We start from the raw sequence: 144,179 nt of genomic DNA, 5'->3' as shown, positions 1-144,179 counted from the left end.
GTCACTAAGATCCTGCGCCCGATATCCTGCATGTGTCACTTCCCTGCTCAGGTCCGACAGAGTTCACCTTCATCTACCTGGTGCATGTAAGTGCATTGTCTGTGTATAAAGCGCTGTGTGGGGAGTCACTAAGATCGTGCGTCCGATATTCTGCATGTGTCACTTCCCCGCTCAGGTCCCTGGAGTTCACCTTCTTCTTCCTGGTGCATGTAAGTGCATTGTCCATGTATAATGCGCTGCGCGGGGAGTCACTAAGATTGTGCGCCCCCGATATCCTGCATGTGTCGCTTCCCCGCTCAGGTCCACCGGAGTTCACCTTTTTTTTCCCAGGGCATCTAAGTGCATTGTCCGTGTATAATGCACTGTGGGGGGGGGGACTAAGATCATGCGCCCGATATCCTGCATGTGTCGCTTCCCCACTCAGGTCCCCGGAGTTCACCTTCTTCTTCCCGGTGGGTGTAAGTGCTTGGCAAATATATATATATATATACACTCACCGGCCACTTTATTAGGTACACCAGTCCAACTGCTCGTTAACACTTGATTTCTAATCAACCAATCACATGGCGGCAACTCAGTGCATTTAGGCATGTAGACATGGTCAAGACAATCTCCTGCAGTTCTCCCGAGCATCAGTATGGGGAAGAAAGGTGATTTGAGGCCTTTGAACGTGGCATGGTTGTTGGTGCCAGAATGGCTGGTCTGAGTATTTCAGAAACTGATGATCTAATGGGATTTTCATGCACAACCATCTCTAGGGTTTACAGAGAATGGTCCGAAAAAGAAAAAACATCCAGTGAGCGGCAGTTCTGTGGACAGAAATGCCTTGTTGATGCCAGAGGTCAGAGGAGAATGGGCAAACTGGTTCGAGCTGATAGAAAGGCAACAGTGACTCAAATCGCCACCCGTTACAACCAAGGTAGGCAGAAGAGCATCTCTGAATGCACAGTACGTCGAACTTTGAGGCAGATGGGCTACAGCAGCAGAAGACCACACCGGGTGCCACTCTTTTCAGCTAAGAACAGGAAACTGAGGCTACAATTTGCACAAGCTCATCGAAATTGGACAGTAGAAGATTGGAAAAACGTTGCCTGGTCTGATGAGTCTCGATTTCTGCTGCGACATTCGGATGGTAGGGTCAAAATTTGGCGTCAACTAGATGAAAGCATGGATCCATCCTGCCTTGTATCAACGGTTCAGGCTGGTGGTGGTGGTGTCATGGTGTGGGGAATATTTTCTTGGCACTCTTTAGGCCCCTTGGTACCAATTGAGCATCGTTGCAACGCCACAGTCTACCTGAGTATTGTTGCTGACCATGTCCATCCCTTTATGACCACAATGTACCCAACATCTGATGGCTACTTTCAGCAGGATAATGCGCCATGTCATAAAGCTGGAATCATCTCAGACTGGTTTCTTGAACATGACAATGAGGTCACTGTACTCAAATGGCCTCCACAGTCACCAGATCTCAATCCAATAGAGCATCTTTGGGATGTGGTGGAACGGGAGATTCGCATCATGAATGTGCAGCCGACAAATCTGCGGCAACTATGTGATGCCATCATGTCAATATGGACCAAAATCTCTGAGGAATGCTTCCAGCACCTTGTTGAATCTATGCCACGAAGAATTGAGGCAGTTCTGAAGGCAAAAGGGGGTCCAACCCGTTACTAGCATGGTGTACCTAATAAAGTGGCCGGTGAGTGTATATATGGATTTGTAGATTTCTGGCACCAAATTGAATCCACTACACAGACAAAACAGAGCTGTCTACTTACTGTTGCCCTGTAAGTGCATTGGCCGCTAATATTCTAATTAGAGATGAGCGAGCACTAAAATGCTCGGGTACTCGTTATTCGAGACGAACTTTTCCCGATGCTCGAGTGCTCGTTTCGAGTAACGAGCCCCATTGAAGTCAATGGGAGACTCGAGCATTTTTCAAGGGGACCAAGGCTCTGCACAGGGAAGCTTGGCCAAACACCTGGGAACCTCAGAAAAGGATGGAAACACCACGGAAATGGACAGGAAACAGCAGGGGCAGCATGCATGGATGCCTCTGAGGCTGCTTAATCGCACCATTATGCCAAAATTATGGGCAACAGCATGGCCATGACAGAGTGACCGAATGAGGCTAGATAGCATCTAAAACATGCAATAATTGACCCTGACACTATAGGGGACGGCATGCAGAGGCAGCGGCAGCAGTGGCAGGCTAGAGAGTGTCATGGCAACATACCCTAAATGGACTCAGGCTTCAAACCAATGGGTGGCAGAGAGGAACCAAAGGAGGTGAGCAAGAAGCGCTCAAATAATATCGGTACATGATAAAAGTTTGCCAGTATATTTTATGGATTACACAGCAGGGTGGCGACAAAGTTAACATGGAAGCCATGAAAACAATCCAAAATTCTGCCTGACACAGCTCGTTTGATAAGGGGACCATGTATGGAGGCAGTGAACTAGTAGTAGATTAAAGGTGCTGCAGTTAAAACTATGTTAGTTGGATCTTGGCATGGAGCTGGCGCTCCGCTGCCAGACGAGCTTTCGCCAATCCAAGCCCCTGTCTCTAGGCTACTCCCCAAACAGCACTTCTAAGAACCTTTTGTATAAGATCAAGTGTAGTAGCGTTCTTATAAGTTTGGGATATGGCGGGTGAGGGGAATGTAAACATCTGCGCAAGAAGCGCTGAAATAATATCCGTAAATGAAAAAAGTTTTTCAGTATATTTTGAGGCTTACACAGCACGGTGGCGACAAAGTTAACAAGTTTGATGTGGAATGCCCTGTAATAGCTCTTGGGCGGTGTGCCTTTTATCACCTAGGCTCAGCAGTTTGAGCACCGCCTGCTGTCGCTTAGCGACGGCACTGCTGCTGTGCCTAGAGCTACCGACTGATGGCGCCATGCCCACGGATGGTAATTCGGAGGAGGAGGAGGTGGAGGAGGGGTGGGAGGAGGAGAAGGCATAGTAGGCCTGAAACACCTGGACCGAGGTAGGCCCCGCAATCCTCTGCGTCGGCAGTATATGACCAGCCCCAGGGTCAGACTCGGTCCCAGCCTGCACCAAGTTAAGTGTAGTAGTGTTCTTATAAGTTTGGAATATGGCGGGTGAGGGGAATGTAAACAGATGCGCAAGAAGCGCTGAAATAATATCCGTAAATGGTAAAAGTTTGCCAGTATATTTTGAGGATTACACAGCAGGGTGGCGACAAAGTTAACAAGTTTGTTGTGGAAGCCATGAAAACAACCCAAAATTCTGCCTGACACAGCTCGTTTGATAAGGGGACCATGTATGGAGGCAGGGAACTAGTAGTAGATTAAAGGTGCTGCAGTTAAAATTATGTTAGTTGGTTCTTGGCATGGAGCTGGCGCTCCGCTGCCAGGCTAGCTTTCGCCAATCCAAGCCCCTGTCTCTAGGCTACTCCCCAAACAGCACTTCTAAGAACCTTTTGTATAAGATCAAGTGTAGTAGCGTTCTTATAAGTTTAGGATATGGCGGGTGAGGGGAATGTAAACAGATGCGCAAGAAGCACTGAAATAATATCCGTAAATGGTAAAAGTTTGCCAGTGTATTTTGTGGATAACACAGCAGGGTGGCGACAAAGTTAACAACTTTGATGTGGAATCCATGAAAACAACCCAAATTTCGGCCTGACACACCTCGTTTGATAAAGGGACGATGTATGGAGGCAGCTATATGGACGACTTTTGGAGGTAGCAATGGAGACAACGTGTGGAGGCTGCTATGGAGACAATTCAATTTGGATAGTGCCTGTATGTGGCAGTCCAAAAAAGTTTTCAAACCAGAGGAGCAGGTAGGTGGCCCTCCAGAAAAATGGAATAGATTGAGTGCCTGTATGTGGCAGTCCAAAAAAGTTTTCAAACCAGAGGAGCAGGTAGGTGGCCCTCCAGAAAAATGGAATAGATTGAGTGCCTGTATGTGGCAGTCCAAAAAAGTTTTCAAACCAGAGGAGCAGGTAGGTGGCCCTCCAGAAAAATTGAATAGATTGAGTGCCTGTATGTGGCAGTCCAAAAAAGTTTTCAAACCAGAGGAGCAGGTAGGTGGCCCTCCAGAAAAATGGAATAGATTGAGTGCCTGTATGTGGCAGTCCAAAAAAGTTTTCAAACCAGAGGAGCAGGTAGGTGGCCCTCCAGAAAAATTGAATAGATTGAGTGCCTGTATGTGGCAGTCCAAAAAAGTTTTCAAACCAGAGGAGCAGGTAGGTGGCCCTCCAGAAAAATTGAATAGATTGAGTGCCTGTATGTGGCAGTCCAAAAAAGTTTTCAAACCAGAGGAGCAGGTAGGTGGCCCTCCAGAAAAATTGAATAGATTGAGTGCCTGTATGTGGCAGTCCAAAAAAGTTTTCAAACCAGAGGAGCAGGTAGGTGGCCCTCCAGAAAAATTGAATAGATTGAGTGCCTGTATGTGGCACTCCCAAAAATTGTTTAAAACAGAGGACCGGGTCGGTGGCCCTCCATAAAAATTAAATGCATAAAGTACTATAGCTAGAGCCAGTGGGCCCTGTCAAAACATAGCCAGTTTCATCTGCTTTACTGTACAAAGAGGAGGAGAAGGAGGAAAATGAGGAGGAGGAGGAGTGGATAAATTATTCAGGTTGAGCTTCCTTCACCTGGTGGAGATTGGAAATTAGGAGAAATCCAGGCTTTATTCATCTTGATAAGCGTCAGCCTGTCAGCGCTGTCAGTCGACAGGTGTGTACGCTTATCGGTGATGATGCCACCAGCTGCACTGAAAACCCGCTCGGACAAGACGCTAGCGGCAGGGCAGGCAAGAACCTCCAAGGCGTACAGCGCCAGTTCGTGCCACATGTCCAGCTTTGAAACCCAGTAGTTGTAGGGAGCTGTGTGATCATTTAGGACGATGGTATGGTCAGCTACGTACTCCCTCACCATCTTTCTGTAAAGATCAGCCCTACTCTGCCGAGACTGGGGACAGGTGACAGTGTCTTGCTGGGGTGACATAAAGCTGGCAAAAGCCTTGTAAAGCGTACCCTTGCCAGTGCTGGACAAGCTGCCTGCTCGCCTACTCTCCCTCGCTACTTGTCCCGCAGAACTACGCACTCTGCCGCTAGCGCTGTCAGAAGGGAAATACTGTTTCAGCTTGTGCACCAGGGCCTGCTGGTATTCATGCATTCTCACACTCCTTTCCTCTCCAGGGATGAGAGTGGAAAGATTTTGCTTGTACCGTGGGTCCAGGAGAGTGAACACCCAGTAATCGGTGCTGGAATAAATTCTTTGAACGCGAGGGTCACGGGATAGGCAGCCTAGCATGAAATCTGCCATATGCGCCAGAGTACCAACGCGTAAGAATTCACTCCCCTCACTGGCCTGACTGTCCATTTCCTCCTCCTCCAACTCCTCCAACTCCTCTTCTTCTGCCCATACACGCTGAACAGTGGAGGACTCAACAATGGTCCCCTCTTGTGTCTCGCCAACATTCTCCTCCTCTTCCTCCTCATCCTCCTGCACCTCCACCTCCTCCGATATGCGCTGAGAAACAGACCTAAGGGTGCTTTGGCTATCAACAAGGGAATCTTCTTCCCCCGTCTCTTGTGAGGAGCGCAAAGCTTCCGACTTCATGCTGACCAGAGAGTTTTTCAACAGGCCAAGCAGCGGGATGGTGAGGCTGATGATGGCGGCATCGCCACTGACCATCTGTGTTGACTCCTCAAAGTTACTCAGCACCTGACAGATATCAGACATCCACGTCCACTCCTCATTGTAGACTTGAGGAAGCTGACTGACCTGACTACCAGTTCTGGTGGAAGTTGACATCTGGCAGTCTACAATCGCTCGGCGCTGCTGGTAAACTCTGGATAACATGGTCAGTGTTGAATTCCACCTCGTGGGCACGTCGCACAACAGTCGGTGAGCGGGCAGTTGGAAGCGGCGCTGCGCTGCCCTGAGAGTGGCAGCATCTGTGCTGGACTTCCTGAAATGCGCACAGATGCGGCACTCCTTCGTGAGCAAATCAGACAGATTGGGGTATGTCTTGAGGAAACGCTGAACTATCAGATTTAACACATGGGCCAGGCATGGCACATGTGTCAGTCTGCCGAGTTGCAGAGCCGCCACCAGTTTACGGCCGTTGTCACACACAACCATGCCTGGCTTCAGGTTCAGCCACAGATCAGTCTGCGCCGTGATGCCCTGTAATAGTTCTTGGGCGGTGTGCCTTTTATCGCCTAGGCTCAGCAGTTTGAGCACCGCCTGCTGTCGCTTAGCGACGGCACTGCTGCTGTGCCTAGAGCTACCGACTGATGGCGCCATGCCCACGGATGGTCGTTCGGAGGAGGAGGTGGAGGAGGGGTGGGAGGAGGAGGAGGCATAGTAGGCCTGAAACACCTGGACCGAGGTAGGCCCCGCAATCCTCGGCGTCGGCAGTATATGACCAGCCGCAGGGTCAGACTCGGTCCCAGCCTCCACCAAGTTAACCCAATGTGCCGTCAGCGATATATAGTGGCCCTGCCCGGCAGCACTCGTCCACGTGTCCGTGGTCAGGTGGACCTTGTCAGAAACGGCGTTGGTCAGGGCACGGATTATGTTGTCTGACACGTGCTGGTGCAGGGCTGGGACGGCACATCGGGAAAAGTAGTGGCGGCTGGGGACCAAATACCGAGGGGCGGCTGCCGCCATGAGTCTGCGAAAGGCCTCGGTCTCTACTAGCCTATAGGGCAGCATCTCCAGGCTTAGCAATCTGGAGATGTGCACATTAAGGGCTTGGGCGTGTGGGTGGGTTGCACTATATTTGCGTTTCCGCTCCAGCGTCTGGGGTATGGAGAGCTGAATGCTGGTGGATGCTGTGGAGGATTGTGGAGGCGACGATGGGGTTTTTGTGGCAGGGTCCTGGGCAGGGGGCTGACTATCAGCTGACACAGGGGAAGGAGCAGTGGTGTGCACGGCCGGAGGTGAACGCGCTTGTTGCCACTGAGTGGGGTGTTTAGCATTCATATGCCTGCGCATACTGGTGGTAGTTAAGCTATTAGTGGTGGAACCCCTGCTGATCCTGGTTTGGCAAATGTGGCACACCACAGTCCGTCGGTCATCCGGTGTTTCCTTAAAGAACCTCCAGACTTCTGAAAATCTAGCCCTCGCCGCAGGAGCCCTCGCCACGGGAGCTTCACTAGTTGACACATTTGGCGCTGATGCACCAGCTCTGGCCCTGCCTCTCCGTCTGGCCCCACCACTGCCTCTTCCAACCTGTTCTGGTCGAGGACTCTCCTCCGTCTCAGAAGCACTGTGTTCACCCGGCCTCTCAACCCAGCTTGGGTCTGTCACCTCATCATCCTCCGATCCCTCAGTCTGCTCCCCCCTCGGACTTCCTGCCCTGACAACAACTTCCCCACTGTCTGACAACCGTGTCTCCTCATCGTCGGACACCTCTTTACACACTTCTTCCAGTACGTCAACAAGGTCATCATCACCCACAGACTGCGACTGGTGGAAAACCTGGGCATCGGAAAATTGCTCATCAGCAACCGGACAAGTGGTTTGTGACTGTGGGAAGGGTCCAGAAAACAGTTCCTCAGAGTATGCCGGTTCAAATGGCAAATTTTGCTGGGAGGGGGCAGACTGGGGGGGAGGAGGCTGAGGTGCAGGAGCTGGAGGAGTGCCGATTTCGGTGACATGGGTGGACTGCGTGGAAGACTGACTGGTGGACAAATTGCTCGAAGCATTGTCGGCAATCCACGACATCACCTGTTCGCACTGTTCTGGCCTCAACAGTGCTCTACCACGAGTCCCAGTAACTTCAGACATGAACCTAGGGAGTGTAGCTCTGCGGCGTTCCCCTGCTCCCTCATAAGCAGGTGGTGTCTCACCCCGCCCAGGACCACGGCCTCTGACCCCTGCAGTAGTTGGACGCCCACGTCCCCGCCCTCGTCCTCTACCCCTAGCCCTCGGGTTAAACATTTTGAAAATGAGAGTTATAACTTTAATTTTTTTTTTTACTTTTTTTTGTGTTTTTTTTTTTTTTGTGTGTTTTTTAGTTTTTAAAACCAAACAATGCTATCCTATTGCTATGGCTATTTTCTAGCCAAGTATGAAAGCACACTGCTATGCCAGATGAGATGACACTGAGTTATTAAAAAAATAAACGTAAAATAAAAAAGGAAATGGCAGACTGTGCCTAATTGAAATCCAACCCCGGGCCCTAATAAATTTTCCCACTTCGGTCTTTGTGATGGATATGTGCGTCACTAAGCGCAAAACACAGTGGTCGCAAGTCTCACTCCAAATTGCTCACAATTTGCTAGTAGATGCACTGCAGCAACTACAGCCACCAGCAGATCAACCAGAAATCAAATATATATAACGCTACTGTAGGCGTAAGTAAGCCGTTTGGATTCTCCAATGGCTATTTTCTAGCCAAGTATTAAAGCACACTGCTATGCCAGATGAGATGACACTGAGTTATGAAAAAAATAAACGTAAAATAAAAAGAAACTGGCAGACTGTGCCTAATTGAAATCAAACCCCTAATAAATTTTCCCACTTTGGTGTTTGAGGTGGATATGTGTGTCACTAAGAGCTAAACACAACGGTAGCAAGTCCCCCTGCAAATTCCTCACAATATGGTACTAGCTGCACTACTAGTGCCAGCAAGCCCAGCCACAAGCAAATAAAAAAAAAAAGTATAACGTTATTGTAGCCCTAAGAAGGGCTGTTGGGTTGTTGTAGAATCACTCCTGCCTAACAGTAAGCTAATAGAACACCCTAACACTTTCCCTGACCAGCAGCAGCTCTCTCCCTAGCGGCATCCAGACAGAGAATGATCCGAGCAGCGCGGGCAGCGGCTAATCTATCCCAGGGTCACCTGATCTGGCCAGCCAACCACTGCTATCTACGTGTAAGGGTACCACGTCATGCTGGGTGGAGTGCAGAGTCTCCTGGCTTGTGATTGGCTCTGTTTCTGGCCGCCAAAAAGCAAAACGGCGGGAGCTGCCATTTTCTCGAGCGGGCGAAATACTCGTCCGAGCAACAAGCAGTTACGAGTACGCTAATGCTCGATCGAGCATCAAGCTCGGACGAGTATGTTCGCTCATCTCTAATTCTAATATCTTAATTCTTAGGGTAAGTCATCAATATTTGTAGCCTAGAAAACCCTGAATTTAATCAGATAGGATGTTGGCAATAGAATTGCTGTATCTGCACTTTGGAGCTTTGGAGTTTGGATTTACATGTGAACATAGTAAATTGAGATAACTCATTCAAATGCCTGAAAGTTTATTGATAAACACAAAATGTGGTTGAAACCTTTAAGGGAAGATACAATTAAATGGGATAGATGCACCCTCTGTGTGACAATGGTGGTTTGATGTCATTGCACCTTTTGTATCCTGAGTCCAGACAGAAAAGTCCAGGAGAAGAGCCAGACCCAGGATTTCTTGTAGGTAAGTAACTTTTACTATTTTATTTTGATGACTAAACCAGTCAGTTGGTGGGGGCTGCGTGCATTACTTTTTTCTGCCCAGTTCCATTAGAGGTTGTTGGTCTTTATAGTCTTTTTGCTTCGCGTTTATCTAGGGCTATTGCTTTGCCTGCTATTCTGTGTGTCCAACCTCAGTTACGTTTAGTCAACCATTCTCTTCCTATATTATTCTGAACCTCATAGACATCTTGGATTTGACCCGGTTCTGTCTGACTTTACTTGTATGTCTATCATCTGTCTATCTTCCTTGTCTCTCCCTGCTACTACTAGTAGTGTCCCTTGTCGTGTAGCTCTCTGTGTGACCTTGCTTTCTCTGTGTCAGTCTTGTGTTTTTTTAGACTTATCACTCTTCTCTGTTCTAGTGTGAATACTGGTCTTTCTCTTATTTCTTGTTACCTGTCTGTTCCTCCAGAAGATGTATGTCTTCCTGTCACCTTGCATGGTCACTCAAATTCCTTTGGCTAGGTTCCTGAGTGCAGTTTTATCTTCTGTGGGCCATAGCTCGCAAGGACTTTGTAGGGTTAGCTTGCCACTGCTTACCCTTTCTGACAGCTGGCGCCAAGTCTGCTTGTGGTTGTGCTGTTGTTGGACAGGTTGATTGCAAGACATATTTCTGTGCCCTTGTTTGAATATTGCTCTCTGACTTCTTATTATGTGTCCACTGCACCATCCAGCAGCTGCTAGACAAAGTAAATTCCGACTTTCACCTTGCAAGGTCTCTCCAGGTGTGTTATCAGGTTCCTGATAGCGGTTTCATTCTTGCCAGAGCGGTTTATCTGCTGAAGGCAGGGCCATCGCCTGGAGAGATGTCTCGGTTAGTTTGCCACCACTTACCCAGTCTGACTGCTCAGCTCAGGTTGGGATGCCCTGTTGGCAGTACAGGTAAATGACAGATGTTTTTTTATTTGGTGGAAGGAGTAGACATTGGGGCTTATTTACCAAGGGTCCCTCGGCCGTTTTTTTATCCGGTTTCCCAGCTTTACGGGGATTGTGCCAGCAATTAGGTTGCACACGATCGGATTGTGTCGCAATCGAGCCGGTTTTCACGCAACACAAATCGGGGGGGGGGGCGTCGGACCAACCGGCGGATTTGGACTAAGCGAGGGATTTAACATTTAAATTTTTGTCGCAAGCCATGCACCGGGGAGAAGAAGGTGAACTCCGGCGGACCTGATCGTGAAAGCGACACATGCAGGAAATTGGGCGCACAATTTTCTTGAATCGTGGCAGTTGTGCATTCCGGCGGACATTCCTGATGGGGGATTGCGCAGGACCGGGTAAGTAAATGTGCCCCATTATACATAAATCGGGGACACGATCGGGGAATGTAATCAGACCTATAGATATTATACACTTTTCTTTCTCCGGTGACTGCCAAAGTCTGTGATAGGTCACAATGATCCCACCTGTTTAGCTGAAACCATAAATATATCAATGAAACTATTAGGATGCTTGGTTGGAGCTGAGAACATTCCTACTCTGGCCTGGAGTTTCCCTTTCCTAAAGGTTTCTTTTACATTTCCGGAACCTGTTCACTCCAGTTGGGTGTTAAGGACACTGCAGAACTGTGGATACATTATTTAAAGTTCTATATCCAACGTATGATCTATTTTAAAGGAGATCTCACTGAAAGATTTGGTCAGAATGGAAGGTGTCCTATATTTAGAAAGGCCAACTAATCTACTTTCCATGGAGAACAACGGAGGAAAACTTTGAAGGCTCGGTCTAGAAAGAAGGGAAGACCCACCAAAGTGCCGATCTTCTAAAGATAGTTTACTTATCAGCAAACCAGATATTTTTAGACTTCATTTACAGTATATCTACAGTATATAGTAATTTCTCAAAGAAGGTATAAAACATCCAAAACTTACATCACATCCATTCTACAGCAAAATGTCTCATGCAATTTTGTGAAATATCTTCATTACATTCTGCCCAGACATGATTCTATTGCACCACTTCCAGCACTAATACAGCTGTAGTATAAAATGTTATTTGTTGTATTTATGCAAATGTCTTTCCGTGACATCAATATATGTGTACCAGGCCAGTGATCTATGTGTCTATGTAGATGTATAGGATGGAGGTTCTTCTTTACTGGTTGTTTACCAAACAATTTAATATGCATCGTGCACCATAAGGACGGAGGATCTACAAGGGGTGAGCTCGTGTTTCAGCCTTGTGGCTTTGCAATCTATCTCTGGTGGTCTCTTACGAGGTGGGGGTCACCATCTGGTGTTGGCAATAAAGGTTCATTTAATTTACATGTGAGGTCTTGTGACAAGTAGAGGCCCAACGTCTCTCCAATGTTGGGTTCTTAGTAGCTGTGAACTTTCTAAAGAATGAGGAAGCTTATACGCTTCTGGTCAATAAGGCGCAGCAGGGGTCATGGTGAACAATTGTAGTAGAAGTGGCAAATGAAGACGTAGTAGCAGTTGTAGTGTTTACTTGTCCTCTGAGGCATTTGTCTGGTCAGCAGGTGTTTTCTATCTTCCACCACTTGATATCCAATGAAACTGTCCCCTGATCACTTTACCGATAGTCTAGTCACTAACAAAATAACGCAGAACAGTGGGATTCACTTTAACAAGTCCTTGATCAAGATTTCAGATAAATAGATATTTATTCTGTCAGGACAGATAAATATGAAGACAAATAAGTATCAGGGAACAGGCATGAGATCGGGGTTAAAGCTCAGGAACAGGGTTCACAGTACAGGTTTGGGATTTAGAGTTCCGGATCAAGCAAGATACAAGGTACAGGTTCAGCAGGTCCCAGGATTTCAGATACTTCCAGGTTCCAGATTCAGGATGCAGGATAAAGGTTTTGGATCAGGTAGGTAAACAGGATACAGAGTTGTGGATCAGGTCAGGATGCAGGATCAGGGCTCTGGATCAGGTCAGTATACAGAATTATAAAAAGGAAACAGGATTCCACATCAGGCAGGATACTGGATTCCAGGTCCGGACAGGGTTAGATGCAAGTTAAAGTTCACACTGGGGTTCAGGGTACCGGCTCAGACTGGATACAGGCCCAGATACAGGTTATAGTCCTGCTGGCAGGATAGAGATGTTCAGAGTCGCTGGCAGAATACAAGGTTCCAGAGCCGTTGGAAGGATACAGGGTTCCAGAGCCACTGGCAGGATACAAGGTTCCAGAGCCATTGGAAGGAAACAGGGTTCCAGAGCCGCTGGCAGGATACAGTGTTCCGCAACTACTGGAAGGATACAGGGTTCTAGAGTCACTGGCAGGATAGAGGTTTCCAGAAAAATGGAAACAGACAGTAGGACTACATGTTATAGGAGAAAGTATAGCCAGCATTGAGTGAACTGGAGATTAGCTCTTTATCCAGGTCTTGGGTGCCGCCCACACAGCTGACTGGCTAGCCCCTGCATTACATAACCCATAACTGAGACCAGCATTAGACTGCAGAATGAACCACTCAACTTTCCAGGGATCTGATACTGGCAGCCCCAGATGTGGCTCACAAGCTTTGAGGTCAGCAAATTGCACTTTCAGCAATTGTGGACTGAATGCCGATTCATCGAACAGGGATCTGTAAGATAAGGTTTTCCCCATCCCTGACCTGGACCTTTTTTGGGATTTCTAGATAAGTAGTTTTAAGTCCCAGCTATGGAGTGTAGGAAACTTGGTAAAGATACCTACATTGGGATTGAGTCCCTTCAGGTTGAAACTTGTTGAAGAACAAGTGAAATATGCAAATACACAGTAAAAAAAACAGTGAGGCTCAAGACTAGATGATTCACTGAGGCTTATGGGGAAGCAATTTCCTATATCAAGAAGTTCCTACTACTATGTGCGTGCGGGTAACAGTGACATTTGGTCAAAAAATATTGTAAAACGACTCATGCAATTTTGGTGAAATATCTCTATCACATGATGTCACTTTCATGCCCCAACTCAACCCAAAATTTCATGCAATCTTTATACAGCTATACTCAAATTCTTCTGGCTCATGTCATGGACTAAGAAGAGCCCAGATCAACTCTACGCCAGGCTATAGGTGAAATGCCAGAAATTGTTACTTTTTCATGACTTGTATGTTAGAAAAAAGACGTACAAGCCATAAAAAATCACCACCATATGTTGTTGCCCATTGAAGTGGGCAAGTTAAATTTTTCCCTTGGCATGGGATGCACCTTGCTCAACCGGACTTCCTGTGGCAATGGAATATGTAATTTGCTTTTGTTGTGGCTTGAAAATGGAAAGCTTCATGTATGTCTTCAGGATGTACATAACCTTAAACTAATCTCAGAAGTAGGCATCATGAATATGAGATAAGGCAATAAAATGTATCATATGTAAGATAGTTGGGGGCTTAGTCCAGACATCGAATCAGGACCTGCAGCTTCAATTCTACCTTTGACCGGAATCTGATGGCCTTAATGTATTAGTATATCCTAGTGATACCATCAATACTTATCATTCACCTAAAGCATCATGAAGAAATTTTCCAACAAATTTACAAACAAAATATTTATTAAGTCTAAGGATCATGAGTAAAACGTATTATTAACCCTTACACCAGACTGAATAGGTGCAATTGATCCCTCCACACTCTACCTGATCCCAAATGCCTGGAGCCTTTAATATATATTTGATTCTGCTTTACCCTTAAGCCTTACATCCAGGCTCTTACTACAACCTGCCACGTTGAGATATGCATTTTTGATACTCATGAAATATCCAGAAATTAAAGGTAACAATTTCGATGATTTTTTTTAATAAAACGCTTGAATATCATAAAAAACAAGATAATCCCCATGTATTTGTAAATATCCTTATTATATATTCTTCCGTTTATTGGAAATCTCCCTCATCTCCACAACTGATCCTGTAGCTGCTCTGACAAAGTCCATGGCAGTGATAGTCATGAAACTGAAAACAATCATAAGGTCCTGTTAGGTAGATCATGTGTAGATTGGTCAAGGACATTAGGGATGACAAGACTCTCTATCGGTGACCATTTTATGAACAAGAATGGCCTATACCCTGGGTTTCCAGGGATGGTAACTGTTCACCTTAAGAAGCTTTTTGATCTGGAGAAGACTGAATTCTACTTACCACATTGCTCCTGTGCGACCTTGGCTTTGACCCCGGCTGTCAGGACTTGAACCAGCGGACTCCGCTGTCCCAGGCTGCAGCTCTACCAACTGAGCTATGCAACTCTCTGAAGAGCTCCAGTGCTTATCCTTGGCCTAGTTTTTCCAGTTCCTAGTTCCTGTTTCCCTGGTCTTACTCCACCCCTTTCTAGATTGGACTTCCTACTTAAACCCAACCTTGCCTATACATCCTTCCAGCCTGTAGTCTAGCTTGTCTCCTTCTCTCCTGCGATTGACTCCTATATTGTGCAATGACCACCGGCTTCCTCCTGACTGTGATACCTGCCTGCTCCCTCAATACTGACGCTGATCTTCTGTGCTACGACCTCCGTCTTCCTCCTGACTATGATACTTGCCTGCTCCTCTGTACTGCTAAGCCTCTCCTGTGTTCCGACCCCTGGCTTTACTGACTACGATTCCTGCCTGCAATAACTCAAGTAAGTTACAACACTTAGACTCCAAAACCAGACCCAGATCGTTACACCGGCTCTTCTTCTAACGGAAATTGCGGCGTACAGCTGCACCCTGGAGACAACCTGCAATTATTGGGTTCTTGTTGATAGAGAGACTCGGAGAGCCCCCTGTGACTGTCTAGTGCTCTCCGTTCTCTCACTTTAAGAAGAAGGCTCAATACTTATTCTGGGATGCCATAAGCATTCTATTTTTGGAGACTCTTACCACAGAAAGGACTACCTACCTGTTTCTTTCAAAGACTCCTACTTGAACTAGTAAGCACTTCAACACTCTCCATAACATAATAAATAAATAAAAGTTGAGTAATAAATGTACCTGTCCTGTAGGGTCAGTCAAGCTACTCAAGACTTGTATATGCAGTTCACTATTAACTCCACCCCACCTGACTTTTCATCATTGTTTGGCTTTATCTAATGGAGTTTTGAAAAAACAAAATATATATTTTGCACAGTCGCTCTCTGTGACTCAGGGAACTTCATAGACTCGGCTTGGAGCCTAAATATTCACTCCGCGCTTTCCACAATTCACTTATTAACCACCGTATACAAAAGCCATTGTCTGTTGCTGTGGCAGTTGGAAGCTGAGATGTGATTGGTTGCTATTCTGCCACAGGTCATTAATATGAGCTCTGAGCTGTGATTGGTTACTATAGGCAATGAGTAGAAGACGCTTATGTGTGAGGAAATATGGATACAGACAGAGAGACAGAAAGGCTGGGACAGGGACCGTGGAGTATATCCTTTTAATTTATACTTTAATTTATACTTATTGGAAGAGCCTAGAGGAAACTGAAGAATGTGGGGATGGGTAATTTAAAGGCACTATTTAGGCACAGGACAACTGACTAAAAGTGCAACCATATACATCCCTAATGCAACCAAAGTGTTAAATACCCTATGTTATGAATACATCCATGTGTCATCGCACTGTGGATATTTTTGGACTATGATTCCAGACTGTCCTGTGTTCTATTTTTGTGAATTTCAGAGAAAATCCACAAGGAAATTGAAAATGTGATTGGGAAAGATCGTTGTCCATCGATAGAAGACAAGAGTAAAATGCCCTATACAGACGCCGTGATCCACGAGATCCAGAGATTTGCAGATATTGCCCCCATGGGGTTGCCCCATGCTGTTTGCAAGGACACAACCTTCCGAGGATATCAAATTCCTAAGGTGCAGTATATTGGTCTTGTCAACCTCTCCTGCTTGTTCCTCATTAGTTTAGTTTATTTAAGACTGTACATTATAAAACGAAGTCTACCTTATTCTACCTCGTGTATGTCAAAGAGCAGTCTGTAAGGTGAACGCAAAAGTAGTGCCATGTGATGAGGAGCATTACACTTTGGACATTTGTATATTTTCTCTATGTGGACCCAGCACTTCTTATTTTTATATCAAGGGTTAACTTGCATTAATTTATAGTGTTTTGTTATCAGTGTCGGACTGGGTTTCCTTTGGTCCACCAGAGAAAATCTGGGGGCCCACTCTTCATTATCCCCCAGGAAATATACTCTAGCAGCCTTCAAATTGTTTTGTTTTCTGATGGACCTCTGGGATCAATTTTGATTTGAGCCAGGGCCCACCGGAGGATCCTCTGGTACTTTGGAGGGCCAGTCCAACACTGTTTGTTATATACATTCTGTGTATTACCGTATAGACTATTAGGAAGGGTTAATAACAATTGAAAGACATTTCTGACTGTGTATCTCTCAAAGAAAGCAGTCGTTTTCCACAGATTGTTTTGCAGAAGAAAACATTAAAGAACTTGTTTAGCAGACAAGCAGACACACGGACCTTTAGAATGACAGGTGCTGTCTGGAAAGTTGTTTACACTTTAGAATCTTACTGCCATAAAATATTATGGGGACTCAATGTAAGTCTACACGGAAACACTTTATCGTTGTTTTCTTGCCAAAATCTAACCACTCCTCCCCTGGTGGAAGGTATATAAAGAGAACAATCCCAGCCCTTAGTGTTTTGCAGTTAAGGGACAGAGCTTGGTGGAGAAGACGGCCAGTCTACTGCGCAACCAGAAGAGAAGCTAAGGCTCTACCATAGACTCTGGGATCCTACCCTGTGACCAGGGTACCAGCCTTCTGAGAAAGAGAGGGACATCTTGCTCAGGCCTTTCCTCAGTATTAACGCTTCTTCTGCAAGGAAGGAGATTGGAGAAGTCAGCCCTATGCTTTGCTTGTCTTGCTTTGCACTAGAATTTATTCAGTCAAGAGTCAAGGTGGTGACACATCAATGGTGCCTGGTAGACCAATAATAACTTTTGGGCCACTCCTAAACCAGGCACTGCACAGTCACTTCATGGGACATCTCATGGCAATTAAGGCATGGTGGTCTTCTCAACGTCGTCATACTTTCAAACAACTACCATCGAGGCCTAACACTTTTCTAGAACTTCAAATCTTATACTTTCATTTTCAGGGCACCATGGTGTTTCCACTATTGACCTCTGTCCTTAAAGATCCTAAATATTTCAAGAACCCAAATGAATTTGACCCGGGACACTTTCTAAATGAAAAAGGTTTCTTCAAGAAATGTGATGCATTTCTGGCATTCTCCGCAGGTAAGACATCAGAACAATTTCAAGGAAGGTCAGAAATCCACTTATTTATTAGATCCTGATGGTAGATTCCCTAAATGTATCTAATCCCCAAGCACCTTTATTAGTTTTAAACCTAACCTCTGAGTTTATATACTTTATTATATTTTTATGGGTTATGGAGTAGCCTCTGGTAACTTTGTGATTAGTCCAACTCTCTCAGCAACACGCATTGATCTGAAGAAGGAGATGGTGCGTCTCTGAAACGCGTCATCAATAAAGCAATATTTAAACCAATACTTATGAAGTGTGGACACCTCTCCTGAACGATTACCATCCAGCTAGTGCCATTCCAGTCACCCCTCCGTGGTCTCCCCAAGTACTAACCACCGAGTGCAGTCTACACACAGTATCTGACTTTTGGGCAGCTCCTCCTGGATATTTAATGAAAGGCTTAAACCAAGCCTTTAATAAGGGAAACCCTCACCCTAATAGGGGTAAATAGGGGTCTCCACTATTTGATTGTGAATTATCTACCTTAGAGGAGTGCAATCTCGCTTTTATATCTCCTAATACTAGATAACTTAACTTAAAGGGGTATTCTCATCTTGGCATTCTCATTCAGTTTCATTACTCTGCCATACATAAACATTTCTTCAATTGGATGTTATTAAAAAAAATGCTCCTGTGTGAAGATAATTTCTCATAAATGTAGTCATGTTTTCCATTAGAAACGAGATAGCTTCCTCGGTTACGACCACGTTACACTCTGGCAGCAGTGGCCAGACTTGTGCTATAGGGTCCTGCCGGGCCACCAGGATTCAGCGATCATTACCACAGGGTGGATGTGCGACATTTAGTTACTCCAGGACATTTTATATACAATAACCTTTTGTTTATTTGTGCAATCACTCCAGCAGAGGTGGCCGTATCCGAGGAAGCCATCTTGTTTCTAAGGGACAAAATGACTACATTTATAAGAAATTATCTTCACCTAGGAACATATTTTTTAATAACATCTAATTGAAGAAATGTTTATATATGGCAGATTAATCAAACTGAATGTTAATGCCCAGACGAGAATACCCCTTTAAGGCTTCTCCACGGCCCTAGTAGTCCCTGTAGAGCTCCCTAATCCTCACCCCCCCCCCCTGACATGGCCAACATGTGACCAGCAAGGGAAGCGGAACTACTTCAAGGTATCCCTTCCAGCTGGTAATGTGCACATACTGCATTGATGTGCACGGAGCGGCAAAATTACCATAAGAATAAAGTATTAAAACTCAGGGATTAGGTTTTAGAAAATAATAAAAAGTAATTAATAGAGATGAGCGAGCACTAAAATGCTCCGGTACTCGTTATTCGAGACAAACTTTTCCCGATGCTCGAGTGCTCATCTCGAATAACGAACCCCATTGAAGTCAATGGGAGACTCGAGCATTTTTCAAGGGGACCAAGGGTCTGCACAGGGAAGCTTGGCCAAACACCTGGGAACCTCAGAAAAGGATGGAAACACCACGGAAATGGACAGGAAACAGCAGGGGCAGCATGCATGGATGCCTCTGAGGCTGCTTAATCGCACCATTATGCCAAAATTATGGGCAACAGCATGGCCATGACAGAGTGACCGAATGAGGCTAGATAGCATCTAAAACATCCAATAATTGACCCTGACACTATAGGGGACGGCATGCAGAGGCAGCGGCAGCAGGCTAGAGAGTGTCATGGCGACATACCCTAAATGGACTCAGGTTTCACCAAAGGAGGTGAAATGATTTCCTATGTGAACAAAAGGTTGACGGTATATTTAGTCGATAACACAGCATGGTGGCGACATAGTGACCAAGTTCCATAACGTATCTGGTGAAACACCCGAAAAATGAGCCTGACACAGCTCTTTTGATAAGGGGACGACATGTGGAGGCAGCCATGGAGACGACTTCCATGATTAAGAGCGACAGTATGGGGCATTCATATTGCGCTGCTATGATTGCAACTTCAGGTCTCCAGCATGGCGGCGACAGATGGGCCGAGTTCCACTATGTATCTGGTGAAACACCTGAAAATTCTGCCTGACACAGCTCGTTTGATAAGGGGATGATGTGCTGCATATCCTCTCGTGCTCCAGCGACTGGGGTATAGAGAGTTGAAATGAGACATTGGTGGACGCTGTGGAGGCAAAATGGACATGAAACAGCAGGGGCAGCATGCATGGATGCCTCTGAGGCTGCCTAATCTTGGGATGGAGCTGGCGGTCCGCTGCCCGGCGAGCTTTTGCCTGTCCAAGCCCCTGTCTCTCGGCTCCTCCCCACCCAAAACGGGCCTGGGGGCCAGAAGCGTTTACTTTGAAAAAATTATAATTTTCAAAGCAGGCCGGGTCGTTTGAATATTTCACCTAGGAATAATGGAATAGCATAGTGGTTCTATTTTTTTATCGTTTGATAAGGGGAACATGTATGGAGGCAGTGAACTAGTAGTAGATTAAAGGTGCTGCAGTTAAAACTATGTTAGTTGGATCTTGGGATGGAGCTGGCGCTCTGCTGCCAGGCGAGCTTTCGCCAATCCAAGCCCCTGTCTCTAGGCTACTCCCCAAACAGCACTTCTAAGAACCTTTTGTATAAGATCAAGTGTAGTAGCGTTCTTATAAGTTTGGGATATGGCTTGAGGAAACGCTGAACTATGAGATTTAACACATGGGCCAGGCATGGCACATGTGTCAGTCTGCCGAGTTGCAGAGCCGCCACCAGGTTACGGCCGTTGTCACACACAACCATGCCTGGCTTCAGGTTCAGCGGTGCCAGCCACAGATCGGTCTGCGCCGTGATGCCCTGTAATAGCTCTTGGGCGGTGTGCCTTTTATCGCCTAGGCTCAGCAGTTTGAGCACCGCCTGCTGTCGCTTAGCGACAGCACTGCTGCTGTGCCTAGAGCTACCGACTGATGGCGCCATGCCCACGGATGGTAATTCGGAGGATCTTGGGATGGAGCTGGCGCTCCGCTGCCAGGCGAGCTTTCGCCAATCCAAGCCCCTGTCTCTAGGCTACATCCCAAACAGCACTTCTAAGAACCTTTTGTATAAGATCAAGTGTAGTAGCGTTCTTATAAGTTTGGGATATGGCGGGTGAGGGGAATGTAAACAGATGCGCAAGAAGCGCTGAAATAATATCGGTAAATGATAAAAGTTTGCCAGTATATTTTGTGGATTACACAGCAGGGTGGCGACAAAGTTAACAAGTTTGATGTGGAATCCATGAAAACAACCCAAAATTCTGCCTGACACAGCTCGTTTGGTAAGGGAACCATGTATGGATGCAGCTATATGGCCGACTTTTGGAGGCAGCTATGGCGATGACGTGGGGAGGTAGCAATGGAGACAACGTGTGGAGCCAGCTAAAAAGACGACATGTGGAGGCTGCTATGGAGACAATTTAATTTGGATAGTGCCTGTATGTGGCAGTCCAAAAAAGTTTTCAAACCAGAGGAGCAGGTAGGTGGTCCTCCAGAAAAATTAAATAAATTGAGTTCCTGTATGTGGCAGTACAAAAAAGTTTTTAAACCAGAGGAGCAGGTAGGTGGTCCTCCAGAAAAATTAAATAGATTGAGTGCCTGTATGTGGCACTCCCAAAAATTGCTTAAAACAGAGGACCGGGTAGGTGGCCCTCCAGAAAAATTAAATACATAGAGTACTATAGCTAGAGCCAGTTGGCCCTGGCAAAAAATAGCCAGTTTCCTATGCTTTAGTGTACAAAGAGGAGGAGAAGGAGGACAATGAGGAGGAGGAGTGCATACATTATTCAGGTTGAGCTTCTTTCACCTGGTGGAGAATGAAAATGCGGAGAAATCCAGGCTTTATTCATCTTGATAAGCGTCAGCCTGTCAGCGCTGTCAGTCGACAGGCGTGTACGCTAATCGGTGATGATGCCACCAGCTGCACTGAAAACCCGCTCGGACAACACGCTAGCGGCAGGGCAGGCAAGAACCTCCAAGGCGTACAGCGCCAGTTCGTGCCACATGTCCAGCTTTGAAACCCAGCAGTTGTAGGGAGCTGTGTGATCATTCAGGACGATGGTATGGTCAGCTACGTACTCCCTCACCATCTTTCTGTAAAGATCAGCCCTACTCTGCCGAGACTGGGGACAGGTGACAGTGTCTTGCTGGGGTGACATAAAACTGGCAAAGGCCTTGTAAAGCGTACCCCTGCCAGTGCTGGACAAGCTGCCTGCTCGCCTACTCTCCCTCGCTACTTGTCCCGCAGAAGTACGCCCTCTGCCGCTAGCACTGTCAGAAGGGAAATACTGTTTCAGCTTGTGCACCAGGGCCTGCTGGTATTCATGCATTCTCACACTCCTTTCCTCTCCAGGGATGAGAGTGGAAAGATTTTGCTTGTACCGTGGGTCCAGGAGAGTGAATACCCAGTAATTGGTGCTGGAATAAATTCTTTGAACGCGAGGGTCACGGGATAGGCAGCTTAGCATGAAATCTGCCATATGCGCCAGAGTCCCAACGCGCAAGAATTCACTCCCCTCACTGGCCTGACTGTCCATTTCCTCCTCCTCCAACTCCTCCAACTCCTCTTCTTCTGCCCATACACGCTGAACAGTGAAGGACTGAACAATGGTCCCCTCTTCTGTCTCGCCAACATTCTCCTCCTCTTCCTCCTCATCCTCCTCCACCTCCTCCGATTTGCGCTGAGAAACAGACCTAAGGGTGCTTTGGCTATCAACAAGGGAATCTTCTTCCCCCGTCTCTTGTGACGAGCGCAAAGCTTCCGACTTCATGCTGACCAGAGAGTTTTTCAACAGGCCAAGCAGCGGGATGGTGAGGCTGATGATGGCGGCATCACCACTGACCATCTGTGTTGACTCCTCAAAGTTACTCAGCACCTGACAGATATCAGACATCCACGTCCACTCCTCATTGTAGACTTGAGGAAGCTGACTGACCTGACTACCAGTTCTGGTGGAAGTTGACATCTGGCAGTCTACAATTGCTCTGCGCTGCTGGTAAACTCTGGATAACATGGTTAGTGTTGAATTCCACCTCGTGGGCACGTCGCACAACAGTCGGTGAGCGGGCAGTTGGAGGCGGCGCTGTGCTGCCCTGAGAGTGGCAGCATCTGTGCTGGACTTCCTGAAATGCGCACAGATACGCCGCACCTTCGTGAGCAAATCAGACAGATTGGGGTATGTCTTGAGGAAACGCTGAACTATGAGATTTAACACATGGGCCAGGCATGGCACATGTGTCAGTCTGCCGAGTTGCAGAGCTGCCACCAGGTTACGGCCGTTGTCACACACAACCATGCCTGGCTTCAGGTTCAGCGGTGCCAGCCACAGATCAGTCTGCGCCGTGATGCCCTGTAATAACTCTTGGGCGGTGTGCCTTTTATCGCCTAGGCTCAGCAGTTTGAGCACCGCCTACTGTCGCTTAGCGATGGCACTGCTGCTGTGCCTAGAGCTACCGACTGATGGCGCCATGCCCACGGATGGTAATTCAGAGGAGGAAGTGGAGGAGGGGTGGGAGGAGGCATAGTAGGCCTTTGAGACCTGGACCGAGGTAGGCCCCGCAATCCTCGACGTCGGCAGTATATGACCAGCCCCAGGGTCAGACTCGGTCCCAGCCTCCACCAAGTTAACCCAACGTGCCGTCAGCGATATATAGTGGCCCTGCCCGGCAGCACTCGTCCACGTGTCCGTGGTCAGGTGGACCTTGTCAGAAACGCCGTTGGTCAGGGCACGGAGGATGTTCTCTGACACGTGCTGGTGCAGGGCTGGGACGGCACATCGGGAAAAGTAGTGGCGGCTGGGGACCGAATACCGAGGGGCGGCCGCCGCCATGAGGTTTCAAAAGGCCTCAGTCTCTACCAGCCTATAGGGCAGCATCTCCTGGCTAAGCAACTTGGAGATGTGGACGTTGAGGGCTTGGGCGTGTGGGTGGGTTGCGCTATACCTCCTTTTGCGCTCCAGCGTCTGGGGTATGGAGAGCTGAATGCTGGTGGATGCTATGGAGGATCGTGGAGGCGAAGATGGGGTTTTCGCACGGGAGGTGTTTGGGCCGGGGTCCTGGGCAGGGGGCTGACTAGCAGATGACACAGGGGAAGGAGCAGTGGTGTGCCCGGCCGGAGGTGAACGGGCTTGGTGCCATTGAGAGGGGTGTTTAGCATTCAGATGCCTGCGCATACTGGTGGTAGTTAAGTTAGTAGTGGTGGAACCCCTGCTGATCCTGGTTTGGCAAAGGTTGCACACCACAGTCCGTCGGTCATCCGGTGTTTCTTTAAAGAACCTCCAGACTTCTGAAAATCTAGCCCTCGCCACGGGAGCTTGACTACGGGCAACATTTGGCGCTGATGCACCAGCTCTGGCCCTGCCTCTCCGTCTGGCCCCACCACTGCCTCTTCCAACCTGTTCTGCTATAGGACTCGCCTCCGTCTCAGAAGCACTGTGTTCACCCGGCCTATCAACCCAGCTTGGGTCTGTCACGTCATCATCCTCCGATCCCTCAGTCTGCTCCCCCCTCGGACTTCCTGCCCTGACAACAACTTCACCACTGTCTGACAACCGTGTCTCCTCATCGTCCGACACCTCTTTACACACTTCTTTCACTACGTGAATAATGTCATCATCACCCACAGACTGCGACTGGTGGAAAACCTGGGCATCGGAAAATAGCTCAGCAGCAGCAGGACAAGTGGTTTGTGGGAAGGGTCCAGAAAACAGTTCCTCAGAGTATGCCGGTTCAAATGCCAAATTTTGGTGGGAGGGGGCAGACTGGGGGGAAGGAGGCTGAGGTGGAGGAGCTGGAGGAGTGCCGATTTCGGTGACATGGGTGGACTGCGTGGAAGACTGACTGGTGGACAAATGGCTAGAAGCATTGTCCGCAATCCACGACATCACCTCTTCGCACTGTTCTGGCCTCAACAGTGCTCTACCACGAGTCCCAGTAACTTGAGACATGATGAACCTAGGGAGTGTACCTCTGCGGCGTTCCCCTGCTCCCCCATCAGCAGGTGGTGTCTCACCCCGCCCAGGACCACGGCCACTGACCCCTGCAGTAGTTGGACGCCCACGTCCACGCCCTTGTCCTCTACCCCTATCCCTCGGGTTAAACATTTTCCAAATTAAAGTGTAAACTTGGCTAGTTTCTAACCTACACTGACAGCACACAACTGGATTTTGTGTTCTCCTATGGCTATTTTGTAGCCTACAATGAGAGCACACTGCTTTGCAAGATGAGTTTGAGCTATAAAATGAAATACAGCTAAAAAAAAAAAAATCAGCAGACTCTGCCTAATTCTACTCAAACCCCTAATAAATTGTCCCACTTCGGTGTTTGAGGTGGATATGTGTGTCACTAAGAGCTAAACACAACGGTAGCAAGTCCCCCTGCAAATTCCTCACAATATGGTACTAGCTGCACTACTAGTGCCAGCAAGCCCAGCCACAAGCAAACAAAAAAAAAAGGAAAATATAACGCTATTGTAGGCCTAAGTAAGCCGTTGGGGTTCTCCTATGGCTATTTTGTAGCCTACAATGAGAGCACACTGCTTTGCAAGATGAGTTTGAGCTATAAAATGAAATACAGCTAAAAAAAAAAAAAAATCAGCAGACTCTGCCTAATTCTAATCAAACCCCTAATAAATTGTCCCACTTCTGTGTTTGAGGTGGATATGTGTGTCACTAAGAGCTAAACTCAATGGTCGCAGGTCTCCCAGCAAATTCCTCACAATATGGTACTAGCTGCACTACTAGTGCCAGCAAGCCCAGCCACAAGCAAATAAAAAAAAAAAAGTATAACGTTATTGTAGCCCTAAGAAGGGCTGTTGGGTTCTTGTAGAATCACTCCTGCCTAACAGTAAGCTAATAGAACAGCCTAACGCTTTCCCTGACCAGCAGCAGCTCTCTCCCTAGCGGCATCCAGACACAGAATGATCCGAGCAGCGCGGGCAGCGGCTAGTCTATTCCAGGGTCACCTGATCTGGCCAGCCAACCACTGCTATCGAAGTGTAAGGGTACCATGTCATGCTGGGTGGAGTGCAGAGTCTCCTGGCTTGTGATTGGCTCTGTTTCTGGCCGCCAAAAAGCAAAACGGCGGGAGCTGCCATTTTCTCGAGCGGGCGAAGTATTCGTCCGAGCAACGAGCAGTTTTGAGTACGCTAATGCTCGAACGAGCATCAAGCTCGGACGAGTATGTTCGCTCATCTCTAGTAATTAAGTTTTAATTACATTCAAAGGATCTTCTATCAGCATCTACTAAATAAGTAGATTCCTGACAGTAGATTTCCTTTAAAAATAAGGTTCAATATTTTTAAATTTAATAAGGATTTTGAGATTTGTATGTATGTCCGGTTGGTCCAAATGTTGTTGGATTTATGTGATTGTTCCATTGGTTTATTATTCATTAATATATGAGACCGACCTGACAAATTAAACTATATTTGACTTTTATGTCATTTGTAGGAAATCTGTCTATAACAGTATCTGTGTTGGAACAGGCAGAAAGTAATTACACAACAGCGCTCCCTTAGCAAAAATAAAGCATTACATCATGATTATGACATAAACACATCAACAATGACAAGTTTTTTTTAGGATTACTTAACTGGGGAACCTCTTGCACAATTATCTTGAAATTGTCAAATAGGAAAATTGAACAAGATGATTTCTAAAACTCTATTTTTTATGTCAGGTAAACGTGTATGTCTAGGGGAAGGCCTGGCCCTCATGGAGCTCTTCCTCTTCATAACCACCATACTGCAGAAGTTCACCTTGGAGCCCACCGTAGACAGAAAAATTCTGAATATAACACCAGAGCCCAACACCAATGCATCAAGACCTTGTACATACCAGATGAAAGTTCTCCCTCGTCTCTGATGGCATAAACTATTGCATTAAAGTACCGTGTATACTTATACACGAGTCAATAAAAAAAAATAAACTTACATGCTCACCTTCCGGCATCCCCAATGCATGGCACGGCTCCCCAATGTTGACGCGGCTCCTCTTCAGTCTGAGGTAACAGCCAGCGACGCGGCCATGCACACAATATGGCGTCTCTGCTGGCTTTTACAGCAGACTGAAGACAGAAGAGGAGCCGCGTCGAGCATCGTGGAGCCGTGCTGAACATCGGGACCACCCAAAGGTGAGTATGTAAATTTATTTTAAGTGCTTGGCAAACTGGGGGCTGGCTGTATATTAACGGGGGGCTGGCTGGCTACTAAAGGGGGCTAGCTGGCTGTATACTACAGGGGGATGGCTTTATACTAAAGGGGGCTGCTGGCTATATACTAAAGGGGTCTGGCTGTATACTAATGGGGGCTGGCTGTATACTACTGGGGCTGGCTGGTTGTATACTACTGGGGGGTGGCTGTATACTACTGGGGACTGGCTGGCTATATATTAAAGAGGGATGGCTGGCTATATATTAAAGGGGGCTGGCTGGCTGTATGCTACAGGGGGCTGGCTGTATACTACTGGGGGCTGGCTGGCTATATACTGGGAGGCTGTGACCAAGGCATTTCCCACCCTTGGCTTATACTCAAATCAATAGGTCTTCCCGGTTTTTGGAGGTAAAATTAGATGCCTCAGCTTATACTCAAGTATATATGGTAATTGAAGATCAAAAGGCTGATTCTGTTTTTTAATTGAAATTAAAAAATGGTTTTCAAAACAGTTTTTTTGTCAATATTGGCCATGGAAATATCAATATATGTGAACATCTTTAATTACTGTAGTTTTTACAAATAAAAACATTGGAAAATATTATGTTTTATGGGCTGTATAGAATATTAGACATAAATATAAGATTTTTTTTGTTTTTGAAGTTTGTTGGGTGCATGCCTAATTATATATAAAGTGGTTTAGTTAAAGGACATCTACCACCGGGATAAAGGATTGTAAACCCAGCACACTGACATACTGGTGTGCACCCTCTCTGGCAGGACTTCTCTTCCTTTAGCTTCTTATGCCCTCGTTTTTACAAAAAAAGGCTTTTAGAATTATGCAAATAAGTCTGCGGGGCTCCACTCTTTATAAGCATTAAGACATCATATAAACCTGGAGCCCATGAGGCTAATTTTGCATACATTTTAAAGCCCTTTTTTCTTAAAAACAAGGACATAAGAAGCTAAAAGAAGAGCGGTTCCTACCAGAGGGGTGCACACCAGTATGTCAGTGTGCTGGGATTACAATCCTTCATCCTGGTGGTAGATATCCTGTAGACTTATCTCTGGCAGAAAGAAGTGGAATTAGGCACTATCTCTATACCCAGACACACTCTGGTGGCTTTGTGGAACTAAAAGAAGAAGTTCTGCAGCAGGAACTTTGGCATGAGGGGTTCTCTAGGTAATAAGAAAGTTCTCACTCATCTATAAGACCCGATGCTATTTCTTGTTTCCTTGTTTTATTCATGCATGAGGTTCATAGTTATGGGACGCCGCACACCGCAGCCCTAGCATGTTCCCCTAAGGCTAAATTCACACTGCCGTGAGCCCGCCACACCGTAGTACGGCGGGCACACAGCAGCGCGGGGAGAGGAGGAGGAGGGGAGCGCAGCTCACCCCCGCCCCTCTCCATAGAAAGTAATGGCGCACGGCGCCGTAATACGGGGAAAGATAGGACATGTCCTATCTTTCCCCGGGCTACGGAGCGGTACGGTGCCGCACGTGTGCGGCACCGTACCGCTCCCGTACAGGGCCGTGAGCTCATAGAAGTGTATGGGGGACGTATATCGGCCGCATATACGTCGGCCATATATACGTCCCCCATACTGTAGTGTGAATGTAGCCTAACATGACACCTTAGTTCCTGACTATGGCTCCACCTTATCGTCCAGGTTGTTGCATCCCTCCTGCAACTCACTGAACATATTAAGGGGATTTGTTTCATTGGACTCTACATCCGCATCAAGCTGCCTAGAGGATACGATCTATGTTGTTTACCTTTACAGTATATGAATTACACATTTTGAAAGCTTCTACAGCCCTTCTGATCAAATTGATAAGTGAATCCATTGGGAATATACTGGAAAGGCTCTGCCCTGAGCACCACCCACAATGATACTAAGAACCGCTTCACTCTGTCACCTGGAACCACTTGGTAATCGCACACGGTTATTCCACTGCTTCCTATCCAACAAAGCCATAATATTACCGACACAGACTCCTCTGAAACAATCTTTTAAAATCATCAACTCTTTATTAGAGATGAGCGAGCACTAAAATGCTCGGGTGCTCGTTATTCGAGACAAACTTTTCCTGATGCTCGAGTGCTAGTCTCGAATAACGAGCCCCATTGAAGTCAATGGGAGACTCGAGCATTTTTCAAAGGGACCATGGTTCGGGAATAAAATGTGTTATTTAATTGAAAAAGAATGTCTTCTGATAAGTTATCAGATGTATGCAAACATCTGCAATCTATTCTTCACTGTTCTGCGCGTATATTATCTCCCGACAAGTTAGCAGATGTGAAGAACAGCGAAGAATAGAATAAAAACCGTGAACACAGTGACCACAGGATCATTTAAGTGAAAAACGCTGTGAAAAACACAGTGAAGAATAGATTGCAGATGTTCGGCACATCTGCTTACTTGTCGGGATCCGTGCTGCAGCTCCCCGGTGTCTCCATGCTGCCCCTCCCCGAGTGTCTCCGTGCTGCCCCGATGTCTCCGCGCTGCCCCAGCCCCGATGTCTCCGCGCTGCCCCAGCCCCGATGTCTCCGCGCTGCCCGTTCCCCCGATGTCTCCGTGCTGCCCGTTCCCCCGATGTCTCCATGCTGCTGCCAGTTCCCCCGATGTCTCCATGCTGCTGCCTGTTCCCCCGATGTCTCCATGCTGCTGCCCGTTCCCCCGATGTCTCCATGCTGCTGCCCGTTCCCCCGATGTCTCCATGCTGCTGCCCGTTCCCCCGATGTCTCCATGCTGCTGCCCGTTCCCCCGATGTCTCCATGCTGCTGCCCGTTCCCCCGATGTCTCCATGCTGCTGCCCGTTCCCCCGATGTCTCCATGCTGCTGCCCGTTCCCCCGATGTCTCCATGCTGCTGCCCGTTCCCCCGATGTCTCCATGCTGCTGCTCCCCGTGTTCTTCAATGTGTTCTTCACACATATATATTGTTCTTCACATACTATTTTGTTCCGCGCGTATCTTCCGACAAGTAAGCAGATGTGCCGAACATCTGTAATCTATTCTTCACTGTGTTTTTCACTGCGTTTTTCACTTAAATGATCCTGTGTTCACTGTTTTTATTCTATTCCTCACTGTTCTTCACTGTGTATTTTTAATTAAATGCTCGATCTCGAGCAGGGAAAATACTCGTCCGAGCAACGAGCCGTTTCGAGTACCTTAATACTCGAACGAGCATCAAGCTCGGACGAGTATACTCGCTCATCTCTACTCTTTATACAATAGTGAAGATAAAATAGAATTACAGTTCTGTAGACAATACATATATTGTAGTGTAGAAGGTTCCAAGCGAAGCAGAAATGCAGCCATTCACTGAGGCAACCACATACTCAGCAAAGTTTTGGCGGCTCCATTCAGGCCCGAAGAAGGAAGTATGGGAGTAGCGAAAAGTTGTTAAAAACCAAGGGAAGGGGTTAGTGATAGAAACTGAGATGCAGATATAGAGATAAGGGTGTCAGTAGGAATGTCAAGGTCACCCATGATGAGTGTTGGGTTGGACAGTTACACCTGAGTGAAGTTGCCCCCCCACCCCCCACCTTGTTCAAATCTAACAAAATTGGTGTCAAAGGTTTGTGCTATGCTTTAATGGGGAGTGTACCTAAAGCGGAAGCACCAAAAAAAGTTTTTAAAAAAGTGGGGGAGGTAGATGGAGACACTGAGTCGACCGAGTAATGTGCTTTTGAAGTTGGGAGGGAGTCTTAGTTACCTAATGTCTGCCCTGGGTCAATAATTATTGATTATTCTATATTATGATGGGGTTTTGCTGCTCCATCTATGTACTTTTCTATAGGGATTTCCTTACCCTTGGAATCATGTATGAACTTACAGACATCTTCTGTTTCCTATCATTTCTGTATGCCTAAAAAGTTGGGGGGAGGAAAGGGAAGTTATGTATATTTTATGTACTGCAGATAATGGGGCAGATTTACTTACCCGGTCCATTCGCGATCCAGCGGCAGGTTCTCTGTGATGGATTCGGGTCCAGCCGGGATTCACTAAGGTAGTTCCTCCGACGTCCACCAGGTGGCGCTGCTGCGCTGAAGTCCGCTGAAATGCACTCAAGTACACCGGCCTATTCCTGGTGAAGGTAAGTGCCAGCTCCGCAACACTTTTTGTTTTTTAAATGCGGCGGTTTTTCCGAATCCGTCGGATTTTCGTTCGGCCACACCCCCCGATTTCCGCCGCCAAAATCCCGGGGCAATAGAGGGAAAATCGGCACAAATCAGAAATATTCGGGAAACACATCGGGAAAACGCGAATCGGGCCCTTAGTAAATGACCCCCATTGTTTTTTCCTTTACTGTCTCTGTTTGACTGTGTATGAAAACTGGAAAAACTGGGGGAAAAAAAGGCTATATGTTCTTATTTCTTTAGTTTAGTGCATCTCACTTGTTCAATCATAATCTTCTGAACTTTTTTCGCTACTTTTTTCCACCTCGTCTTTTGAATACCCTCTATTAACTACTCTTCATCCGTGCTACATATACTTCAAGCTCTGATGAATTGACCTCATATTTCAGCATGTTGTTACAATTTGACGGCTTAGAATATAACATGGTCAAGAAGTTACTCCTCTTTATATCCCTTCTGACTTTAACATCCAAATAATGTCTGACACTACGACCTTTCTCCAATGAAAATGAAAAGTGGGTGACAGTAATTCAAATACAAGAGAAACTGTTCAAGAGACTCCTCAGCCTTTCCAGAAGAGACACACGTCATCCACATCTAGTGAACAATACAATTTTAGTGTTTGCTACACTCTAATTTTCAAAGTAAGACATGTAGATATTGGTGGAGCCACAGAAGCCCCCATGAAGGACCCCTGCACCGGCAAGAAATACTCTTCACCAAACCTAAAATAATTCCTGGTAAGAATTAGATTTAAAAGCGTCCAAAATAGTATCAATGGCATAAATTTCAAAAAATGTATCACCATATTCAGATGCTCATAACTTTTTATACTTTGTATATGGAGCTTTGCCTTTTTACGGGAGGAGGCGTCTGTTTCTTTACAATGGCTTTGGTGGTAGAGGGTGAAGCTCTGTATCTATTTTATATGGACAACTTCAAGTGATTTTATCATTAATAGGTTCAAACGTTTTGTATGTTCTGTTTTTACCATATTACAAATGTAACTTTCTTATGCTAACATTTGTGCATCAAGTCATTGTCAAAGAACAAGGAGACAATAAGCTTCGGGTTATACAGACGTCAGTCAGGTGCTCCAACGGCAGCCAAAAACAAGACTAACTAAACATTTGTATCTACTAACAAAGAAATCGTCCCGCAAGAAGATATGTGCATTTCCATAACACTGTGAGCCGGGACCATCACATCTACATCTCATGGTCAAATATAGACAGGTCAGCAATATCAGAGACACTAAAAGGAATATTGCCTCATCACAGAGCGTTTGTCTAATTATGTACATCCTGGACAGATATTATAAAGTATGAAGAGCACAACATAAACTAACACTAGGTAAGTATATCACACAGGACTGTTAGAGATCTTCATCAGCCGTTTACGAGGTTGTCCAGTGATAGCAAGTTAGGCCCTATCCACAGCTGATTGGTGGGGTTCCTCCCCTATTGCACCCAAGACAACCAATACAGTGAGTTACCCTTGTGTCCATTGCTCCCAGTGCTCCTCAGCCATCACCACTCCATTGGAAGCTGTGCCGCCAGGCTGTAATTACGGCGAAACATAGAGCATGTGTGTGCTCACCGTACCGTGCCATGCACAATGCACTCCCGTGGCCATGGCTCCGGGCCCTGGATCCCCACCAGAATTGTACCACAGAAGCAGCAGATGCCATGAAATATCGCACCATGTGAACAGAGGTGAACAATGCTCACCATGTGTGAACAGGTCTTGAATACTCACTTTTCTATGGCCCCGGTCAGCAGGCGTCACTGAACAGAGGGCGGAAGCGTGGTGCCGGTTGGAGGGCAGGTGGGAGTACGGTGCTGGCCGGAAGGCGGGCGGGAAGATGATGCCAATCAGTGGGTGGACAGGAGCATGGTGTTTGTAGTGCCCACCCTGGTGCCCCGGGGCAGTCACACAGCTTGCCAGTTGTTGGCACAGCCTCGCTCCGTACAGACAGAGGGCACAGGATGGCTCTGAGCATTGCAGCGACGCTTCTCCTGACCACTGGGGTCACCCTGCTAATCTATCTTATAAAGTGGTGGCATGGGGTCAAACAGAAGAACCTACCTCCAGGACCTACCCCTCTACCCATTTTGGGGAACATCTTTCAGCTAGATGCCTCTGAATTACCTCAGTCTTTAGTGAAGGTAAGTACACGTCATGAGGTCTGTATAAGCTATGGCTAAAAACCACCAAAACTGCAATCTGAACTCTGTTGACAATTTCATAGTAAGAGAATGTGAGGATTTCCTATAATTGACTAAGAAAATTACCTATTTTAACCCCGTCCTGCTGTTGCATTTTTAGTTTTTGTCCATTTTCCAATTGCTACTTGAAAAATTAGAAAATTTTGCATTATTATTGTATTTTCTGTGGGTCCAAAAGGTACATCATAGTGACCATTAAATATGAAATGTACTGAAAACCTGTAAAGATGCCGGAGAAAAAAAATGATTCCCATAATGTGAAAAACACATCAGATTTACACTACAGCATCATCACATCAATACCAGTTTTATGTAAATTTTCATTTTTTTTTTATTGTTTTTCTGAAAGTATAAAAAGAAGTATAAAAGTAAAACAAAAAAAAATCCCTTGTTTTTAACATTTAAGTGTAGATATTATAGCTGTGTAAGGGAAAGGGAGGGGAAGTACTAAGGGAAGTAGAGGGGGAGACGATGTAACATCCTGTGAAGCTAAAGCACGGGGAAACCCTGGTAATTCTCCCCAAAGCGGTTGAGTCTATATTCATTAGCATAATTTCAAAAATTGCTTTTAATTTTATATATGTTACTACATTTTTTATGCTAACACCACTATCTATAAAAATATAAATACATTTTGATGCAAATTGGCATTCGATTTTTATTTACTGCTACACTGTTAATCCTATGGGATAAAAAAGTTTTCTATTTTATTAGATCAGGTAGATCAGACATATTCAAATTAGAGGATACTTGAAGGGAACCAGCCATTTTCACAAATACAGCTAGTGACAGGTTCCCATAGAGCCCTATTAACAACCGTTTTTTGTAGCTAAAAATAGTTTTTCCAACATCCCCATAAAATCAACTTTATTTTATCCTACCTGGCATTAGAGGGGGCATGCCCTACTCAACTTGCCCCTCCCATCTTTTCTTCCCCATGCCTCATGCCTCCTCACTTTTCAGCAGAGCATTTCTACCTCATGTATGTATCTAATTACATGAAATCACAGTAGCCTCCATGGACTTCTACTCCTCCCCATCCTCCATGGAAGAATGCTGTGATCTCTGTAGTTAATTATTGGTAGACAGTCCCTAAGTTCCATACAGCAGTATGTCCCAGCAGTGACACCTGTCAATCAGGAACAAGGAGGGTGGGCAATGCCCAAGATTTGAAGAGATACTGAGCTGTCAGTCAAAATAAGGGGGCGTGATTCATTGACAACCAGAGAGAAAACAAGAGTCATATCCAGGATAAAAGAGTCAAGTAACCTAATTTACATATCAGAAAAACTGCTGTAATTAAGGTAGAATGCCTCACTGGCAGTTAATTGTAGATGATATGGGGAGTACTTGTAAAATAAAGCCTAGTGGTTTGGCTGGAATCATATGCAATTGGATTGAAAACTGGCTGAAGGATTGTATCCAGAGAGTTGTGGTCAATGATTCCTACTTGGAATGGTCACCAGTTATAAGTTGGCAAACTTGACAAATGAGGTTTAATGTGGATAAATGTAAGGTTATGCACCTGGGGGCTAATAATCCAAAGGCAAAATATGTCCTTGGGGGAGTAAATCTGGGAGAGTCCCTTGTTGAGAAGGACCTGGGTGACTAGTAGATCATAAATTATATAACAGCACAATGTCAATCAGCTGCCTCTAAAGCTAGCAGGATCTTGTCATGTATCAGCAGTGCTCTGGACTGTAATATTACCACTGTACAAGGCATTGGTCCGGCCTCACCTGGAATATGCCGTCCAGCTCTGGGCACCGGTCCATTAAAGGAGGCCCTGGAGCTGGAGAGGGGACAACGAAGAGCCAAAAAAAGGTTAAGGGGTATGGAGGGTCTCAGTTATAAGGAAAGATTAAAACAACTAGATTTATTTAGTCTGGAAAAGAAGGTTTAATCACCAGAGGTGACAGGGCTTTTTTTACTGTGAGAGCTGTGAATCTGTGGAATAGCCTGCCTCAGGCGCTGGTCAAAGCAGGGACAGCAGAGAGCTTCAAGGGTCTAGATGCCTTTGTACACCTAAATAACATTGATGGTTCTGTTATATAGAATTGTTTCCCATAAATCCCTTCATCATCCAACCCCTTCCCTTCCTTGGTTGAACTTGATGGACAAGTGTCTTTTTTCAACCGTATAAACTATGATACTATGAAGGAGGATGTATAAAGTCATTGGATCAATGTAAAACATGGAATAGCTGAGTTCTCCAGAAACAAGTCCTTAAATTATTTTAACTTTACTAGCAAATTAAGGAGAGTCCTAGAAAAGTCCAAATTTTCCCTATGATAATTCAGAAATCCATTATAGAGTAATACTATTTTTTAATATTTTTAAATATTTCCATAGTTGAGCAAGAAGTATGGACCTGTCTACACCATTTACATAGGAAACCTTCGGGCGATAGTTCTGGTTGGGTATGATGTGGTGAAGGAAGCCTTGGTGGACCACAGTGATGCTTTTAGCAGTAGGGGGGACACAGGAGCCGGCAAATTTTTTCAGAAGGATTTTGGTAAGTTGATAAAATTATTACTGGTGTTTCTCATTGTAACTGGTGATGATTTTATTGTAAATGCCTCCATAATCTTATAACCAGACATTTCTACCGTACAATATTTGACAATATGGAGTATTGCAAACCCTTGAAATTGGTTTCTGCTTGATATTAACAGGGGTCATTGCCAGCAACGGAGAAAGATGGAAAATACTTCGCCGATTTTCAATGACAATTTTAAGAAATTTTGGAATGGGAAAGAGGAGCATTGAAGAAAGAATCCAAGAAGAAGCTCGTTTTGTTAATGAGAAATTTCTGGAAGATAAAGGTGGGTGGAAAAACCAAACCCAATTTGGCAGATTTACTAAGAGCAGTGTGGTGTGTAATATGTGCATTTACCTGTGTAGTCTGCAGGGGGCGCCAGATTCAGGATTTCTGGCGCACGTTCTTCATAAATCTGTAGCCCCCTGCACTGCCCTGACAGAGTGCACCCCTTGTTTTTGGTGCACCTTTAACATGGGGCACGCAACACAATTCTGTCAGACTTTGCATGTTAAATCTGGCGCTTGGTCCGACTGAGCACCGGAGCGTCCCCTTCAGTGCAGAAATTTGTGTTGCATGATGCCTAGTGCAGCCGTGACACAAAAGGGCAGTGTACGACACAAATGTGGTGCGGAAATTTCTTGTGTTCCCCAGTGTTTATCCATGCACAACAAGTCTTTGAACTGTAATCATCATCCATGGGCTGTGCATGGTCGTGTGCATGGTCGTGTGCATGGTCCGGTGCATGGTCGTGTGCATGGCCGTGTGCATGGTCCGGTGCATGGTCGTGTGCATGGTCGGGTGCATGTTCGTGTGCATAGTCCTGCGCAGGTAGTTTTCCTTAGTAACATTCTTACTCACTTTGTACAAACTCTATGATGGGGGGGAATGTATCAAGTCTTGTTCTGGTGTACAAGCTTTAATATACTCACAGTTTGTGGTGCACTTCTAGGAACTGTGACTATATGCCCCCATACACCAGTTGTAATGTTGTAAAATTATTACAATGCAGGAAATTTATCAAATCCACATTTTCCATGCACCAAATTTAAGACAAGTAGAGATGATCAGGTTGGGTTCAGCCATGGCTATGATTGGCCAGGAGCAAGTTGCTAGAAGCTTTAATTTGTCGAAAATTGGCTGTTCCTCCACCAATCTGGTAAGGGTCAGGTGGAAGTACCCAAACCCAGCCTTCAGCTCTGCTCGTCTCTAATGACAAGACATCCACCTCCTGCCACAAAAATTTAATCTGATGATAAATCTGGTGAAGTCCTGTGGTCATCCATGCCACCTTTTTAAATAAAAGGGCTTAGAGGGGTTAAAATACTCCAGGTGCATGAATAAATGCAACGTACAAATGTAATTTAAAAAGCCACAAACCTTGAATGTATATAAGACCATAATAAATCTGTCCCAATGATTATCTATTGATTTATCTTCAGATACACCATTTGACCCAAGAGATATATTACGACTCGCTGCTTTTAATGTCATCTGCTCCGTTGTGTTTGGTAAAAGATTTGATTATAAGGACCAAACATATTTGACTCTCCTGAAAAATCTTCAGGAACTATTCCGACTAATGACCAAACGTCCTGGACAGGTAAATGTAGCAAAATAGTGATTATAACATAACTCTCTACGTGTACATACCGTATATATTCGAGTATTAGCCGACCCGAGTATAAGCCGTGGCTCCTAATTTTAACACAAAAAACTGGAAAAACCTATTGACTCGGATATAAGCCAAGGGTGGGAAATGCATTGGTCACAGTTCCCCCAGTATATAGCCAGCCTCTGTAGTATATAGCCTGCCAGCCCTCTGTAGTACATAGCCAGCTAGCCCCCTGTAGTATATAGCCTGGCAGCCGCCTGTAGTATATAGCCTGCCAGCCCCTGTAGTATATAGCCTGCCAGCCCCTTCTAGTATATAGCCTGCCCACCCCCTGTAGTATATGCCCTGCCAGCCCCCTCTAGTATACAGCCTGCCAGCCCCCCCTAGTATATAGACTGCCAGCCCCTTTAGCGTATAGACTGCCAGCCGCTGTAGTATATAGCCTGCCAGTCCCTGCCCCCAATATAATGCCTGTAGGAAAAAAACAAAAAAATGTACTCACCTTCCGACGCCCCCCTGTCAGGTCCTCTTCTATCCATCGCAGTTCTTGCATCAGCTCCGTGTTCCGGTCCGTCGCAGGCACCATGACGTCAGCTGTACACTTTTTGTTTATTTTCTTGACTCGAATATAAAAACTTTTCTTATACTCGAGTATATACGTTAATCATCATGTATATCCAAAAATGTCTTTACTGTCTTTACCACAAACAAACCTGGTGTAGTCTGATTCTACAGCCACACTGGATATTTTTTATTAGGCCTATTTTGCGAATTCTACATGTAACAGCACTATAATATCTTTGAAAATTGTTGAAAAGTTTTTACAGTATGAAGTTAACTGAATTAATTTATATTTTTCAACTAATGCAATATTATCAATGTTTTCTATTTCTTTTACATTGTTTTTTTAATTAGCTTTTCAACATATTCCCATCCTTAATGCGGCACCTGCCCGGTCCTCACCAGAAGATCTTCAAACTTCTAGCCAAGACAAAAGAATTTACTAAGGAGATGGTGGACACCCACAGAGCCACCTTGGATGAGCACTGCCCTCGTGACTTCATAGATTGCTTCCTCATCAAGATGAATGAGGTGAATTTATGTACAATATTTTTTTTTTTAAATCCATAAACTGTTAGAAGTAGCCACTTATTTTATTTTGTTTTACTTTTATTTTCTTTTTATCGTATATACTCGAGTATAACCCGAACCGAGTATAAGCCTAATTTTTCCACCAAAAAACTGGGAAAACCTATTGACTCGAGTATAAGCCGAGGGTGGGAAATGCATTGGTCACAGCATCCCCAGTATATTGCTTGCCAGCCCCCTGCAGTATATAGCCTTGCAACCCACTGTAGTGTATAGCCTGCCAGGCCCCTGTAGTATATAACTTGCCAGCCCCCTGTAGTATATAGCCTGCCAGCCCCTGTAGTATATAGCCTGCCAGCCCCTGTAGTATATAGCCTGCCAGCCCCCTGTAGTATATAGCCTGCTAGCCCCTGTAGTATATAGCCTGCCAGCCCCTGTAGTATATAGCCTGCCAGCCCCCTGTAGTATATAGCCTGCCAGCCTCCTGTAGTATATAGCCTGCTAGCCCCTGTAGTATATAGCTTGCCAGCCCCTTGTAGTATATAGCCTTCCAGCCCCTGTAGTATATAGCTTGCCAGCCCCTTGTAGTATATAGCCAGACCCCCCCTTTAGTATATAGCCTAACAACCCATTGAAGTATATAGCAAGCCTATAGCGTATAGCTTGCCCGTAAAAAAAAAAAAATCTGAGTACTCAGCATTCCAGCGGCCTGGGCAGCTCTTCTATCTTCATGTGCACTGCTGACATCACAGAGTGCACCGTCTAGGCCGTGCGCACGGAGCTGTCCCAGAAGATAGAAGAGGAGCTGCCCAGGCTGTCGGAATGGTGAGTAGTCAGTTTATTTTTTTATATACCCGAGTATAAGCCAAGTGGGGAATTTTCAGCACAAAAATTGTGCTGAAAAACTCGGCTTATACTTTTGTTACTTCAACATCATCTATATGGACTTTCAAATGGTTTTACTATTAAATAACAAGCCATTTAATATTTCTTAGGAAAAAATGAACCGAGACACAGAATTTCACGAGGAAAACCTTGAGGCGACAATATTAGATTTATTCTTTGCTGGAACAGAATCCACAGGTTTAACGCTGAGATATGGGTTTTTATTACTCATGAAATATCCAGAAATTCAAGGTAACAATTTAATTTTTTTTTTTTTTAATAAAACATTAACACTACAAGTAGGGCTGTAGCTACACCCAGCAGCAGCCTGTTACTTTGTATCAGGACCCAAATATTAGATACGGCACATACCAAATGGGTAACGCTGGAATTTTCATTATTTCTGTCTCCTTCGTATCTGTCAAGTCCATGACATAGTAAGAGCAGAAGAAGTCTCCTGCTGCACCAGACTTATCACTGTGTCTGATTCTGGATGATTAAAGGGGTTTTCCCGTCTGAGCATTTACATATAATTTAATTTATTTTCCATATGTAAACATTTCTTCAATTGGATGTTATTAAAAAAATGTTCCTGTGTGAATGTAATTTCTCATAAATTTCGCCATGTTGTCCCTTAGAAATGAGAGAGCTTCCTCGGATACGACCACCTCACATTTTGGCAGCAGTGACCAGACATGCGCTGTTGAGCCCTGCCTGACCATCTGGGTTCAGCATTCATTACCACAGGACAGCTGTAGGACCTGCAGTAACTACCAGACATTTCATATGCAAACAACCGTTGTGTCTTTGTGCAATCCCTTCAGCAGAGGTGGTCGTATCCAAGGACACAGTCTTGTTTCTAAGGGACCATATGACTATGTTTTTTTTTAATAACATCTAATTGAAGAAATGTTTACATATGGGAGATTAATGAAACTGAATGGGAATACCAGAGACGAGAAAACCTTTTTTACCTCATGTTTTTTTGTAATGTGTGTGTAAGTGTGTATGGCATATCAAGTAATTTTCCAATATCCATCTAGTACTAGTTCTGTTCTGCTTTCCTGAAATATAAAGTGAAGTCTCCTGTCATTTACCTCATCAGCCATAAATTCCTGTCCATAAAATGGTGGCAGATGGAGGGTCATGTGATCTTTTATGTCCATGAACCATCGCCAGTTAGAGATCACATGACCCTCCATCGGCCGCCATTTTATGGTCAGGAATGTCTGGCTGATGAGGGACTGCCAGTGCCCGGGGCTGCGCGATCTCCTTCCTGTAGCCGGGTCCGTGCCTTCTGACAGGACCCGGCTGTAACACACTGAGCATGCGCAGCATACATCTGTATCACACTGTGTAATGTGAAGAATAGCTTGAACAAGCGATCCGTGGATCGCTTCTTCAAGCTAACCTGTAAAAGTAAATTTAAAAAGTTAAAAACATTAAATTAAAACATTTTTGAATAAAAATAATTAATTAAATAAAGTTAAAGTCCCCTAAACACAAATATTCCCTATACACATGCAATAAAGGGAGAAAAACACAAAATCGCCAAAAAACCCCACATATTTGGTATCGCCGCGTCCATAACAATCTGTACAATAACTCAGAAACATTATTGGACCTGCTTGGTGAACGCTGTAAAAACAAAACCCGAAAAACACGCCAAAAATGTACATTTTTCATAAAATCTCTGCACAAAAATGTTCTAAAAAGTGATCAAAAAAAGTTATGTGCACCAAAATGGTACCACTGAAAATAACAACTCAACACGTAAAAAATAAGCCCTAAACTAGCTCTGTCAACCAAAAACTATTAAAGTTACGTCTCCGAAAAGATGGCGTTGCAAAAACAAATGAGATTTCCTCTATATTAGTTTTTATCCAGTAAAATTGTAAAAGTAAATAAAAAACTATATAAATGAGGTATCACCGTAATTGTAGTGATCTGTAGAATAAAGATAATATAGTATTTTTAGTGTACGGTGTACGACCCCCAAAATATACAAAAAGAAAGGAAACCAAAATTGACAATTTTCTTTTCACCCATACATTCAAGAGTTAATAAAACCTCATCAATAAGCTAATGACCCACGAAAATGAAGTATTTGTAAAGTGCATCTCATGTCGCAAAAAATAAGCCCTTATATGTTCAAATTGCCCAAAAAATAAAGATTGTATAGCCAATAAAAAGTGACAATGCATAATCTGCTTCTCTTTGATGCCCTGGCGTGTGCCCATACAGCAGGTTACCACCACATATGGGGGATTGTTATACGCGGGAGGGGTAGGGTATCAAATTTTGTGGAGTATTTTGGTATTGTATCCACTAAAAATTTGTACATTTTTTGAAAAACACATTAATTTAGCCAACAAAAATTTCCCTTTCAAAATTGCATCCAATTTTGTTTTAACCCCTGTAAGGGTTAACAAACTTCATAAAAGTTGTTTTACGTACGTTGAGGGGTGTAGTTTCTATATTGGGGTAATTTATGGGGTTTTACTTTTATTTAGGCCTCTCAAAGTGATTTGAAACCAGAGCAGGTCCCTGAATAGCAGATTTTATGAAAATGTGAAAAATCACACCTAACGTTCAAAGCCCCATAACATCCTACAAAAATAAAGTACATTTCTCTTCTTCTTAAATTACAATGTCTGACACCCTCTGGGCTCAATGAAAGTTTGGAGAACGTTTTTTAAACACTTAAAACAAGATTTTATTTTACCCCTAAGTTTCTCCTGCTGCTCTTTCCTGTTTTACTCTATTTTTATTATGTACACTTGTATTTTGGCAATAATAACAAACAATTAATGCACTAATCTATCCCATGTGTACATCATAATCATGTTAATTGGTTTAGAAATATATATATTTTATATATATTTTTTATCTAAGTTCATACACTAAATTCTGTTATATTATAAAACTATGCCGGTTTCTCCGGCATCAGTTGCGGGACTGCGCATGCGCTACCCGCCAAAGTCGGATAGCGCGCCAATTTCCCTTTTGGCGCCATTCCTACTCTTCACCACAAGCCTGCAATTGTAAGTAAAGGTCTCATACTCAACTATAAATATCTCTGTATCTCTTTGTACTTATGCATTGATTTATTTATTCATGTCCTGAATTTGATAAAGGGTCTGCGACCCGAAACGCGTTGTTTGGACTTGTAATTGGTATAATTCTTTTTTTATATACTTTTTAAGTTCTAATAAATTAGCTATATGATTGAATCAATTGGCATTGATATTGGTATATTTTCATAATATTGGGCAAAATACTACTATTAGCGCTCCACTCTGTCTCACTTTTGCAAACAAATTTTTTGTTGCCTTTCTACCCCCGGACCCCATTGGGGACCCCGGTGCTTCTGAGCTGTGTGAGCTGCATATATAGTGTATTAGCCCTAGAAGTATACCTTACTCTTAAACCCTGACGCAATCGAAGATTTGGATATCCTAACTGCTAAATCCACAGCTTGGAACTTGGGATCTCATCAAACTATATATGCATATGATTAAAGAATCCACCAGAATCCAAACATTATCACCCGAGGCGCCGCCCTTTGTGTTTTCCCGTTTTTTTGTACCTTGGCCTACCCCTAGTATATACAGCCAACCCAGCCTGCCCCCTTAAGTATACAGCCAGCCCAGCCTGCCCCCTTAAGTAAACAGCCAGCCCAGCCTGCCCCCTTAAGTATACAGCCAGCGCAGCCTGCCCCCTTATGTATACAGCCAGCCCAGCCTGCCCCCTTAAGTATACAGCCAGCCCAGCCTGCCCCCTTAAGTATACAGCCAGCGCAGCCTGCCCCCTTATGTATACAGCCAGCCCAGCCTGCCCCCTTATGTATACAGCCAGCCCAGCCTGCCCCCTTATGTATACAGCCAGTCCAGCAGTAAAAAAACTTATATACTCACCCTCCAGTGGCCCCGATATCCGCACTGCTCCCCCGATGCCCGTGCTGCTCCCCCGATGTCCACGCGGGTCCTCTTCTGTCTTCTATCTTCTATCTCCTTCTGTCTTCTTTCTTCCGCAGGGCGCCACCGTGTCCTTCTCCCGGTCGTCGCATAGTATGACGTCAGCAGCAGCCGCGTCGTACTATGCGCCTGCCGGCCGGGAAGGTCGTGACGGCACCCTGCAGAAGACAGAAGAAGACAGAAGACAGAAGAGGACCCGAGCGGTCATGGGGGGAGCAGCGCGGACATCGGGGCCACCGGAGGGTGAGTATAAAAGTTTTTTTTTTTTAAAGTGCTGGGCTCGCTATTGACTCGTGTATAAGCTGAGTTGAGGATTTTCAGCACATTTTTTGTTATACACGGCTTATACACGAGTATATACGGTGCTATATGGTCGCATAGATTTCTGAGTGTCGAATGATTGTATCTTATTTCATGTGGTTTATTTATGTAACTTATCTTCTTAGCATCTTCACTCATACATTTATCTGTAAAAGTTCCCTAGATACAAAGATGAGGGAATAATATAATTTTAAGTTTTGTAAACTTCAGAGAAGCTCCACAAAGAGATTGACCAAGTGATCGGCAGAGATCGCTGTCCATCAATAGACGACAGGAGTAAGATGCCCTATACTGACGCCGTGATCCACGAGATCCAGAGATTTGCAGATATTGCCCCGTCAGGATCTTTACACGCTGTGAGCAAAGACACAACCTTCCGGGGATATCACATCCCTAAGGTGCAGTATAATGGTCTCCTAAAAATTTTTAGTTTTAAGCTTTTTGGTGGTGGCTGTAATGTAAAACATTTTTTTTTTTGTATTGTTACTACTCTTACTTATAACCAGTCTTTATGCTTCAAAAGTAGATTTGGTACCATCAGGTCTGAAGATGATGGCCTGCTTTAAAAATCTTGGGTTACTTCTTCTATGGTTTCTCTTCTTCTCTTATCTTCTGGATTTGACTTTTCGTGATATTTTATACTTGTATTCTCAGGGAACCTTGGTGTTTCCAGTCCTGACCTCTGTACTCAAAGACCCCAAAAAGTTCAAGAACCCAAAAGAGTTTGATCCTGGACACTTTCTGCATGACAAAGGTGGCTTCAAGAAAAATGATGCCTTCATGCCCTTCTCTGCAGGTAAGAGATTGTTATATGATTATCATGAAGTTCATTCAAAAATATTTTAATCATATTGTATTAGTTACAAAAAGTTTGAAATTTCTTTTGTATATTATTGTATGTGATTACTATATGTGGATTTTTTTTATTGTATATATATATGAGCTTCTTTGCATATGCAGGGGCTTATTTACTAAGGGTCAGCACAAGCACTTTTGTCGGATTTTGAAAATTTTCGGGGTTTGGGCAGCTAGAAGGGAATATTGACGCCCGTGATTGGATTTTGACGCAATCACACCGGCTTTCAACCGGGTGTGGGGGGAGGGGGGGTTGGAGCGGGTCATGAGACGATCAGAGAGATTCGGACTGAGCGTGGGATTTAACTTTAAAATTGTGTCGCAAAACGTGTACATGCACCAGGAAGAAGAAGGTGAACTCCGGGGACAGAAGATGAAGACTGGTTAAGGAGTGAAAAATTAGTTAAAGGGTTTTCTTCATTTTCAATTGTTATGCCCTATCGATAGGATAGAACCACTGGGATCTCCACCGATCAACTGATGAAGCAGCAGGACCAGCATTCATCCTGCCTATCTATTATGTATCTTTGAGAGTTCCGGGAATGAGCTGTGTTTGGCCTTGTTTTGGTAGCTCCATAGACCCCTTCGGGCATCTGTGCGATCCGTCGGTCAGCGGCAGGTCCGTGCGATGTCACAGGCACTGACATCATCCGCCGGCGCTGCAATAGAATTGTGTGTGCCGGCAGTGGCTGCGGCTTACGTCAGCGCTGTGCGTGGCATGGACCTGCCGCTGACCGACAGACAGCAAAGAAGACCCGAGGGGGCCGCCGGAAAGGTGAGGGGCTGGCAGGCTATTGACTGGGGCACGGGCTGGAAGGCCATATAACGGGGCACAGGGGCTGGCAGGCTGTATACCAGGGCAAAGGGGCTGGCAGGCTATATACCAGGGCAAAGGGGCTGGCAGGCTATTAACCAGGGCAAAGGGGCTGGAAGGCTATATACCGGGGCACAGGGGCTGGCAGGCTGTATACCGGGGCACAGGGGCTGGCAGGCTGTATACTGGGGCACAGGGGCTGGCAGGCTATATACCGGGGCACAGGGGATGGCAGGCTATATACCGGGGCACAGGGGCTGGAAGGCTGTATACTAGGGCAAAGGGGCTGGCAGGCTATATACCAGGGCAAAAATGCTGGCAGGCTATTAACCAGGGCAAAAGGGGCTGGCAGGCTATATACCGGGGCACAGGGGCTGGCAGGCTGTATACCGGGGCACAGGGGCTGGCAGGCTATATACTGGGGCACAGGGGCTGGCAGGCTATATACTGGGGCACAGGGGCTGGCAGGCTATGTACTGGGGCAGGGGCTGACAGGGTATATACTGGGGGGCAGGGGCTGGCTCGCTGGCTATGTACTGGGGGGCTTCTGGCTATATACTACTGGGAGCTGGCTGGCTATATACTACTGGGGGGCTGCTGCGGCTATATACTACTGGGGGCTTGCTGGCTATATACTTGGGGGGGTGGCTCTGACCAATGCATTTCCCACCCTCGGCTTATACTTGAGTCAATAGGTTTTACCAGGTTTTTGCTGTAAAATTAGGAGTCTCGGCTTATACTCGGGTCGCCTTATACTCGGGTATATATGGTAATCTGATTGTCTTCTTAGGCAATCCATACTGGATCTGGGGGATGCTGTGGATGTTGTATACAGTGCCAGATGAAAAGTTGGTACATAAAATGAGTCCACTGGGACTAGGTGAAAATCTGTGTATTTGAGAAGTAATTAGCTTAGTGATAGAAAACAGAGGGTCATTAATGACACATTCTCAGATTGGGATGACATTACCAGTGGAGTGCAACAGGGGTCAGTAATGGGGCCACTTCTTTTTTATACTTTTATTAATGACCTTGTAGTAGGTTTACAAAATCAAGTTTCAATATTTGCAGATGATACTAAGATTTGTAAAGTATGAGGTTGATAGTTTAGCATTAGAGAGGGATTTGTGGAAGCTAAAGTAGTAGGCAGAGAAAAGGAGGATGAGGTTTAATGTAGATAAATGTTATGCCCTTGGGCCATGGAAACCAAAAGTATAATTATGTTCTAAACAGTCAATTACTTGGTAAAACTGGAGCAGAAAAGGACCTGGGGGTATTGCTAGATGGTAAACTTAACTTAAGTGACCAGAGCCAGGCGGCTGCTGCAAAAGAAAAAAAAAAAATATGGGATGTTTAAAGAGATTCTCGTGATATAGACATAGTTTTACCCTTATACAAATCACTGGTCAGATCACTCATGGAATATTGTGTACAGTTTTGGGCACCAGTGTATAAAAAGGATATAGTAGAACTGGACCGGGTGCAGAGGAGATCAACCAAGATTATTTGGGGAATGGGGGGATTAGAATACAAGGACAGATTACAAAACTTGGGGTTTATTCAGTTTAGAAAAAAGATGACTGGGGGGGGGGGCCTCATTACATTGTACAAATACCTGAACAGGCAGTACAATGATCTTTCCAAAGATCTTTTTATACCTAGGCCTGTAACCAGGAGGAGAGGATGTTCTACCATCACCATAGACAGGGGGCATCCTCTACACCTGGAGGAGAGGTGGTTCTACCATCACCATAGACCAGGAGCATCCTCTACACCTAGAGGAGAGGAGGTTCTACCATCACCATAGACCAGGAGCATCCTCTACACCTAGAGGAGAGGAGGTTCTACCATCACTATAGACAGGGGGCATCCTCTACACCTAGAGGAGAGGAGGTCCTACCATCACCATAGACAGGGGGCATCCTCTACACCTAGAGGAGAGGAGGTTCTACCATCACCATAGACAGAGGACATCCTCTACACCTAGAGGAGAAGCAGTTCTACCATCACCATAGACAGGGGACATCTTCTACACCTAGAGGAGAGGATGTACTACCATCACCATAGACAGGGGGCATCCTCTACACCTGGAGGAGAGGTGGCTCTACCATCACCATAGACAGGGGGCATCCTCTACACCTAGAGGAGAGGAGGTTCTACCATCACCATAGACAGGGGACATTCTTTACACCTAAAGGAGAGAAGGTTCTACCATCACCATAGACAGGGGGCATCCTCTACACCTAGAGGAGAGGAGGTTCTACCATCACCATAGACAGGAGGTATCCTCTACACCTAGAGGAGAGGAGGTACTACCATCACCATAGACAGGAGGTATCCTCTACACCTAGAGGAGAGGGGGTTCAACCATCACCATAGACAGGGGGCATCCTCTACACCTAGAGGAGAGGAGGTTCTACCATCACCATAGACAGGGGGCATCCTCTACACCTGGAGGAGAGGAGGTTCTACCATTACCATAGACAGGGGGCATCCTCTACACCTAGAGGAGAGGAGGTTCTACCATTACCATATACAGGGGCATCTTCTACACCTAGAGGAGAGGAGGTTCTACCAACACCATATACATGTACGTGTTTAAGATAGGCCTGGATGCCTTCTGGAGAGCAAAAATATTAATGAATATGGGGAAAAAACATTTGTTTAATTCTTAAAGGTTGGACTTGATGGACTTGCATATTTTTTCAGCTTTATATATTATGTTACGATGATAATAGTAACGATTAATCATTATAGATTCTAGCTCAACTATGTGGCTATCATAAAACGTTTTATGAAAAATGCTAAAAGGTACAATTAAAATTAGTTTTTCAAGCATGTTAACTCCTTTAAGGTTGCATTTGTTTTTATTCTATATGCTTTTTGTCTTCTCAGGCAAACGGATGTGTATGGGAGAAAACCTTGCCCGTATGGAGCTCTTCCTCTTCCTCACCTCCATACTGCAGAAGTTTTCCCTGGAGCCGACCTTAAGCAGACAGGATCTGAACATAAGGCCAGCGCCCAACACCAATGCAGCAATACCCCATATATACCTGATGAAAGTCGTCCCTCGTCTCTGAGGAAAACTTCTTGCATAAAATAAGTGTATAAGTTGTAGATTTGAGCAGAGAAAACTTAAAAAATTTCCAAGAATATGAATTGTAGATTAAAAATACAAAGAATTACATCCTGTATCAATATAAAAATATAGAAGAATTATCAAAATCTGTAACTATTTAATGTTTAATTCAATATGCTGTGTTAATGTGTTTGTATCCCTTTCTCCTGTCAGATTCCTATCAGGGCTGTCTTTAGAGATGAGCGAGCACTAAAATGCTCGAGTGCTCGTCTCGAATAACGAACCCCATTGAAGTCAATGGGAGACTCGAGCATTTTTCAAGGGGACCAAGGCTCTGCACAGGGAAGCTTGGCCAAGCACCTGGGAACCTCAGAAAAGGATGGAAACACCACGGAAATGGACAGGAAACAGCAGGGGCAGCATGCATGGATGCCTCTGAGGCTGCTTAATCGCACCATTATGCCAAAATTATGGGCAACAGCATGGCCATGACAGAGTGACCGAATGAGGCTAGATAGCATCTAAAACATCCAATAATTGACCCTGACACTATAGGAGACTGCATGCAGAGGCAGTGGCAGGCTAGAGAGTGGCAAGGCGACATACCCTAAATGGACTCAGGCTTCAAACCAATGGGTGGCAAAGAGGAACCAAAGGAGGTGAGCAAGAAGCGCTGAAATAATTTCCTCTGTGAACAAAAGGTTGACGGTATATTTAGTCGATAACACAGCATGGTGGCAACATAGTGACCAAGTTCCATAACGTATCTGGTGAAACACCCGAAAAATGAGCCTGACACAGCTCGTTTGATAAGGGGACGACATGAGGAGGCAGCCACAGAGACGATTTCCATGATTAAGAGTGACAGTATGGGGCATTCATATTGCGCTGCTATGATTGCAACTACGGGTCTCCAGCATGGCGGCGACAGATGGGCCGAGTTCCACTATGTATCCGGTAAAACACCTGAAAATTATGCCTGACACAGCTCGTTTGATAAGGGGATGATGTGCTGCATATCCTCTCGTGCTCCAGCGTCTGGGGTATAGAGAGTTGAAAATTGCGCATGGAGACATTGGTGGACACTGTGGAGGATCGTGGAGGCAAAATGGACAGGAAACAGCAGGGGCAATATGCATGGATGCCTCTGAGGCTGCCTAATCTTGGGATGGAGCTGGCGGTCCGCTGCCAGGCGAGCTTTCGCCTGTCCAAGCCCCTGTTTCTCGGCTCCTTCCCAACCAAAATGGGCCTGGGGGCCAGAAGCGTTTACTTTGAAAAAATTATCATTTTCAAAGCAGGCGGGGTCGTTTGAATATTTCATCTAGGAATAATGGAATAGCATAGTGGTTCTATTTTTAATTGTTTTTTCAAAAATGGTTCCATGATTAAGAGCGACAGTATGGGGCATCCATATTGCGCTGCTATGATTGCAACTTCGGGTCTCCAGCATGGCAGCGACAGATGGGCCGAGTTCCACTATGTATCTGGTGAAACACCTGAAAATTCTGCCTGACACAGCTCGTTTGATAAGGGGACGATGTATGGGGGCAGTAAAGTAGTAGTAGATTAAAGGTGCTGCAGTTAAAACTATGTTAGTTGGATCTTTCGATGGAGCTGGCGGTCCACTGCCAGGCGAGCTTTCGCCTATCCAAGCCCCTGTCTCTCGGCTACTCCCCAAACAGCACTTCTAAGAACCTTTTGTATAAGATCAAGTGTAGTAGTGTTCTTATAAGTTTGGGTTATGGCGGGTGAGGGGAATGTAAACAGATGCGCAACAAGCACTGAAATAATATCGGTAAATGATAAAAGTTTGCCAGTATATTTTGTGGATAACACAGCAGGGTGGCAACAAAGTTAACTACCGTATTTTCCGGACTATAAGGCGCACTTAAATGCCTTGGATTTGCGTGGAAATCCACAGTGCGCCTTATAGTCCGGTGCGCCCTATGTATGGCGGTGGGCAGCGGACCATACTTACATAGGTCCCCGCTACCGGAGACCGGAGACAGCAGATCTCCAGCGGGAACTGCAGACCACGCGGCACAAACAACTTCTGCCGCGTGGTCTGCAGTTCCCGCTGGAGATCTGCTGTCTCCGGTAGCGGGGACCTATGTAAGTATGGTCCGCTGCCCTCCTCCACCTCCCCATCACCTTCCCCGCGTTCCCCGTCGCGTCTAGGCGTCGCGACTCGGCGTCGTGTCCCGTCGCGTCCCGTCGGGTCTCCGCTCCGCCCCCGGACCTCCGCCACGCCCCCGGACCCCGCGCCTTATAGTCCGATGCGCCTTATATATGGAATTATTACATATATAAGGCGCATCGGACTAATGCGCCTTATGGTCCGGTGCGCCTTATAGGACGAAAAATACGGTAGTTTGATGTGGAAGCCATGAAAACAACCCAAAATTCTGCCTGACACAGCTTGTTTGCTAAGGGGACTATGTATGGAGGCAGCTATATGGACAATGTGTGGAGGCAGCTAAAAAGACGACGTGTGGAGGCTGCTATGGAGACAATTTAATTTGGATAGTGCCTGTATGTGGCAGTCCAAAAAAGTTTTCAAACTAGAGGAGCAGGTAGGTGGTCCTCCAGAAAAATTAAATAGATTGAGTGCCTGTATGTGGCAGTCCAAAAAGGTTTTCAAACCAGAGGAGCAGGTAGGTGGTCCTCCAGAAAAATTAAATAGATTGAGTGCCTGTATGTGGCAGTCCAAAAAAGTTTTCAAAACAAGGGGAGCAGGTAGGTGGTCCTCCAGAAAAATTAAATAGATTGAGTGCCTGTATGTGGCAGTCCAAAAAGGTTTTCAAACCAGAGGAGCAGGTAGGTGGTCCTCCAGAAAAATTAAATAGATTGAGTGCCTGTATGTGGCAGTCCAAAAAAGTTTTCAAAACAAGGGGAGCAGGTAGGTGGTCCTCCAGAAAAATTAAATAGATTGAGTGCCTGTATGTGGCAGTCCAAAAAAGTTTTCAAACCAGAGGAGCAGGTTGGTGGCCCTCCAGAAAAATTAAATAGATTGAGTGCCTGTATGTGGCAGTCCAAAAAAGTTTTCAAACCAAAGGAGCAGGTAGGTGGTCCTCCAGAAAAAATAAATAGATTGAGTGCCTGTATGTGGCAGTCCAAAAAAGTTTTCAAACCAGAGGAGCAGGTAGGTGGTCCTCCCGAAAAATTAAATAGATTGAGTGCCTGTATGTGGCACTCCCAAAAATTGTTTAAAACAGAGGACCGGGTAGGTGGCCCTCCAGAAAAATTAAATACATAGAGTACTATTGCTAGAGCCAGTTGGCCCCGGCATAAAATAGCCAGTTTCCTCTGCTTTAGTGTACAAAGAGGAGGAGAAGGAGGACAATGAGGAGGAGGAGTGCATACATTATTCAAGTTGAGCTTCTTTCACCTGGTGGAGAATGGAAATCCTGAGAAATCCAGGCTTTATTCATCTTGATAAGCAGTTGCAGAGAAGAAGGTGCGGCACTCTCCAGTGTGGTACATCAATGCTTTCTTTATTCAGTGCAGGTGCAGGTACAGGACGCCGACATGCGGCAAGGCAACGGGCCTTTTCGCGCTACAAAGCGCTTTCTCAAGCCTAGCACCGAATAAAAAAAGCATTGATGTACCACACTGGAGAGTGCCGCACCTTCTTCTCTGCAACTGCTTATATAGTGACCCGGATCTACGCTCGCGCTGAGCACCCCAGAGGTACCAATACACATTACTGATGCCCCTTGCATATACCATCCTAATGGTTTGATACAAGAGGGGGTAGTGCCGGTCTTTATTTCTATTTTATAGTTTATTCATCTTGATAAGCGTCAGGCTGTCAGTCGACAGGCGTGTACGCTTATCGGTGATGATGCCACCAGCTGCACTGAAAACCCACTCAGACAACACGCTAGCGGCAGGGCAGGCAAGAACCTCTAAGGTGTACAGCGCCAGTTCGTGCCCCATGTCCAGCTTTGAAACCCAGTAGCTGTAGGGAGCTGTGTGATCATTTAGGACGATGGTATGGTCAGCTACGTACTCCCTCACCATCTTTCTGTAAAGATCAGCCCTACTCTGCCAAGACTGGGGACAGGTGACAGTGTCTTGCTGGGGTGACATAAAGCTGGCAAAAGCCTTGTAAAGCGTACCCTTGCCAGTGCTGGACAAGCTGCCTGCTCACCTACTCTCCCACACTACTTGTCCCGCAGAAGTACACCCTCTGCCGCTAGCGCTGTCAGAAGGTAAAATCCTGTTTCAGCTTGTGCACCAGGGCCTGCTGGTATTCATGCATTCTCACACTGCTTTCCTCTCCAGGGATGAGAGTGGAAAGATTTTGCTTGTACCTTGGGTCCAGGAGAGTGAATATCCAGTAATCGGTGCTGGAATAAATTCTTTGAACGCGAGGGTCACGGGATAGGCAGCCTAGCATGAAATCTGCCATATGCGCCAGAGTCCCAACGCGCAAGAATTCACTCCCCTCACTGGCCTGACTCTCCATTTCCTCCTCCTCCAACTCCTCTTCTTCTGCCCATACACGCTAAACACTGAAGGACTGAACAATGGTCCCCTCTTCTGTCTCGCCAACATTCTCCTCCTCTTCCTCCTCCACCTCCTCCGATATGCGCTGAGAAACAGACCTGAGGGTGCTTTGGCTATCAACAAGGGAATCTTCTTCCCCCATCTCTAGTGACGAGCGCAAAGCTTCCGACTTCATGCTGACCAGAGAGTTTTTCAACAGGCCAAGCAGCGGGATGGTGAGGCTGATGATGGCGGCATCGCCACTGACCATCTGTGTTGACTCCTCAAAGTTACTCAGCACCTGACAGATATCAGACATCCACGTCCACTCCTCATTGTAGACTTGAGGAAGCTGACTGACCTGACTACCAGTTCTGGTGGAAGTTGACATCTGGCAGTCTACAATCGCTCTGCGCTGCTGGTAAACCTTGGATAACATGGTTAATGTTGAATTCCACCTCATGGGCACGTCGCACAACAGTCGGTGAGCGGGCAGTTGGAGGCGGCGCTGCGCTGCCCTGAGAGTAGCAGCATCTGTGCTGGACTTCCTGAAATGCACACAGATGCGGCGCACCTTCGTGAGCAAATCAGACAGATTGGGGGGTATCTCTTGAGGAACCGCTGAACTATGAGATTTAACACAAGGGCCAGGTATGGCACATGTGTCAGTCTGCCGAGTTGCAGAGCCGCCACCAGCTTACGGCCGTTGTCACACACAACCATGCCTGGCTTCAGGTTCAGCGGTGCCAGCCACAGATCAGTCTGCGCCGTGATGCCCTGTAAAAGCTCTTGGGCGGTGTGCCTTTTATCGCCTAGGCTCAGCAGTTTGAGTACTGCTGCTGTGCCTAGAGCTACCGACTGATGGCGCCATGCCCAGGGATGGTAATTCGGAGGAGGAGGTGGAGGAGGGTTGGGAGGAGGAGGAGGCATAGTATCCCTGGGAGACCTGGACTGAGGTAGCCCCCGCAATCCTCGGCGTCGGCAGTATATGACCAGCCCCAGGGTCAGACTCGGTCGCAGCCTCCACCAAGTTAAACCAATGTGCTGTCAGCGATATATAGTGGCCCTGCCCGGCAGCACTCATCCACGTGTCCGTGGTCAAGTGGACCTTGTCAGAAACGCCGTTGGTCAGGGCATGGATTATGTTGTCTGACACGTGCTTGTGCAGGGCTGGGAAGGCACATCGGCAAAAGTAGTGGCGGCTGGGGACCGAATACCGAGGGGCGGCCGCCGCCATGAGGTTTCGAAAGGTCTCGGTCTCTACCAGCCTATAGGGCAGCATCTCCAGGCTAAGCAGTTTGGAGATGTGGACGTTGAGGGCTTGGGCGTGTGGGTGGGTTGCACTATACTTCCTTTAGCGCTCCAGCATCTGGGGTATGAAGAGCTGAACGCTGGTGGATGCTGTGGAGGAGCGTGGAGGCGAAGATGGGGTTTTCGCACGGGAGATGTTTGGGCCGGGGTCCTGGGTAGGGGGCTGACTAGCAGATGACACAGGGGAAGGAGCAGTGGTGTGCCCGGCCGGAGGTGAACGGACTTGGTGCCATTGAGTGGGGTGTTTAGCATTCATATGCCTGCGCATATTGGTGGTGGTTAAGCTAGTAGTGGTGGATCCCCTGCTGATCCTGGTGTGGCAAAGGTTGCACACCACAGTCCGTCGGTCATCCGGTGTTTCTTTAAAGAACCTCCAGACTTCTGAAAATCTAGCCCTCGCCATGGGAGCTTGACTACGTGAAACATTTGGCGCTGATGCACCAGCTCTGGCCCTGCATCTTCGTCTGGCCCCACCACTGCCTCTTCCACCCTATTCTGCTTTAGGACTCGCCTCAGAAGCACTGTGTTTACCCGGCCTATCAACCCAGCTTTGGTCTGTCACCTCATCATCCTCCGATCCCTCAATCTGCTCCCCCCTCGGACTTTCTGCCCTGACAATAACTTCACAACTGTCTGACAACCATGTCTCCTCATCGTCCGACACCTCTTTACACACTTCTTCCACTACGTCAATAATGTCATCATCACCCACAGACTGCGACTGGTGGAAAACCTGGGCATCGGAAAATAGCTCAGCAGCAACCGGACAAGTGGTTTGTGACTGTGGGAAGGGTCCAGAAAACAGTTCCTCAGAGTATGCCGGTTCAAATGCCAAATTTTGCTGGAAGGGGGCAGACTGGGGGGAAGGAGGCTGAGGTGGAGGAGCTGGAGGAGTGCTGATTTCGGTGACATGAGTGGACTGCGTGAAAGACTGACTGGTGGACAAATGGCTAGAAGCATTGTCCACAATCCACGACATCACCTGTTTGCACTGTTCTGGCCTCAACAGTGCTCTACCACGGGTCCCAGTAACTTGAGACATGAACCTAGGGAGTGTAGCTCTGCGGCGTTCCCCTGCTCCCTCATCAGTAGGTGGTGTCTAACCCCGCCCAGGACCACGGCCTCTAAACCCTGCAGTAGTTGGTCGCCCACGCCCTCGTCCTCTACCCCTAGCCCTCGGGTTAAATATTTTCAAAATGAAAGTGTAAACTGTAAGTGTGTTTTTTTTTTTTTTTTCAAAACAAAACAACGCTATCCTATTGCTATGGCTAGTTTCTAACCTACACTGACAGCACACAACTGGATTTTGTGCTGTGCCTGATGACTTTGAGTTATAAAAAAAAATAAACGTAAAAAAATAAAAAATCAGCAGACTGTGCCTAATTCAAATCAAACCCTTAATAAATTATCCCACTTCGGTGTTTGAGGTGGAAATGGGTGTCACTAAGAGCTAAACACAACGGTCGCAAGTCTCCCTGCAAATTCCTCACAATATGGTACTAGCTGCACAAGCAAACAAAAAAAAAATAAAATATAACGCTATTGTAGCCCTAACAAGGGCTGTTGGGTTCTTGTAGAATCACTCCTGCCTAACAGTAAGCTGATATAACACCCTAACGCTTTCCCTGACGCTCTCCCTAGCGGCATCCAGACAGAGAATGATGCGAGCAGCGCGGGCAGGGGCTAGTCTATTCCAGGGTCACCTGATCAGGCCAGCCAACCACTGCTATCGACGTGTAAGGGTACCACGTCATGCTGGGTGGAGTGCAGAGTCTCCTGGCTTGTGATTGGCTCTGTTTCTGGCCGCCAAAAATCAAAACGGCGGGAGATGCAATTTTCTCGAGCGGGCGAAATACTCGTCCGAGCATCGAGCAGTTTCGAGTACGCTAATGCTTGGACGAACATCAAGCTCGGACGATTGTGTTTGCTCATCTCTATTTATTATATTTTATGGGGTATGGAGTAGGCTCTGTTAACTTTCTGATTAGTCCAACTCTCTCAGCAACTCTTGCTACACGCAATGATCTGAAGAAGGAGATGGTGCATCTCCGAAACGCATCTTCAATAAAGCAAAATTTAAACCAATACTTATTAAATGTGGACACCTTTCCTGAATGGTTACCATCCAGCTAGTGTCGTTCCAGTCACCCCTCCTTGGTCTCCCCAAGTACTGACCATCGAGTGCAGTCTAGACACGGTATCTGACTGTTGGGCAGCTCCTCCTGGATATTTAATGAAAGGCTTAAACCAAGCCTTTTATAAGACTCTCCACTATTTGATTGTGTTTTATCTACCTTACAGTACATGCACACACATGTATGGGGGACGTATATACGGCTGACGTATATACGGCTCACATACGTCCCCCATATATCGCTATGGGCTTACGGTCCTGTACGGGAGCTGTGTGGTGCAGCACACGTGCCGCACCGTACCACTCCGTAGCCCGGGAAAAGATAGGACATGTCCTATCTTTTCCAGTGTTACGGCGCCATGCGCCATATGTTCCTATGGAGAGGGTCGGGGTGAGCAGCGCTCACCTCCTACTCCTCTCCACGCGCGCTGCCATGTTCCCGATGTGCTACGGTATGGCGGGCAACGGCAGTGTGCGTATAGCCTTGGAGGAGTGCAATCTCGCTTTTATATTTCCTAATACTAGATAACGATTAAGGCTTCTCCACGTCCCAAGTAGTCCCTGCAGAGTCGCGTACTCCTCACCCCCCCCCCACCCACCCACATGGCGCAATGGTTCCCGAAGTGTTGCAGGCTCAGTGTAGCCAGCAAGGGACCTGGAACTTGTGCAAGGGATGCCCTCCGGCTGGTAATGTGCACATACTGCATTGATGTGCACAGAGCAGCAAAATTACCATAAAGAATCTTCTATCAGGATCTACTAAATATATAGATTCCGGACAGGAATTTGAGATTTGTATGTATGTCCGGTTGGTCCAAATGTTGTTGGATTTATGTGATTGTTCTACTGGTTTATTATTCATTAAAATATGAGACCGACCTGACAAATTAAACTATATTTGACTTCTATGTAATTTGTAGGAAATCTGTATATGACACTATCGGTGTTGGAATAGGCAGAAAGTAATTACACCACAGTGCCCCCTTAGCAAAAATAAAGCATTACATTGTTACTATAACATAAACACATCAATAATGACAAGGTTTTTTTTTAGGATTACTTAACTGGGGAACCTCTTGCACAATTATCTTAAAATTGTTAAATAGGAAAATCGAGCAAGATGTTTTCTAACTCTATTTTTTATGTCAGGAAAACGTGTATGTCTAGGGGAAGGCCTGGCCCGCATGGAGCTCTTCCTCTTCATAACCACCATACTGCAGAAGTTCACCTTGGAGCCCACCGTAGACAGAAAAATTCTGAATATAACACCAGAGCCTAACACCAATGCATCAAGACCTTGTACATACCAAATGAAAGTTCTCCCTCGTCTCTGATGGCATAAACTATTGCATTAATGTACAAAAAATGTGCTAAAAAACCTCACCTCGACTTATACACGAGTCAATAAAAAAATAAACTTACATGCTCACCTTCCGGCATCCCCAATGCACGGCACGGCTCCCCAATGTTGATGCGGCTCTGCCGGCCGGCGCATACTATGACATCATTAGTGGCCGCATCATATTGTGCGCCTGCCGGCAGAGTGCATGGCCGCGTCTCTGCTGGCTGTTACAGCAGACTGAAGACAGAAAAGGAGCTGCGTCGAGCATCGTGGAGCCATGCTGAACATCGGGACCACCCAAAGGTGAGTATGTAAATTTATTTTAAGTGCTTGGCAAACTGGAGGCTGGCTGTATATTAACGGGGGGCTGGCTGGCTACTAAAGGTAGCTAGCTGGCTGTATACTAAAGAGGGATGGCTGTATACTACTGGGGGCTGGCTGGCTATATATTGAAGGGGGCTGGCTGGCTGTATGCTACAAGGGGCTGGCTGTATACTACTGGGGGCTGGCTGTATACTACTGGGGGCTGGCTGGCTATATATTGAAGGGGGCTGGCTGGCTGTATGCTACAAGGGGCTGGCTGTATACTACTGGGGGCTGGCTGTATACTACTGGGGACTGGTTGGCTGTATACTACTGGGGGCTGGTTGGCTGTATACTACTGGGGGCTGGCTGGCTATATACTGGGAGGCTGTGACCAAGGCATTTCCCACCCTTGGCTTATACTCAAGTCAATATGTCTTCCCAGTTTTTGGAGGTAAAATTAGAGGCCTCGGCTTATACTCGAGTATATATGGTAATTGAAAATCAAAAGGCTGTCTCTATTTTTTAATTGAAATTAAAAAAATGGTTTTTCAAAACAGTTTTTTGCCATTATTGGCCATGGAAATATCAATATATGTGAACATCTGTAATTACAGTATTTTTTTACAAATAAAAACATTGGGAAATATTATGTTTTTTGAGCTGAATAAATGTCAATTTTTTCGTTTTTGAGGTTTGTCGGGTGTATACCTGATTATACATAGAGTGGCTTAGTTAAAGCATATCTACCACCGGGATCAAGGATTGTAAACCCAGCACACTGACATACTGGTGTGCGCCACCTCTGGTAGGATCCGCTCTTCTTTTAGCTTCTTATGCCCTGGTTTTTACAAAAAAAAAAAAGGTTTTAGAATTATGCAAATAAGTTTGAGGAGCTCCAAGTTTTATAAGCATTAAGGCATCATAGGAACCTGGAGCCCCTCAGTTATGTTATATATATAAGTTATGTATATTTTATGTACTGCAGATAATGTTTTTTCCTTTACTGTCTCTGTTTGACTGTGTATGAAAAATGTCTTGATTGAAATGCTTGATTAGAAAAATATGGCTATTTGCTTTTATTTATTTATTTCAGTACATCTCACTTGTTCAATCGGAATCTTTTTTCCTTCTTTTAACTTTTTCCACCTCGTCTTTTGAATACCCTCCTAGCATTTGCTACACAGTTTTAAAAAAAACTAATTTTCAAAGTAAGACATGTAGATATTGGTGGAGCCACAGAAGCCCCCATGAAGGACCCCATGCACCTGCAAGAAATACTCTTCACCAAACCGAAAATCTTGGTAACAATTAGATTCAAAAGCGTCCAAAATAGTATGAATGGCATAAATTTCAAAAAATGTATCACCATATTCAGATGCTCATAACTTTTTATACTTTGTATATGGAGCTTTGTCTTTACGGGAGGAGGCGTCTGTTTCTTTACAATGGCCTTGGTGGTAGAGGGTGAAGCTCTGTATCTATTTTATATGGACAACTTCAAGTGTTTTTATCATTAATAGGTTCAAACGTTTTGTATGTTCCGTTTTTACCAAATTACAAATGTTTTGCTCCGACTAGGATTTGAGCCGTGGGAAAACCTCTTATCGATTTGTAACTCTGAGAGATCATAAAACTGTCCCACTTGGTCTGAGCAGAATTTCTCAGGTGGACAAGAGGGAAAAACTAACTGTCCTGTGGATAGAAACGCTATTTTCCAAAGCCTGAACCGGTGAAACCGGACTACATTCATGCTCTTTGTGAAAAGTGATCTAACTGGTGTAACTGCTGTATTATTATCTTACTAAAAACACTTAACATATAGGGGCAGATTTACTTACACGGTTAAGGGGAGTTCACGACAGTGCATTGTCCGCCAATAATTCACTTACATAATGCAGTCTTCTGCGATTCACTAAGATCCTGCGCCCGATATCCTGCATGTGTCGCTTCCCCGCTCAGGTCCCCGGAGTTCACCTTCTTCATCCCGGTGCATGTAAGTGCATTGTCCGTGTATAATGCGCTGTGCGGGGAGTCACTAAGATTGTGCGCCCAATATCCTGCATGTGTTGCTTCCCCGCTCAGGTCCCCGGAGTTCACCTTCTTCTTCCTGGTGCATGTAAGTGCATTGTCCGTGTATAATGCGCTGTGCGGGGAGTCACTAAGATCCTGCGCCCAATATCCTGCATGTGTCGCTTCACCGCTCAGGTCCCCGGAGTTCACCTTCTTCATCCCGGTGCATGTAAGTGCATTGTCCATGTATAATGCGCTGTGCGGGGAGTCACTAAGATCCTCCACCCGATATCCTGCATGTGTCGCTTCCCCGCTCAGGTCCCCGGAGTTCACCTTTTTCTTCCTGGTGCATGTAAGTACATTGTCCGTGTATAATGTGCTGTGCGGGGAGTCACTAAGATCCTGCGCCCGATATCCTGCTTGTGTCGCTTCCCCGCTCAGGTCCCTGGAGTTCACCTTCTTCTCCCTCGTGCATGTAAGTGCATTGTCCATGTATAATGTGCTGTGCGGGGAGTCACTAAGATTGTGCGCCCGATATCCTGCATGTGTTGCTTCCCCGCTCAGGTCCCCGGAGTTCACCTTCTTCTTCCCAGTGCATGTAAGTGCATTGTCCATGTATAATGTGCTGTGCGGGGAGTCACTAAGATCCTGCTCCCAATATCCTGCATGTGTCGCTTCCCCGCTCAGGTCCCCGGAGTCCAACTTCTTCTTCCTGGTGCATGTAAGTACATTGTCTGTGTTTAATGTGCTGTGCGGGGAGTCACTAAGTTCCTGCTCCCGATATCCTGCATGTGTCGCTTCCCCGCTCAGGTCCGCGGAGTTCACCTTCTTCATCCCGGTGCATGTAAGTGCATTGTCCATGTATAATGCGCTGTGCGGGGAGTCACTAAGATCCTCCACCCGATATCCTGCATGTGTCGCTTCCCCGCTCAGGTCCCCGGAGTTCCCCTTCTTCTCCCCTGTGCATGTAAGTGCATTGTCCGTGTATAATGCGCTGTGCGGGGAGTCACTAAGATCGTGTTCCCGATATCCTGCATGTGTCGCTTCCCCGCTCAGGTCCCCGGAGTTCACCTTCTTCTTCCTGGTGCATGTAAGTGCATTGTCCGTGTATAATGTGCTGTGCGGGGAGTCACTAAGATCGTGCGCCCGATATCCTGCATGTGTCGCTTCCCCGCTCAGGTCCCCGGAGTTCACCTTCTTCTTCCTGGTGCATGTAAGTGCATTGTCCGTGTATAATGTGCTGTGCGGGGAGTCACTAAGATCGTGCTCCCCATATCCTGCATGTGTCGCTTCCCCGCTCAGGTCCCCGGAGTTCCCCTTCTTCTCCCCTGTGCATGTAAGTGCATTGTCCATGTATAATGTGCTGTGCGGGGAGTCACTAAGATCCTGCTCCCGATATCCTGCATGTGTCGCTTCCCCGCTCAGGTCCCCGGAGTTCACCTTCTTCTTCCTGGTGCATGTAAGTGCATTGTCCGTGTATAATGCGCTGTGCGGGGAGACACTAAGATCGTGCACCCGATATCCTGCATATGTCACTTCCCCGCTCAGGTCCCCGGAGTTAACCTTCTTCTTCCTGGTGCATGTAAGTGCATTGTCTTGCGACACAATTTGAAATCCCACGCTCAGTCTGAATCAGTCGCATTGTCTTTCGTCCACTCCCCCCGATTTGTGTCACATGAAAGCAGCTGCGCCACAATCCGAACGCGTGCGACATAATCCCCTGTTAAATTACTGTCACAGCCGTGCAAATTCCATAAACTTCGGAAAGTCTGATGAAAATGTGTACCCCGGACCCTTAGTAAATGAGCCCCATAGTGAGAATAGATAGAACGATGAGTAACTTTCTTATGCTAATATTTGTGCATAAAGTCATTGTCAAAGAACAAGGAGACAATAAGCTTCGGGTTATACAGACGTCAGTCAGGTGCTCCAACGGCAGCCGAAAACAAGACAAAATTAGACTATTCCAACATTTGTATCTACTAACAAAGAAATCGTCCCGAAAGAAGATCAGTGCATTTCCATAACACTGTGAGCCGGGACCATCACATCTACATCTCATTATCAAATATAGACGGGTCAGCAATATCAGAGACTCTAAAAAGGAATATTGCCTCATCACAGAGCGTTTGTCTAATTATGTACATCCTAGACAGAAATTATACAGTATGAAGAGCACAACATAAACTAACACTAGGTAAGTATATCACACAGGACTGTTAGAGATCTTCATCAGCTGTTAACGAGGTTGTCCAGTGATAGCAAGTTAGGCTCTATCCACAGCTGATTGGTGGGGTTCCTCCCCTATTGCACCCAAGACAACCGATACAGTGAGTTACCCTTGTGTCCACTGCTCCCAGTGCTCCTCAGCCATCAGCACTCCATTGGAAGCTGTGCCGCCAGGCTGTAAGTACGGCGAAACATAGAGCATGTGTGTGCTCACCGTACCGTGCCATGCACTATCCACTCCCATTGCCATGGCTCCGGGCCCTGTGTCCCCAACAGAGCCGTACTACAGAAGCAGCAGATTCCATGAAATATTGCACCATGTGAACAGGACCTGATGTGAACAATGCTCACCATGTGTGAACAGGTCTTGAATACTCACTTTTCTATGGCCCCGGTCGGCGGGCGGGAGCGCGGTGCTGAACAGAGGGCGGGAGCGCGGTGCTGAACAGAGGGGTCACTAAGTCACTAAGATCGTGAGCCCGATATCCTGCATGTGTCGCTTCCGCCCTCAGGTCCCGGAGTTCACCTTGTTCTTCCTGGTGCATGTAAGTGGATTGTTCGTGTATAATGTGCTGTGCGGGGAGTCACTAAGATCGTGCCCCGATATCCTGCATGTGTCACTTCCCCGCTCAGATCCCAGGAGTTCACCATCTTCTTCCTGGTGCATGTAAGTGCATTGTCCGTGTATAATGCGCTGTGCGGGGAGTCACTAAGATCCTGCACCCGATATCCTGCATGTTTCACTTCCTTGCTCAGGTCCCCAGAGTTCACCTTCTTCTTCCTGGTGCATGTAAGTGCATTGTCCGTGTATAATGCGCTGTGCGGGGAGTCACTAAGATCGTGCGCCTGATATCCTGCATGTGTCTCTTCCCCGCTCAGGTCCCTGGAGTTCACCTTCTTCTTCCTGGTGCATGTAAGTGCATTGTCCATGTATAATGCGCTGTGCGGGGAGTCACTAAGATCCTGCACCCGATATCCTGCATGTGTCGCTTCCCCGCTCAGGTCCCCGGAGTTCACCTTCTTCTTCCTGGTGCATGTAAGTGCATTGTCCATGTGTAATGCGCTGTGCAGGGAGTCACTAAGATCGTGCACCCGATATCCTGCATGTGTCGCTTCCCCGCTCAGGTCCCCAGAGTTCACCTTCTTCTTCCTGGTGCATGTAAGTGCATTGTCCGTGTATAATGCGCTGTGCGGGGAGTCACTAAGATCGTGCCCTGATATCCTGCATGTGTCGCTTCACCGCTCAGGTCCCCGGAGTTCACCTTCTTCTTCCTGGTGCATGTATGTGCATTGTCCGTGTATAATGCGCTGTGCGGGGAGCCACTAAGATCCTGCACCTTCTTCTTCCCGATGCATGTAAATGCATCATTGTCTTGCGACACAATTTGAAAGTTAAATCCCGCACTCAGTCCAAATCAGTCAGACCGTCCGACGGCACTCAACCCCACCCCCCCAATTTGTGTCACATGAAGGCATTGCAGCTGCACAACAATCTGATTGCATGCGACACAATCCCCTGTTAAATACCTGTCACAGCCGTGCAAATCCCGAAAACTTCGGAAAGTCCGATGAAAATGTGTACCCAGACGCTTAGTAAACAAGCCCCATAGTGAGAATAGATAGAACTATGATTAACTTTCTTATGTTAATATTTGTGCATCAAGTCATTGTCAAAGAACAAGGAGACAATAAGCTCGGGGCTATACAGACGTCAGTCAGGTGCTCCAACGGCAGCCGAAAACAGGACTAAGGCCCCTTCCACACTTGCGTTGCAGATCACGTCAGAGTCTGATCAGGGAGCGATCAGGGTTTGGTCAGTGAAAAATGCACATTTTGCATCAGAGTGCAATCAGTTTTCAGTCAGAGTTTGTTCAGTGTCTCAGTTTTTCACGCGCGTTTTCAATGCAATTTCAATGCGTTTTTAAGGTGCAGAAAATGCGTGTGAAATGGACTCAGGACTGAGCTCAAATATGGACAGGTCAGCAATATCGGAGACACTAAAAAGAATATTGCCTCATCACAGGGCGTTTGTTTGTCTAATTATATACAGCCATTATACAGTATGAAGAGCACAACATAAACTAACACTAGGTAAGTATATCACACAGGACTGTTAGAGATCTTCATCAGCCGTTAACGTGGTTGTCCAGTGATAGCAAGTTAGGCTCTACCCACAGCTGATTGGTGGGGTTTCTCCCCTATTGCACCCAAGATGACCGATACAATGGGGCACATTTACTAAGGGTCCGCACGGTGCATTTTCGTTGGACTATTTCCGATTTGTGGCACATTTAAGAGGGGTTTTTTGCATGCAACACAAATCGGGGGCGTGGCCGACAGACAACCCGACTGATTCGGACTAAGCGCGAGATTTACAACTCAAATTGTGTCATAAGACAATGCACTCACATACAAAGGGAAGAAGAAGGTGAACACCGGGGACCTCAGCAGTGAAGCGACACATGTAGGAAAATGGATGCACGATCTTGAAGAATTGCTGTAGACTTCATCCTCGTCGGAGAACGCACCTCGAGGATCGCAACAGGACCGGGTAAGTAAATCTGCCCCAGTGAGTCACCCTTGTGTCCACTGCTCCCAGTGCTCCTCAGCCTTCAGCACTCCATTGGAAGCTGTGCCGCCAGGCTGTAAGTACGGCGAAAGATAGAGCATATGTGTGCTCACCGTACCGTGCCATGCACAATGCACTCCCGTGGCCATGGCTCCGGGCCCTGGGTCCCCACCAGAGCCGTACCACAGAAGCAGCAGATACAATGCAATATTGCACCATGTGAACAGGACTTGATGTGAACAATGCTCACCATGTGTGAACAGGTCTTGAATACTCACTTTTCCATGGGGTTGCAGACACTAGCTGAGAGGAAGTAGGTGGCCACTATATGTGGTGAGGTGCTGGTGGGGACCCGGGGGCCCGGAGCCATGGCGGCTATCCCTGCCAGTATGGGTGCTGGGGGGCAACTGGGTCTAGGTCCCTGCTGGTGCTGTGTTGCAGTGGAGATGGAAGCCATGTGATGCAGCACTTAATAGTGTAGGGACCTACTACAATGAGGTCAGTGTGAAGTGGTTAGTGGGCTTATGCCCTTTTGGTGTGGCACGTGGTGCAGGTAGTGTTTCATGAAAAGCTTCTTTTGAGGTCCTTATGCCATAATTCCCTGAAATAATTTTTAAGAACCTTCCATCAATCTCTTTCTTGGTTGTTGATCTTTGTGACAATTCGCCCTGTCTGTTCCCCTAATAATGGACTTATTAGTGTTCCCACTACCAGCACCTGTCTGACCTTGCCTGTGCTCCCATTCCCTTTCTTACTGCAGCAGACAGTTACTAGAGGCTGTGTTTCACTGCAGCATCGCTACCCCTGTGGTGATACATGTAGGAGCCCCTCACCCGACACTGTGGGCCCCATAGCAGCTGCTATGGCTGCTACCACTGCAGTCTCTAAGTCATTGGGCCAACATTTGCGACTCCCTGCCAAAATATTGTTGAAAGCTGCAGAACCTTGTAATATACAGCCAGTGGCGTACCTACCGCCATAGCAGCCGTAGCGGTTGCTACGGGGCCCGTGAGGTTCAGGGGCCCGGGGATGCACGCTCCCTGCAGTGCTTTGTCACGGCCTGGGGTAAGTGGTCCGGGGCTGCAGTGCCGGATCGTGCCCCCGGGCCCCTCCCTCTCGGTGCATCTACAAGTCTCCTGAGCCCGGCCGCCCACCCACCCATTCACCTCTTTCCGGGATCCCTGCCTGCTCAAATCCTTGACCCGCCCCCCAGCCCCTCTCTGACACGCCCCCCTCATCTCCCTGACCTGCCCGCTCATCAGCCTGCAGGGCGGCACAGTTGATTCTCTGCCCCCCCCGCTCGGCCCCCCCTTCCCCCGCTCGGCCCCCCCTTCCCCCGCTCGCCCCCCTCCACTCGCCCCCCCCCCCGCTCGCGCCCCCCCCCGCCGTCTGAATGCATCTGGACACCCACCTGAACACCTGCCTGAACACCCACACAGCCCCCAAACTTCCTAAAAGGTAAGTATATACAGATGTATTTATCTGTATGTATATATGTATTTATCTGTTTGTATATATGTATTTATCTGTATGTATATATGCAACACCCTCGCCGTTGCAATGGCGAAGGAGTGCTTGCGAATAAGCCCCCATAGCATGTCATCACATCACACAGGGGACATTGCAGTGGTTAATCCTGCCTGGCAAGGCAGAAGTTAATCTGTATATGATGTAAGAGTATATGATGTATATGATCTGTGTTACAACCTGTCTCTGTGACCTGAGAGGTAATTGGAGGAGCAGCCACCACCTGAGGGAGATGATAAAACCCCTAACCAAGAATATTCTAGAGAGAAGGGAGCAGTTAGCTGAGCAGTAGCTCAGAAGCAGACTGGAGTCTCTCCAGTACAGACTCTTCGGAGTCTGTACAGCTAGCACACCAGACCAGAGCAGGAAGAGCCTAGCCCCTGCCTGAAGTGGAGCTAATAGCTAGGTAGTGAGGAAAGGGGTATCATCCTACCTTCAAGGGTGATACCTGAAGATATCCAGGATCAAGCTGAAGCTTCCTATTAGGACACAGCTGCCTCCCAGCCTGCCATTGCATCCAGGCTGGTGATCTACATCCTGTGGCTCCCTCCAAATACCTCTCCAGTACTCCACCATCTTGTTAAAGGCACGTTGCTGATGTTCCTGTCGGTTCCAATAAAGAACTGTAAGTTGTTTCTGTTCAACCTCTGCCTCCGTCTGGTCCCTGCTACTACAGCTGCCATCATCACAGGCACCCTGTCCACCACACAGAGACTCATCCTCTAGAGACCAAAGGGTTGCCCCAGGGAGATCCGCTATAGCAGCCTCTCCCTCATCATTTCTTGCCAACACCACCCTACTGGAGACCTGCCAGGCTGTAGGACAGCCCTCCGGTTCCCCATACCAAGCACCGTGCCTAGGCCGCAACCGCCAGCCACTCAGGTACTGCGGGCCCCGGCTGACTTCAGGCCCCGAGAAAAGGCTAGGCCCCGATGGGGGATGTTGCATATATGTATTTATATGCATATACTGTGTACATATGTATATACAGTGTATATACAGTGTATATGTGTGTATATACTGTGTATATGTGTATATATTGTATATATACTGTGTATATGTGTGTATATGTGTATATATTGTATATATACTGTGTATATGTGTATATATTGTATATATACTGGGTATATCTGTGTATATACTGTGTATATGTGTGTGTATATACTGTGTATATGTGTATATATTGTATATATACTGTGTATATGTGTGTATATACTGTGTATATATTGTCTATATACTGTGTATATATTGTATATATACTGTGTATATGTGTGTATATACTGTGTATATGTGTATATATTGTATATATACTGTGTATATGTGTGTATATATTGCATATATACTGTGAATATGTGTGTATATATTGTGTATATACTGTGTATATGTGTATATATTGCATATATACTGTGAATATGTGTGTATATGTGTATATATTGTGTATATACTGTGTATATGTGTATATATTGTATATATACTGTGTATATGTGTATATAATGTATATATACTGTGTATATGTGTATATATTGTATATATACTGTGTATATGTGTATATAATGTATATATACTGTGTATATGTGTGTATATGTGTATATATTGTATATATAGTGTGTATATGTGTGTATATAGTGTGTATATGTGTGTATATAGTGTGTATATGTGTGTATATGTGTATATATTGTATATATACTGTGTATATGTGTATATAATGTATATATACTGTGTATATGTGTGTATATGTGTATATATTGTATATATAGTGTGTATATGTGTGTATATACTGTGTATATGTGTATATATTGTATATATACTGTGTATACATAAATATATATATATATATATATATATATATATATATATATACTATTTATGCATATTCCATATATATATATATATATATATATATATATATGTAAATCCTGTGTATATGTGTATATATGCATCTACTATGTATACATGTATATACTGTGTATAAATGCATTGAAGCAAATACTGTATTTTTACATGCATGTATTTATATTAGCATATATATATATATATATATATATATATATATGATGTGTGTTTTTGTATGTGGTAAGTATGTATGCTGTATATACTGAATGTATGTGTATATTCTGTATGTATATGCAGCATGTGTGTATATGGTGTTTTTATCCTGCATGTATGTGTATATATGGTCAGTGTATACTGTATTTGTGTATGTATGTATGTATGTATATATATATATATATGTGTGTGTATTGTATTATATGTATATAATGTGTATACTGTATGAGTTTGTATATACTCTGTGTATTAGTGTATAAATGTATATGAGTGCATAAATGTGTGTATAAGTGAATGCTTGTATGTATATGGGTGTGAGTATACGAGAGTAGAACTTTATGTGTGTATATAAAGGTGTGTATATATCAGTGTATAAATGTGTGTAATTGTATAAACATGACTGTATAGGGGTACCTTCCCAAGAACATATTGGGGATGTATATCTGGCCGCAGATTTGCTGCCGGATATAGTTCCCCCATAAGCTTCTATACGCATGGGCTCGGCACGGTGAGCACAACGAGTACTCACTGTTTTGAGCAAAAGAGAGAGAGCGTGCTCAATCTATGGCCGTAAGAACGACCAAGCGGCTCTATTCTCTATGGAGAGGGGAGGGGTGAGCCGCGCTCACCTCTCCTCCTCTCCAGCACGTCCGACGTGTGCCTGCCATATATATATATTTTAAGGGGAAGGGGGGCCCCATGCAGAAATCTGCTATGGGGCCCAGCCTCTCCTAGTTACGCCCCTGTATACAGCTGCTGTAGAACCTCATTTAAAACCCCCTATATTCTACAGAACCTCCTCATACATACCTTAGCTAATAATAATGCCGCACTTGCGGCTGCAGCTCACAGTCCACAGCTCAGCTGCTACACAACCTCACAATACACCTTCCAATGCTGCTGAACATTATAATGAGAACGGCTGTGCAGTGATCTTTGTCTCTGGGCAGGCTGTATATACTGGGGGGGAGGCTGTGTATACTAGGGGAGGCTGTGTATACTGGGGGGGGGCAGTTTGTGTATACTAGGATGGGCAGGCTGTATATACTGGCGGGGAGGCTGTGTATTCTAGGGGAGGCTGTGTATACTGGGGGGGGGGGCAGTTTGTGTATACTAGGATGGGCAGACTGTATATACTGGGGGGACAGGCTGTTTATACTGGGGGAGGCTGTGTATACTGGGGTGGAGGAGTCTGTATATAGGGGCTGCATTTTAATTAAACTGGGTGGCCTTATAAGGAGTAATGTATATCATTTAATTTGTGAGTGTGTACATGGGGGCTGTTATAAATAAATTAAGGAAACTGTATATAAATTGGGTGTGTATGTAAATTAGCAGGGTGCTGAAGTTCAGGGGGCCTGCTATATATTATACAATGTGGTAGCTGTAGATACTATAATTTTTTGGGGGGAATATAAAGAATGTTTATGAGAATAGTGTGTTCAGTCATGTTGTAAGGATAATACATATTAGGAACACCCTCCATTATACTGTAAGTGACTGTGGTATTTTTATGAGCGTAGTGTGGAGTTGTGCTGCATAGAGCTGAAGACATTTGACTGTGAAGTCAGCAGAAATAAACCATGGCTGTGAGAAATCGTAAAGACGTCCACTTCCTGATGGAGCAGATCATCACCTGTACTGTGTCTCTGTATACCCTGCTGTGCTGTGTCTCTGTATATCCTGCTCAGCTGTGTCTCTGTATATCCCGCTGTGCTCTGTCTCTGTATACCCTGTTGTGCTCTGTGTCTCTGTATACCTTGCTTTCTTGTATGTCTCTGTATACCCTGCTGTGCTGTGTCTCTGTATATCCTGCTCTGCTGTGTTTCTGTACTCCCTGCTGTGCTGTGTCTCTGTGTATCCTGCTCTGCTGTGTCTCTGTAGACCCCGCTCTGCTGTGTCACTGTATACTCTGCTGTGCTGTGGCCCTGTATACCTCACTGTGCTGTGTCTCTGTATATCCTGCTGTGCTGTGTCCCTGTATACCCCGCTGTGCTGTGTCACTGTATACCCAGGGGTGAACCAAGCCTTTCTGCTGCCTGAGGCGAGCCATAGAGAGATGCCCCCCCCTCCCCATATTTGTAATATATCAGGGACCAGATGTGTCAGCATACAGCGTACCGCCATGTAGTATAAGACAGATACAGCGTGCCGCCATGTAGTATAAAATGCACACAGTGTGCAGCCACGTAGTATAAAATGTATACATCATACATACATGCATACATTGTGCCGGCCGGAAGGCGGGAGCACCGTGCCGATCAGTGGGTGGGTGGGAGCATGGCCCCGGTCGTGGTGGGAAGACGACGCCGACCAGCGGGTGGGCGGGAGCATGGTGTCGGTGCCGCCCCCTCGTCCAGCATGGCAGGTGCGCCCCTGTTTACACCCTGCTGTGCTGTGTCTCTCTTACCTCCTCCAGTTTCTAGTCACCTAGTAACTTGATCATACGTGCACCCTCAGCCAGTAACAGGAGATCTCTCTCATGAAGAATTATACAGGGGTCCGATGCTTCGACTCTTCTATCCTTCCATGTATAACTCGTACTTGATGGGAAAACACAAGAGGCCCAATATGTAGCTAAGTTTCTTCTGCCTTGGGGCTCACATATAATAGTGTCCTGAGGTTGTAGACATATTTATGCATAATGATATTTTTCAGAGGAGGTTAGAGGCTGTGATGTGCTCCTCAGCGCCTCCTCCACCATGGTGGCCCAGGGCAGTCACACGCCTTGCCAGTGGTTGGCACAGCATCGCTCCGTACAGACAGAGGGCACAGGATGGCTCTGAACATTGCAGCGACGCTTCTCCTGACCACTGGGGTCACCCTACTAATCTATCTTATAAAGTGGTGGCATGGGGTCAGACAGAAGAACCTACCTCCAGGACCTACCCCTCTACCCATCCTGGGGAACATCTTTCAGCTAGATGCCTCTGAATTACCTCAGTCTTTAGTTAAGGTAAGTACAGTATTTTTCGGACTATAAGGCACACCGGAGTATAATAAACGCCTGCTAAAATATCTAGGTTCATATATAAGGCGCACTGGACTATAAGGCGCACCTTTGATTTCTGAGAAAATCAATGGATTTTTTGTGCGCCTTATAGTCCGAAAAATTCGGTACATGTCATGAGGTCTGTATATGCTATGGCTAAAAACCACCAGAACTGCAACCTGAACTCGGCTGACTTTTTTATAGTAAGAGAATGTGAGGATTTCCTATATTTGACTAAGAAAATTACCTATTTTTACCCCTTCCTGCTGTTGCATTTTTACTTTTTGTCCATTTTCCAATTGCTACTTGAAAATTTTGCATTATTATTGTATTTTCTGTCGGTACAAAAGGTACATCATAGTGACCATTAAATATGAAATGTACTGGAAACCTGTAAAAATTCTGGGGATGGGAAAAAAAAAATGATTCCCATAATGTGAAAAAGACATTTACAATATTTGTGCAGCGTCATCACATCAATACCAGTTTTATATAAATCTTCACTTTTTTTTATTGTTTTTATGAAAGAATAAAAAAAAGTATAAAAGTAAAACAAAAAAAAATTCTCTTTTGTCATCCTAATCTGACCCTCATAACTTTTTTTTAACCTTTAAGTATACATATCATAGCTGTGTAAGGGAAAGGGAGGGGAAGTACTGAGGGAAATAGAGGGGGAGACATTGTAACAGCCTGTGAAGCTAAAGCACAGGGAAACTCTGGCAATTCTCCCGAAAGCGGTTGAGTCTATAATCATTAGCATAATTTTAAAAATTGCTTTTAATTTTATATACATTGTTACATTTTTTATGCCTAGACTTAGACCTTTCTATAAAAATCTAAACACATGTTGATGCAAATTGGTATTTGATTTTTATTTACTGCTACACTGTTAATCATAGTATCATAGTTTATACGGTTGAAAGAAGACACGTGTCAATCAAGTTCAACCAAGGAAGGGGAGGGAATTGGATGAAGAAGAGATTTATGGGAAAAGATTCTATATATAACCATCAATGTTATTTAGGTGTAAAAAGGCATCCAGACCCTTCTTTAAGCTGTCTGCTGTCCCTGCTGTGACCAGCACCTGAGCTCAGCTATTCCACAGATTGACAGTACTCATAGTAAAAAAGCCCTGTCACCTCTGGTGATTAAACCTTGTTTTCTCTAGACGGAGACAGTGCCCCCTCGTCTTTTGGTTTGATTTATTCTGAAACAACTTTCCACCATATTTTTTGAATAGACCATTCATATAGTTATATAAATTAATCATGTCCCCTTGTAGTCGTCTCTTTTCCAGACTAAATAAATCTAGTTCCTTTAATCTTTCCTCATAACTGAGACCCTCCATACCCTCCCATTTTTGTGGCTCTACATGGAACCCACTCCAGCTCCAGGGCCTCCTTTTTATGGACCGGTGCCCAGAACTGGACACCATAATCCAGGTGAGGCTGAACCAATGCCTTGTACAGTGTAATATTATATCCCTATCCCTAGAGTCCAGACCACTGCTGATACATGACAAGATCAAAACACACGGTCTATTGAGGATGAGGGGAGTAGTACAAACTATGTAGTGTAGTACAGTCTATGGAGGATGGGGGAAGTAGTACAAGCTGTGTAGTGTATTACAGTCTATGGAGGATGGGAGGAGTAGTACAAACTGTGTAGTGTATTACAGTCTATGGAGGATGTTCATATGCTGCAGAATGTTTGGTCATCCACTTAGCAAATGAGGTTTAATGTGGATAAATGTAAGGTTATGCACCTTGAGGCTAAAAATCCACCTACAACATCTGTCCTTTGGGGAGTAAATTTGGGAGAGTCCCTTGTTGAGAAGGACCTGGCTCACTAGTAGATCATACATTAAATAACAGCACAATGCCAATCAGCTGCCTCTAAAGCCAGTAGGATCTTGTCATGTATCAGCAGTGGTCTGGACTCTGGGATAGGGATGTATTATTACCACTGTACAAAGCATTGGTTCGGCCTCACCTGGAATATGCCATCCAGTTCTGGGCTCCGGTCCATAAAAAGGAGGCCCTGTAGCTGGAGAGGGTTCAACGTAGAGCCACAAAAATGTTATGAGGACAGATTAAAACAACTAGATTTATTTAGTCTGAAAAATTATATTATATAAATATATGAATGGTACATAAAAAAAATATGGTGTAAAGTTGTTTCAGAATAAATCAAATCAATAGACGAGGGGGCACTGTCTCCGTCTGGAGAAAACAAGGTTTCATCACCGAAGGCGACAGGGCTTTTTTACTATGAGAACTGTCAATCTGTGGAATAGCCTGCCTCAGGCGCTGGTCACAGCAGAGACAGCAGAGAGCTTCAAGAAGGGTCTAGATTAGAGATGAGCGAGCACCAAAAAGCTCGGGTGCTCGTTATTCGAGACAAACTTTTCCCGATGCTCGAGTGCTCGTCTCGAATAACGAACTCCATTGAAGTCAATGGGAGACTAGAGCATTTTTCAAGGGGACCAAGGGTCTGCACAGGGAAGCTTGGTGAAACACCTTGAAACCTCAGAAAATGATGGAAACACCACAGAAATGGACAGGAAACAGCAGGGGCAGCATGCATGGATGCCTCTGAGGCACCTTAATCGCACCATTATGCCAAAATTATGGGCAACAGCATGGCCATGACAGAGTGACCGAATGAGGCTAGATAGCATCTAAAACATCCAATAATTGACCCTGACACTATAGGGGACGGCATGCAGAGGCAAGCGACAGCAGCGGCAGGCTAGAGAGTGGCATGGCGACATACCCCAAATGGACTCAGGCTTCAAACCAATGGGTGGCAGAGAGGAACCAAAGGAGGTGAGCAAGAAGCGCTGAAATGATTTCCTATATCAACAAAAGGTTGACGGTATATTTAGTCGATAACACAGCATGGTGGCGACATAGTTACCAAGTTCCATAACGTATCTGGTGAAACACACGAAAAATGAGCCTGACACAGCTCGTTTGATAAAGGGACGACATGTGGAGGCAGCCATGGAGATCACTTCCATGATTAAGAGCGACAGTATGGGGCATTCATATTGCGCTGCTATGATTGAAACTTCAAGTCTACAGCATGGCGGCGACAGATTAGCCGAGTTCCATTATGTATCTGGTGAAACACCTGAAAATTCTGCCTGACAACGCTCGTTTGATAAGGGGAGGATGTAATTTATATCCTCTCGCGCTCCAGTATAGACAGTTGAAAGTTGCGCATGGAGACATTGGTGGACACTGTGGAGGATCGTGGAGGCGAAATGGACAGGAAACCGCAGGGGCAGTATGCATGGATGCCTCTGAGGCTGCCTAATCTTGGGATGGAGCTGGCGGTCTGCTGCCAGGCGAGCTTTCGCCTGTCCAAGCCCCTGTCTCTCGGCTAAAATGGGCAAAATGGGCCTGTGGGCCAGAAGCGTTTCCTTTGACCAAAAGTATCATTTTCAAAGCAGGCGGGGGCTACAAACAGCACTTCTAAGAAACTTTTAAATAAGATTAAGTGTAGTAGTGTTCTTATAAGTTTAGGATATGGCGGTTGAGGGGATGTAAACAGATGCGCAAGAAGCGCTGAAATAATATCGGTAAATGATAAAAGTTTGCCAGTATATTTTGTGGATAACACAGCAGGGTGGCGACAAAGTTAATAAGTTTAATGTGGAAGCCATGAAAACAACCCAAAATTCTGCCTGACACAGCTCGTTTGATAAGGGGACCATGTATGGAGGCAGCTATATGGACGACTTAGGGAGGCAGCTATGGAGATGATGTGTGGAGGTAGCAATGAAGACAACGTGTGGAGGCAGCTGTCTCGGGCACCCACGCGATCCATACCACGGATCGCGGGTGCACCCGTGCCTCCGTTGCGGGCACCCCCGCGATCCATATCGCGGATCGCGGGTGCACCCGTGCCTCCCTCCGCTGCCCCACTGCTGCTCCGGTGCACTCACCTCTCCTGGCTCCCGCTCCCGTCCGGACTGGGTCTCGCGCGCGGCCCCGCTCCCTAGGGCGCGCGCGGCACTGCCTCAAGATTTAAAGGGCCAGCGCACAGGTGATTAGTGTTGGTCATTTCCTGTTTTGTATATAACCCTTTGTTTCCCATCATTCCCTGCCGGATCTTTGTGCCTCTTAGCCTTAGAGAAAGCTTCCTAGCGAGTATTGCTGTGTTCCTGCGTATTCCTGTATTCCTGTGTTCCAGTGTATTCCTGTGTGTTCCCGTTCCTGAGTCCTGTGTTGCCGTGTTACCTGTGTTCCTCCCTGTTGCTGTGTGCCTGTGTTCCCGTTCCCTCCTGCCTGGACCTCCTGTTGCTGACCCCGGACTTGAACCTGATGTTGCATCTCTGCCGCCTGCCCTGACCCTGTGCCTGGACCCGACTACGAGTTTGTCATCCGTTAAGGTACCTCGACCTCGGCTGCCACCGTGGGCTAGTCACACCTGGGAACGACCTAGTGGTATCCTGCCGCAGCAAGTCCAACCCGCTTTGCGGCGGGCTCTGGTGAAAACCAGGTGCCGCTAGGCTCCGGTTCCGGGTGTTGGCTAGTTACATCTCCCGCGGTGGTCCAGAGGATCCACTGATCCTAACAGTAAGATCCGGCCATGGATCCCGCCGAGGCTCCTTCTCCCAGTCAGCCTGATCTCGCCACCATCGTGATCCACCAGTCCCGGCAGATTGCAGCACAGCGGAATCAGCTAGAGCAAGTCACCGCCATGCTCCAACAACTACTTGCTACCCAACATCAGCAACAGTCTCCTGAAGCGGCCGCTGCGACCCCTGCTGCCCTGGCTTACCTTCCTGCTGCTGAACCCAGGCTACGCCTCTCTTTGCCCGGCAAGTATGATGGAGATCCAAAGATGTGCAGGGGCTTCATAACCCAGTGCTCCTTGCACATAGAACTGATGCCGTCGCAATTTGCCACAGAGCGGTCCAAGGTGGCATTTGTCCTCAGCCTTCTTTCCGGGAAAGCCCTGGCCTGGGCTACTCCGCTTTGGGACAGAGATGACCCGGTTGTGTCTAACCTCACTGCGTTTCTGTCAAAGTTCCGGTCTGTCTTCGAGGAACCAGCACGAGCCTCCTCTGCGGAGTCTGCATTGTTGAACTTGCGTCAGGGCAACTCATCGGTGGGAGAGTACGCAGTTCAATTCTGCACCCTGGCTTCTGAACTTGCGTGGAACGATGCAGCCCTCATCGCTACATTTAAGAAAGGGCTCTCTGCACAGGTCAAGGACGCACTGGCAGCTCGGGATCTTCCATCTACTCTGAGTGACCTCATCACCTTGGCCACTCGAATTGATGTTCGGTTTAAGGAGCGAGCTGAGGAACTACGCTCCGAGTATCCCCAAGGCCGTGTTAGACGCATTCCTCGCCTGGCGCCAGTCTTCCAAAGGCCGCTCCAGGGTCCGCCTGAATCTTCTGCTGAGGAACCCATGCAGGTTGACTGAACCCGGCTCACTCTACGAGAGCGTTCAAGACGCCGACAGGAGAACCTATGTCTGTACTGTGCCAGCCCTGAGCATTTCATCGGTTCCTGTCCTGTCCGTCCTCAACGTCCGGGAAACGCCAGCACCTAGGCTTCTTGGGAGAAGCATCCCTAGGTGTAAATACAGCTTCTCCACGTCTGACTCTTCCCGTGCTCCTCAGCGTTGGCACCGGTACCCAGATCCAGGTTACTGCCTTCCTGGACTCGGGCTCTACAGCGAACTTCGTGGATGCAGCCTTGGTCTCTCGGCATCACTTCCCGGTGGTTCGTCTCAAGAAGCCATTGTCTATTGCCTCGGTCAATGGTCAGATTCTCTCCGTACCCATCTGGTTTCGCACGGAGCCCCTGCTTCTGCAAGTTGGTGCCCTACATCAAGAGAGACTTTCGTTTTTTGTGCTGCCCCAAAGCACATCTGCTCTACTGCTGGGTCTCCCCTGGTTGCAGCTTCATGCCCCTGTACTGGACTGGTCCTCTGGGCATATCCTCCGTTGGGGTCCGAACTGTGCTTCACGTTGTATGCAGATTCCCCGTCCGCTACCTGTGAGGACTTCGACTCTGGCTCCCAAGTCTCTGGAGGGTCTGCCAGCTTGTTATCGGGACTTTTCGGACGTTTTCTCCAAGAAGCAGGCGGAGATTCTACCACCACATCGTCCCTATGATTGCCCTGTGGATCTTCTTCCTGGCGCCACTCCTCCCAGAGGTCGTGTCTACCCTCTTTCTGTACCTGAGTCTCTAGCCATGTCCGACTACATCAAGGAGAATCTGCAGAGGGGTTTTATACGCAAGTCCTCCTCTCCGGCTGGCGCAGGGTTTTTCTTCGTTACCAAGAAGGACGGCTCCCTACGTCCCTGTATAGACTATCATGGGCTGAATAAGATCACGGTAAAAAACCGTTACCCTCTGCCGTTGATTACAGAACTCTTTGATCGCCTACGTGGTTCCAAGGTGTTCTCCAAGCTGGACCTCCGTGGTGCTTACAATCTCATCCGGATCCGCAAAGGTGATGAGTGGAAGACGGCGTTTAACACCCGTGACAGGCACTTTGAGTACCTAGTGATGCCCTTTGGACTGTGTAATGCCCCTGCTGTTTTTCAGGAGTTTGTGAACGACATTTTTCGGGACCTTCTTTATACTTGTGTCGTGGTCTACCTCGATGACATCTTGGTGTACTCTCCAGACCTTGAGTCCCACCAGGCACACGTACGACAAGTTCTAGGTCGACTTCGTGCCAATCACCTCTATGCCAAGTTAGAAAAATGCCTGTTTCACCAGCACTGCCTTCCCTTCCTTGGTTACATAATTTCCAACAGAGGCCTTCAGATGGACCCCGCGAAGCTGTCTGCAGTTCTTCAGTGGCCACGTCCAGAGGGTCTCCGAGCCATACAGAGGTTCCTGGGGTTTGCGAACTATTACCGTCAGTTTATTCCCCATTTCTCCACTCTGGTGTCCCCCATCGTGGCGCTCACCAAGAAGGGTGCCAATCCACGTGCCTGGTCTCCAGCTGCTGAAATGGCCTTCTCCAAGTTAAAGTCTGCTTTCTCCTCGGCTCCCGTACTCTCTAGGCCAGATACGGACAAACCCTTTCTTCTGGAGGTGGACGCATCCTCCATAGGAGCTGGAGCGGTGCTCACTCAGAAAGGGCCCAAGGGCCGAACTTTGACTTGCGGTTTCTTTTCCAAGACTTTTTCTCCAGCTGAGAGAAATTATTCCATTGGAGACAGAGAACTATTAGCCATCAAACTTTCTCTTGAAGAATGGCGATATCTTCTGGAGGGAGCTCTCCATCCTGTTTGTGTGTACACTGACCACAAGAATCTTCTGTACCTCCAGACAGCCCAGCGCCTGAATCCCAGGCAAGCCCGGTGGTCTTTGTTCTTCTCCCGCTTTGACTTGCTGATTCATTTTCGTCCGGCAGACAAGAATGTCAAGGCTGATGCTCTGTCCCGTTCGTCAGATGTTGTTGGAGATGAACCAGTTCCTCGGCACATAATTTGTCCTGATCAGCTTGTTGTTGCAGCTCCGGTGGACCTTCGGCAGCTGCCTCCTGGCAAGACGTATGTTAGACCTGCTCTCAGGAAGAGGATTCTGTCTTGGGGACATTCTTCTCGTCTGGCTGGGCACCCTGGGGTGCAGCGCTCCTTGGCCCTCATCTCCCGCTATTACTGGTGGCCAGACCTGGTCAAAGATGTTCGGGAGTTTGTGGGATCCTGCTCCTCCTGTGCCCGCAATAAAGCCTCTTGTCTCAAACCGGCTGGACTGTTACTCCCGTTGCCGATACCCAGTCGCCCGTGGTCTCACGTGGCAATGGACTTTGTTACTGATTTGCCTGTCTCCTCGGGCAATACTGTCATCTGGGTGGTGACGGACCGGTTTTCCAAAATGTCCCATTTTGTTCCCCTTCCAGGTCTTCCGTCTTCTCCACAGCTTGCCAGTTTGTTCTTCAAACATATCTTCCATCTGCATGGCCTTCCGCTTCACATTGTGTCCGATCGAGGAGTCCAGTTTGTCTCTAAATTCTGGCGTTCTTTATGTAACCAACTGCAGGTCATCCTTGACTTTTCTTCTGCTTACCACCCTCAGTCGAATGGTCAAGTAGAGAGGGTGAACCAGACTTTGGGCTGCTACTTGCGCCACTTCGTCTCAGCCCGTCAAGACAATTGGACTGACCTTCTACCTTGGGCTGAGTTCTCTTACAATTCTCTGGACTCGGGATCTACTAGTTCGGCTCCGTTCTTCGTGGTCTATGGACGTATTCCTCGCCCACCTCTCCCGCTGTCTACTCCCTCTGTTGTCCCTGCGGTGGAGGATCTGGTGCAGGATCTCAAGGCTGTTTGGGACCAGACCCGCCAGTCCCTTCTACGAGCTTCAGACCGTACCAAGACCCAGGCTGATAAAAGACGTCGAGCTCCTCCTGTCTTCTCTCCTGGTGACAAAGTATGGCTATCCTCCAGATACGTCCGGCTTAAGATACCCAGCTATAAACTTGGGCCCCGGTTCCTTGGCCCCTTTGAGGTAATCAAGCGCATTAATCAAGTGGCATACAAGCTCCGCCTTCCTCCATCTATGCGCATCCCGAACTCCTTTCATGTATCCCTCCTGAAGCCAGTCGTCTTGAACCGTTTCTCCCAGCAATCCCCTCCTCCGGCTCCTGAGGCTGATTCTCCAGATGTATATGAAGTCAAGGAGGTTCTGGACATGAAGTTCGTAAGGGGTAAGCGGTTCTTCCTTGTAGATTGGAAGGGGTTCGGGCCTGAGGAGAGATCCTGGGAGCCTGAGGAGAATATTTTTGATCGGACTCTCCTCCAGAGGTTTCTTGGGACCAAGAAGAAGAGGGAGAGGCCGAAGGGGGGGGGGGTACTGTCACGGGCACCCCCGCGATCCATACCACGGATCGCGGGTGCACCCGTGCCTCCGTTGCGGGCACCCCCGCGATCCATATCGCGGATCGCGGGTGCACCCGTGCCTCCCTCCGCTGCCCCACTGCTGCTCCGGTGCACTGACCTCTCCTGGCTCCCGCTCCCGTCCGGACTGGGTCTCGCGCGCGGCCCCGCTCCCTAGGGCGCGCGCGCGGCACTGCCTCAAGATTTAAAGGGCCAGCGCACAGGTGATTAGTATTGGTCATTTCCTGTTTTGTATATAACCCTTTGTTTCCCATCATTCCCTGCCGGATCATTGTGCCTCTTAGCCTTAGAGAAAGCTTCCTAGCGAGTATTGCTGTGTTCCTGCGTATTCCTGCATTCCTGCGTTCCAGTGTATTCCTGTGTGTTCCCGTTCCTGAGTCCTGTGTTGCCGTGTTACCTGTGTTCCTCCCTGTTGCTGTGTGCCTGTGTTCCCGTTCCCTCCTGCCTGGACCTCCTGTTGCTGACCCCGGACTTGAACCTGATGTTGCATCTCTGCCGCCTGCCCTGACCCTGTGCCTGGACCCGACTACGAGTTTGTCATCCGTTAAGGTACCTCGACCTCGGCTGCCACCGTGGGCTAGTCACACCTGGGAACGACCTAGTGGTATCCTGCCGCAGCAAGTCCAACCCGCTTTGCGGCGGGCTCTGGTGAAAACCAGGTGCCGCTAGGCTCCGGTTCCGGGTGTTGGCTAGTTACATCTCCCGCGGTGGTCCAGAGGATCCACTGATCCTAACAGCAGCTATAAAGACGACGTGTTGAGGCTGCTATGGACACAATTAAATTTGGACAGTGCCTGTATGTGGCAGTCCAAAAAAGTTTTCAAACCAGAGGACCGGGTGGGTGGCCCTCCAGAAAAATTAAATACATAGAGTACTATACCTAGAGACAGTTGGCCCTGGCAAAAAAATAGCCAGTTTCCTCTGCTTTAGTGTACAAAGAGGAGGAGAAGGAGGACAATGAGGAGGAGGAGTGCATACATTATTCTGGTTGAGCTTCCTTCACCTGGTGGAGAATGGAAATCCTGAGAAATCCAGGCTTTATTCATCTTGACAAGCGGCAGCCTGTCAGCGCTGTCAGCGCTGTCAGTCGACAGGCGTGTACGCTTATCGGTGATGATGCCACCAGCTGCACTGAAAACCCGCTCAGACAACACGCTAGTGGCAGGGCAGGCAAGAACCTCCAAGGCGTACAGCGCCAGTTCGTGCCACATGTCCAGCTTTGAAACCCAGTAGTTGTAGGGAGCTGTGTGATCATTTAGGACGATGGTATGGTCAGCTACGTACTCCCTCACCATCTTTCTGTAAAGATCAGCCCTACTCTGCCGAGACTGGGGACAGGTGACAGTGTCTTGCTGGGGTGACATAAAACTGGCAAAGACCTTGTAAAGCGTACCCCTGCCAGTGCTGGACAAGCTGCCTGCTCGCCTACTCTCCATTGCTACTTGTGCCGCAGAAGTACGCCCTCTGCCGCTAGCGATGTCAGAAGGGAAATACTGTTTCAGCTTGTGCACAAGGGCCTGCTGGTATTCATGCATTCTCACACTCCTTTCCTCTCCAGGGATGAGAGTGGAAAGATTTTGCTTGTACCGTGGGTCCAGGAGAGTGAATACCCAGTAATTGGTGCTGAAATAAATTCTTTGAACGCGAGGGTCACGGGATAGGCAGCCTAGCATGAAATCTGCCATATGCGCCAGAGCACCCAACGCGCAAGAATTCACTCCCCTCACTGGCCTGACTGTCCATTTCCTCCTCCTCCAACTCCTCCAACTCCTCTTCTTCTGCCCATACACGCTGAAAAGTGAATGACTGAGCAATGCTCCCCTCTTCTGTCTCGTCAACATTCTCCTCCTCTTCCTCCTCATCCTCCTCCACCTCCTCCGATATGCGCTGAGAAACAGACCTGAGGGTGCTTTGGCTATCAACAAGGGAATCTTCTTCCCCGGCTCTCTGACGAGCGCAAAGCTTCTGATTTCATGCTGACCAGAGAGTTTTTCAACAGGCCAAGCAGCGGGATGGTGTGGCTGATGATGGCGGCATCGCCACTGACCATCTGTGTTGACTCCTCAAAGTTACTCAGCACCTGACAGATATCAGACATTCACGTCCACTCCTCATTGTAGACTTGAGGAAGCTGACTGACCTGACTACCAGTTCTGGTGGAAATTGACATCTGGCAGTCTACAATCGCTCTGCACTGCTGGTAAACTCTAGATAACATGGTTAATGTTGAATTCCACCTGGTGGGCACGTCGCACAACAGTCGGTGAGCGGGCAGTTGGAGGCGGCGCTGCGCTGCCCTGAGAGTGACAGCATCTGTGCTGGACTTCCTGAAATGCGCACCGATGAGGCGCACCTTCGTGAGCAAATCAGACAGATTGGGGTATGTCTTGAGGAAACGCTGAACTATGAGATTTAACACATGGGCCAGGAATGGCACATGTGTCAGTCTGCCGAGTTGCAGAGCCGCCACCAGGTTACGGCCGTTGTCACACACAACCATGCCTGGCTTCAGGTTCAGTGGTGCCAGCCACAGATCAGTCTGCGCCGTGATGCCCTGTAATAGCTCTTGGGCGGTGTGCCTTTTATCGCCTAGGCTCCGCAGTTTGAGCACCGCCTGCTGTCGCTTAACAACGGCACTGCTGCTGTGCCTAGAGCTACCGACTGATGGTGCCATGCCCACAGATGGTAATTCGGAGGAGGAGGAGGTGGAGGAGGGGTGGGAGGAGGAGAAGGCATAGTACGCCTGAGAGACCTGGACCGAGGTAGGCATTGCGGCGTCCCTCTGCTCCCTCATCAGCAGGTGGTGTCTCACCCCGCCCAGGACTACGGCCTCTGACGCCCACGCCTACGCCCTCGTCCTCTACCCCTAGACCTCGGGTTCAACATTTTCAAAATTAAAGTGTAAACTGTAAATTATTTTTGTGGGGTTTTTTTTGGTGTTTTTTTTTGTGTTTTTGTTTTTTTAACAAAACGATGCTATCCTATTGCTATGGCTAGTTTCAAGCCTACACTGACAGCACACAACTGGATTTTGTGCTGTGCCTGATGAATTCGAGTTATAAAAAAAAGAAAAGTAAAAAAAAAAAAGAAAAAGCAAACTGCGCCTAATTCAATCAAACCCCTAATAAATTGTCCCACTTAGGTGTTTGAGATGGATATGTGTGTCACTAAGAGCTAAATAGAACGTTCCCAAGTCTCCCTGCAAATTCCTCACAATATGGTACTAGCTGCACTACTAGTTCCAGCAAGCCCAGCTTCAAGCAAACAACAAAAAAAATATAACGCTATTCTAGCCCTAACAAGCGCTGTTGGGTCCTTGTAGAATCACTCCTGCCTAACAGTAAGCTAATATAACACCCTAACGCTATCCCTGCAGCAGCAGCTCTCTCCCTAACGGCATCCAGACAGAGAATGATGCGAGCAGCGCGGGCAGGGACGAGTCTATTCCAGGGTCACCTGATCAGGCCAACCAACCACTGCTATTGACGTGTAAGGGTACCATGTCATGCTGGGTGGAGTGCAAAGTCTCCTGGCTTGTGATTGGCTCTGTTTCTGGCCGCCAAAGATCAAAACGGCGGGAGCTGCCATTTTCTCGAGATGGCGAAGTATATGTCCGAGTAACGAGCAGTTACGAGTACGCGAACGAGCATCAAGCTCGGACGAGTGTGTTCGCTGATCTCTAGTCTAGATGCCTTTTTACACCCAAATAACATTGATGGTTTTGTTATAAAGAATTGTTTCCCCGAAATCTCTTCCTCATGTAATCCCTTCCCTTCCTTGGTTGAAATTGATGGACATGTGTCTTTTTTCAACCGTATGAACTATGATACTATGAAGAAGGATGTATAAAGTCAGTGGATAAATGTAAAACATGGAATAGCTGGGTTCTCCAAGAACAAGTCCTTAAATTCTTTTCGCTTTACTAGCAAATAAAGGAGAGTCCTAAAAATTCCCAATTTTCCCTATAATAATTCAGAAATCCATTATAGAGTAATACTATTTTTTAATATTTTTAAATATTTCCATAGTTGAGCAAGAAGTATGGACCTGTCTACACCATTTACATAGGAAATCTTCGGGCGATAGTTCTGGTTGGGTATGATGTGGTGAAGGAAGCCTTGGTGGACCACAGTGATGCTTTTAGCAGTAGGGGGGACACAGGAGCCGGGAAATTTTTTCAGAAGGATTTTGGTAAGTTGTTAAAATTATTACTGGTGTGTCTCATTGTAACTGGTGATGATTTTATTGTAAATTCCTTTATAATCTTATAATCAGACATTTCTACTATACAATATTTGACAATATTGAATATTTCAAACCCTTGAAATTGGTTTCATGCTTAATATTAACAGGGGTCATTGCCAGCAATGGAGAAAGGTGGAAAATACTTCGGCGATTTTCAATGACAATTTTAAGAAATTTTGGAATGGGAAAGAGAAGCATTGAAGAAAGAATCCTAGAAGAAGCTTGTTTTCTTAGTGGGAAATTTCTGGAAGATAAAGGTGATTGGAAAAACCAAGCCCAATTTGGCAAATTTACTAAGAGCAGTGCAGTATGTACTATGTGCAGTGTATACAAAGTGCAGTGTGTGTACTATGTGCAGTGTGTGTACTATGTGCAGGGTGTGTACTATGTGCAGGGTGTACTATGTACAGGGTGTACTACTGTATATGCGGTGTGTACTATGTGCGGTGTGTGCTATGTGTGGTGTGTACTATGTGCAGTGTGTACTATGTGCGGTGTGTACTATGTGTGGTGTGTACTATGTGCAGGGGGTAAAATAAAATAGACCGATTGGATATGGACATGGGTACCGATTAACAGAGATTGTCGATCGCTGTGTAACTGTAGTACAAATATGGTATTGTAGATGGTAACCCAGTGTAGATGCACCTAATGTGTTTAAATCCAAAAAAACACTAGATAAATCAGAGGGGTACCCCTTGCATTATAGGGGAAGTTGGACAAACACTGAAGACTGATATTAGAATAAAAGTACATTTTTATTGGTGGCACAATGCAAACATAAAAATATATATACAAGTGACAAAGACAAGGCACTGATATATGAATAAAATTTGTATGAAAAAATGGCAAAAACAGGTAATGAGGTGTTGCAGATACAGAAACGGGACTGCCTGGACAGAGTGGAAGGAGATGGTATATGCAGTAAAACGAGTGAAGCTGGGCCTGAAAGAGTGTATCTCACTAAGGGTGTACTGTCAATATGTTAATCCATCAACTAGGCATTAGTGCCCAACAAGTGGGACAGAAAATGCCTTGCAGAAAGGGTAAATAGGTAAGTATAAAAGCCAAGTTAAAGCGACAGCTCCTACCAGGTAAGGAACGTAAAGGGCCTCCACTGTCCAGGGTACACCGTGTCCCCGACGCGCGTTTCGGCTCGCGCTTGAGCCTTCGTCTGGGGGTTGGCGTCAATAGGGTGTAGGAGGTGTATATAAGAGGAAGAAGAGCCAATGGGCGTTGTGGGAAGAATTACGTGTGGTCTCAAACCTGCTGATTACGAAAGCGGGTGGTGTAAGGTTTGTCACGTGACCCGCGGCATCACAGAGCGCAGGTTCGCTAATTACCAATAGGTCAGGGGGTGACTGGTTTGTCATGTGACCTGTAGCGTCATCGGGTCATGTGACTGAATATCGCGAGACTGCAACATGTGTTCGTTGCTGGTCTAGAAGCGCAAAAAAGAGACATTGTGGAGCGCATGTATGTCTGGCGCCCCCTATAGAAACGATATGTAATTGCAGAGTAAGGAAAAATATTTCATGTAATATATTAATCTGGACCAATTTGGTTGCAAAGGGTAAGTATCGCTAATGTATGAAGATTAAATAAGATGCATTTGGTGATTCAGTACTGTGACCTAGTGTACCAAATATTATAGTGCAAATTCAGAAGAAAATATTAAATAAATTATGTGTTACGAGACAGACTCTTAAAATTAGTGTAGTGTTTAAAGAAAATGTAGACGAATTATGCATGACAAACACATAAAATTAGTGCAATGTTTAAGAGGTAAAGTGACAAGTGCATAAAGAGATCCTTCGATAATCAATTGGGTAAAACAGATTATTACTTTTTTCATCACATAGATCTTTACAAGTTCTTAACATTATCATTGATAATTTTTCACATAGGTCTTTATAGAGAATAAAGTATCAACATTTATAAATAATAGATGAATTAAAATACCTATGGTGTACATACATCCCCATTTTTTGACTTAAAAATAATAATAATAATAATAATCAAGTGCAGTGGTGGGTGGTGATGGGGGATAGTGCGGGGACAAGAGGGGGGGGGGACAAGAGTGTGGGGGAGTGAAGGGAAAATGTGGGGGAACAAGGTGAATATATCAACCATTTTGCATAAATATATATATTACAGAAGTAACAATGGCAATATTGTCTTGGATTTATCATTTGGTATGGGGGACATGAATACCAGAAATATTTATACAGTATAGTTACATATGCCTGAATGCATGTCCTTAAGAGGCCATGTCCTCGAAGAACCAGGAGAATATTTCTATGGACTTTGCGCAAGAAAGAATTAGTGATGAAGACAGGTTTGGATGAATTTTCAATTCGATTTTATGTATATATCATCATTCGTATGAACAAGATCCTCAAAGGCTCAATTATTATAGGTGATGTATAATTATCGAATACTGTGGGAAGAAAAAATGCTGGAAAACAGAAAATATTTGAGTTAGCAACATAATAACAACAGTTAAAAACTGGTGTGCTAAGACGCCAGTGTATAAATGCAAGGCATGAACACCGCAGCATTAACAGGGTAGAAATTTGGGGGGTGGGTGAGAGATAATTTTTGTTTTTGGGTACGTTTATTGGAGAAATGGAGCAAAGCTAAGGGTCTCGTTGAGACCTTTTGGTTTTAGGGTATTTAAGGTCCAGATCCACCGGGTTTCGTGTTGAGCTAAGATTTTCTGGATCGGACCACCTCTAATTCCAAGGTCCACTTTTTCAATACCGCGTACTCGCAGGAGACTTGGATCCGAGTTGTGTTTCTCCTTAAAATGGAGTGCCACTGGTTTACCCTCAAGATCTGCATCACTGCCGAGTGTGGTTTTAATGTCACGCATATGTTCCCTAACCCTTATTTTCATGGCCCTGCTGGTTAGGCCAATATATATCAAATTACAGGGGCAGGTGGCGTAGTAAATTACCGCTGTGGTTCTGCAAGAGATATTTTGTAAGATGTTGTAGGTCTTAGAGCCTGATGAGTCCGTAAAGGTATATGCACGTTCCACATTGGGACATGCGATGCAGTTATCACAGGGTTTGCACCCCCCTGTAGGTCGATCTGCTCCGAAAATGGTGCCCGATTTTCCCGAGACATAGTGACTTCTAACCAGAAGGTCACGTAAGTTTTTGGATCTTCGGGCCGTTACTGAGGGGTAGGGTGTGACATATTTGCCAATTACAGGATCCCCTAGAAGAATTGGCCAAAACCGTGCAAGTGTTTGGCGCATTTCTTGCCACTGAGAATTATAATTTGTAACGAATCTCACCAGGTCTGGAGGTGTTTCCTTTTGTCTAGGTGTCAACAGGGTTTGGCGTGGGGTCCTCTTTGCACGGGGGTGTACTATGTGCAGCGTGTACTATGTGCAGTGTCCTGTGTACTATGTCTAGTTTGTACTCTGTGCATACTTTGTGCAGTTACCTGTGTATAGTGTAGGGGGCACCAGATTCAGGATTTCTGGCATGTTTTTATCATGAATCTGGTGCCCCCTGCACTGCTCCGACAGAGTGCACCACATGTTTTTGGTGCACCTTTAACATGGGGAGTGCAACACATTTCTGTCGGACTTTGCATGTTAAATCTGGCACATGGTCCGACTGAGCACTGGAGCGTCCCCTTCAGTGCAGAAATTTGTGTTGCATGATGCCGCGTTCAGCCGTGACACAAAAGGGCAGTGTATGACACAAATGTGGTGCGGAAATTTCTTAAATGCCTGTGCAAGAAGGATCATGCACAATGGGGCAGATTTACTTACCCGGCCCATTCGCGATCCAGCGCCTCGTTCTCTGCGGTGGATTCGGGTCCGGCCGGGATTCACTAAGGTAGATCCTCCGCCGTCCACCAGATGTCGCTGCTGCGCTGAAGTCCGCCGAGACCCGCTGGAATGCCCTGAAATTCACCGGCCTATTCCTAGTGAAGGTAAGTGCAAGTTTCGCAACACATTTTTTTTTTTAGAATCTGTTGGGTTTTCGTTCGGCCACGCCCCCCTATTTCCGTCGCGTGCATGCCGGCGCCGATGCGGCAAAATTCGATCGCGTGCGCCAAAATCCCGGGGCAATTCAGGGAAAATTGGCGCAAATCAGAAATATTTGGGTAACACGTCGGGAAAACGCGAATCGGGCTCTTAGTAAATGACCCCCAGTATGACAGAAAACTGGCGCCCGACCCTTAGAAAATGTGCCCCAGTGTTTATTCATCCACAACAAGTCTTTGAACTGTAATAATCATCTATGGTCCGGTGCATGGTCGTGTGCATGGCCGTGTGCATGGTCGTGTGCATGGTTGTTTGCATGGTCGTGCACAGGTAGTTTTCCTTAGTAACATTCTTACTCTCTTTGTACAAACTCTATGGGGGGGATTATATCAAGTCTTGTTCTGGTGTACAAGCTTCAATATACTCACAGTTTGTGGTGCACTTCTAGGAACTGTGACTATATGCCAGTTGTAATGTTGTAAAATTGGAAATTTATCAAATCCAATTTTAAGACAAGTAGAGATGATCAGGTTGGGTTCAGCCATGGCTATGATTGGCCAGGAGCTAGTAGCTAAAAGCTTTAACTTGTCGAAAATTGGCTGTTCCTCCACCAATCTGGTAAGGGTCAGGTGGAAGTACCCAAACCCAGCCTTCAGCTCTGCTCGTCTCTAATGACAAGACATCCACCTCCTGCCACAAAAATTGAATCTGATGATAAATCTGGTGAAGTCCTGTTGTCATCCGTGCCACCTTTTTTAAACAAAAGTGCTTAGAGGGGTGAAAATACTCCAGATGCATGAATAAATGCAACGTACAAATGTAATTTAAAAAGCCACAAACCTTGGATGTATATAAGACCATAATAAATCTGTCCCAATGATTATCTATTGATTTATCTTCAGATACACCATTTGACCCAAGAGATATATTACGACTCACTGCTTCTAATGTCATCTGCTCCGTTGTGTTTGGTAAAAGATTTGATTATAAGGACCAAACATTTTTGACTCTCCTGAAAAATATTCAGGAATTTTTCCGACTATTGTTCGAACGTCCTGGACAGGTAAATGTAACAAAATAGTGATTATAACATAACTCTATACATGTACATACCGCATATACTCGAGTATAAGCCGACCCGAGTATAAGCCGAGGCTCCTAATTTTAACACAAAAAACTGGAAAAACCTATTGACTCGGGTATAAGCCAAGGGTGGGAAATGCATTGGTCACAGTTCCCCCAGTATATAGCCAGCCATCCCTCTGTAGCATATAGCCTGCCAGCCCCCCTGTAGTATATAGCCTGCCAGCCACTGCAGTATATAGTCTGCCAGCCCCCTCTAGTATATAGCCTGCCAACCCCCTGTAGTATATACCCTGCCAGCCCCCTCTAGTATACAGCCTGCCAGCCCCCTGTAGTATATAGCCTGCCAGCCCCTGCAGTATATAGCCTGCCAACCCCCTGTAGTATATAGCCTGCAAGCCCCTGCAGTATATAGCCTGCCAGCCGAAGCAGTATACAGCCTGCCAACCCCCTCTAGTATATAGCCTGCAAGCCCCCTCTAGTATATAGACTGCCAGCCCCCTTTAGCGTATAGACTGCCAGCCACTGTAGTATATAGCCTGCCAGCCCCTGTCCCCAATATAATGCCTGTAGGAAAAAAACTAAAAGTGTACTCATCTTCCAACGCCCCCCTGGCAGGTCCTCTTCTATCCATCGCAGTTCTGGCATCAGCTCCGTGTCCTGGTCCATCGCAGGCACCATGACGTCAGCCGGATACGTTTTGGTTTTTTTTCTTGACTCGAATATAAGCCGACATTTTTTGTGCTAAAAAACTCTTCTTATACTCGAGTATATACGTTAATCATCATGTATATCCCAAAATGTCTTTACTTTCTTAGATGACTTTAGTGTCTCCATGGCTACAGACCACAAACAAACCTGGTGTAGTCTGATTCTACAGCCACACTGGATATTTTTTATCAGACCTATTTTGGGAAATCTACATGTAACAGCACTATAGTATCTTTTGTAAGGGACATTGTTGAAGAGTTTTTACAGTATGAAGTTAACTGAATTAATTTATATTTTTCAACTAATATAATATTATCATCGTGTTTTCTAATTCTTTTACATTGTTCTTTTAATTAGCTTTTCAACATATTCCCAACCATAATGCCGCACCTGCCCGGTCCTCACCAGAAGATCTTCAAACTTCTAGCCAAGACAAAAGAATTTACTAAGGAGATGGTGGACACCCACAGAGCCACCTTGGATGAGCACTGCCCTCGTGACTTCATAGATTGCTTCCTCATCAAGATGAATGAGGTGAATTTATGTACAATATTTTTTTTTTCTTCAAATAGTAAATGACCTTTAAGGTAACATACTTAGGAGCTGCCCTTATTAACAAAAAATCAACAATTTCAACAAATTCTACAAATATTTCATGAATTTCTAACCATAAAATGTTAGAAGTAGCTACTTATTTGTTTTTATTTTACTTTTATTTACTTTTTTATTGTATATACTCGAGAATAAGCCGAGGTACCTAATTTTACCACCAAAGTCTGGGAAAACCTATTGACTCGAGTATAAGCCGAGGGTTGGAAATGCATTGGTCACAGCATTCCCAGTATATCACTTGAAAGCCCCCTGCAGTATATAGCCTTGCAGCCCCCTGTAGTGTATAGCCTTCCAGGCCCCTGTAGTGTATAACCTTCCAGGCCCCTGTAGTGTATAGCCTGCCAGCCCCCTGTAGTATATAGCCTGCCAGCCCTTGTAGTATATAGCCTGCCCCCTGTAGTATACAGCCTGCCAGCCCCTTGTAGTATATAGCTAGACCCCCCTTTAGTATATATCCTACCAGCCCATTAAAGTATATAGCAAGCCCTCTGTAGCGTATAGTTTGCCCGTAAAAAAAATAAACGGAGTATTCACCATTCCAGCGGCCTGGGCAGCTCCTCTTCTATCTTCATGTGCGCTGCTGACATCACGGAGTGCGCCGGCCAGGCCGTGCGCACGGAGCTGTCGCAGACCTGCCACGCACATGAAGATAGAAGAGGAGCTGCCCAGGCTGTCGTAATGGTGAGTAGTCAGTTCAGTTTTTTATATACCCGAGTATAAGCCAAGTGGGGAATTTTCAGAGCAAAAATTGTGCTGAAAAACTCGGCTTATACTCGAGTATATACGGTACTTTTGTTACTTCAACATCATCTATAAGGACTTTCAAATGGTTTTACTATTAAATAACAAGCCATTTAATATTTCTTAGGAAAAAATGAACCGAGACACAGAATTTCACGAGGAAAACCTTGAGGCGACAATATTAGATTTATTCTTTGCTGGAACAGAATCCACAGGTTTAACGCTGAGATATGGGTTTTTGTTACTCATGAAATATCCAGAAATTCAAGGTAACAATTTTGATGACTCCCATCAATCCCTGCCGGTTCTTTGTGCTACATGCATCTGAGAAGGCTTCCTCCCTGCGTTCCTTGAGTTCCTGTTCTGCTCTCCCGTTGAGACCCCAGACTTGACCCTGACTCTGCACCTCTGCCGCCTGCCTTGAACTTCTGCCTGCTTCTGACCATGAGATTGCCTATCGTGCCTGAACCTCGACCTTGACTGCCACCCCGGGCTAGTCGCACCTGTGGTATGACCTAGTGACACCCCACCGCAGCAAGACCATCATGCTTTGCGGCGGGCTCTGGTGAAGACCAGGTGCCACTTAGATTCTGGTCCTAGGTGTCGGCTAGTGTTATTGTCCGAGGTAGTTCACTGACCCAGAACCCTGACAACCAGTTAGAGATCACATGACCCTCCATCTGCCGCCATTTTATGGACAGGAATGTCTGACTGATGAGGTAAAAGACAGGAGGCTTCACTTTACATATCAAGAAAGCGGAGTAGAACCATTAATAGATGTGTATTGGTAAATTACCTCATATCCTGTCCCCACACACTTACAAAAAACATTAGGGCAAATTGGCCAAACCCATTGAGACTGTCAAGTCATATGTTGTACACCCTTTTAGTTGGCTTAGTTTACTGCAGAAAATTGAGCTAAAATGTTAGTAAATTCCCATCATATTTGGACCCCATACTTTTTCCTGGGTCGCCAGAAGTCATTAAACTGTCTGAAAACAGTCTTCAACCCCTGATAAATGTGAGCTAAGACATTTTAATTGGCGGACATCACAACAGTACTCAGTCGTAGACCGATTAATAAACCTGCCCCTATATGTCTCTGTGTAGGATTTCAAGTATACGGTGCTATATGGTCTCATAGATTTCTGAGTGTTGAATGGTTGTATCTTATTTCATGTGGTTTATTTATGTAACTTATCTTCTTAGCATCTTCACTCATACATTTAGCTGTAAAAGTTCCCAAGATACAAAGATGAGGGAATAATATAATTTTAATTCTGGTTTCGTCAACTTCAGAGAAGCTCCACAAAGAGATTGACCAAGTGATCGGCAGAGCTCGATGTCCATCAATAGAAGACAGGAGTAAGATGCCCTATACAGAAGCTGTGATCCACGAGATCCAGAGATTTGCAGATATTTCCCCATTAGGAGCTTTACACGCTGTGAGCAAAGACGCAACATTCAGAGGATATCACATCCCTAAGGTGCAGTATAAAAGTCTTCTAAAAAATTTTATTTTTAAGCCTTTTGTTGGTGGCTTAAATGTAAAACTTTTTATTTTGTATTATTACTACTCTTACTTATAACCAGTCTTTATGCTTCAACTAGATTTGGTACCATCAGGTCTGAAGATGATGGCCTGCCATCAAGATCTTGGTATACTTCTTCTCTGGTTTCCCTTCTTCTCTTATCTTCTGAATTTGACTTTTAATTTTATACTTGTATTTTCAGGGAACCTTGGTGTTTCCAGTCCTGACCTCTGTACTCAAAGACCCCCAAAAGTTTAAGAACCCAGAAGAGTTTGATCCTGGACACTTTCTGGATGACGAAGGTGGCTTCAAGAAAAGTGATGCCTTCATGCCCTTCTCTGCAGGTAAGAGATTATCATAAAGTTTATTCAAAAATATTTTAATTACCATATATACACGAGTATAAGCCTAGTTTTCAGCACAAAAAATGTGCTGAAAACCCAAACTCGGCTTATACTCGAGTAAAAAAATATTGGTTTTACCAGTTTTTTGTGGTAAAATTAGGGGCCTCGGCTTATACTTGGGTCGGCTTATACTCGAGTATATACAGTATATTGTATTTGTTATAAAAAGTTTGACATTTCCTTTGTATTTTATTGTATGTGATTACTATATGTGGATTTTTTATGTTCAATAAATATGAGCTTCTTTGGATATATAGGGGGTCATTTACTAAGGGCCGAATATTTTTTTTTTCGCCGTGTTTCCCGAATTTTTCCGATTTGCACCAAATTGCCCCGGGTTTTTGGCGCACGCGATCAGATTGTGGCGCATCGGCGCCGGCATGCACGCGATGGAAATCGGGGGCGTGGCCGTCGGGGAACCCGACGGATTCGGAAAAGCCGCGGAGTTTGAAAAAAAACAGTGTCGCTTGACACGCGCTTACCTGCACCCAGCAACGGATGGTGAACTCCAGTGAACTCCGACGGACTTCAGCGCCGCAGCGACACCTGGTGGACATCGGGCGCACTACCTTAGTGGATCACCGGAAGACTCGAATCAGCGACTGAGAACGCGCCGCTGGATCGCGACAGGAAAACAGTAAATCGGCCCCAATGTATGTCATTTGCGCCAGGATGCCAAATTACATTGTAGGATTTCCCCTTCTATGAGATTTAGGAGACTTTATTAATTATTAAAGGTGTTTCTCTTTATTATTTATGCAAATATTACTCCATTGCGCAAAAGATGAAGACTGGTTAGCGAGTGAAAAATTTCTCCCCTCTTAGTTATAGGGTTTTCTACATTTTCAATTGTTATTCCCTATTGATAGGATAGAACCACTGGGATCTCCACCGATCATCTGATGAAGCAGCAGGACCAGCATGCATCTTGCCTATCTATTATTTATCTATGAGAGTTCCGGGAATGAGCAAAAGCTGTGTTAGACTATGATTTCGTAGCTCCATAGACTTGAAATTGAGACAATAGGAAACTCCATTTAATAGTATTCAATTGGGGGCCCTATAATTAGGACTCTATCATTTTGATACTAGGTGACAGTTTAAATCTTAACAATCACTTTAAGGCAATGTACTAGGGCACACAAATTTCCTATGGTAAATTGCTAGTAACACATGATGTAAACCTGACCTAATGGTAATATATTATTAAATTATAACTGGTTGTTATTTCAATCTTCATTAGAACCTTATTCAGAAAATGAGCATGATAAACAATCACTTTGATTTATTAAAATTATACAAAGAACTAAAGAGATTAAAACTATTTCTGTAGCAGCTGGGATTCCAACAATATGCATTACAACACAAATCGGGCCCTTAGTAAATGACCCCCATTGTGTGCAGTTTTGGGCACCAGTGTATAAAAAGGATATAGTAGAGATGGAACGGGTACAGAGGAGAGCAACCAGGATTATTAGGGAAATGGGGGGACTAGAATACACTGACAGATTACAAAACTTGGGAATTATTCAGTTTAGAAAAAAGACGACTAAGGGGAGACCTCATTACAATGTACAAATACCTGAACAGGCAGTGCAAGGATCTCTCCAAAGATCTTTTTATACCCAGGCATGTGACCAGGACAAGGGGGCATCATCTACGTCTAGAGGAGAGGAGGTTCTACCATCACCATAGACAGGGGACATCTTTTACACCTAGAGGAGAGGAGGTTCTATCATCACCATAGACAGGAAGCATCCTCTACACCTGGAGGAGAGGAGTTTCTATCATCACCATAGATAGGGGGCATCCTCTACACCTAGAGGAGAGGAGGTTCTACCATCACCATAGACAGGGGGGCATCATCTACACCTGGAGGAGAGGAGTTTCTATCATCACCATAGATAGGGGGCATCCTCTATACCTAGATGAGAGGAGGTTCTACCATCACCATAGACAGGGGGCATCCTCTACACCTAGAGGAGAGGAGGTTCTACCATTACCATAGACAGGGGGCATCCTCTACACCTAGAGGAGAGGAGGTTCTACCATTACCATAGACAGGGGGCATCCTCTACACCTAGAGGAGAGGAGGTTCTACCATCACCATAGACAGAGGGCATCCTCTACACCTAGAGGAGAGGAGGTTCTACCATCACCATAGACAGAGGGCATCCTCTACACCTGGAGGAGAGGAGGTTCTATCATCACCATAGACAGGGGGCATCCTCTACACCTAGAGGAGAGGCGGTTCTACCATCACCATAGACAGGGGGCATCCTCTACACCTGGAGGAGAGGAGTTTCTTTACTGTAAGAGCAGTGAGACTATGTAATTCTCTGCCGCAGGAGGTGGTTAGGGCCAACTCTATGTACGTGTTTAAGAGAGGCCTGGATGCCTTCTGGAGAGCAAAAATATTACTGAATATGGAGAAAAAACATTTTTTTAATTCTTAAAGGTTGGACTAGATTTTTTCAGCTTTATATATTATGATACGATGATACTAGTAACGATTAATCATTATAGCTCAACTATGTGGATATCATAAAAAGTTTTATGAAAAACGCTAAAAAGTACAATTAAAAATTAGTTTTTCAAACATGTAAACTCCTCTAAGTTTACATTTGTTTTTGTTCTATATGCTTTTTCTCTTCTCAGGCAAACGGATGTGTATGGGAGAAAACCTTGCCCGTATGGAGCTCTTCCTCTTCCTCACCTCCATACTGCAGAAGTTTTCCCTGGAGCCGACCATAGACAGAGAAGATCTGAACATAAGACCAGAACCCAACATCAATGCATCCATACCCCATATTTACCTGATGAAAGTCATCCCTCGTCTCTGAGGAAAACCTCTTGCATAAAATAAGTGTATAAGTTGTAGATTTGAGCAGAGAAAACTTAAAAAAATGTTTCCTGTATCAATATAAAAATCTAATAGAATTCTCAAAATCTGTAAGTATTTAATGTTTAATTCAATATGCTGTATTAATGGGTTTGTAGCATAAAGATTAACCTATTCCGCAAATACAAAAATTACCATGTTGTGGGAGGAGCTTAGATCTGAAATTATAAGTTTGATCAATCGTTCTGCTTTGATCTAGAATGGCAGCCGGATTCCATAGAAACAAGTTTTTTTGTTTCTTGCAAAAAGTAAATAAGAATCAGTTTATTGTGACTATATATTAAACCAGTTAAGAAAAACAATACAAGTCTTAGTGTGATCTCTTAATAAATGCAACATTTCAATTGCAATAAGTGAGGGAGTGGGGCCAAACAGAAGAACCCACCCTAAAACATTCTCTTCTACGTGGCCTGTGGAATGTCCTTCCTATCTGCACCTTTGAACTACCACAGTCTTCGAAGGCTCAACTGCGCCCCTCTGTGTTCCCCAGTGCCCCACAGCTTCTACTCACCCATCCTCGCTCCTGCTTCCGGTCCGGACTTCATTGCTGTTAAGGTCCACTCAACCCTACTAGGGTTGTATGGATGAAGTTTGGAAGTAAATCCATTCCAACCAATTTTTGCAGAAGGACAATATTATCCATAAGGCAAGATTATCCATGCTTTCTGGTGATACCTTGTAACTTGTCTCTTCTTCAATATCTGATGATTCCGCATTTAAAAACATTCCAGTAACATTCCATCTATACCGGCCATCTTGGTGCCTTTACTGTATCTACAGATTTTATCATTCGATACAGTTAACTGTGTACTGTCATGATCAATAAGTGTATTTCATGTATTTTGGAACTTTGTCCTTTGTTGCTCCTTTGGGCGTAGTAAAAATGGTAAATATTTCCTTTTTGCCTACTGAAGGCTCTGTTTGCATTGTGTTTTTATGTTCTACTACTCTATATTGAAGCCATATTTCAATCTTTTAATGCCTGCGTTTACAATTTTCATCCATATGATGTGGCCAGAGGTGGCAACAGGCCAACAGCAACTCTACATTGTTACACCTACTGTCTTAGAAGTGAAATATAATAAAAACGAGCCGTGTAGTAGGATTCAGTTTGGCTGTTTCCATACTCTCTACTATGTCTGGTTGTGACTGTAAATACGAAAGAGGATTTAATCTCAGCCATATATCTATTTATTTTTAATTAATGTGTGTACACTTATCTATAGAATTAGGGTTTCAGTGTCACTGTTGTCCCATGTTACACAACGGAAAAGGAGAATTATGAATTCCTAATTTAACTAGTAAAAAGATGAAGTTAGTATCACCAACCAATGGATACGTCATGAGAATCCCCCTTCACATTCTCGAAGAGTCTCAGAGATTCAAGCTTCAGAACATCTTTGTAGGCGGTGTTTCTTAATAGGTGGAGTCTCACGAGGTTGTTTATCTGTGGATTTTTTTTTCATGTTAACTTTTTAATATGTTCCCAACCTTAATGGCCTACATCCCTGGTCCTCATTAGAAGATGTTCCAAATTATGGACAGACTGAAACCGTTTTGTAAGGAGATGCTGAAAACCCATCGAACTGCCTTCGAGACTTCAGAGATTGCTTCCTCATAAAGATGGAAGATGTACATTTGTAAATAATGGAATCGGAGATTTTGGTAACTCATTTAGAGGTATCACATAATAATATGGTTGATTAATAAATTACAAATGTTCTCTACGTGAGGCCGGTAAAATAATAAACCTTGCTCACCACTGTTCCTCATTCTTATGGACTTAAAGGAAACCTACCACTTAGAATGGTAGGGGTAAGCTGTAAGTACCGAGCACCAGGTCAGGGTGAGCTGGTGCCGGTACTTACTTTCGTTAGTGCTATAAACCGCGGTATCGCGGTTTTAACACTTTTTAAACTTTAGAGTAGAAGAGGCTTCGGCGCTGCGTGCGCACGATCGTGCGCGCGCATACATAGGAAATAGCGGAGATGTTGCGCGCGCATGGTCGCGCGCATCGCCGAAGCCTCTTCTGCTCTAAAGTTTAAAAAGTGTTAAAACCGCGATACCCCGGTTTATAACACTAACGAAAGTAAGTACCGGCACTAGCTCACCCTGAGCTCACCCTGAGCTGGTGCTCGGTACTTACAGCTTACCCCTGCCGTTCTAAATGGTAGGTTTCCTTTAACGTCCTAGATGCCTGACACCAAAGAAGGCACTAAAAGTGTCTTCTTAGCCAATCACTGGTTGACCCCAGAAATTACTCCAACCAGTGATCGGCTTGTATTTTGTTTATTGTTGGGAAACACAGTGGAAGTGTGCATCAGAGACCAGGAGTGATGGTAGTAAAAGCCACATGTAGCGGTTAGTAATGTTTAATTATTATACTTCCCCCCTGTGGGGCCTATTTTACTAATGTTTTTCACAAATCAACCTCTTTTAGTAGCCACTGGCAACTTGAAACTTTCTATTTTTTATTGAGTTGATTGATCATTTCAAAATTTCTAATTTACCATTGCTATTTGTGATCATGTTCTACACAAAACTTTTGCATAGAACTGTAGAAAAGCCCATGTTCAGGACGGTTGTTAGGTCATGTGATGGAAAGTCTCTAGTTTTCATGTTTTCTCAACCTGGAAGTAGCTTTGTGAACTGCTACATTAATTGAGCTAAATCTGTTGAAGTGCGGTCTTAGACAAAATATTTAGGCCACATTAGCGCTGCATTTCAAAAAAAGTATAGTTTCACTGCTAAAGAAGCTTTTGGGTTCTGTGTTAGAGGACCAGTCCTTAAACTATTTTTTCAGGAATTTAGAAACCTTCAAATGGATATGGTGCCAAAGAAAAGAAAGCATATTTACCCTACTATCGCTCCCTGCACTCCAGCACTTTGGTTCATCAAATGAGAAGACTCCTCACACCATGGGTGTGGTGTCCCCTGATCCAAGGTGGACGCTCGTTGGCTGGAGCTGGTCCCATGACACCTTAAACTGCTCTCCCGATGCACGAAAAATGGAAGTACCAAAGTGACACAGAAACTCTTAGCTGAAGCACAGCAAATATGTGTTCTTGGGTTCTTTTTATTCCCACCCTGGCTCTGGCTCCTGCAGTTTCATATATTCCTCGAAACCCCTTTAGCTAAGAGAAGTAACTGGAACTTATTAGAGTAATAGTAATTATTAGAGCATTTCCAGTATATTAAAGGGGTATTTCGGGAATATGAACTGATACAAAAACCCATAATGTTATAAATAAATAAATATAACAAAATTAAATGTCATTAGCTACAAAATGGGTGGAGTTATCCCCTAGATGGCCGCCAGTGGAAACTACAAGTCCCATGATACTTTAGCTCTCAGTAACTCATCCTCCTTCTTATGTTCTACTCCCAGTGATGATCTTCCAGACTTGTTTTTTTTGTATCATTCTTCTTTATTGCGGTTAGAAAAGAAACAGAATTAACAGAGCATAGGACACGCAGGTCCAACAAGTAACATATAGAGCTTATATTATATTTCTGCATATGAATAATTACATCGATATGCATATACAAGTACATCAAAAACGTTACCATTAATCGTCTGGTAGATGTATTATGAAAGTTTACTTTTATAGCAGGTTTCCTTTTGAACGCATCTATTTGTACCCATGCAACAGTGCTGGGTGAATAACAGGTTTGGAACACATTTACTTCGAAGTATATGCTCGAAATGAGAATATGGACTGGTCAGTATAAAACAAACGCAAACCTATAGGTCCATATGTAGGGGGTTAAGGGAAGCAGAAGGTATGAAGAAAAAGAGGGGAGGTTGGGAGAGGGATAGGTCAGGAGCGAGTCATGAGTAGGTCAAAAATTTGGTAGAATGTTTGAACGTCAGCCATGGGGCCCATATTAATGAGTGGTCCGTGGCTTTGTTATGTAATGCTGCTGTGGCCTCTTCCAGATTATGCAGTAAGGAAATTTCCCCAAACCAGTCAGATATTGTAGGGATTCTTGTAGATTCAAGTAGGTAATGGCATCTGTTTTCCAGGTAAATGGGTAGTTGGCTGCGAGGACCTGAGAAACGTCAGCTCCTAGGTTCACTCCCATAGCTACACTTTTAGACATATTTATTTTGTGATTGCTAAAATGCCCAAATGTATTGAGCGTCTCCATTAAGGGCGGCAGAGAGGTTTGTGGATCAGTTAGATAAAGAAGGTCATTGTCCGCAAAAGCGGAACATTTGTATTCAGTAGGACCTACTCAAATTCCTTTAATGTCCGTGCGTTGTCTAATTACTACCAGTAGGTGCTCTATGAACAGGGCATAGAGTAAGGGCAATAGGGGGCACCCTTGTCTAGTGCCGTTACTAATTGTAAAGGAAGGCGACAAGGTTCCGTTAACCCTGATGTTGGCTTGTGGTGCCCTATAAAGGGCTTGAATGCGGGTAAGCATGCGTGGTCCTAGTCCTACTTGTTTTAGGGTCACCCAGAGAAACCCCCAGCCCACCCGATCAAAGGCCTTCTCAGCATCAAGGGAAAGAGCTAGGAAGGGCATGGAAGCCTGTGAGGTATGCTGTATTAAGGAAAAGGTCTTGAGGGTGTTATCCCTCGCCTCTCTAGTAGGTATGAAGCCAACCTGATCGAGATGGACAAGGGAACCAACTACACGGGCCATTCTGACTGCTATTAGAGATGAGCGAGCACTAAAATGCTCGGGTACTCGTTATTCGAGACGAACTTTTCCCGATGCTCGAGTGCTCGTCTCGAATAACGAGCCCCATTGAAGTCAATGGGGGACTCGAGCATTTTTCAAGGGGACCAAGGCTCTGCACAGGGAAGCTTGGCCAAACACCTGGGAACCTCCGAAAAGGATGGAAACACCACAGAATTGGACATGAAACAGCAGGGGCAGCATGCATGGATGCCTCTGAGGCTGCTTAATCGCACCATTATGCCAAAATTATGGGCAACAGCATGGCCATGACAGAGTGACAGAATGAAGCTAGATAGCATCTAAAACATCCAATAATTGACCCTGACACTATAGGGGACGGCATGCAGAGGCAGCGGCTGCAGCGGCAGGCTAGAGAGTGGCATGGCGACATACCCTAAATGGACTCAGGCTTCAAACCAATGGGTGGCAGAGAGGAACCAAAGGAGGTGAGCAAGAAGCGCTCAAATAATATCGGTACATGATAAAAGTTTGCCAGTATATTTTGTGGATTACACAGCAGGATGGCGACAAAGTTAACATGGAAGCCATGAAAACAACCCAAAATTCTGCCTGACACAGCTCGTTTGATAAGGGGACCATGTATGGAGGCAGTGAACTAGTAGTAGATTAAAGGTGCTGCAGTTAAAACTATGTTAGTTGGATCTTGGCATGGAGCTGGCGCTCTGCTGCCAGGCGAGCTTTCGCCAATCCAAGCCCCTGTCTCTAGGCTACTCCCCAAACAGCACTTCTAAGAACCTTTTGTATAAGATCAAGTGTAGTAGCGTTCTTATAAGTTTAGGATATGGCAGGTGAGGGGAATGTAAACAGATGCGCAAGAAGCGCTGAAATAATATTGGTAAATGATAAAAGTTTGCCAGTATATTTTGTGGATTACACAGCAGGGTGGCGACAAAGTTAACAAGTTTGATGTGGAAGCCATGAAAACAACCCAAAATTCTGCCTGACACAGCTCGTTTGATAAGGGGACCATGTATGGAGGCAGTGAACTAGTAGTAGATTAAAGGTGCTGCAGTTAAAACTATGTTAGTTGGATCTTGGCATGGAGCTGGCGCTCCGCTGCCAGGCGAGCTTTCGCCAATCCAAGCCCCTGTCTCTAGGCTACTCCCCAAACAGCACTTCTAAGAACCTTTTGTATAAGATCAAGTGTAGTAGCGTTCTTATAAGTTTAGGATATGGCGGGTGAGGGGAATGTAAACAGATGCGCAAGAAGCAATGAAATAATATTGGTAAATGATAAAAGTTTGCCAGTATATTTTGTGGATTACACAGCAGGGTGGCGACAAAGTTAACAAGTTTGATGTGGAATGCCCTGTAATAGCTCTTGGGCGGTGTGCCTTTTATCGCCTAGGCTCAGCAGTTTGAGCACCGCCTGCTGTCGCTTAGCGATGGCACTGCTGCTGTGCCTAGAGCTACCGACTGATGGCGCCATGCCCACGGATGGTAATTCGGAGGAGGAGGAGGTGGAGGAGGGGTGGGAGGAGGAGGAGGTATAGTAGGGCTTTGAGACCTGGACCGAGGTAGGCCCCGCAATCCTCTGCGTCGGCAGTATATGACCAGCCCCAGGGTCAGACTCGTTCCCAGCCTGCACCAAGTTAAGTGTAGTAGCGTTCTTATAAGTTTGGGATATGGCGGGTGAGGGGAATGTAAACAGATGCGCAAGAAGCGCTGAAATAATATTGGTTAATCATTAAAGTTTGCCAGTATATTTTATGGATAACACAGCAGGGTGGCGACAAAGTTAACAACTTTGATGTGGAATCCATGAAAACAACCCAAATTTCTGCCTGACACACCTCATTTGATAAGGGGACGATGTATGGAGGCAGCTATATGGACGACTTTTGGAGGTAGCAATGGAGACAACGTGTGGAGGCTGCTATGGAGACAAGTTAATTTAGATAGTGCCTGTATGTGGCAGTCCAAAAAAGTTTTCAAACCAGAGGAGCAGGTAGGTGGCCCTCCAGAAAAATGAAATAGATTGAGTGCCTGTATGTGGCAGTCCAAAAAAGTTTTCAAACCAGAGGAGCAGGTAGGTGGCCCTCCAGAAAAATGGAATAGATTGAGTGCCTGTATGTGGCAGTCCAAAAAAGTTTTCAAACCAGAGGAGCAGGTAGGTGGTCCTCCAGAAAAAATAAATAGATTGAGTGCCTGTATGTGGCAGTCCAAAAAAGTTTTCAAACCAGAGGAGCAGGTAGGTGGTCCTCCAGAAAAATTAAATAGATTGAGTGCCTGTATGTGGCACTCCCAAAAATTGTTTAAAACAGAGGAGCAGGTAGGTGGCCCTCCAGAAAAATTAAATACATAGAGTACTATAGCTAGAGCCTGTTGGCCCTGGCATAAAATAGCCAGTTTCCTCTGCTTTAGTGTACAAAGAGGAGGAGAAGAAGGACAATGAGGAGGAGGAGGAGTGCATACATTATTCAAGTTGAGCTTCTTTCACCTGGTGGAGAATGGAAATCCTGAGAAATCAAGGCTTTATTCATCTTGATAAGCAGTTGCAGAGAAGAAGGTGCGGCACTCTCCAGTGTGGTACATCAATGCTTTCTTTATTCGGTGCAGGTGCAGGTACAGGACGCCGACATGCGGCAAGGCAACGGGCCTTTTCGCGCTACAAAGCGCTTTCTCAAGCCTAGCACCGAATAAAGAAAGCATTGATGTACCACACTTCTCTGCAACTGCTTATATAGTGACCCGGATCTACGCTCGCGCTGAGCACCCCAGAGGTACCAATACACATTACTGTTGCCCCTTGCATATACCATCCTAATGGTTTGATACAAGAGGGGGTAGTGCCGGTCTTTATTTCTATTTTATAGTTTATTCATCTTGATAAGCGTCAGCCTGTCAGGGCTGTCAGTCGACAGGCGTGTACGCTTATCGGTGATGATGCCACCAGCTGCACTGAAAACCCACTCGGACAACATGCTAGCGGCAGGGCAGGCAAGAACCTCTAAGGTGTACAGCGCCAGTTCGTGCCCCATGTCCAGCATTGAAACCCAGTAGTTGTAGGGAGCTGTGTGATCATTTAGGACGATGGTATGGTCAGCTACGTACTCCCTCACCATCTTTCTGTAAAGATCAGCCCTACTCTGCCAAGACTGGGGACAGGTGACAGTGTCTTGCTGGGGTGACATAAAGCTGGCAAAAGCCTTGTAAAGCGTACCCTTGCCAGTGCTGGACAAGCTGCCTGCTCGCCTACTCTCCCACACTACTTGTCCCGCAGAAGTACACCCTCTGCCGCTAGCGCTGTCAGAAGGGAAATACTGTTTCAGCTTGTGCACCAGGGCCTGCTGGTATTCATGCATTCTCACACTCCTTTCCTCTCCAGGGATGAGAGTGGAAAGATTTTGCTTGTACCGTGGGTCCAGGAGAGTGAATACCCAGTAATCGGTGCTGGAATAAATTCTTTGAACGCAAGGGTCACGGGATAGGCAGCCTAGCATGAAATCTGCCATATGTGCCATAGTCCCAACGCGCAAGAATTCACTCCCCTCACTGGCCTGACTCTCCATTTCCTCCTCCTCCAACTCCTCTTCTTCTGCCCATACACGCTAAACAGTGAAGGACTGAACAATGGCCCCCTCTTCTGTCTCGCCAACATTCTCCTCCTCTTCCTCCTCCACCTCCTCCGATATGCGCTGAGAAACAGACCTGAGGGTGCTTTGGCTATCAACAAGGGAATCTTCTTCCCCCTTCTCTAGTGACGAGTGCAAAGCTTCTGACTTCATGCTGACCAGAGAGTTTTTCAACAGGCCAAGCAGCGGGATGGTGAGGCTGATGATGGCGGCATCGCCACTGACCATCTGTGTTACTCAGCATCTGACAGATATCAGACATCCATGTCCACTCCTCATTGTAGACTTGAGGAAGCTGACTGACCTGACTACCAGTTCTGGTGGAAGTTGACATCTGGCAGTCTACAATCGCTCTGCGCTGCTGGTAAACTCTGGATAACATGGTTAATGTTGAATTCCACCTCATGGGCACGTCGCACAACAGTCGGTGAGCGGGCAGTTGGAGGCGGCGCTGCGCTGCCCTGAGAGTAGCAGCATCTGTGCTGGACTTCCTGAAATGCACACAGATGCGGCGCACCTTCGTGAGCAAATCAGACAGATAGGGGGGTATCTCTTGAAGAACCGCTGAACTATGAGATTTAACACAAGGGCCAGGTATGGCACATGTGTCAGTCTGCCGAGTTGCAGAGCCGCCACCAGCTTACGGCCGTTGTCACACACAACCATGCCTGGCTTCAGGTTCAGCGGTGCCAGCCACAGATCAGTCTGCGCCGTGATGCCCTGTAATAGCTCTTGGGCGGTGTGCCTTTTATCGCCTAGGCTCAGCAGTTTGAGTACTGCTGCTGTGCCTAGAGCTACCGACTGATGGCGCCATGCCCAGGGATGGTAATTCGGAGGAGGAGGTGGAGGAGGGTTGGGAGGAGGAGGAGGCATAGTATCCCTGGGAGACCTGGACCGAGGTAGCCCCCGCAATCCTCGGCGTCGGCAGTATATGACCAGCCCCAGGGTCAGACTCGGTCCCAGCCTCCACCAAGTTAAACCAATGTGCTGTCAGCGATATATAGTGGCCCTGCCCGGCAGCACTCGTCCACGTGTCCGTGGTCAGGTGGACCTTGTCAGAAACGGCGTTGGTCAGGGCATGGATTATGTTGTCTGACACGTGCTTGTACAGGGCTGGGAAGGCACATCGGCAAAAGTAGTGGCGGCTGGGGACCGAATACCGAGGGGCGGCCGCCGCCATGAGGTTTCGAAAGGTCTCGGTCTCTACCAGCCTATAGGGCAGCATCTCCAGGCTAAGCAGTTTGGAGATGTGGACGTTGAGGGCTTGGGCGTGTGGGTGGGTTGCACTATACTTCCTTTTGCACTCCAGCGTCTGGGGTATGAAGAGCTGAACGCTGGTGGACGCTGTGGAGGATCGTGGAGGCGAAGATGGGGTTTTCGAACGGGAGGTGTTTGGGTCGGGGTCCTGGGCAGGGGGCTGACTAGCAGATGACACAGGGGAAGGAGCAGTGGTGTGCCCGGCCGGAGGTGAACGGGCTTGGTGCCATTGAGTGGGGTGTTTAGCATACATATTCCTGCGCATATTGGTGGTGGTTAAGCTAGTAGTGGTGGAACCCCTGCTGATCCTGGTTCGGCACAGGTTGCACACCACAGTCCGTCGGTCATCCGGTGTTTCTTTAAAGAACCTCCAGACTTCTGAAAATTTAGCTCTTGCCATAGGAGCTTGACTACGTGAAACATTTGGCGCTGATGCACCAGCTCTGGCCCTGAATCTTCGTCTGGCCCCACCACTGCCTCTTCCACCCTGTTCTGCTATAGGACTCGCCTCCATCTCAGAAGCACTGTGTTCACCCGGCCTATCAACCCAGCTTGGGTCTGTCACCTCATCATCCTCCGATCCCTCAGTCTGCTCCCCCCTCGGACTTTCTGCCCTGACAATAACTTCACCACTGTCTGACAACCATGTCTCCTCATCGTCCGACACCTCTTTACACACTTCTTCCACAACGTCAATAATGTCATCATCACCACTGCTGCGACTGCGACCAGTGGAAAACCGGGCATCGGAAAAGATCTCAGCAGCAACCGGACAAGTGGTTTGTGACTCTAGGAAGGGTCCAGAAAACAGTTCCTCAGAGTATGCCGGTTCAAATGCCAAATTTTGCTGGAAGGGGGCAGACTGGGGGGAAGGAGGCTGAGGTGGAGGAGCTGGAGGAGTGCTGATTTCGGTGACATGAGTGGACTGCGTGGAAGACTGACTGGTGGACAAATGGCTAGAAGCATTGTCCACAATCCACGACATCACCTGTTTGCACTGTTCTGGCCTCAACAGTGCTCTACCACGGGTCCCAGTAACTTGAGACATGAACCTAGGGAGTGTAGCTCTGCGGCGTTCCCCTGCTCCCTCATAAGCAGGTGGTGTCTAACCCCGCCCAGGACCACGGCCTCTGAACCCTGCAGTAGTTGGTCGCCCACGCCCTCGTCCTCTACCCCTAGCCCTCGGGTTAAATATTTTCAAAATGAAAGTGTAAACTGTAAGTGTGTTTTTTTTTTTTTCAAAACAAAACAATGCTATCCTATTGCTATGGCTAGTTTCTAACCTACACTGACAGCACACAACTGGATTTTGTGCTGTGCCTGATGACTTTGAGTTATAAAAAAAAATAAACGTAAAAAAATTAAAAATCAGCAGACTGTGCCTAATTCAAATCAAACCCCTAATAAATTGTCCCACTTCGGTGTTTGAGGTGGAAATGTGTGTGACTAAGAGCTAACCACAACGGTCGCAAGTCTCCCTGCAAATTCCTCACAATATGGTACTAGCTGCACAAGCAAACAAAAACAAAATAAAATATAATGCTATTGTAGCCCTAACAAGGGCTGTTGGGTTCTTGTAGAATCACTCCTGCCTAACAGTAAGCTGATATTACACCCTAACGCTTTCCCTGACGCTCTCCCTAGCGGCATCCAGACAGAGAATGATGCGAGCAGCTTGGGCAGGGGCTAGTCTATTCCAGGGTCACCTGATCAGGCCAGCCAACCACTGCTATCGACGTGTAAGGGTACCACGTCATGCTGGGTGGAGTGCAGAGTCTCCTGGCTTGTGATTGGCTCTGTTTCTGGCCGCCAAAAATCAAAACGGCGGGAGATGCAATTCTCTCGAGCGGGCGAAATACTCGTCCGAGCATCGAGCAGTTTCGAGTACGCTAATGCTCGAACGAACATCAAGCTTGGACGATTGTGTTCGCTCATCTCTATTTATTATATTTTATGGGGTATGGAGTAGGCTCTGTTATCTTTCTGATTAGTCCAACTCTCTCAGCAACTCTTGCTACACGCATTGATCTGAAGAAGGAGATGGTGCATCTCCGAAACGCATCTTCAATAAAGCAACATTTAAACCAATACTTATTAAATGTGGACACCTTTCCTGAATGGTTACCATCCAGCTAGCGCCGTTCCAGTCACCCCTCCTTGGTCTCCCCAAGTACTGACCAGCGAGTGCAGTCTACACACGGTATCTGACTGTTGGGCAGCTCCTCCTGGATATTTAATGAAAGGCTTAAGCCAAGTCTTTTATAAGCCTCTCCACTATTTGATTGTGTTTTATCTACCTTACAGTACATGCACACACATGTATGGGGGATGTATATACGGCTGACGTATATACGGCTGACATACGTCCCCCATATATCGCTATGGGCTTACGGTCCTGTACGGGAGCTGTGTGGTGCAGCACATGTGCCGCACCTTACCACTCCGTAGCCTGGGAAAAGATAGGACATGTCCTATCTTTTCCCGTGTTACGGCGCCATATGTTCCTGTGGAGAGGGTCGGGGGTGAGCAGCACTCACCTCCTACTCCTCTCTACGCGCGCTGCCGTGTTCCCGATGTGCTACGGTATGGCGGGCAACGGCAGTGTGCATGTGGCCTTAGAGGAGTGCAATCTCGCTTTTATATTTCCTAATACTAGGTAATGATTAAGGCTTCTCCACCTCCCAAGTAGTCCCTGCAGAGTCGCGCACTCCTCAACCCCCCCCCCCCACATGGCGCAATGGTTCCCGAAGCGTTGCAGGCTCAGTGTAGCCAGCAAGGGACCTGGAACTTGTGCAAGGGATGCCCTCCGGCTGGTAATGTGCACATACTGCATTGATGTGCACAGAGCAGCAAAATTACCATAAAGAATCTTCTATCAGGATCTACTAAATATATAGATTCCGGACAGGAATTTGAGATTTGTATGTATGTCCGGTTGGTCCAAATGTTGTTGGATTTATGTGATTGTTCTACTGGTTTATTATTCATTAAAATATGAGACCGACCTGACAAATTAAACTATATTTGACTTCTATGTAATTTGTAGGAAATCTGTATATGACACTATCGGTGTTGGAATAGGCAGAAAGTAATTACACCACAGTGCCCCCTTAGCAAAAATAAAGCATTACATTGTTACTATAACATAAACACATCAATAATGACAAGGTTTTTTTTTAGGATTACTTAACTGGGGAACCTCTTGCACAATTATCTTAAAATTGTTAAATAGGAAAATCGAGCAAGATGTTTTCTAACTCTATTTTTTATGTCAGGAAAACGTGTATGTCTAGGGGAAGGCCTGGCCCGCATGGAGCTCTTCCTCTTCATAACCACCATACTGCAGAAGTTCACCTTGGAGCCCACCGTAGACAGAAAAATTCTGAATATAACACCAGAGCCTAACACCAATGCATCAAGACCTTGTACATACCAAATGAAAGTTCTCCCTCGTCTCTGATGGCATAAACTATTGCATTAATGTACAAAAAATGTGCTAAAAAACCTCACCTCGACTTATACACGAGTCAATAAAAAAATAAACTTACATGCTCACCTTCCGGCATCCCCAATGCACGGCACGGCTCCCCAATGTTGATGCGGCTCTGCCGGCCGGCGCATACTATGACATCATTAGTGGCCGCATCATATTGTGCGCCTGCCGGCAGAGTGCATGGCCGCGTCTCTGCTGGCTGTTACAGCAGACTGAAGACAGAAAAGGAGCTGCGTCGAGCATCGTGGAGCCATGCTGAACATCGGGACCACCCAAAGGTGAGTATGTAAATTTATTTTAAGTGCTTGGCAAACTGGAGGCTGGCTGTATATTAACGGGGGGCTGGCTGGCTACTAAAGGTAGCTAGCTGGCTGTATACTAAAGAGGGATGGCTGTATACTACTGGGGGCTGGCTGGCTATATATTGAAGGGGGCTGGCTGGCTGTATGCTACAAGGGGCTGGCTGTATACTACTGGGGGCTGGCTGTATACTACTGGGGGCTGGCTGGCTATATATTGAAGGGGGCTGGCTGGCTGTATGCTACAAGGGGCTGGCTGTATACTACTGGGGGCTGGCTGTATACTACTGGGGACTGGTTGGCTGTATACTACTGGGGGCTGGTTGGCTGTATACTACTGGGGGCTGGCTGGCTATATACTGGGAGGCTGTGACCAAGGCATTTCCCACCCTTGGCTTATACTCAAGTCAATATGTCTTCCCAGTTTTTGGAGGTAAAATTAGAGGCCTCGGCTTATACTCGAGTATATATGGTAATTGAAAATCAAAAGGCTGTCTCTATTTTTTAATTGAAATTAAAAAAATGGTTTTTCAAAACAGTTTTTTGCCATTATTGGCCATGGAAATATCAATATATGTGAACATCTGTAATTACAGTATTTTTTTACAAATAAAAACATTGGGAAATATTATGTTTTTTGAGCTGAATAAATGTCAATTTTTTCGTTTTTGAGGTTTGTCGGGTGTATACCTGATTATACATAGAGTGGCTTAGTTAAAGCATATCTACCACCGGGATCAAGGATTGTAAACCCAGCACACTGACATACTGGTGTGCGCCACCTCTGGTAGGATCCGCTCTTCTTTTAGCTTCTTATGCCCTGGTTTTTACAAAAAAAAAAAAGGTTTTAGAATTATGCAAATAAGTTTGAGGAGCTCCAAGTTTTATAAGCATTAAGGCATCATAGGAACCTGGAGCCCCTCAGTTATGTTATATATATATAAGTTATGTATATTTTATGTACTGCAGATAATGTTTTTTCCTTTACTGTCTCTGTTTGACTGTGTATGAAAAATGTCTTGATTGAAATGTTTGATTGAAAAAAAAAAGGCTATTTGCTCTTATTAATTTATTTCAGTACATCTCACTTGTTCAGTCGGAATCTTCTTTCCTTCTTTTAACTTTTTCCGCTACTTTTTTCCACCTCGTCTTTTGAATACCCTCCTAGCATTTGCTACGGAGTTTTTAAAAAAACTAATTTTCAAAGTAAGACATGTAGATATTGGTGGAGCCACAGAAGCCCCCATGAAGGACCCCTGCACCTGCAAGAAATACTCTTCACCAAACCTAAAATCTTGGTAACAATTAGATTCAAAAGCGTCCAAAATAATATGAATGGCATAAATTTCAAAAAATGTATCACCATATTCAGATGCTCATAACTTTTTATACTTTGTATATGGAGCTTTGTCTTTTTACGGGAGGAGGCGTCTGTTTCTTTACAATGGCTTTGGTGGTAGAGGGTGAAGCTCTGTATCTATTTTATATGGACAACTTCAAGTGTTTTTATCATTAATAGGTTCAAACGTTTTGTATGTTCCGTTTTTACCAAATTACAAATGTTTTGCTCTGGATTTGAGCCGTGGGAAAACCTCTTATCGATTTGTAACTCTGAGAGATCATAAAACTGTCACCTTCTGCTTCCTGGTGCATGTAAGTGCATTGTCCGTGTATAATGCGCTGTGCGGGGAGTCACTAAGATCATGTGCCCGATATCCTGCATGTGTCGCTTCCCCGCTCAGGTCCCCAGAGTTCACCTTCTTCTTCCTGGTGCATGTAAGTGCATTGTCCGTGTATAATGTGCTGTGCGGGGAGTCATTAAGATCCTGCACCCGATATCCTGCATGTGTCACTTCCCCGCTCAGGTCCCCGGAGTTCACCTTCTTCTTCCTGGTGCATGTAAGTGCATTGTCCGTGTATAATGCGCTGTGCGGGGAGTCACTAAGATCCTGCCCCCGATATCCTGCATGTGTCGCTTCCCCGCTCAGGTCCCCGGAGTTCACCTTCTTCCTGGTGCATGTAAGTGCATTGTCCGTGTATAATGCGCTGTGCGGGGAGTCACTAAGATCCTGCGCCCGATATCCTGCATGTGTCGCTTCCCCGCTCAGGTCCCCGGAGTTCACCTTCTTCTTCCTGGTGCATGTAAGTGCATTGTCCGTGTATAATGCGCTGTGCGGGGAGTCACTAAGATCCTGCGCCCGATATCCTGCATGTGTCACTTCCCCGCTCAGGTCCCCGGAGTTCACCTTCTTCTCCCTGGTGCATGTAAGTGCATTGTCTTGCGACACAATTTGAAAGTTAAATCCCACGCTCAGTCTGAATCAGTCGCATTGTCTGACGTCCACGCCCCCCGATTTGTGTCACATGAAAGCAGCTGCGCCACAATCCGAACACGTGCGACATAATCCCCTGTTAAATTACTGTCACAGCCGTGCAAATTCCAAAAACTTCGGAAAGTCCGATGAAAATGTGTACCCCGGACACTTAGTAAATAAGCCCCATAGTGAGAATAGAAAGAACGATGATTAATTTCTTATGCTAATATTTGTGCATAAAGTCATTGTCAAAGAACAAGGAGACAATAAGCCCGGGGCTATACAGACGTCAGTCAGGTGCTCCAACAGCAGCCGAAAACAAGACAAAATTAGACTATTCCAACATTTGTATCTACTAACAAAGAAATCGTCCCGCAAGAAGATCAGTGCATTTCCATAACACTGTGAGCCGGGACCATCACATCTACATCTCATGGTCAAATATAGACGGGTCAGCAATATCAGAGACACTAAAAAGAATATTGCTACCTCATCACAGGGCGCTTGTTTGTCTAATTATGTACATCCTGGACAGATATTATACAGTATGAAGAGCACAACATAAACTACCACTAGGTAAGTATATCACACAGGACTGTTAGAGATCCTCATCAGCTGTTAACGAGGTTGTCCAGCAAGTTAGGCTCTATCCACAGCTGATTGGCGCGGTTCCTCCCCTATTGCACCCAAGACAACCGATACAGTGAGTTACCCTTGTGTCCACTGCTCCCAGTGCTCCTCACCCATCACCACTCCATTGGAAGCTGTGCTGCCAGGCTGTAAGTACGGTGAAAGATAGAGCATGTGTGTGCTCACCGTACCGTGCCATGCACAATGCACTCCCATTGCCATGGCTCCGGGCCCTGGGTCCCCACCAGAACCGTACCACAGAAGCAGCAGATGCCATGAAATATTGCACCATGTGGGCAGGACTTGATGTGAACAATGCTCACCATGTGTGAACAGGTCTTGAATACTCACTTTTCTATGGCGCCGGTCGGCGGGCGGGAGCGCGGTGCTGAACAGAGGGCGGGAGCGCGGTGCTGAACAGAGGGGTCACTAAGTCACTAAGATCGTGAGCCCGATATCCTGCATGTGTCGCTTCCCCGCTCAGGTCCCCGGAGTTCACCTTCTTCTTCCTGGTGCATGTAAGTGCATTGTCCGTGTATAATGCGCTGTGTGGGGAGTCACTAAGATCCTGCCCCCAATATCCTGCATGTGTCACTTCCCCGCTCAGGTCCCCGGAGTTCACCTTCTTCTTCCTGGTGCATGTAAGTGCATTGTCCGTGTATAATGCGCTGTGCGGGGAGTCACTAAGATCCTGCGTCCGATATCCTGCATGTGTCGCTTCCCCGCTCAGGTCCCCGGAGTTCACCTTCTTCTTCCTGGTGCATGTAAGTGTATAATGCGCTGTGCGGGGAGTCACTAAGATCCTGTGCCCGATATCCTGCATGTGTCACTTCCCCGCTCAGGTCCCCGGAGTTCACCTTCTTCTCCCTGGTGCATGTAAGTGCATTGTCCGTGTATGATGCGCTGTGCGGGAAGTCACTAAGATCCTGCACCTTCTTCTTCCCGATGCATGTAAATGCATCATTGTCTTGCGACACAATTTGGAACTTAAATCCCGCACTCAGTCCAAATCAGTCAGACCGTCCGACGGCACTCAACCCCCCCCCCCAATTTGTGTCACATGAAGGCATTGCAGCTGCACAACAATCTGATTGCATGCGACACAATCCCCTGTTACATACCTGTCCCAGCTGTGCAAATCCCGAAAACTTCGGAAAGTCCGATGAAAATGTGTACCCAGACGCTTAGTAAACAAGCCCCATAGTGAGAATAGATACAACTATGATTAACTTTCTTATGTTAATATTTGTGCATCAAGTCATTGTCAAAGAACAAGGAGACAATAAGCTCGGGGCTATACAGACGTCAGTCAGGTGCTCCAACGGCAGCCGAAAACAAGACTAAGGCCCCTTCCACACTTGCATTGCAGATCACGTCAGAGTCTGATCAGGGGGCGATCAGGGTTTGGTCAGTGAAAAACTCACATTTTGCATCAGAGTGCAATCAGTTTTCAGTCAGAGTTTGTTCAGTGTCTCAGTTTTTCACGCGCGTTTTCAATGCAATTTCAATGCGTTTTTAAGGTGCAGAAAATGCGCGTGAAATGGACTCAGGACTGAGCTCAAATATGGACGGGTCAGCAATATCGGAGACACTAAAAAGAATATTGCCTCATCACAGGGCGTTTGTTTGTCTAATTATATACAGCCATTATACAGTATGAAGAGCACAACATAAACTAACACTAGGTAAGTATATCACACAGGACTGTTAGAGATCTTCATCAGCCGTTAACAAGGTTGTCCAGTGATAGCAAGTTAGGCTCTACCCACAGCTGATTGATGGGGTTTCTCCCCTATTGCACCCAAGATGACCGATAGAATGGGGCACATTTACTAAGGGTCCGCACGGTGCATTTTCGTTGGACTATTTCCGATTTGTGGCACATTTAAGAGGGGTTTTTTGCATGCAACACAAATCGGGGGCGTGGCCGACAGACAACCCGACTGATTCGGACTAAGCGCGAGATTTACAACTCAAATTGTGTCATAAGACAATGCACTCACATACAAAGGGAAGAAGAAGGTGAACACCGGGGGACCTCAGCAGTGAAGCGACACATGTAGGAAAATGGATGCACGATCTTGAAGAATTGCTGTAGACTTCATCCTCGTCGGAGAACGCACCTCGGGGATCACAACAGGACCGGGTAAGTAAATCTGCCCCAGAGAGTCAAACTTGTGTCCACTGCTCCCAGTGCTCCTCAGCCATCAGCACTCCACTGGAAGCTGTGCCGCCAGGCTGTAAGTACGGCGAAAGATAGAGCATATGTGTGCTCACCGTACCGTGCCATGCACAATGCACTCCCGTGGCCATGGCTCCGGGCCCTGGGTCCCCACCAGAGCCGTACCACAGAAGCAGCAGATCCAATGCAATATTGCACCATGTGAACAGGACTTGATGTGAACAATGCTCACCATGTGTGAACAGGTCTTGAATACTCACTTTTCCATGGGGTTGCAGACACTAGCTGAGAGGAAGTAGGTGGCCACTATATGTGGTGAGGTGCTGGTGGGGACCCGGGGGCCCAGAGCCATGGCGGCTATCCCTGCCAGTATGGGTGCTGGGGGGCAACTGGGTCTAGGTCCCTGCTGGTGCTGTGTTGCAGTGGAGATGGAAGCCATGTGATGCAGCACTTAATAGTGTAGGGACCTACTACAATGAGGTCAGCATGAAGTGGTTAGTGGCCTTATGCCCTTTTGGTGTGGCACGTGGTGCAGGTAGTATTTCATGAAAAGCTTCTTTTGAGGTCCTTATGCCATAATTCCCTGAAATTATTTTTAAGGACCTTCCACCTATCTCTTTCTTGGTTGTTGACCTTTGTGACAATTCGCCCTGTCTGTTCCCTTAATAATGGACTTATTAGTGTTCCCACTACCAGCACCTGTCTGACCTTGCCTGTGCTCCCATTCCCTTTCTTACTGCAGCAGACAGTTACTAGAGGCTGTGTTTCACTGCAGCATCGCTACCCCTGTGGTGATACATGTAGGAGCCCCTCATCCAACACTGTGGGCCCCATAGCAGCTGCTATGGCTGCTACCACTGTAATTACGCTCCCGGCTACCAGTGCAGTCTCTAGGTCATTGGGCCAACATTTGCGACTCCCTGCCAAAATATTGTTGAAAGCTGCAGAACCTTGTAATATACAGCTGCTGTAGAACCTCATTTAAAACCCCCTATATTCTACAGAACCTCCTCATACATACCTTAGCTAATACTAATGCCGCACTTACGGCTGCAGCTCAGAGTCCACAGCTCAGCTGCTACACAACCTCACAATACACCTTCCAATGCTGCTGAACATTATAATGAGAACGGCTGTGCAGTGATCGTTGTCTTTGGGCAGGCTGTGTATTCTCGGAGGGGGCAGGTTGTGTATACTAGGATGGGCAGGCTGTATATACTGGTGGGGAGGCTGTGTATACTAGGGGAGGCTGTGTATACTGGGGGGGCAGTTTGTGTATACTAGGATGGGCAGACTGTATATACTGGGGGGACAGGCTGTTTATACTGGGGGAGGCTGTGTATACTGGGGTGGGGGAGCTGTGTGGTACTGGGGTTGGCGTAGCTCTATATACTGTCCATGGAGGAGTCTGTATATAGGGGCTGCAGTTTAATTAAACTGGGTGGCCTTATAAGAAGTAATGTATATCATTTAATTTGTGAGTGTGTACATGGGGGCTGTTATAAATATATTAAGGTAACTGTATATAAGTTGGGTGTGTATGTAAATTAGCAGGGTGCTGAAGTTCAGGGGGCCTGCTATATATTATACAATGTGGTAGCTGTAGATACTATAATTTTTTGGGGGGAATATAAAGGATGTTTATGAGAATAGTGTGTTCAGTCATGTTGTAAGGATAATACATATTAGGAACACCCTCCATTATTCTGTAAGTGACTGTGGTATTTTTATGAGCGTAGTGTGAAGTTGTGCTGCATAGAGCTGAAGACATTTGACTGTGAAGTCAGCAGAAATAAACCATGGCTGTGAGAAATCGTAAAGACGTCCACTTCCTGATGTAGCAGATCATCACCTGTACTGTGTCTCTGTATACCCTGCTGTGCTGTGTCTCTGTATATCCTGCTCAGCTGTGTCTCTGTATATCCCGCTGTGCTCTGTCTCTGTATACCCTGTTGTGCTCTGTGTCTCTGTATACCTTGCTTTCTTGTATGTCTCTGTATACCCTGCTGTGCTGTGTCTCTGTATATCCTGCTCTGCTGTGTTTCTGTACTCCCTGCTGTGCTGTGTCTCTGTGTATCCTGCTCTGCTGTGTCTCTGTAGACCCCGCTCTGCTGTGTCACTGTATACTCTGCTGTGCTGTGGCCCTGTATACCCCACTGTGCTGTGTCTCTGTATATCCTGCTGTGCTGTGTCCCTGTATACCCCGCTGTGCTGTGTCACTGTATACCCAGGGGTGAACCAAGCCTTTCTGCTGCCTGAGGCGAGCCATAGAGAGATGCCCCCCCCTCCCCATATTTGTAATATATCAGGGACCAGATGTGTCAGCATACAGCGTACCGCCATGTAGTATAAGATAGATACAGCGTGCCGCCATGTAGTATAAAATGCATACAGCGTACCGCCATGTAGTATAAAATGCACACAGTGTGCAGCCACGTAGTATAAAATGCATACATCATACATACATGCATACATTGTGCCGGCCGGAAGGCGGGAGCACCGTGCCGATCAGTGGGTGGGTGGGAGCATGGCCCCGGTCGTGGTGGGAAGACGATGTCGACCAGCGGGTGGGCGGGAGCATGGTGTCGGTGCCGCCCCCTCGTCCAGCATGGCAGGTGCGCCCCTGTGTATACCCTGCTGTGCTGTGTCTCTCTTACCTCCTCCAGTTTCTAGTCACCTAGTAACTTGATCATACGTGCACCCTCAGCCAGTAACAGGAGATCTCTCTCATGAAGAATTATACAGGGGTTCGATGCTTCGACTCTTCTATCCTTCCATGTATAACTCGTACTTGATGGGAAAACACAAGAGGCCCAATATGTAGCTAAGTTTCTTCTGCCTTGGGGCTCACCTATAATAGTGTCCTGAGGTTGTAGACATATTTATGCATAATGATATATGGTGGAGACTGTGATGTGCTCCTCAGCGCCTCCTCCACCCTGGTGCCCCAGGGCAGTCACACGCCTTGCCAGTGGTTGGCACAGCATCGCTCCGTACAGACAGAGGGCACAGGATGGCTCTGAACATTGCAGCGACGCTTCTCCTGACCACTGGGGTCACCCTACTAATCTATCTTATAAAGTGGTGGTATGGGGTCAAGCAGAAGAACCTACCTCCAGGACCTACCCCTCTACCCATCCTGGGGAACATCTTTCAGCTAGATGCCTCTGAATTACCTGAGTCTTTAGTTAAGGTAAGTACAGTATTTTTCGGACTATAAGGCACACCGGAGTATAATAAACGCCTGCTAAAATATCTAGGTTCATATATAAGGCGCACTGGACTATAAGGCACACCTGATTATAAGGATGAATGACCAGCAGGTGGCAGACCTGTGCACAGTTCAAGGCAGCTGTTTTCTGTAAGTAAGGTTCATATATAAGGCGCAATGGACTATAAGGCGCACCTTTGATTTCTGAGAAAATCAAAGGATTTTTTGTGCGCCTTATAGTCCGAAAAATTCGGTACATGTCATGAGGTCTGTATATGCTATGGCTAAAAACCACCAGAACTGCAACCTGAACTCGGCTGACTTTTTTTATAGTAAGAGAATGTGAGGATTTCCTATATTTGACTAAGAAAATTACCTATTTTTACCCCTTCCTGCTGTAGCATTTTTACTTTTTGTCCGTTTTCCAATTGCTACTTGAAAAATTTGAAAATTTTGCATTATTATTGTATTTTCTGTCGGTACAAAAGGTACATCATAGTGACCATTAAATATGAAATGTACTGGAAACCTGTAAAAATTCTGGGGTTGGGAAAAAAAAATGATTCCCATAATGTGAAAAAGACATTTACAATATTTGTGCAGCGTCATCACATCAATACCAGTTTTATATAAATTTTCACTTTTTTTATTGTTTTTATGAAAGTATAAAAAAAAGTATAAATGTAAAACAAAAAAAAATTCCCTTGTTTCATCCTAATCTGACCCTCATAACTTTTTTTTTAACATTTAAGTATACATATCATAGCTGTGTAAGGGAAAGGGAGGGGAAGTACTGAGGGAAATAGAGGGGGAGACATTGTAACAGCCTGTGAAGTTACAGCACGGGGGAAACCCTGGTAATTCTCCCCAAAGCGGTTGAGTCTATAATCATTAGCATAATTTTAAAAATTGCTTTTAATTTTATATACATTGTTACATTTTTTATGCCTAGACTTAGACCTTTCTATAAAAATCTAAACACATGTTTATGCAAATTGGCATTTGATTTTTATTTACTGCTACACTGTTAATCATAGTATCATAGTTTATACGGTTAAAAGAAGACACGTGTCAATCAAGTTCAACCAAGGAAGGGAAGGGAATTGGATGAAGAAGAGATTTATGGGAAAAAATTCTATATATAACATTCAATGTTATTTATTTGTAAAAAGGCATCCAGACCCTTCTTTAAGCTCTCTGCTGTCCCTGCTGTGACCAGCGCCTGAGGCAGGCTATTCCACAGATTGACAGTTCTCATAGTAAAAAAGCCCTGTCACCTCTGGTGATTAAACCTTGTTTTCTCCAGACGGAGACAGTGCCCCCTCGTCTTTTGGTTTGATTTATTCTGAAACAACTTTCCACCATATTTTTTGAATAGACCATTCATATAGTTATATAAATTAATCCTGTCCCCTCGTAGTCGTCTCTTTTCCAGACTAAATAAATCCAGGGCCTCCTTTTTATGGACCGGTGCCCAGAACTGGACACCATAATCCAGGTGAGGCTGAACCAATGCCTTGTACAGTGTAATATTATATCCCTATCCCTAGAGTCCAGACCACTGCTGATACATGACAAGATCAAAACACACGGTCTATTGAGGATGAGGGGAGTAGTACAAACTGTGTAGTGTAGTACAGTCTATGGAGGATGTGGGAAGTAGTACAAGCTGTGTAGTGTATTACAGTCTATGGAGGATGGGAGGAGTAGTACAAACGGTGTAGAGGCAGCGACAGCAGCGGCAGGCTAGAGAGTGGCATGGCGACATACCCCAAATGGACTCAGGCTTCAAACCAATGGGTGGCAGAGAGGAGCCAAAGGAGGTGAGCAAGAAGCGCTGAAATGATTTCCTATATCAACAAAAGGTTGACGGTATATTTAGTCGATAACACAGTATGGTGGCGACATAGTGACCAAGTTCCATAACGTATCTGGTGAAACACACGAAAAATGAGCCTGACACATCTCGTTTGATAAAGGGACGACATGTGGAGGCAGCCATGGAGATCACTTCCATGATTAAGAGCGACAGTATGGGGCATTCATATTGCGCTGCTATGATTGAAACTTCAAGTCTCCAGCATGGCGGCGACAGATTAGCCGAGTTCCATTATGTATCTGATGAAACACCTGAAAATTCTGCCTGACAACGCTCGTTTGATAAGGGGATGATGTAATTTATATCCTCTCGCGCTCCAGTATAGACAGTTGAAAGTTGCGCATGGAGACATTGGTGGACACTGTGGAGGATCGTGGAGGCGAAATGGACAGGAAACAGCAGGGGCAGTATGCATGGATGCCTCTGAGGCTGCCTAATCTTGGGATGGAGCTGGCGGTCTGCTGCCAGGCGAGCTTTCGCCTGTCCAAGCCCTGTCTCTCGGCTAAAATGGGCAAAATGGGCCTGAGGGCCAGAAGCGTTTCCTTTGACAAAAAGTATCATTTTCAAAACAGGCGGGGGCTACAAACAGCACTTCTAAGAACCTTTTAAATAAGATCAAGTGTAGTAGTGTTCTTATAAGTTTGGGTTATGGCGGGAGAGGGGATGTAAACAGATGCGCAAGAAGCGCTGAAATAATATCGGTAAATGATAAAAGTTTGCCAGTATATTTTGTGGATAACACAGCAGGGTGGCGACAAAGTTAATAAGTTTAATGTGGAAGCCATGAAAACAACCCAAAATTCTGCCTGACACAGCTCATTTGCTAAGGGGACGATGTATGGAGGCAGCTATATGGACGACTTAGGGAGGCAGCTATGGAGATAATGTGTGGAGGTAGCAATGAAGACAACGTGTGGAGGCAGCTATAAAGACGACGTGTTGAGGCTGCTATGGACACAATTAAATTTGGATAGTGCCTGTATGTGGCAGTCCAAAAAAGTTTTCAAACCAGAGGACCGGGTGGGTGGCCCTCCAAAAAAATTAAATACATAGAGTACCTGTATGTGGCACTCCCAAAAATTGTTTAAAACAGAGGACCAGGTAGGTGGCCCTCCAGAAAAATTAAATACATAGAGTACTATACCTAGAGACAGTTGGCCCTGGCAAAAAATAGCCAGTTTCCTCTGCTTTAGTGTACAAAGAGGAGGAGAAGGAGGACAATGAGGAGGAGGAGTGCATACATTATTCAGGTTGAGCTTCCTTCACCTGGTGGAGAATGGAAATCCTGAGAAATCCAGGCTTTATTCATCTTGATAAGCAGCAGCCTGTCAGCGCTGTCAGTCGACAGGCGTGTACGCTTATCGGTGATGATGCCACCAGCTGCACTGAAAACCCGCTCAGACAACACGCTAGCGGCAGGGCAGGCAAGAACCTCCAAGGCGTACAGCGCCAGTTCGTGCCACATGTCCAGCTTTGAAACCCAGTGGTTGTAGGGAGCTGTGTGATCATTTAGGACGATGGTATGGCCAGCTTCGTACTCCCTCACCATCTTTCTGTAAAGATCAGCCCTACTCTGCCGAGACTGGACACAGGTGACAGTGTCTTGCTGGGGTGACATAAAACTGGCAAAGGCCTTGTAAAGCGTACCCCTGCCAGTGCTGGACAAGCTGCCTGCTCGCCTACTCTCCCTTGCTACTTGTGCCGCAGAAGTACGCCCTCTGCCGCTAGCGCTGTCAGAAGGGAAATACTGTTTCAGGTTGTGCACAAGGGCCTGCTGGTATTCATGCATTCTCACACTCCTTTCCTCTCCAGGGATGAGAGTGGAAAGATTTTGCTTGTATCGTGGGTCCAGGAGAGTGAATATCCAGTAATTGGTGCTGGAATAAATTCTTTGAATGCGAGGGCCACGGGATAGGCAGCCTAGCATGAAATCTGCCATATGCGCCAGAGCACCCAACGCGCAAGAATTCACTCCCCTCACTGGCCTGACTGCCATTTCCTCCTCCTCCAACTCCTCCAACTCCTCTTCTTCTGCCCATACACGCTGAAAAGTGAAGGACTGAGCAATGCCCCCCTCTTCTGTATCGCCAACATTCTCCTCCTCTTCCTCCTCATCCACCTCCACCTCCTCCGATATGCGCTGAGAAACAGACCTGAGGGTGCTTTGGCTATCAACAAGGGAATCTTCTTCCCCGTCTCTTGTGACGAGTGCAAAGCTTCTGATTTCATGCGTACCAGAGAGTTTTTCAACAGGCCAAGCAGCGGGATGGTGTGGCTGATGATGGCGGCATCGCCACTGACCATCTGTGTTGACTCCTCAAAGTTACTCAGCACCTGACAGATATCAGACATCCATGTCCACTCCTCATTGTAGACTTGAGGAAGCTGACTGACCTGACTACCAGTTCTGGTGGAAATTAACATCTGGCAGTCTACAATCGCTCTGCGCTGCTGGTAAACTCTGGATAACATGGTTATTGTTGAATTCCACCTGGTGGGCACGTCGCACAACAGTCGGTGAGCGGGCAGTTGGAGGCGGCGCTGCGCTGCCCTGAGAGTGGCAGCATCTGTACTGGACTTCCTGAAATGCGCACAGATGCGGCGCACCTTCGTGAGCAAATCAGACAGATTGGGGTATGTCTTGAGGAAACGCTGAACTATGAGATTTAACACATGGGCCAGGAATGGCACATGTGTCAGTCTGCCAAGTTGCAGAGCCACCACCAGGTTACGGCCGTTGTCACACACAACCATGCCTGGCTTCAGGTTCAGCGGTGCCAGCCACAGATCAGTCTGCGCCGTGATACCCTGTAATAGCTCTTGGGCGGTGTGCCTTTTATCTCCTAGGCTCCGCAGTTTGAGCACCGCCTGGTGTCGCTTAACGACGGCACTGCTGCTGTGCCTAGAGCTACCGACTGATGGCGCCATGCCCACAGATGGTAATTCGGAGGAGGAGGTGGAGGAGGGGTGGGAGGAGGAGAAGGCATAGTAGGCCTGAGAGACCTGGACCGAGGTAGGCTCTGCGGCGTCCCTCTGCTCCCTCATCTCACCCCGCCCAGGACTACGGCCTCTGACGCCCACGCCCACGCCCTCGTCCTCTACCCCTAGACCTCGGGTTCAACATTTTCAAAATTAAAGTGTAAACTGTAAATTATTTTTGTGGGGTTTTTTTGGTGTTTTTTTTGTGTTTTTGTTTTTTTAACAAAACTATTCTATCCTATTGCTATGGCTAGTTTCAAGCCTACACTGACAGCACACAACTGGATTTTGTGCTGTGCCTGATGACTTCGAGTTATAAAAAAAAGAAAAGTAAAAAAAAAAAAGAAAAAGCAGACTGTGCCTAATTCAATCAAACCCCTAATAAATTGTCCCACTTAGGTGTTTGAGATGGATATGTGTGTCACTAAGAGCTAAATAGAACGTTCCCAAGTCTCCCTGCAAATTCGTCACAATATGGTACTAGCTGCACTACTAGTTCCAGCAAGCCCAGCCTCAAGAAAACAACAAAAAAAATATAACGCTATTCTAGCCCTAACAAGCGCTGTTGGGTTCTTGTACAATCACTCCTGCCTAACAGTAAGCTAATATAACACCCTAACGCTATCCCTGCAGCAGCAGCTCTCTCCCTGACTGCATCCAGACAGAGAATGATGCGAGCAGCGCGGGCAGCGGCTAGTCTATTCCAGGGTCACCTGATCTGGCCAGCCAACCACTGCTATTGACGTGTAAGGGTACCACGTCATGCTGGGTGGAGTGCAAAGTCTCCTGGCTTGTGATTGGCTCTGTTTCTGGCCGCCAAAGATCAAAACGGCGGGAGATGCCATTTTCTCGAGCTGGCGAAGTATTTGTCCGAGCAATGAGCAGTTACGAGTACGCGAACGAGCATCAAGCTCGGACGAGTGTGTTCGCTGATCTCTAGTCTAGATGCCTTTTTACACCCAAATAACATTGATGGTTTTGTTATAAAGAATTGTTTCCCCGAAATCACTTCCTTATGCAATCCCTTCCCTTCCTTGGTTGAAATTGATGGACATGTGTCTTTTTTCAACCGTATGAACTATGATACTATGATGGAGGCTGTATAAAGTCAGTGGATAAATGTAAAACATGGAATAGCTGGGTTCTCCAAGAACAAGTCCTTAAATTCTTTTCGCTTTACTAGCAAATAAAGGAGAGTCCTAAAAATTCCCAATTTTCCCTATAATAATTCAGAAATCCATTATAGAGTAGTACTATTTTTTAATATTTTTAAATATTTCCATAGTTGAGCAAGAAGTACGGACCTGTCTACACCATTTACATAGGAAACCTTCGGGCGATAGTCCTGGTTGGGTATGATGTGGTGAAGGAAGCCTTGGTGGACCACAGTGATGCTTTTAGCAGTAGGGGGGACACAGGAGCCAGCAAATTTTTTCAGAAGGATTTTGGTAAGTTGTTAAAATTATTACTGGTGTGTCTCATTGTAACTGGTGATGAATTTATTGTAAATTCCTTTATAATCTTATAACCAGACATTTCTACCGTACAATATTTGACAATATTGAATATTTCAAACCCTTGAAATTGGTTTCATGCTTAATATTAACAGGGGTCATTGCCAGCAATGGAGAAAGGTGGAAAATACTTCGGCGATTTTCAATGACAATTTTAAGAAATTTTGGAATGGGAAAGAGAAGCATTGAAGAAAGAATCCTAGAAGAAGCTCGTTTTCTTAGTGGGAAATTTCTGGAAGATAAAGGTGGGTGGAAAAACCAAACCCAATTTGGCAAATTTACTAGAGCAGTGCAGTGTGTACTCTGTGCAGTGTGTACTATGTGCAGTGTGTACTATGTGCAGTGTGTGTACTATGTGCAGTGTGTGTACTATGTGCAGTGTGTACTATGTGCAGTGTGTGTACTATGTGCAGTGTGTACTATGTGCAGTGTGTGTACTATGTGCAGTGTGTGTACTATGTGCAGTGTGTGTACTATGTGCAGGGTGTGTACCATGTGCAGGGGGTGTACTATGTGCAGTGTCCTGTGTACTATGTGTAGTTTGTACAATGTGCTGTGCATACTTTGTGCAGTTACCTGTGTATAGTGCAGGGGGCGCCAGATTCAGGATTTCTGGCACATGTTCATCATGAATCTGGTGCCCCCTGCACTGCTCCGACAGAGGGCACGTACAAATGTAATTTTAAAAGCCACAAAGCTTGAATGTGTATAAGACCATGATAAATCTGTCCCAATGATTATCTATTGATTTATCTTCAGATACACCATTTGACCCAAGAGATATATTACGACTCGCTGCTTCTAATGTCATCTGCTCCATTGTGTTTGGTAAAAGATTTGATTATAAGGACCAAACATTTTTGACTCTCCTGAAAAATCTTCAGGAATTTTTCCGACTAATGATCAAACGTCCTGGACAGGTAAATGTAGCAAAATAGTGATTATAACATAGTGATTATAACATAACATAACTCGGGTATAAGCCTACCCGAGTATAAGCCGAGGCTCCTAATTTTAACACAAAAAACTGGAAAAACCTATTGACTCGGGTATAAGCCAAGGGTGGGAAATGCATTGGTCACAGTTCCCCCAGTATATAGCCTGACAGCCCTCTGTAGTTTATAGCCTACCAGCCCCCTGTAGTATATAGCCTGCCAGCCACTGCAGTATATAGTCTGCCAGCCCCCTCTAGTGTATAGCCTGCCAACCCCCTGTAGTATATGCCCTGCCATCCCCCTCTAGTATACAGCCTGCCAGCCCCCTGTAGTATATAGCCTGCCAGCCCCTGTAGTATATAGCCTTCCAACCCCCTGTAGTATATAGCCTGCTAGCCCCTGTAGTATATAGCCTGCCAGCCAAAGCAGTATATAGCCTGCCAACCCCCTCTAGTATATAGCCAGACCCCCCCCTCTAGTATACAGCCTGCCAGCCCCCTCTAGTATATAGACTGCCAGCCCCCTTTAGCATATATAAACTGCCAGCCACTGTAGTATATAGCCTGCCATCCCCTGCCCCCAATATAATGCCTGTAGGAAAAAAACAAAAAGTGCACTCACCTTCCGACACCCTCCTGGCAGGTCCTCTTCTATCCATCACAGTTCTGGCATCAGCTCCGTGTCCCGGTCCATCGCAGGCACCATGATGTCAGCCGGACACTTTTTGGTTTTTTTTCTTGACTCGAATATAAGCCGACATTTTTTGTGCTAAAAAACTCTTCTTATACTCGAGTATATGCATTAATCATCATGTATATCCCAAAATGTCTTTACTTTCTTAGATGACTTTAGTGTCTCCATGGCTACAGACCACAAACAAACCTGGTGTAGTCTGATTCTACAGCCACACTGGATATTTTTTATCAGACCTATTTTGGGAAATCTACATGTAACAGCACTATAGTATCTTTTGTAAGGGACATTGTTGAAGAGTTTTTACAGTATGAAGTTAACTGAATTAATATATATTTTCCAACTATCACCGTGTTTTCTATTTCTTTTACATTGTTCTTTTAATTAGCTTTTCAACATATTCCCATCCATAATGCGGCACCTGCCCGGTCCTCACCAGAAGATCTTCAAACTTCTAGCCAAGGCAAAAGAATTTATTAAGGAGATAGTGGACACCCACAGAGCCACCTTGGATGAGCGCTGCCCTCGTGACTTCATAGATTGCTTCCTCATCAAGATGAATGAGGTGAATTTATGTACAATATTTTTTTTCTACAAATAGTAAATGACCTTTAAGGTAACATATTTAGGAGCTGCCCGTATTAACAAAAATTCAACAATTTCAACAAATTCTACAAATATTTCATGAATTTTTAACCATAAAATGTTAGAAGTAGCCACTTATTTGTTTTTATTTTACTTTTATTTACTTTTTTTATTGTATATACTCGAGATTAAGCCAAGGTACCTAATTTTTACACCAAAGTCTGGGAAAACCTATTGACTCGAGTATAAGCCGAGCGTGGGAAATGCATTGGTCACAGCATTCCCAGTATATCACTTGATAGCCCCCTGCAGTATATAGCCTTCCAGGACCCTGTAGTGTATAGCCTTGCAGCCCCCTGTAGTGTATAGCCGTGCAGCCCCCTGTAGTGTATAGCCTTCCAGGCCCCTGTAGTGTATAGCCTTCCAGCCCCCTGTAGTATATAGCCTGCCAGCCCTTGTAGTATATAGCCTGCCAGCCCCCTGTAGTATATAGCCTGCCAGCCCCCTGTAGTATATAGCCTGCCAGCCCTTGTAGTATATAGCCTGCCAGCCCCCTGTAGTATATAGCCTGCCAGCCCTTGTAGTATATAGCCTGCCAGCCCCCTTTAGTATACAGCCTGCCAGCCCCTTGTAGTATATAGCCTGCCAGCCCCTTGTAGTATACAGCCAGACCCCCCTTTAGTATATAGCCCACCAGCCCATTAAAATATATAGCAAGCCCTCTGTAGCGTATAGTTTGCCCGTAAAAAAAAATAAACTGAGTATTCACCATTCCAGCAGCCTGGGCAGCTCCTCTTCTATCTTCATGTGCGCTGCTGACATCACGGAGTGCGCTGGCCAGGCTGTGCGCACGGAGCTGTTGCAGACCTGCCACGCACATGAAGATAGAGGGCTGTCGAAGTGGTGAGTAGTCAGTTTATTTTTTTATATACCCGAGTATAAGCCAAGTGGGGAATTTTCAGCACAAAAATTGTGCTGAAAAACTCGGCTTATACTCGAGTATATACGGTACTTTTGGTGCTTCAACATCATCTATAAGGACTTTCAAATGGTTTTACTATTAAATTACAAGCCATTTAATATTTCTTAGGAAAAAATGAACCGAGACACAGAATTTCACGAGGAAAACCTAGAGGCGACAATATTAGATTTATTCTTTGCTGGAACACAAACCACAGCTTTAACACTGAGATATGGGATTTTGTTACTCATGAAATATCCAGAAATTCAAGGTAACAATTTTGATGACTTTTTTTTTTTTAAATAAAACATTAACACTACAAATAGGGCTGTAGCTACACCCAGAAGCCTGTTATGTTGTATCAGGAGTCCTGAATTATTTTCACATAACGAGACCCAAATATTAGATATGGCACATAATAAGTGGGTAACCCTGGAATTTCCCTTATTTCTGTCTCCTTCATATCTGTCAAGTCCGTGACATAGTAAGAGCAAAAGAAGTCTTCTGCCGCACCAGACTTAAAACTTGCATAGTTTGAAGATGTTGGCCTCTTTACCTCATGCTTTTTATAATGTGTGTGTAAGTGCGGGGGGGGGGGGGGGGTAGGATATTAGGTAATTAACCAATATACATCTATTTAAAGTTCTGCTCAGCTCTCCTTATGTGTAAAGTGAGGCCTCTGTCTTATACCTCATCAGTCAGAGATTCCTGTCCATAAAATGGCGGCAGATGGAGGGTCATGTGATCTGTACCTGTGCATGAGCAATCACCAGTGTCACGGGTGATTCACGTCTCGGATCCCAGGCACACCCATGCCCCTCTCCATGGCGGCACGATTCCCAGTCTTCACTTACCTCTCCACGCTCCTGCTTCCTCCTCATCCGGTCGGCGAGCGCGTCGGCTCTCAAACACTTAAAGGGCCATTGCACTGCTGATTGTTGCTGGTCACTTCAGGGTTTTCCTTAAAGGCCGGATGCTCCCATCAATCCCTTCCGGATCTTTGTGCTACATGCATCGGAGAAGGCTTCCTTCCTGCGTTCCTTGTGTTCCTGTTCTGTTCTCCCATTGTGACCCCAGACTTGACCCTGACTTTGCACCTCTGCCGCCTGGCTTGAACTTCTGCCTGCTTCTGACCATGAGATTGCCTATCGTGCCTGAACCTCGACCTTGACTGCCACCCTGGTCTAGTCGCACCTGTGGTATGACCTAGTGGATCCCTGCCGCAGCAAGACCATCATGCTTTGCGATGGGCTCTGGTGAAGACCAGGTGCCACTTAGATTCTGGTCCTAGGTGTCGGCTAGTGTTATTGTCCGCGGTGGTTCAGGGGGTTCACTGACCCAGAACCCTGACAACCAGTTAGAAATCACATGACCCTCCTTCTGCCGCCATTTTATGGTCAGGAATCTCGGTCTGATGAGGTAAAAGACAGGAGACGTCACTTTACATATCAGGAGAGCGGAGCAGAACATTCAATAGATGAATAATGGTAAATTACCTCATATCCTGCCCCCACACACTTACTAAAAACATTAGGGTAAATTGGCCAAACCCATTGAGACTGTCGAGTCATATGTTGTACACCCTTTTAGTTGGCTTAGTTTACTGCAGAAAATTGAGCTAAAATGTTAGTAAATTCCCATCATATTTGGACCCCATACTTTTTCCTGGGTCGCCAGAAGTCATTAAACTGTCTGAAAACAGTCTTCAACCCCTGATAAATGTGAGCTAAGACATTTTTATTGGCGGACATCACAACAGTATTCAGTCGTAGACCGAATAATAAACCTGCCCCTATATGTCTCTGTGTAGTATTTCAAGTATACGGTGCTATATGGTCTCATAGATTTCTGAGTGTTGAATGATTGTATCTTATTTCATGTGGTTTATTTATGTAACTTATCTTCTTAGCATCTTCACTCATACATTTAGCTGTAAAAGTTCCCAAGATACAAAGATGAGTGAATAATATAATTTTAATTCTGGTTTTGTAAACTTCAGAGAAGATCCACAAAGAGATTGACCAATTGATCGGCAGAGATCGTTGTCCATCAATAGACGACAGGAGTAAGATGCCCTATACAGAAGCCGTGATCCACGAGATCCAGAGATTTGCAGATATTGTCCCATTAGGAGCTTTACATGCTGTGAGCAAAGACACAACATTCAGAGGATATAACATCCCTAAGGTGCAGTATAATGATCTTCTAAAAAAATTATTTTTAAGCTTTTTGTATTGTTACTACTCTTACTTATAAGCAGTCTATGCTTCAACTAGATTTGGTACCATCAGGTCTAAAGATGATGGCCTGCTATCAAGATCTTGGTATACTTCTTCTCTGGTTTCCCTTCTTCTCTTATCTTCTGGATTTGACTTTTCGTGATATTTTAATTTTATACTTGTATTTTCAGGGAACCTTGGTGTTTCCACTCCTGACTTCTGTACTCAAAGACCCCAAAAAGTTCAAGAACCAAGAAGAGTTTGATCCTGGACACTTTCTGGATGACAAATGCGGCTTCAAGAAAAGTGATGCCTTCATGCCTTTCTCTGCAGGTAAGAGATTGTTATATGATTATCATGAAGTTCATTCAAAAATATTTTAATTATATTGTATTTGTTATAAAAATTTTGAAAATTCCTTTGTATTTTATTGTATGTGATTACTATATGTGGATTTTTTTATGGTAAATAAATACATTTACTAAGGGCCCGAATCGCTTTTTTTCGTTGGGTTTCCTGAATTTTTCCGATTTGCACCGAATTGCCCCGGGTTTTTGACGCATGCGATTGGATTGTGGCGCATCGGCAAACGAATTCGGAAAAACCACGGAATTTAAAAAAAAAAGCTTACATGCACCCGGCCTGGTTTGGTGAACTTCAGTGCACTCCAACTAACTTCAGGGCAGCAGCGACACCTGGTGGACATTGGGCACACAATCTTAGTGAATCCCCGGAAGACCCGCATCCTCAACTGAGAATGTGTCACTGGATCGCGACAGGACCGGGTAAGTAAATCGGCCCCAATGTATGTCATTTGCACAAGGATGCCAATTTACATTGTAGGATTTCCCCTTCTATGAGATTTAGAGGACTTTAATAATTATTAAAGGTGTTTCTCTTTATTATTTATGCAAATATTACTCCATTGCGCAAAAAATGAAGACTGATTAACGAGTGAAAAATGTCTCCCCTCTTAGTTATAGGATTTTCTTTATTTTCAATTGTTATACCCTATCGATAGGATAGAACTAGAGATGAGCGAGCACTAAAATGCTCGGGTACTCGTTATTCGAGACGAACTTTTCCTGATGCTCGAATGCTCGTCTCGAATAACGAGCCCCAGTCAATGGGAGACTCGAGCATTTTTCAAGGGGACCAAGGCTCTGCACAGGGAAGCTTGGCCAAACACCTGGGAACCTCCGAAAAGGATGGAAACACCACAGAAATGGACAGGAAACAGCAGGGGCAGCATGCATGGATGCCTCTGAGGCTGCTTAATCGCACCATTATGCCAAAATTATGGGCAACAGCATGGCCATGACAGAGTGACCGAATGAGGCTAGATAGCATCTAAAACATGCAATAATTGACCCTGACACTATAGGGGACGGCACGCAGAGGCAGCGGCAGCAGCGGCAAGCTAGAGAGTGTCATGGCGACATACCCTAAATGGACTCAGGCTTCAAACCAATGGGTGGCGGAGAGGAACCAAAGGAGGTGAGCAAGACGCGCTGAAATGATTTCCTATGTGAACAAAAGGTTGATTGTATATTTAGTCGATAACACAGCATGGTGTCGACATAGTGACCAAGTTCCATAACGTATCTGGTGAAACACCCGAAAAATGAGCCTGACACAGCTCTTTTGATAAAGGGACGACATGTGGAGGCAGCCATGGAGACGACTTCCATGATTAAGAGCGACAGTATGGGGCATTCATATTGCGCTGCTATGATTGCAACTTCAGGTCTCCAGCATGGCGGCGACAGATGGGCCGAGTTCCACTATGTATCTGGTGAAACACCTGAAAATTCTGCCTGACACAGCTCGTTTGATAAGGGGATTATGTGCTGCATATCCTCTCATGCTCCAGTGTCTGGGGTATAGAGAGTTGAAATGAGACATTGGTGGACGCTGTGGAGGATCGTGGAGGCAAAATGGACAGGAAACAGCAGGAGCAGCATGCATGGATGCATCTGAGGCTGCCTAATCTTGGGATGGAGCTGGCGGTCCGCTGCCAGGCGAGCTTTCGCCTGTCCAAGCCCCTGTCTCTCGGCTCCTCCCCACCCAAAATGGGCCTGGGGGCCAGAAGCGTTTACTTTGAAAAAATTATAATTTTCAAAGCAGGCTGGGTCGTTTGAATATTTCACCTAGGAATAATGGAAAAGCATAGTGGTTCTATTTTTAATTGTTTTTACAGAAATGGTTCCATGATTAAGAGCGACAGCATGGGGCATCCATATTGCGCTGCTATGATTGCAACTTCAGGTCTCCAGCATGGCGGCGACAGATGGGCCGAGTTCCACTATGTATCTGGTGAAACACCTGAAAATTCTGCCTGACACAGCTCGTTTGATAAGGGGACGATGTATGGAGGCAGGGAACTAGTAGTAGATTAAAGGTGCTGCAGTTAAAACTATGTTAGTTGGATCTTGGGATGGAGCTGACGCTCCGCTGCCAGGCGAGCTTTCGCCAATCCAAGCCCCTGTCTCTAGGCTACTCCCCAAACAGCACTTCTAAGAACCTTTTGTATAAGATCAAGTGTAGTAGCGTTCTTATAAGTTTGGGTTATGGCGGGTGAGGGGAATGTAAACAAATGCGCAAGAAGCGCTGAAATAATATCGGTAAATGATAAAAGTTTGCCAGTATATTTTGTGGATTACACAGCAGGGTGGCAACAAAGTAAACAGGTTGGATGTGGAAGCCATGAAAGCAACCCAAAATTCTGCCTGACACAGCTCGGTTGATAAGGGGACCATGTATGGAGGCAGTGAACTAGTAGTAGATTAAAGGTGCTGCAGTTAAAACTATGTTAGTTGGATCTTGGGATGGAGCTGGCGCTCCGCTGCCAGGCGAGCTTCCGCCAATCCAAGCCCCTGTCTCTAGGCTACTCCCCAAACAGCACTTCTAAGAACCTTTTGTATAAGATCAAGTGTAGTAGCGTTCTTATAAGTTTGGGTTATGGCGGGTGAGGGGAATGTAAACAGATGCGCAAGAAGCGCTGAAATAATATCGGTAAATGATAAAAGTTTGCCAGTATATTTTGTGGATTACACAGCAGGGTGGCAACAAAGTAAACAGGTTTCATGTGGAAGCCATGAAAGCAACCCAAAATTCTGCTTGACACAGTTCGTTTGATAAGGGGACCATGTATGCAGGCAGCTATATGTACGACTTTTGGAGGCAGCTATGGCGATGACGTGTGGAGGTAGCAATGGAGACAACGTGTGGAGCCAGCTAAAAATACGACATGTGGAGGCTGCTATGGAGACAATTTAATTTGAATAGTGCCTGTATGTGGCAGTCCAAAAAAGTTTTCAAACCAGAGGAGCAGGTAGGTGGTCCTCCAGAAAAATTAAATAGATTGAGTGCCTGTATGTGGCAGTCCAAAAAAGTTTTCAAACCAGAGGAGCAGGTAGCTGGTCCTCCTGAAAAATTAAATAAATTGAGTGCCTGTATGTGGCAGTCTAAACAAGTTTTCAAACCAGAGGAGCAAGTAGCTGGTCCTCCAGAAAAATTAAATAAATTGAGTGCCTGTATGTGGCAGTCCAAAAAAGTTTTCAAACTAGAGGAGCAGGTAGGTGGTCCTCCAGAAAAATTACATAGATTGAGTGCCTGTATGTGGCACTCCCAAAAATTGTTTAAAACAGAGGACCGGTAGGTGGCCCTCCAGAAAAATTAAATACATAGAGTACTATAGCCAGAGATAGTTGGCCCTGGCAAAAAATAGCCAGTTTCCTCTGCTTTAGTGTACAAAGAGGAGGAGAAGGAGGACAATGAGGAGGAGGAGTGCATACATTATTCAGGTTCAGCTTCTTTCACCTGGTGGAGAATGAAAATCCGGATAAATCCAGGCTTTATTCATCTTGATAAGCGTCAGCCTGTCAGCGCTGTCAGTCGACAGGCGTGTACGCTTATCGGTGATGATGCCACCAGCTGCACTGAAAACCAGCTCGGACAACACGCTAGCGGCAGGGCAGGCAAGAACCTCCAAGGCGTACAGCGCCAGTTCGTGCCACATGTCCAGCTTTGAAACCCAGTAGTTGTAGGGAGCTGTGTGATCATTTAGGACGATGGTATGGTCAGCTACGTACTCCCTCACCATCTTTCTGTAAAGATCAGCCCTACTCTGCCGAGACTGGGGACAGGTGACAGTGTCTTGCTGGGGTGACATAAAACTGGCAAAGGCCTTGTAAAGCGTACCCCTGCCAGTGCTGGACAAGCTGCCTGCTCGCCTACTCTCCCTCGCTACTTGTCCCGCAGAACTACGCACTCTGCCGCTAGCGCTGTCAGAAGGGAAATACTGTTTCAGCTTGTGCACCAGGGCCTGCTCGTATTCATGCATTCTCACACTCCTTTCCTCTCCAGGGATGAGAGTGGAAAGATTTTGCTTGTACCGTGGGTCCAGGAGAGTGAATACCCAGTAATCGGTGCTGGAATAAATTCTTTGAACACGAGGGTCACGGGATAGGCAGCTTAGCATGAAATCTGCCATATGCGCCAGAGTCCCAACGCGCAAGAATTCACTCCCATCACTGGCCTGAATCTCCATTTCCTCCTCCTCCAACTCCTCCAACTCCTCTTCTTCTGCCCATACACGCTGAACAGTGAAGGACTGAACAATGGTCCCCTCCTCTGTCTCGCCAACATTCTCCTCCTCTTCCTCCTCATCCTCCTCCACCTCCTCCGATATGCGCTGAGAAACAGACCTAAGGGTGCTTTGGCTATCAACAAGGGAATCTTCTTCCCCCGTCTCTTGTGACGAGCGCAAAGTTTCCGACTTCATGCTGACGAGAGAGTTTTTCAACAGGCCAAGCAGCGGGATGGTGAGGCTGATGATGGCGGCATCACCACTGACCATCTGTGTTGACTGCTCAAAGTTACTCAGCACCTGACAGACATCAGACACCCACGTCCACTCCTCATTGTAGACTTGAGGAAGCTGACTGACCTGACTACCAGTTCTGGTGGAAGTTGACATCTGGCAGTCTACAATCGCTCTGCGCTGCTGGTAAACTCTGGATAACATGGTTAATGTTGAATTCCACCTCGTGGGCACGTCGCACAACAGTCGGTGAGTGGGCAGTTGGAGGCGGCGCTGCGCTGCCCTGAGAGTGGCATCATCTGTGCTGGACTTCCTGAAATGCGCACAGATTCAGCGCACCTTCGTGAGCAAATCAGACAGATTGGGGTATGTCTTGAGGAAACGCTGAACTATGAGATTTAACACATGGGCCAGGCATGGCACATGTGTCAGTCTGCCGAGTTGCAGAGCCGCCACCAGGTTACGGCCGTTGTCACACACAACCATGCCTGGCTTCAGGTACATCGGTGCCAGCCACAGATCAGTCTGCGCCGTGATGCCCTGTAATAACTCTTGGGCGGTGTGTGTTTTATCGCCTAGGCTCAGCAGTTTGAGCACCGCCTGCTGTCGCTTAGCAATGGCACTGCTGCTGTGCCTAGAGCTACCGACTGATGGCGCCATGCCCACGAATGGTAATTCAGAGAAGGAGGTGGAGGAGGGGTGGGAGGAGGAGGAGGCATAGTAGGCCTTTGAGACCTGGACCGAGGTAGGCCCCGCAATCCTCGGCATCGGCAGTATATGACCAGCCCCAGGGTCAGACTCGGTCCCAGCCTCCACCAAGTTAACCCAATGTGCCGTCAGCGATATATAGTGGCCCTGCCCGGCAGCACTCGTCCGCGTGTCCGTGGTCAGGTGGACCTTGTCAGAAACGGCGTTGGTCAGGGCACGGATGATGTTCTCTGACACGTGCTTGTGCAGGGCTGGGACAGCACATCGGGAAAAGTAGTGTCGGCTGGAGACCGAAAATCTAGCCCTCGCCACGGGAGCTTGACTACGGCCAACATTTGGCGCTGATGCACCTGCTCTGACCCTGCCTCTCCGTCTGGCCCCACCACTGCCTCTTCCAACCTGTTCTGCTATAGGAATCGCCTCCGTCTCAGAAGCACTGTGTTCACCCGGCCTATCAACCCAGCTTGGGTCTGTCACCTCATCATCCTCCGATCCCTCAGTCTGCTCCCCCCTCGGACTTCCTGCCCTGACAACAACTTCACCACTGTTTGACAATTGTGTCTCCTCATCATCCGACACCTCTTTACACACTTCTTCCACTACGTCAATAATGTCATCATCACCCACAGACTGCGACCGGGGGAAAATCTGGGCATCGGAAAATAGCTCAGCAGCAGCCGGACAAGTGGTTTGTGACTGTGGGAAGGGTCCAGAAAACAGTTCCTCACAGTATGCCGGTTCAAATGCCAAATTTTTGTGGGAGGGGGCAGACTGGGGGGAAGGAGGCTGAGGTGGAGGAGCTGGAGGAGTGCCGATTTCGGTGACATGGGTGGACTGCGTGGAAGACTGACTGGTGGACAAATGGCTAGAAGCATTGTCCGCAATCCACGACATCACCTCTTCGCACTGTTCAACAGTGCTCTACCACGAGTCCCACTAACTTGAGACATGATGAACCTAGGGAGTGTAGCTCTACGGCGTTCCCCTGCTCCCCCATCAGCAAGTGGTGTCTCACCCCGCCCAGGACCACGGCCTCTGACCCCTGCAGTAGTTGGACGCCCAAGTCCACGCCCTCGTCCTCTACCCCTAGCCTTCGGGTTAAACGTTTTCCAAATTAAAGTGTAAACTTTAAAAAAAAAAAATTTTGTGTTTATTTTTTTTTATTTTTTTTGTTTTTTTAACAAAGCGATGCTATCCTATTGCTATGGCTAGTTTCTGACCTACATTGACAGCACACAACTGGATTTTGTGCTGTGCCTGATGACTTTGAGCTATAAAATGAAATAAAGGTAAAAAAAAAATAAATCAATAGACTCTGCCTAATTCTAATCAAACCCCTAATAAATTGTCCCACTTCGGTGTTTGAGGTGGATATTCGTGTCACTAAGAGCTAAACACAACGGTCGCAGGTCTCCCAGCAAATTCCTCACAGTATGGTACTAGCTGCACTACTAATGCCAGCAAGCCCAGCCACAAGCAAACAAAAAAAAGGAAAATATAACGCTATTGTAGGCCTAAGTAAGCCATTGGGGTTCTCCTATGGCTATTTTGTAGCCTACACTGAAAGCACACTGCTTTGCAAGATGAGTTTGAGCTATAAAAGGAAATAAAGGTAAAAAAAATAAATCAGCAGACTCTGCCTAATTCTAATCAAACCCCTAATAAATTGTCCCACTTCGGTGTTTGAGGTGGATATGTGTGTCACTAAGAGCTAAACACAACGGTCGCAGGTCTCCCAGCAAATTCCTCACAATATGGTACTAGCTGCACTACTAGTGCCAGCAAGCCCAGCCACAAGCAAATAATAAAAAAAAATGCATAACGTTATTGTAGCCCTAAGAAGGGCTGTTGGGTTCTTGTAGAATCACTCCTGCCTAACTCTATTCTAATATAACACCCTAACTTTTTCCCTGACCAGACACAGAATGATCCGAGCAGCGCGGGCAGGGGCTAGTCTATTCCAGGGTCACCTGATCAGGCCAGCCAACTACTGCTATCGACGTGTAAGGGTACCACGTCATGCTGGGTGGAGTGCAGAGTCTCCTGGCTTGTGATTGGCTCTGTTTCTGGCCGCCAAAATTCACAACGGCGGGAGATGCCATTTTCTCGAGCGGGCGTAGTATTCGTCCGAGCAACGAGCAGTTTCGAGTACGCTAATGCTCGAACGAGCATCAAGCTCGGACGAGTATGTTCACTCATATCTAGATAGAACCACTGGGATCTCCACCGATCAACTGATGAAGCAGCAGGACCAGCATGCATCTTGCCTATCTATTATTTATCTATGAGAGTTCCGGGAATGCGCAAAAGCTGTGTTAGGCTATGATTTCGTAGCTCCATAGACTTGAATTGAGACAATAGGAAACTCCATCAATTTGGTAAAAGGGACCCCTTTAATAGTATTCAATTGGGGCCCTATAATTAGGACTCCATCATTTTGATACTAGACAGACAGTTTAAATCTTAACAATCACTGGTAAATTGCTAGTAACACATGATGTAAACCTCGCCTAATGGTAATATATTATTAAAATATAATTGGTTGTTATTTCAGTCTTCATTAGAACCTTATTCAGAAAATGAGCATGATAAACAATCACTTTGATTTATTAAAATGATACAAAGAACTAAGGAGATTTATGTAGCAGCTGTGATTCCAGCAATATGCATTCAGTTACACTACAGTGCCCCCATAGGAAAAATTAAGCATTACCTAAGGACTAGTTCTCTTCCACAAGACTGGCACATAGCAAATGTGGTGCCAATAAACAAAAAGGAAAAAAAAGCAATCCTGGAAACTACAGACTTGTGAGTCTAACTTCTGTTATAGGGAAAATATTTGAGGGGTTTTATTAGAGATTCTATCCTGGAGTATCTCACTGTACATGTCCTTATAATCCAGCATCAGCATGGGTTTATGAGGGAATGGTCCTACAAAACTAATCTGATTGTCTTCTAAGGAAATACAGACTGGATCTGGGGAATGCTGTAGATGTTGTATATCTGGATTATTTCAAGGCATTTGATACAGTGCCAGATGAAAAGTTGGTGCATAAAATAAGACCACTGGGACTAGGGGAAAATTTGTGTATTTGAGAAGCAATTGGCTTAGTGATAGAAAACAGAGGGTGGTCATTAATGGTACATTCTCAGATTGGGATGACGTTACCAGTGGAGTGCTAAAGGGTTCAGTGTTGGGGCCACTTCTCTTTAATATTTTTATTAATGACCTTGTAGTGGGTTTACAAAATCAAGTTTCAATATTTGCAGATGATACTAAGCTGTGTAAAGTAATAAATACTGAGGTTGATAGTTTAGCATTACAGAGGGATTTGTGGAAGCTTGAGGAGTAGGCAGAGAAATGGTTGATGAGGTTTAATGTAGATAAATGTAAAGTTATGCACTTGAACCATGAAAACAAAAAGTATAAGTATGTTCTAAACAGTCAATTATTTGGTAAAACTGGAGCTGAAGAGGACTTGCAGGTATTGCTGCATGGTAAACTTAATTTTAGTGACCAGAGTCAGGCGGCTGCTGCTGAAAAAAAATAAAATTATGGGATGGTAAAGAGATTCTCGTGATATAGACATAGTTTTGCCCTTATACAAATCACTGGTCAGACCACACATGGAATATTGTGTACAGTTTTGGGTACCGGTGTATAAAAAGGACATAGTAGAGCTGGAACGGGTGCAGAGGAGAGCAACCAAGATTATTAGGGGAATGGAAGGACTAGAATACAAGGACAGACTACAAAACTTGGTATTTAATCAGTTTAGAAAAAAGACGACTGGGGGGGGGATCTCATTAAAATGTACAAATACCTAAACAGGCAGTGCAAGGATCTCTCCAAAGATATTTTTATGCCTAGGCATGTGACCAGGACAAGGTGGCATCCTCTACACCTAGAGGAGAGGTGGTTCTACCATCACCATAGACAGGGGGCATACTCTATACCTAGAGGAGAGGAGGTTCTACCATCACCATAGACAGGGGGCATCATCTACGCCTAGAGGAGAAGAGGTTCTACCATCATTATAGACAGGGGGCATCCTCTACACCTAGAGGAGAGGAGGTTCTACCTCCAACATAGACAGGACACATCTTCTACACCGGGAGGAGAGGAGGTTCTACCATCACCATAGACTGGGGGCATCCTCTACACCTAGAGTAGAGGTGGTTCTACCATCCCCATAGACAGGGGGCATTGTCTACACCTGGAGGAGAGGAGATTCTACAATCACCACAGAAAGGGGGCAACGTCTACACCTAAAGGAAAGGAGGTTCTACCATCACCATAGACTGGGGGCATCCTCTACACCTAGAGGAGAGGAGGATCTACCATCACCATAGACAGGGGACATCCTCTACATCTAGAGGAGAGGAGATTCTACTGTCACCATAGTCAGGAGGCATCCTCTACACCTAGAGGAGAGGAGGTTCTACAATCACCATAGACAGGGGGCCTCCTCTACACCTAAAGGAAAGGAGGTTCTACCATCACCATAGACTGGGGGCATCCACTACACCTAGAGGAGAGGCGGTTCTACCATCGCCATAGACAGAGGGGCATCCTCTACACCTAGAGGAGAGGAGGTTCTACCATCACCATAGACAGGAGAATCATCTACACCTAGAGGAGAGGAGGTTCTACCATCACCATAGACAGGGACATCCTCTACACCTAGAGGAGAGGAGGCTCTACCATCACCATGGACAGGGGGCATCCTCTACACCTAAGGGAAAGGAGGTTCTACCATCACCATAGACTGGGGGCATCCACTACACCTAGAGGAGAGGAGGTTCTACCATCGCCATAGACAGAGGGCATCCTCTACACCTAAAGTAAAGGAGGTTCTACCATCACCATAGACATGGGCATCCTCTACACCTAGAGCAGAGGAGGTTCTACCATCCCCATAGACAGGGGGCATCATCTACACCTAGAGGAGAGGAGATTCTACAATCACCATAGACAGGGGACATCCTCTACACCTAGAGCAGAGGAGATTCTACTGTCACCATAGTCAGGGGGCATCCTTTACACCTAAAGGAAAGGAGGTTCTACCATCACCATAGACAGGGGGCATCATCTACGCCTAGAGGAGAGGTGGTTCTACCATCACCATAGACTGGGGGCATCCTCTACACCTAGAGGAGAGGAGGTTCTACCTCCAACATAGACATGGGGCATCGTCTACACCTAGAGGAGAGGCGGTTCTACCATCACCATAGACAGGGGGCATCCTCTACACCTAAAGGAAATGAGGTTCTACCATCACGATAGACTGGGGGCATCCTCTACACCTAGAGGAGAGGAGATTCTACCATCACCATAGACTCTCCACCTACACCTACAGGAGAGGAGATTCTACTGTCACCATAGTCAGGGGGCATCCTTTACACCTAGAGGAGAAGCGGTTCTCCCATCACCATAGACAGGGGGCATCCCCTATACCTAGAGTAGAGGAGATTCTACCATTACCATAGACAGGGGGCATCCTCAACACCTAGAGGAGAGGCGGTTCTACCATTGCCATAGACAGGGGGCATCCTCTACACCTAAAGGAAAGGAGGTTCTACCATCACCATAGACAGAGGCATCCTCTACACCTAGAGCAGAGGAGGTTCTTTACTGTAAGAGCAGTGAGACTATGTAATTCTCTTCTGCAGGAGGTGGTTAGGGCCAACTCTATGTACATGTCTAAGATAGGCCTGGATGCCTTCTGGTGAGCAAAAAACTTTTGTTTAATTCTTAAAGGTTGGACTTGATGGACTTTATGATACGATGATAATAGTAACGATTATTCATTATAGATTCTAGCTCAACTATGTGGCTATCATAAAAATTTTTATGAAAAACGCTAAAAAGTACAATTAAAAATTAGTTTTCCAAACATGTAAACTCCTTTAAGTTTATATTTGTTTTTGTTCTAAATGCTTTTTCTCTTCCAAGGCAAACGCTTGTGTATAGGAGAAAACCTTGCCCGTATGGAGCTCTTCCTCTTCCTCACCTCCATACTGCAGAAGTTTTCCCTGGAGCCGACCTTAAGCAGACAGGATCTGAACATAAGGCCAGCGCCCAACACCAATGCAGCAATACCCCATATATACCTGATGAAAGTCATCCCTCGTCTCTGAGGAAAACCTCTTGTATAAAATAAGTGTGTAAGTTGTAGATTTGAGCAGAGAAAACTTAAAAAAAAAAATTCCTGTATCAATATAAAAATCTAAAATAATTCTCAAAATCTGTAAGTATTTAATGTTTAATTCAATATGCTGTATTAATGGGTTTGTAGCATAAAGATTAACCTATTCCGCAAATACAAAAATTACCATGTTGTGGGAGGAGTTTAGATCTGAAATTCTAAGTTTGATCAATCGTTCTGCTTTGATCTAGAATGGCAGCCGGATTCCATAGAAACGATTTTTTTTTGTTTCTTGCAAAAAGTAAATAAGAATCAGTTTATTGTGACTATATATTAAACCAGCTAAGAAAAACAATACAAGTCTTAGTGTGATCTCTTAATAAATGCAACATTTCATTTGCAATAAGTGAGGGAGTGGGGCCAAACAGAAGAACCCACCCTAAAACATTCTCTTCTACGTGGCCTGGGGAATGTCCTTCCCATCTGCACCTTTGAACTACCACAGTCTTCGAAGGCTCAACTGCGCACCTCTGTGTTCCCCAGTGCCCCACAGCTTCTACTCACCCATCCTCGCTCCTGCTTCCGGTCCGGACTTTATTGCTGTTAAGGTCCACTCAACCCTACTAGGGTTGTATGGATGAAGTTTGGAAGTAAATCCATTCCAACCAATTTTTGCAGAAGGACAATATTATCCATAAGGCAAGATTATCCATGCTTTCTGGTGATACCTTGTAACTTGTCTCTTCTTCAATATCTGATGATTCCGCATTTAAAAACATTCCAGTAACATTCCATCTATACCGGCCATCTTGGTGCCTTTACTGTATCTACAGATTTTATCATTCGATACAGTTAACTGTGTACTGTCATGATCAATAAGTGTATTTCATGTATTTTGGAACTTTGTCCTTTGTTGCTCCTTTGGGCGTAGTAAAAATGGTAAATATTTCCTTTTTGCCTACTGAAGGCTCTGTTTGCATTGTGTTTTTATGTTCTACTACTCTATATTGAAGCCATATTTCAATCTTTTAATGCCTGCGTTTACAATTTTCATCCATATGATGTGGCCAGAGGTGGCAACAGGCCAACAGCAACTCTACATTGTTACACCTACTGTCTTAGAAGTGAAATATAATAAAAACGAGCCGTGTAGTAGGATTCAGTTTGGCTGTTTCCATACTCTCTACTATGTCTGGTTGTGACTGTAAATACGAAAGAGGATTTAATCTCAGCCATATATCTATTTATTTTTAATTAATGTGTGTACACTTATCTATAGATTTAGGGTCTCAGTGTCACTGTTGTCCCATGTTACACAACGGAAAAGGAGAATTATGAATTCCTAATTTAACTAATAAAAAGAGGAAGCTAGTATCACCAACCAATGGATACGTCATGAGAATCCCCCTTCACATTCTCGAAGAGTCTCAGAGATTCAAGCTTCAGAACATCTTTGTAGGCGGTGTTTCTTAATAGGTGGAGTCTCACGAGGTTGTTTATCTGTGGATTTTTTTTTCATGTTAACTTTTTAATATGTTCCCAACCTTAATGGCCTAGATCCCTGGTCCTCATTAGAAGATGTTCCAAATTATGGACAGACTGAAACTGTTTTGGAAGGAGATGCTGAAAACCCATCGAACTGCCCTCGAGACTTCAGAGATTGCTTCCTCATAAAGATGGAAGATGTACATTTGTAAATAATGGAATCGGAGATTTTGGTAACTCATTTAGAGGTATCACATAATAATATGGTTGATTAATAAATTACAAATGTTCTCTACGTGAGGCCGGTAAAATAATAAACCTTGCTCACCACTGTTCCTCATTCTTATGGACTTAAAGGAAACCTACCACTTAGAATGGTAGGGGTAAGCTGTAAGTACCGAGCACCAGGTCAGGGTGAGCTGGTGCCGGTACTTACTTTCGTTAGTGCTATAAACCGCGGTATCGCGGTTTTAACACTTTTTAAACTTTAGAGTAGAAGAGGCTTCGGCGCTGCGTGCGCACGATCGTGCGCGCGCATACATAGGAAATAGCGGAGATGTTGCGCGCGCATGGTCGCGCGCATCGCCGAAGCCTCTTCTGCTCTAAAGTTTAAAAAGTGTTAAAACCGCGATACCCCGGTTTATAACACTAACGAAAGTAAGTACCGGCACTAGCTCACCCTGAGCTCACCCTGAGCTGGTGCTCGGTACTTACAGCTTACCCCTGCCGTTCTAAATGGTAGGTTTCCTTTAACGTCCTAGATGCCTGACACCAAAGAAGGCACTAAAAGTGTCTTCTTAGCCAATCACTGGTTGACCCCAGAAATTACTCCAACCAGTGATCGGCTTGTATTTTGTTTATTGTTGGGAAACACAGTGGAAGTGTGCATCAGAGACCAGGAGTGATGGTAGTAAAAGCCACATGTAGCGGTTAGTAATGTTTAATTATTATACTTCCCCCCTGTGGGGCCTATTTTACTAATGTTTTTCACAAATCAACCTCTTTTAGTAGCCACTGGCAACTTGAAACTTTCTATTTTTTATTGAGTTGATTGATCATTTCAAAATTTCTAATTTACCATTGCTATTTGTGATCATGTTCTACACAAAACTTTTGCATAGAACTGTAGAAAAGCCCATGTTCAGGACGGTTGTTAGGTCATGTGATGGAAAGTCTCTAGTTTTCATGT

At 45.8% G+C, this 144,179-nt stretch overlaps 4 protein-coding genes across 4 annotated transcripts; all 4 read left to right on the top strand.

Moving 5' to 3' along the window:
- Positions 1-16,031: 16,031 nt before the first annotated feature.
- On the top strand, positions 16,032-26,500 carry LOC140077504 (cytochrome P450 2H1-like; the record flags this gene model as incomplete). Its single annotated transcript, XM_072124744.1, has 3 exons — positions 16,032-16,223; positions 17,484-17,625; positions 26,285-26,500. Coding segments are annotated over 3 exons (519 nt in total), but the record flags the coding sequence as incomplete, so codon positions are not given.
- Positions 26,501-32,867: 6,367 nt separating this feature from the next.
- LOC140077765 (cytochrome P450 2C20-like) lies at positions 32,868-57,596 on the top strand. Its single transcript, XM_072125209.1, has 9 exons — positions 32,868-33,072; positions 35,485-35,647; positions 35,808-35,957; positions 37,114-37,274; positions 38,202-38,378; positions 39,371-39,512; positions 43,769-43,956; positions 44,213-44,354; positions 57,392-57,596. Exons 1-9 carry the CDS (start codon positions 32,893-32,895, stop codon positions 57,574-57,576), a joined length of 1,488 nt encoding a protein of 495 aa, XP_071981310.1. The 5' UTR covers positions 32,868-32,892; the 3' UTR covers positions 57,577-57,596.
- A 13,367-nt stretch (positions 57,597-70,963) lies between these two features.
- On the top strand, positions 70,964-97,279 carry LOC140076564 (cytochrome P450 2A4-like). Its single transcript, XM_072123140.1, has 9 exons — positions 70,964-71,227; positions 84,173-84,335; positions 84,497-84,646; positions 89,301-89,461; positions 90,550-90,726; positions 91,673-91,814; positions 92,845-93,032; positions 93,280-93,421; positions 96,140-97,279. The coding sequence occupies exons 1-9, from the start codon at positions 71,048-71,050 to the stop codon at positions 96,322-96,324; spliced, it is 1,488 nt and encodes a 495-aa protein (XP_071979241.1). The 5' UTR covers positions 70,964-71,047; the 3' UTR covers positions 96,325-97,279.
- A 20,509-nt stretch (positions 97,280-117,788) lies between these two features.
- Positions 117,789-142,466, top strand: LOC140076563 (cytochrome P450 2H2-like). The gene is made up of 9 exons (XM_072123139.1): positions 117,789-118,040; positions 124,202-124,364; positions 124,526-124,675; positions 125,190-125,350; positions 126,447-126,623; positions 127,734-127,875; positions 129,604-129,791; positions 130,015-130,156; positions 141,313-142,466. The coding sequence occupies exons 1-9, from the start codon at positions 117,861-117,863 to the stop codon at positions 141,495-141,497; spliced, it is 1,488 nt and encodes a 495-aa protein (XP_071979240.1). The 5' UTR covers positions 117,789-117,860; the 3' UTR covers positions 141,498-142,466.
- Positions 142,467-144,179: the final 1,713 nt, after the last annotated feature.

Source organism: Engystomops pustulosus, chromosome 9 (genome assembly GCF_040894005.1).
Source record: "Engystomops pustulosus chromosome 9, aEngPut4.maternal, whole genome shotgun sequence".
NCBI classification, from domain to species: domain Eukaryota; kingdom Metazoa; phylum Chordata; class Amphibia; order Anura; family Leptodactylidae; genus Engystomops; species Engystomops pustulosus.
This window is presented reverse-complemented; position numbering and strand designations above follow the sequence as displayed.

Bases quoted from the DNA above. Each gene is read 5' to 3' on its own strand.
- LOC140076563 (XM_072123139.1), top strand. From the start codon at position 117,861: ATGGCTCTGAACATTGCAGCGACGCTTCTCCTGACCACTGGGGTCACC. The intron at 118,041-124,201 runs GTAAGTACAGTA...ATATTTCCATAG, and splicing joins TACCTGAGTCTTTAGTTAAG to TTGAGCAAGAAGTACGGACC. The intron at 124,365-124,525 runs GTAAGTTGTTAA...TAATATTAACAG, and splicing joins ATTTTTTCAGAAGGATTTTG to GGGTCATTGCCAGCAATGGA.
- LOC140076564 (XM_072123140.1), top strand. From the start codon at position 71,048: ATGGCTCTGAACATTGCAGCGACGCTTCTCCTGACCACTGGGGTCACC. The intron at 84,647-89,300 runs GTGATTGGAAAA...ATTTATCTTCAG, and splicing joins GAAATTTCTGGAAGATAAAG to ATACACCATTTGACCCAAGA. The intron at 93,422-96,139 runs GTAAGAGATTAT...TTCTCTTCTCAG, and splicing joins CTTCATGCCCTTCTCTGCAG to GCAAACGGATGTGTATGGGA.
- LOC140077765 (XM_072125209.1), top strand. From the start codon at position 32,893: ATGGCTCTGAGCATTGCAGCGACGCTTCTCCTGACCACTGGGGTCACC. The intron at 35,958-37,113 runs GTGGGTGGAAAA...ATTTATCTTCAG, and splicing joins GAAATTTCTGGAAGATAAAG to ATACACCATTTGACCCAAGA. The intron at 43,957-44,212 runs GTGCAGTATAAT...TTGTATTCTCAG, and splicing joins GGGGATATCACATCCCTAAG to GGAACCTTGGTGTTTCCAGT.